At 37.3% G+C, this 144,179-nt stretch overlaps 4 protein-coding genes across 9 annotated transcripts; 2 read left to right on the top strand and 2 right to left on the bottom strand.

Moving 5' to 3' along the window:
- Window positions 1-34,711: 34,711 nt before the first annotated feature.
- On the top strand, window positions 34,712-68,605 carry SmydA-4 (SET and MYND domain containing, arthropod-specific, member 4). The gene is made up of 4 exons (XM_083134386.1): window positions 34,712-35,122; window positions 53,336-53,481; window positions 56,846-58,023; window positions 68,295-68,605. The coding sequence occupies exons 1-4, from the start codon at window positions 35,099-35,101 to the stop codon at window positions 68,525-68,527; spliced, it is 1,581 nt and encodes a 526-aa protein (XP_082990512.1). The 5' UTR covers window positions 34,712-35,098; the 3' UTR covers window positions 68,528-68,605.
- On the bottom strand, window positions 66,524-87,877 carry LOC145997392 (uncharacterized). 3 transcript variants are annotated; one of them, XM_083134388.1, is made up of 5 exons: window positions 87,833-87,877; window positions 87,061-87,486; window positions 83,001-83,203; window positions 81,093-81,429; window positions 66,524-66,592 (listed from the first exon to the last, which is right to left on the bottom strand). In XM_083134388.1, exons 1-4 carry the CDS (start codon window positions 87,844-87,846, stop codon window positions 81,137-81,139), a joined length of 936 nt encoding a protein of 311 aa, XP_082990514.1. In that variant the 5' UTR covers window positions 87,847-87,877; the 3' UTR covers window positions 66,524-66,592; window positions 81,093-81,136. The 3 variants fall into 3 exon arrangements, with proteins under 3 accessions (XP_082990514.1, XP_082990513.1, XP_082990515.1); XM_083134387.1 differs by lacking the exon at window positions 66,524-66,592 and having other exon boundaries at window positions 73,074-81,429; XM_083134389.1 differs by lacking the exons at window positions 66,524-66,592; window positions 87,833-87,877 and adding an exon at window positions 87,789-87,811 and having other exon boundaries at window positions 73,074-81,429.
- A 445-nt stretch (window positions 87,878-88,322) lies between these two features.
- On the top strand, window positions 88,323-97,604 carry ave (sterile alpha motif domain-containing protein aveugle). 2 transcript variants are annotated; one of them, XM_083133634.1, is made up of 4 exons: window positions 88,323-88,378; window positions 90,148-90,232; window positions 95,652-95,765; window positions 97,092-97,604. In XM_083133634.1, the coding sequence occupies exons 2-4, from the start codon at window positions 90,194-90,196 to the stop codon at window positions 97,266-97,268; spliced, it is 330 nt and encodes a 109-aa protein (XP_082989760.1). In that variant the 5' UTR covers window positions 88,323-88,378; window positions 90,148-90,193; the 3' UTR covers window positions 97,269-97,604. The 2 variants fall into 2 exon arrangements, with proteins under 2 accessions (XP_082989760.1, XP_082989759.1); XM_083133633.1 differs by having other exon boundaries at window positions 88,357-88,464.
- A 2,617-nt stretch (window positions 97,605-100,221) lies between these two features.
- LOC145997014 (uncharacterized) lies at window positions 100,222-133,720 on the bottom strand. Of its 3 annotated transcripts, none has more exons than XM_083133630.1 (8): window positions 133,406-133,720; window positions 127,751-127,901; window positions 122,548-122,700; window positions 116,860-116,968; window positions 109,020-109,219; window positions 105,982-106,041; window positions 102,513-102,623; window positions 100,222-100,481 (listed from the first exon to the last, which is right to left on the bottom strand). In XM_083133630.1, exons 1-7 carry the CDS (start codon window positions 133,514-133,516, stop codon window positions 102,547-102,549), a joined length of 861 nt encoding a protein of 286 aa, XP_082989756.1. In that variant the 5' UTR covers window positions 133,517-133,720; the 3' UTR covers window positions 100,222-100,481; window positions 102,513-102,546. The 3 variants fall into 3 exon arrangements, with proteins under 3 accessions (XP_082989756.1, XP_082989757.1, XP_082989758.1); XM_083133631.1 differs by having other exon boundaries at window positions 100,222-100,476; XM_083133632.1 differs by having other exon boundaries at window positions 109,023-109,219.
- Between the last annotated feature and the right edge of the window lie 10,459 nt (window positions 133,721-144,179).

Genomic DNA, 144,179 nt, shown 5'->3' with positions numbered 1-144,179 from the left:
TCATCAATTTCATCATATCATCACTAATCCTCATTCTTGCAATAACCAAATATGACTGAAAAGCGAAGTGAAATATACCAAACCAACAACAATATGAACACGCGTTTTCTTGCCCAAATAAATACATCCGTATTTATGACTGTTAGAGGCCGAGAGTAGTATATTTAAATAAAACACTACTAAAACGAGAGTGAGAGAGAGCCCGAGCACATATTTGTAATTTAATCATTATATTTTCCATACTTGAAAAAAAAAAAGCATAACATTATTGTCTGCACTTAACACGTTCCCATTTCATAAATAATAAAATTACATCCCATATTATACATACATATTGTACAACGTGTAAAATGTTGTGTAAATATAGAGAACTGCAGAAAATTTTACCCTGAGTTCTTTAGAGGTTTTAGAAAAAAAATCTATGAGAAACCAATCCCCTATCTGTCCTATAGGAGATAGACTGGGGGACCTGAAAGCGTGGGCTTTCAACCATTGCAGCGGGGAGAGGGGGCAAGAGAGGTAGAAGTAGAAATCTTCCTTTTCTTTCGGGCCGCCGTTTCTACCTGGAAACTGGTCAGGTGGAGGAAGAGCGAGCTAGAAGTCGTTTTCACGTTCAGAAGACACAATGGGCTCTTATGGGCAATGCTTTTCTTATAGGAAATACGAGCGCGCTGTTGTCAAATTTCTGGATTTACAAATTTAGCTTAAGTAAAATCGGTACCTGCAGTTTTGCAGGAAATTTTGTAGAGAATACGATGGTGAACACAAAAAACTGGTAACTTGCTGACATAATTTTAGATAAATTAAAAACGCAAATTTTCTGTGAAATCACAATTTTTACATTGTTTCATTCCTAACGTTGAAACATGCCGTAAAATTGAAGCTTTCATTATGAAAAAAATTGACACTGTTTTTTAATTGTCATAGGTGACGGTGGTACTCAGAATTTATCAATACTTTAAAGCATATTTGCATTAAAAAATATTCAAATAAAGTATGTGGAGATTTTTTATATTCGTGCAGTACAAAATGTCGTCGCTGGCCATTTTTTGTTCTGTAATTCCAAGTAAAAACTTCCAGCGACAAAGTTGTGGAGAAAATAATGAAATTATTTTTTATAACCACTCAAAGGTTCCCAGAAATATTACTTCCATGCATTTGGAGTTTCTTTTTAACCCGAACCGCGCGCGAAGTAAGGAGACGTTGTCTGGCCATCTTGAGCTGACTCACCGCAGCATTCCGGCTAATCACCACCAAGTTTTCCAGTTGTTATTTCCATTCAGTAAAAATATGAACTTCATGCAGTTTGTTATAGTAGAATTGAAATTACTTAAATTTAATAGTTGACAATTATTTCCAATGCTGCTGTTGTGAGCAACATTAGTGCTGTCTCAAATACACGTTGTTTTCGTTTACATTACTGTCGACATTAATGCTGAAATGAAGATCACCTTTCAGTTTCCAACGTACACATAAATTCATAGACACCATATTAACCTTTGAAAGGCTTTCCAAAACGTGACAAAATATGGGGCTTCAAGATAGAAATATGACATGCCTTGCTTGAGTCATTCACGTCTTATCAGTTCACGTGGGCCATAACTCATTTGTTTGTTTGGGTTGCAACTTGAATCCAACCCATGTGCCAGGTTCCCCTTACTTGAGTGAGAGATCTGCTTTGTTCTGTTTAGAATTTTTCCCTCTCCCGAAAAAGTGTTTTCAGTTGTGTGAGCTCTCAGTGATTTTTACTTTTTTAAGTGATTTCTGAAGTGTCATATTCGTGCATTACACTCGCGTGTGTAGTGATCGCAATGGATCATAGTAAAAAGGGTAACTGTAACGTTCACAGTATAATATTAATATTAATAATTACATATAATTATCATTATATATACAAAATATGTAACACCTTCATTGTGAAGGAAGGTCATCATTTCCCGGCGACATGAGCTAGCGCTGTATTGGCAACACTGTGCGGTTTCTCCATAAGCGCCGTTGTCTCTTCTGAACGTGAAAACGACTTCTAGGGTATCCAGCCAGCTTTGCCCGCGGAGAACACCGATGGAGGAGAAGAGCGTGGAAAAAAAGGTGTTGCATATGAGCTGTGGTGGCTTTAACAAGACAATAAATATTGTGATTTGAATATAATTCGAGATATGAGATTGATTGATCTATCTCTGCTAGACTAGCTACTCCTCAGTGCACGTCACTGGACTCCGGGTTGATTAATAGTTGTTGATCAGTTGATTAGCATATCTCTAATACATTAACCGTAACAGAAAAATATGGCGAGTTACCAAGTTGCAATGTAGTGGTCACTTTTTCCTTTATTTAATGACTGGCCTTTTTAGACCAGTGTTACTACAACTTAGGTGGACATTTTCTCCCTTTCTCATCTTAATTCCCCCTCATTTATAAAAAAATATATAAATGCGAAATTTTTATTTCACTACTTAGATTTTTTTTCTTTTGTGGAAGATAAAAAGCACTAGGCAAAAATGGAAACGTAGCGACATATGTTCATTCTGCAGCTTATTTCTACTTAGAACCACAATAAACAATAAAGTTATTCTGTTAGGACCACAAGAAAGTTATTCTGCAATTGTGAATAATTGCAACTAATATGACAATCCATGTCATAAGCGTTATTTATGTATGTGTAAAATTTGGTTTAAGTTGCTTATTTCATTTGTAAAGGATGACATTATGAAACTGCCAACCTAGATATGTCATAAGATTTAGTAGCCTAGTGAGTTAGTTCTTTGATCACTCACATGGTGGCAGCAGTAAACGGTTCAGCAGAATGAGCTGTTCTTTAATTCCTATTACACTCAATAGATGTCCGTAGCAGGTTCTCATGTATCAACATTGCATAATTATTGATATTTTTGAACTACTTATAAATGTTATTATGATATAAGGAGTAATAATGTCCAAATATGACGATTTATGTTTTGAATATGAACTTGACAGTGATTTGTATGCAACTTTGCACGAGTAAGTGAGCGTGACACCTGAGCTCGGAAGAACGGAATAGTTACTAGGAACCGGATAAAAGGAACGGATCACGCGACTCGTTGGGAAAGAAGGAAAAACGATGGACGTTTGATTTGTGCGCAAGCGGAAGAGTATCGGTGCAAATCGTGGCTATAAGTAGATCACGAGATGATGAGAATAGCACGAATTGTACATAAGGGACTGTGATTGGTGATACGATACGAACATTGATGTGAAGGACAGTGTAACGAAGGGTAATTGAATTGCGCGGTGACGAAGTACAAAATATATTTCTATAGGGTGACCAGACATACTCTTTTAAAGAGTGTTATACTCTTTTAGAGGCTCATATACTCTATACTCTTTTCAATTTGCAAAAATCCCCAAATATACTCTTTTCCTTGCTATTTAATTCCATTCATTATTTTACGCGTAAAAATGCCTTAAAATCCACAGAACGGAAAACGTCAAGATGTCAACAAACTGAAGTATTTACTCCTTGACTCAAGAATTTCCTATGAACAATTTCAAGAGTCATTTTCATATTCCATCAACAAGCAAAACATATTTCAAATTCATTGGAATTTAATGATAATGATTAGGGCTGAGCCGTTACCACTTTGAACCGATACTCTTATGGATTCCCACCGATAACGATACTTGAAAATTGCAATAATTAAAATTTGTTCAAAATATTGATCAATATTGGCGTGTAAATATTCTCCTCCAATTATATGCATTAACATACCAAGAAATTTGCTTTAGAATATTCAAGAATTGCATCAGAATGTTAAAATAGATATTATGTTGTCACAAAATATAGTTTTCGTGCAAACTTAGTGTAAAATAAAAAGGAAGTTTTAATTTTGCATAATTTCCAGGATAATTAAACTGTCAAGATGTCGCGCGGGATTTTTGCGGACCCCGTGAAAGAGCAAAATGCATGCGTACCTTCAACCTATCGACTATACTCTTTTCGGTCAACAAATATCTGGTCACCCTATATTTCTATTTAAGTGGCTTGGTTGTTTGTGAACGTCCATTCATCAATTTCATCACTCATCCTCATCTTCGCAAATTAGTCAAGAGGCACAAAACGCGAAGTAAAATAAACTAAATTTAAAAAAAAAATGTTCACAGTTCTTGAACAGTTCACCTTTTGAGGTGCGCAACATAATCTTGCACTGCATGAAAACAATTTGTTTAGAACACGTGGGAATATTTCAAAGTTTCCACAGGTTACACAGTGAAGAAACTGAAGAGCTTACTGAAATAGTTCTCTTCTGCTAGTAAATTGTAAAGTCTGTAAAATACTACAATTAGAGAATACCATTCCACAAGTCACGCTACTTAGTGTTGATACTTTTCTGTCCATCTTGTGTCAAATAACTTGAGATTGTTACGGTGTTTCAATGATTTTCTTGCACTGCCTATTCAAAAACCAAATTCCTTTAAGAAGACTAGAGGGGGGAAAATATAACTGATTTGACAGTCTCAATTCGGTTTCTTATCACAGAAATTCCGAAACTATCAGGAAATTGCAGACATTTGGTCTGCAGTCTCATCTGGTGTGTGGAATTACCCGTATCCCTTCCTATACGTTTCTAATTTAGGAGAATAAAATAAGTGCGAAGACATTTTTATGAACAAGCTGATAGAACAGATAATCTGGTAATTTTACTGGACATAAGGGGGGCCGGGTGGACCCGTTGAACCCCCCTTAAAATACGCCCATGGCCAGACTACATGTCCTACAGATGTATCTTCCGATCTGACTTTGAGAACCAGTCTGCATTTCCTGCAGATGTACGTTCCGATCTGACTTGGAGCTACCACCGATTTCCTTGAGGTCCATCTCAACGTTATCCCTCCATCTTCGTCTTGGTCTTCCTACAGGTCTCTTACCATCAGGTTTCCCAACAAGAATCTTGTGAACTCCTCTTTCCTCTCCCATTCGTGCCACATGGCCTGCCCACTTAAGTCTTCTTGATTTAATTATTCTAACAATATCTGGACATGAATACAAATTATGTAGTTCGAAATTATGTAACCTTCTCCACTCACCTGTCTACTCATCCTTTTTAGGTCCAAAGATTTTCCTAAGGATCTTATTTTCAAACACTCTCAATTTATGTTCCTCTTTCAATGTAAGGGACCAAGTTTCGCATCCATATAGGCTAATACTACAAGCAAAATTACTGTTTTGTATATTTTAACTTTTAGTTTCTTAGATATTAAACGAGGAGACAAAAGTTTATGAAGAGAGAAGTAACATGCATTTCCTGAATTAAGCCTGCTTTTTATTTCCTCTTTAATATAATTTTCATTTGTTACTATTATTCCTAAGTACTTGAATTTGGAAACTGGTTCAAACGAGTTGTTATCCATAATTGGATTTTGATTATTACCTAACACTTGGTTTCTGCCCGTAAGCATATATTTAGTTTTCTCTTTGTTAACTTGCAAACCTATCTCTTTAGCAGTTTTGAAAAATATTTTAGCATTATTCTTAATTGTATTTATATTATCCCCTAATAAGTCTACATCATCTGCATATGCTAACAACTGAGTCACACCATTTAATTTTAGTCCTTCGTTAGTTTCTTTTACCTTCCTAACAGCATATTCTAAGGCAAAATTAAAGAGCAATGGAGATAATGCATCTCCTTGTTTTAACCCATCATGAATTGTAAATTTGTCAGACACATTAATTAATTAATGGTTAAAATGTAAATATTTCAATTGTGGTTTTACATTTTATATATCTACCGAAGGGTAGACGACAGGCAAGAAAATACTTTTTTTTCTACCGAGCTTTAGAGACTGTAGTAATTCAAGTAAACAAGAGATTTCAGTGTATGAAAGAAATGAAAGAAAGCTTCACCATTTTAAACCCCACCACCCTAACGGAACACACAGACAATTAGTGAAATCTGCTATTTTCTGGGAGAAATATGAAGAAAATGTATCTTGCACTGTAGCTACAGACATTGTTTGTTTTCGGAATGTAGTGTCAAAACTGAAATGATAATAATATTAATAAAAAAACATGAAAACAGCGAAGTTTCAGAATTCCTGTTGATAGAATACAAAATTTTGGCTAGTGGCATTCCTAACGTATGCACTGCTTATATATACTGTACTTGACCATACCTGTGACGTCTTCATCAACTGATGCTTTTCGAATATAAAAATGATCAAAAATTACTTGAAGAGCATAATGACAAGAGCGAGATTGAGTGCACTGACGTTGTTTAGTATTGAAAGCGATCGGGCTCGAAAACTGGACTGGATCAAAGTAGAAAAATAATTTGCTTCCATCAAAAAACGCAGACTGCTGGTAATGGGCAATTAATAATAAAGAGCAAAAAATAATTTCTGGAGAATAAGGACTAATGAAGAAATTAACAACATATTGGAGAAAAAGGATATAGTATGATTTATTAAATCACGACGAATTCGATGGCTGGGTCATGTACAGAGAATGGGAAAGGATAGAATGCAAAGGAAGGAGATGCAAGAGAAAATCTACTCAACAAGAGGAAGAGGAAGACCAATGAAGAGATGGATGGATGATGTCCTGGAAGATCTGCATCACTTGAAGGTGAAAAGATGGTGGGCGATTGCAGAGGACAGGGACAGACGGAGGCACATAGTTCAGGAGGCCAAAGACCACGAGGAGCTGTAGCGTCATATGGTAAGGTAATTGTGTTACGTTTTCTATAACTCACATGTCAACACAAAATGTTGTACAGACAAACTGAATGATGATTATTAAAGATTGTTACGCTGGTTACGAATATGTAATCAGATTTTGTCCATCACGTCTGGTTTCCGAGTTCCTAACGTTCCTATATTTTATTAATAGTTATTCGATACAGTCAACGCTTCTTAGGTTTCAACAAGGGAGGTTATATAAGGGGGGCACGTGGTACGTGTATAGAGGGGCCCAAAGGAAGAAATACGTTGTTTTTTTTTTTTTTTGTTGGCTAAAAAACTGTTTTAGTGGGCAAAACCACCCTCAAATGTCAAGATGAGGACAAATTAAAGTGAGGATCTGACCCCTGTGTCCCCCTCCGATTGCCATGAAACTTCGCAGGTGTATAGAGGGACCCAAAGGAAGAAATACGTGTTTTTATGTTTCAGCTAAAAAACTGTGTTAGGGGGCAAACCCCCCTTCAAATGTCAAGATGAGGAGAAATTGAAGTGGGGATCTGACCCCGAAAGCAAGTAAATCTGGCATAGGAAGAACATGCACATATAATTGGAAAACACACAGAACTGTAGGATTGTCGGTACCAAACTCAGTGCAATTATAGAGAGGTGCCGAATTCATAGAGTTTGGTTTGAGTTGGTGCTTTCAGTCCATTTTATGCACAGTAAGGCTATTTGAGACTGGACCTACGGTTTAAAGTGGGATCCGAACCACTGTGCCATGTTCCTCCACCGGTTATCGAACCCGGGACTCCTTGATTACAAGGCGATGACGCTACCACTGCGCCATCGGGGAGGCCCTCCGAATTCATAGACACCGTTGTTCCCGGATAGGCATGGATATAACAAAAGATATCTTTTCATCCGCAGATAAATCCCCACGACGTTTTCTAACCTTTTTGGGAGTTGCAGGTAGCTTCCTATCAGTCACCTCTTCCATTCTCCTTGAAACGACACAGGACACACAAAGTCACACACACAGCCACTGAGCCACGTTATGAAATCATGGATGGAACAAGGAAAGAAGTTAAAAATCGCGTCCCAAATTCTTTCCAGGTGCAGCGCTGCTCGTGCCTTGAGGCCTTTCTAGGAAACGCGAAAAATATAAGACTGACCGGTAAAGGTCATCTATAACAGGAAGAAAGAAAGGTTACTGAAAAGTGTCACTGTTGCTAACTATTCATTTGGAAAAAGTACACGCTGAAAAAAAATATTTTCGAACTTTTCAAAAGAATGAAACGAAAATGTGAGTTTAAATTTCCATGTTTTTTTAGCTATTTTTCATGAAATTTCCCTGCTTTTGGCATCACTGCTCTCACTCTCCTACAAATAGATATTCACATTCATTAAAGCCAGACTGGCAGAATTACAACGTAATCCTCTAGTCTGAACCGCCAAAAAAATGGTTTATATTAACCAATCAGAGTGCATACGCGTATGTCCTCCTTTATTATAAAACATCAGTTCGAGAGGATGCCCGCGACAGGGAGAAGTAAAACATACATAACTGAGAAGATACACAATACATACAAAATATTTGTAAATATTTTATTTTGCTATATTTATCTTCCTTTCATTACTAAAACAATAATGTATAGTATTGTTAGAAGGAATACATATAGAGACAAATGAAAATAAAACTTTTACAGAGCGCCCTGACATCTACTGGTGTTTACAGCAACTAAGAAAATGGTACAAGCTTGGCATATAGTTTGATTGGTCATGTAGTTAATAAGTGTGGTAGAAATTGTGAACTTCATCTCACAGAAATTGGAGAAAGTGCAAGCAAGGGTCAATTTTCTATGATGCAGATTTTAAAATTGCTGGAAATGTCCAATGGCGGTAAGACTTATTCGGGAAAAGACTCTAACGTAACTGAGCCTATGAAAATAAATACATCTAGTAGTAGTTCTCGAAATCGGGAGTGTATATCCCAGATATAAAAATTTAAGAAAGAATTCCTCCACCTGTCGCATTATCAAGCACATATCTAGAAATATATTTCGATGAGGGGGTTCTAACCAAGTGTCTCAGGAATGATAATAATAATAATGTCAATGAAAATAATATTAAATACATAAGTTAATTAATATTATATTGTTATTACACGAATTGGTAAAGAATATAGATATATCAAACAGCACGTATTCATTATCGAGCTTGCCTGTAATTGAGATCGATATAATTTGCATAAAAATAAGTTTTCTAGCAAAGAAATTAATATCAAATAGATGAAGAATTGCATATGTATTGAATAACAAAACGCGATGTTATGTCCAGTTGGCAAGCATAAATATTTAATACTGTCCTTGATCAAAGTCGTGAGGTCCCAATATAATCCCTAGCATCCACACGAAATTAATAACCATCGTTTGCTTTTCGGGGGAGGGTCCTCTGACCCCCTTATGTCATTTGGCACTGTCGCTTGGTTTGCCGTCCGAGACAGTTTCGCAAGGAATGTTAATAATTGTAAAGTTACAACTGCCTCTGTGAACGTGCAAGGAACAGTGCGACCCGTCAGTCTCTACTAGAATGTGAAAATGGCACGCAGTGGGCCTGGTCAAAGCAAACTATTGTAGGTGGCAGCACCCCTGTTGTGTCCCCACGCTTTTGATGGGCAATTGTTCTCCCATTAAATACATGGGGAATTTGATGCTGAACGTTCTGCTATTGCATTAAATTGCAAGTTTAATTTCATCTTAACCTCAGAAATGATGTCGGAACATGATAAATAAATAATCAGTGCGGTGAAACTAAGAACTTTAATAAAACGATCGTCAACAACAGAAAAGATATCGGAACTCAAAAAACCTTAAAATTTGCGCAGCACTTGTTTACGTCACTTGCAATTTTCATAATTTAAGTGCATTATTCTTGTGAATCTGGTAAAGAATAATACATAATAATTCCACGCAACTGTAGTTTTATTTTTATAGTTGTTATTAATAACTGACTCCCTTTTTTTTTACGTGATATCATACTTTTCCTCTTGGCTAGTAAATATGGTTCTCTATTATATTATAAAAAAATATTTTGTCTTCTGTTTCATATCTCGCAACCTCTAGGGCTTTCTTATTTACAGGATCTCTAATTTTAAAATTGTTGTAACCCAAAACAAAGAGCACGAAAATACAGGGGGGAAAATGTCTGCGTAATATAAAGAAAGCATATAGCCTAGTCCAGGGGTATTTGTAATCCCGTGGGTTTTTGAATGAAGGGAATATATGACTACCGTTAATACGTTGCTAGTGTGGTACGCAATAACGTACTACCAGGTGTTTTGCCCGCAATTGTGGCACAAGGCTTGTGTGACGTCATAAATCCAAGATGGCTACCGCTTCATGCACTATCTAAGAAAACCCATCATAACTCCTTTAATACTGGTTTCGGAAAACAAATTATAGATACATGTTTTGTTCAGAATTGAAAAAGGAACAACATTGATTCTTACAGTTTTTTTCATATCTCGCACTGTTATGGAGATATATCTAGTGAAACTATTTCGTGCCCTTTTCTGCAAGGGTTCTATGCATATTTTACCCTTTACTTGACATTCTGGCATATAACATTAAAGGGGGAAAATTACTGCCTGTGATATATTGTTGATGCCTACTATTGTGGCGTATTGCCTGTGTGACATCATACATCCAAGATGGCTGCCTCTGCAGACATTAACAAACAATAGCGACCAGTAGCGTACGCAGGATTTCATCAAGGGGGGTGTTATTTCTAAAACTTTTTTCCAAATTCACATTACCATTGTTTTATTATACTTTAATTAAATAATAATAATAATCACAATTAATTAATAATACTTATAATTAATTAATTAGCTGAATTAATACTAATAATACTACTAATACCACTACTACTACTTTTAAGTAGTAGAGATCTACATAAATATAGTATTTATGAAAACATTAAAACGAAATTACTTTCTAGTCATTCGATTTTTATCAAATCCTGGGAGCATTTTTTTGTTTCTTTGTTACGAAATAATTGTCTGGTCAATGAGGTGAGGCATTTCAAGGGTGAAGAAGATCCATAAATACAAGAAAATATATTAAAATAAATTGAAATAATCAAAGTATGGAACTCATCCAAGGAGCTGCGGTGATCTGGTCGGTAGAGCGTCTATAAGTGACAATCACGCGGGAGATCCGAATTCGATTCCCGAAATTGGTTGGAATTTTTCCGGCTTCTTCCCCGCATAAATGTCCCCAATAATTCACATCTGGATTGTCTCCCTGTTCTTACCAATAAAACATTTTACAATAGTTAAGCTTATTGTCTAGTCAACAAGGTGACACATTTTAAAGATATATATTCAAACGTGCTGCGGTAAACAATACAATGGGAAGGCGAATTGTTTTTGCAACATTTATTCAGAATTTATAGGCTAATGATTATCCCAAATAATATATGCAACGTTTTCATTATTTTTCAAGCACAAGTTAAATACATTTCTTCTTAATATCGATTTTTGTTCAACAAATGTACAAGATTGAAGTAATTTGTCTTCGTTATAAACTAAATCTTTATTTATTCTTGTCCGCCTAGCCTTTGTCTATACATTAGCCTCTTACAACGTACCAAGAACTTTATTTAGTTAATTCTCATTGTTCACACACACAAAAAATACATGTTCGTTGAACACTGGCGTACGTAGAGGGGTGGCCTATGGTGTTCCAGCTCCTACCGAAATTTTGAGAAAATCAGAATTTTCAAATAAATATCCGTTAAGAACTTTAAAAAATCAAAATGTGTAAAGTGAATCCCGATGACCATTTTTGTCCTTGAATACAATTTTAATAGACTGAAAAGCTCCAAAAATACGAAATATTTTATTCTGCATCCTGCCCTCCAAAACGAGGCCATGTGCTATCCACATTTACTATTCCAGCCCCTCCCGAAAAACAAATCCTGCGTACGGCAGTGTATTGAACATTGTTGCAACTGAGATACAAAACAACTTTTTTTTTCTGTTTTAAATCATAGTTACCCTAACCTAACCTCATAAACTCGTGTTTATTTTCAAGGCATCAGTTTGAAAGACGCGTGTGTTTGGAATGCTGTGCTTTTATCCATGCTGCATGGAAATAATAATTCAAATTATTATTATTATTATTAGTAGTAGTAGTAGTAGTAGTAGTAGTAGTAGTAATAGGAATATTATTGTCCCAGATACTTGACTGTGAAAAATTGGCTATTTCATTTTTTCCACAGCATTTTTCATATTTCACAAGCTCAAGGGGGGGGTTTAAACCCCGTAACACCCCCCTTGCGTACGCCACTGATAGCGACCTTATCTCCTTAACTTCTTTAGGAGTAATTTTGACCATTTGTTTTTGCACGAAGGGAAGACATGTGTGTGGAGGATGCTTTCATTTGGAGGCATGCAATCATATAGAGTAGAGCGGGGCAAGAACCCGCCCCTAAGGGATTTTGAATTTTTGACAAAATGTGTGAACCTTTTCTAATAAAACTTTTATTGACTGAGATAAACTGGAGTTAGTAGAATGTAGTGGAATGTTATTTATACACAAAGGAAAAAATGTATATGTAATACAAGCAAAAAAACATAGTACGGCATTTTGGGATTTTTGCCCCAGGCCTAGGGCAAAAGTCCCCAACACACTGGCGTAAATGTCCCCACGTCTAAACAGACCTACAAGTCTTCAATTAGGCTAACAATGGTCACATGTGAATTCACAAATACCTCATATGCTGAGCAGCCCTCATGCCACCAATCCCTACAGCGATGACACTGGATCCATTCTTCAACAGGGGGATCTCAAAATGCTTCACCACACCCAGGACATGTCGTATTCGAGTCATCTGATTGGACCTTTTTGACTACCTTTATTGTGTTCGTTTTGCAAAGTAGTTTTTCACCGGACTTGGCTTTTTGCGCTTTAGTGTTGCTTTCCTTTTCGTTTTTTTTTACAATCTGTTTGGTGGTGTCATCTAGCGATGCCGTTGGGAAGTATGTTGCACACATTGAAAATAATTAATGGTCTTTTATATGTCACAGTCAGTAGTTGTTGTTTTCATTAAGTTAAATAATATTTCTACATGTTCACATGCTTATGTAATATTACATCAACCAAGGAAAAAACGTATCTTACCTCATAGTTGAGTTGATTTTATTTGCTTCTGTTCCAAACTGCGTCAACACAAGGCGGCCATGACACTGTCCTCTGGTGGGTTGCAGTGGTGCCAACTGTGTTTCTTTATCATACTATTATTACGAATTAGGACTTTTGCCCCATGGGGGCTTTTGCCCCGGTCTACTCTATTACTACAGATGTTTTACTAGATAATGTGTCAGAGACCATACATGACTTCCCAAATCCAAGATGGCTGCCTTGGAGGTTCTGCACATGAACTACTGTCCATAACCTGCAACGTGCCACCACTCGTAACTCCAGGGTATGGAGATCCGAATTGGCAACACGCCGCTCCTTGCTCCGGCTGGTCAGTTGGAAGTACCAGTTCTCACCCAGGGATCGGAATTAAGACGATCCATCCTTCCTCCAGGAAGGAAACCACCGAATTGCGACACGTGACAGTAAATAAAATTCCAAATACTTTATAATTAAAATGTCCAAAATCTTTAATCACGAATCGCGCGCGTACATACTGATTCGCACAAGTTAAAAATTGTATTTTGTTGGGTCTTGCACGCTCGTAGGCAGTGATAAACAACTCATTTAACACGAGAGTTCGTGCACCGCCTTCACAGTTAATAGCAAGACCTCAACTGCTACCTGCCCGACCCTGTGGCCGAGTGGTTAGCACATCGGCCGAGTGGTTAGCACATCGTCCCGGGTTCGAATCCCGGTCGGGCTTGGTTGTTTGTGAATGTCCATTCATCAATTTCATCATTTCATCACTCATCTCCATCTTCGCAAATTAGCCAAGAGGCACAAAACGCGAAGTAAAATAAACTAAATCAAATAGAATCAAATCTAATCAAGCGCGAGGCGCAGCATAACAGATTGTTCTAACTTACAATACAAACTCATAACATAAAATAACACAAGAAAAACTGATAATTTATATAACACATCAATGTTAATTAGCGATAGTAAGCTAAAGTTCAGGTTGACAACAATTAAAAATGCCAGCGTGGAAGTTTTTACATCGCCAAGAACACGAAGCGTGGTTCCCCCACTCCTAACATAAACAGCCAATAGGAAAACGATATTTTATTGAAAACGAGGGAGAAATACTTTGCTGTAATATTACAATATTAAACTATATAGAAATAACTAAACTGATTTTATCAAATAAATCATATTTGCCCTTGCACATAAAAATGATTAAATAAAGATTTAGTTTATAACGAAGACAAATTACTTCAATCTTGTACATTGTTGAACAAAAATCGATATTAAGAAGAATTGTATTTAACTTGCATATATTATTTGGGATAATCATTAGCCTATAAATTCTGAATAAATGTTGCAAAAATACGCGAAAAATATTATAACATATAAAAAACGTAAATATATACATGAATTATAAAAACAATTAAGTATAAATAACTTAATCCAAGTTCTTAACTTGAAAGTATACGAATAAGATTAATGCCAATATACAACTGAAATCTGCCTAACATGGCGGTCGTTACAAACCTGATTTAGAGTTCGTTTATCAGATGTCTCCACAGGCATTTTCTGTTGATAAATAACAAGGGAAAATATTAATTGTTATTATTATCATTATCATTAATATTATCATAAATATTAGAGTAAAGGAGTAATAAAATCGCCTGTGAATTTTGCATTGTGTTTTGAAATTTAAGCAGCTCACCTGTTATCAAGATTGAGAGTGGTTGGAATCATATTGGAAATATCATGCCATCAATACAGTCACTTTATTCAAATTGCTCGTCACTCTGATCTGAGTCTCTGTCCTGCAAGTCATTGTTTTCACACTTTTCTTCATCTGCACTACAAAGACACAGTTCAGTACGTCGCAGGAACTGATCCCGACGTATGCTTGAACATTTCCTCTTTCCGCAACCACATGTCAACTGTAATTTTCTCTGAAGTTCTAGCCAGTGTGAATATGACAAGAATGATCTTTATGTCATCCTCATTTTCTTCTTTCTCCATTCAACAGCCTATTGATTGGGCTAAGTAAATTTAGATGTTCCTTTTCTGCTTTTATTTCACTCCAATACTTGGAAGTAACTCCTCCTGATGAAATGTGGGATGGTCACTTTGGCGGCAGCGTTCACATTATCTATTAATGGTATCCCAGTTTGTGTTTTTACTTCCAAAGTAGGCAAAAAAGTGGTTGTTGAACGCATTTGATGGCGCAGAAGATGATGTGCTTGAATCTCTTGCAAATCTTGGTTCTCCTGGATTCGATGAACAAGGTGACAGAATGTAAGAATGAATTGATTTATTTTACTTCTCGTTTCTGTTACTTTTGGCTAATTTCGAAGATGAAGATGAATTATAAGATGAAATAGATGAAAGGACAATCACAAACACATATAGGCAGCACACAACTCAAGTCCCATGGGTCCAGACGTCAGAGCATTGATTGATTGATTGAGTTGGTGTTTTATTTAAGTCCACTTTATGCACAGTAAGGCTAATTGGGACTGGACCTACAATTTAAAGTGGGATCTCGGGACCCTTTGATTACAAGGCGACGACGATACCACTGTGCCATCGGGGAGGCCCTAGACGTCAGGGCAATGTTAGTCTGCAAAATGCAGTCCAGGGTGTACTTTGTGGAAGTGAGGTTGATATTTACACCTCGAATATGATGACAGGATTTTTAAGATGACAGGATTTTGCATGACACCAAAATCAAATATTTCGGCAAATTACGATGGTATCTGTTCGCGAAAAGGGTTGTTCAAGGCTCACGTCTTGCTCTAACGAAAGTTCCCCTCACACTTTTCATCAGAAGGAGGTATTTCCAAGTATTGGAGTCAAATAAAAGCAGAAAAGGATCATCCACTACCCATCTCAATAGGCTATTGAGAAAATGAGGATGACAAGAAGATCATTCCTGTCATATTGACACTGCCTACAGCTCCAGAGAATGTTGAGTGAGGAAGGCACAGGCTACGTCATTACTCCTTTACCATAATACGGTAGTGTCCGAAATGCAGAAAAATGGAAGGGGGAGATCTGCACGATCACCGTAAATAATCATCAAGGAGTGTAACTCACGTTACTTGCATAGGCAACAGTACTGCTAGTGTCAAACAGACCCTTGATTGAAAGGTAAACAAAACACAGCATATCAGAACAAGAGTGCCTCATTCTGTATCAAACGCTCATTGCGATCGGAGGACAATCTCTTGGTAAAGTGTGCAATGTAGAGTAAGAACATGGCACAAAGACGTCAGGGAAGATCAGACGCATGGAAGCGGGTCAAACACAGACTGAAGTCACGGCAGCGTTGACTGTGCCACAGTCATTTCCAGTCTTTGCCGACGGTTCCAAGACACAGTAGATGTTCATGGTAGGCCAGAACAAGGTTGACAACGAGTAGGAACGCCACAGCAGGGCCGATATCTGGCTTTAACTGCATGACAAAACCGGACGATGCCTGCAAGACAACTGTCCTCAAAGCTTGCAGCCACCTCAGGGGTTAGAGTTTCTATCGCCAAACTGTGTACCGGAGACTCAGGACAGCTGGTCTCTATGTATGTCCCGCTTGATCCAGTGCACAGAAGGGCCCGCTTACAGTGGAGTCAGCATCATCGAAATTGGACCCTGAACTAGGGTTACCAGACGTCCGGTTTTTTCCGGACATGTCCTACAGTTTAGCCTTGTGTCCGGCGTCCGGGAGGAATTTGAAAAATGTCATATATGTCCTACATTTTGAGCGTCACAATATATTAATTAGGAAAATACGTGTTTCAGTTTAACAAAGATGAATGTGACTTTTGGGGTCATATTCTGATGATGCGACTGTTCAATGCCTGAGGGTAATTTCTTGCCTTGGGGTTTACAGGTATACTGATGAAACAAGGTGTTTTCCATTCTTATTCATTATTTTGATTGTAAAGCAGGGGTATAGGGAACGAAGTTATTTAGTCTACCAGTCAAGAAAGTCGTGAAAGTCAAGAAAATAGGTCAAGAAGTCAATAAATTATACTTGTGGTCAAGAATTATTGCTATCCCAATGACTGATTAGTTGATTTAGTTTATTTTACTTAACTTTTCTGCCCCTTTGGCTTATCGCGAAGATGAGGATGAATGGTGGTAAGATAAGATGGATGAAGGGACAATCACAAACATATTGGGACGACAACACGAGTCACACATAGGATAATACCTGCTGTGAGTCCCAACGCCAGAGCCTCGCTAGTCTGCCAAATGCAGTCCAGGATATATGTCTGGAGAGGCAGCCATCTTGGATGTATGATGTCACACAGGCAATACGCCACAATAGTAGGCATCAACAAAATAGCAGAGGCAGTAAATTTCCCCCTTTATATGCCAGAATGTCAAGTAAAGGGTAAAATATGCATAGAATCCTTGCAGAAAAGGGCACGAAATAGTTTCACTAGATATATCTCCATAACAGTGCGAGATATGAAAAAAACTGTAAGAATCAATGTTGTTCCTTTTTCAATTCTGAACAAAATATGTATCTATAATTTGTTTTCCAAAACCAGTATTAAAGGAGTTATGATGGGTTTTCTTGAAGCGGTAGCCATCTTGGATTTATGACGTCACACAGGCCTTGTGCCACAATTGCGGGCAAACACCTGGTAGTACGTTATTGTGTACCACACTAGCAACGTATTACCGGTAGTCATATATTCCCTTCGTTCAAAAACCCACGGACTATAGAAATATTGACATATGCACCTGGACTAATATGTTAATATTAAGTTATCGTAAAGGGCATATTGTATAATAATAAATATCATGCGCTTACTCACTTAATACATTTTATTCTTCGTAATATGGTGAGTTTCTCCGATTCTTACTCCCGGCGTTGAATTACACATACTTGGAAGTCGCAACAAGAGGAAACATAAAAGCGTAGTGTAAAAATCTTACTTTTTTGTATTATAGACTCATGGCAGCTAGGGACGACCAAAATTACGTCAAGATTTAGTGCTTTTTGTGCATAAATATACTATATTTAGCCCGTCTGTGCTACCCTGCCGTTGCGCATTAATATATTAATTCTTAGGTTCAGGAGAATGTAACTTCCGGAAACTTATGACTTGCTACATAATCTTAAAGGTTAGCTAAACGCATTTTTGTTATCGATTTACACGAGAAATTCTTACCTTCGTTAAAAATAACGTTTGAATAGCCATCCTATCGCTCTCCAATGTAAAGCTTAGGGCAACCAGATGACAAACGAAATTCTTTAGGGACACAACAGGGGTGGCGCCTCTAGCGGAAAAGTTTGTCAGTGAACAGCCCCATAGGGAAAACGTTGAAGACCTATCTCTATTGTTATATTAAGAGTAGGATGACAGCCACGTTTCGGAGGCATGTCCAGTTTGTCCCGTCGATGTTATTTAAAAAAAAAAATAATAAATAACTGTTGTCTAGTTTTATGAAAGTCTAGCAGCTTGAAAACTAAGTCTTAATCCGGCTTTAAACAAAAGCATTTCCTTTAGCATTTTTGCTAGCATAAATGCTAAGTAAAAGCTTCCAAAAATCTTATAGCAGATGGTATTTTACACGAAAGCATTTCATGTAACTTTTCGGCTAGCTTTTGCGATTACAATGTATAACATATACAGCATGAAATGCACGTTAAGTTCACCATCTATGATGAGTGCACGGTGTTTACATTTGAAACAACTAAAATATTCTTCCATACGTGTACAGTAAACATTGTAAAGAATGTATTTAAGCAGCGCCATTGTTTTATACCTAATAACGTTTTACACGAAACGTTATTCCTCTCCGTTGAATAGTTATCGGTTTTTAAAAATGTGAAGTGATACATTGTTTACATCTCACGCGGCCGCCATTACAACTGCACTCGTGACCTAAAAGTAGCTTCTGATTGGTTATGCTACGAAAAATGCTACGGAAATAGGACGGGGTCTTTCCTTGAGAAATGCCATGGAATATGCCATGGCATCTGAAATGCCATAAGATTTTTCACTTTACACGGTAAAATTTTGGTCATGGCACAAATGTTCACACATGGCACAAAAATTCTAAGGAAAACGCTTTCGTCTAAACCGGGCTTAAATTTGAGACACATTTCATGCTAAAAAGAATTGGAATTTTTAAACTAGCGCCATGGAAACATTATAGCAAAACAGCTGGTCTGCGTTTAAAGCACTTCACAACAATCACAATTAAAATGTTCCATTGTCGTTGGGAACAATGATGCGCACTGAAGCTTGGGACCTTTTATTATGAGGGGTCTCACTTACATCTTGGTCAAGCACCGTATTTTGACTTCTGACGTCAGGCTAAATACTTTAGTACTTAGGATAAATGGAGTGTATTTATGCTAAGAGATTTAAACCTACGTAACGAGCCTACTAACCACGAAAGCATTGCGCGCTGACATCAGAATACGAAATACGGTGCATGACCAGGAGGTCTCTTGATTGATTCATTTCATCCTCTAAATCATACATAGTACAATAGGTACAATGATATAGGACAGGTCAAAATTTACAATTGCCAAAGTTTTAACATAGATTACGGCTATACCCTTACATTACATTTTACATAGTAAAGTAACATGAAGTTCCAAATATTACATTTATAGAATGTATAAACTAATATTATCTTAAATTTATGTTTGTATACTTTTATATGTTACAAGTTGGGTACATACTTTGACAATAACAAAAGAATATAACAAATGTAAATTAAATGTTGATATATAGGCTATATGTGTCGATGCAAAAAGGTCACACTACATAAACACAAGTTTCATTTCTAAATTAACAAAAATTAAGCATAATTTGACTTGCAGAGATCAGAGGAGAGGGTTGATCATATCATATACAGAGCAATTCCCTGACATTCCCTACGAGACTCGGCCGCAAGCGGCCCGGCATCAGCGCTTGTCTTTCCCGGTGAACAGGTCCGCGACAGTCGCTAAAGTCGGCTATTAAAATTACAGTTTTCATATTGTGTACTAACCTTGACTACATACTGAAATATTGACTGTTTTTTCTTCCTTATCTTTATTAGTGCAACAAACGAAAACTAGAGTACGTAGTTTAATGTTACACTTTCAAAAAGTACTAGATAACGTGCATCCGTTATCCGTTAATGACTCCGGACGACCGTTCTTCTACTTTCTTTATAGAGAAAATTACATTATCTTCTACCAATATATACAATGTTTTAATAAGCATCACAAAGAAGTATCAATTAACTTTAATATTGCTAAGTATATTTAATGAGAAAAATATTCCAAAATTCATGTTGTTAGCTCTCATATGTACTGTTTATTTATGTTCATCTGACTAGACTTTACTTTGGGATATACAATTTGCCAAGCATTGCTATCTACTGGCAACTAATACAACCTTATATGTTATGATAAAAAACGTTCTTATCACTCACTCCTTTGCCACAATGAAATGCGAAATTAATTTGTGACATTGCTGCCATCTATTGAGCATAGTCGGAAAATTTTAATGACAGTGTTTCTTTAGTACGCAGTAACTTCACCGCCTTGTAATCAAGGGGTCCCGGTAGACACACATAGTGGATCGAATGTATACCACGTTTGTTTCCAGTCATTATCATGGACCAACAAAAATCTCAGACTCACATCCTACAACTAATGCAAATTACATTCATTGTGAAGCCAACAATATGCTCTCTGGAATGGACAGCGTTATCAAATTCAAAGCAAAACAAGTAGATCTAATTGTGGAATTTTATGTGAAAATATATTTGAGAAACTGTGTATATTTTTTCCGATAGTATGTAATTATGTTCTAAAAAAAAGCGTGTTTGCTAAATAAATTTTAATGTTATTCCAATTTGTTATGCTTAAAAGATTTTATAATTGTCTAGCATGTGATTAAAATGGAATTGTATATTTCTTCATTATTGTCAAAATTCATAATGTTTAACCTTAAAAACGTTAAGGTTCAAAACAATGAATTTAAGTTACACTAAAGTCTTAAACGGACACCTAATATGTATATTAACGTCTAATATGAAAAAGAGAGATTTTGATTATTCATGAGAATTTCCAGACTTTAAGGGTGTATTCTCTATTAAACGGAAATTTATTTCACACCGAACGTTACATCAAATTTCTTTTTTTAGTAAGCGGCGAGCCTGTTACGCCCCTGCAAAATTCATTTTCCACACACACCCACACACACATATTGATCACTTTTACTTCCTGTATGTTCATATATTCCAACCAATAAATCATTACCAAAAAAAAAAAAAAAACAAGTCTCTCACTTTCATTTGGGCAACCCTTATATATAGCTTGCGTCCATTTTCTTGTGAGGCCGAGAGATCGGGAGAAATGTGGCGGGCGGCGCTAGCGGAGATGCCGAGATTTTCGACCATAACGTCCCGCTTAAGTTTACCCTCGAAAGCGTTTTGCTTCGCTCGGAATCGTTTGGATGTTTCGAATGTGCAACACTGTATCAAGATTACGTTGCAGACTAAACCGTTAAAAGTCAATGGTTTTCGTGAGCATTGTTTGCAATTTGAAAGCTCCGAGCTTGAGTTGTTCTTTCCTTCTACATCAATGATTCTCATCGTTGTTTTTAACCGAATATGTAGGGAAAAAACGCAAAACGAACTCAAGAGTAGCAATAACAACTAACAAAAGATTATGAATGTCAAATTGGAATTAATATAATTTTTAATATAATAATAACAATCCGTGACTCGACAGCCCTGAAAAGGGCATTAACCTATCTCCCGACTGCCAGTCTCCCTCCCACAATCCTACCTAGAGGTGTGGACATCTTCAACCGGTAATGGGTGACGTGGGGTCTGCACGTCGAACCCTCAGCCGTTATAGGAGATTTCCGAGACCGGATTACGCTACTCACTCGTAGCTCCCTAATTTCCTCACGATGGTGGGTTGCTACCGGTCCTATACAGAGGCCGAAAACCCAGAGACTGAACCCATGCCGTTCCGCAGTGGGAGTCCAAAGCACAGCGCCTTAGACTGCACGGCCACGGAGGAGGACAATATAATCTTTAGTGTATAAAAAGTAATATGTTCGCTTCGAATATTGAGCCTGACGACCTTAAATTTCCCCGAAATCATGGAATTTCGAAATTCAGTGCAAACTGCAAATGGGAAATACCCCTTCACGTGGTAATACTCGGTTACGTTAGATTAGATTATTATAATTAGAAAGTTAAACTCTCCTCCAAAAAATTAAGTCAAGAACGTTGGTCAAGAACGTTCGTCAAGAAAGTCAAGATAAAAGCAAAGGAAATGCAATTTTATTATATATACAAATTGTAAAACTTACTTACATGAGAGTTCGCAGTGCTTAAATTCTTTCTGAAAATTTCTAAAATTTATCAATGGAAACTTAAAGTAGTTTTGAAAATAAAATATTTTCTCAATTACGTTTGAAAATTAACACCACCAGCATGAAAATTATGTAAAATGTTTTGAATGTTTCTAGCCAATAATAAACCCTGCCATCTAGCGAGAAAATATGCAATCACAGGAACGCAGAGAGAGAGTGCGTGAAACCTGTTTGATTTCTGAAGAACGGGTTTTTTTTATATGCATTTATTTCACTGTCGATTGGCGTAATGTAGCGAAATTTTGGGAAATGCTTGGGCCCGGTACGCTCACGCCAGAGTGTACCACCAGGGTCCCCGTTGGTAAACACGAAGCCCTTAAAGTAAAAAAAAAAAAAAAAAATAGAGAAGGTACATTTCTCATAAAATTCTACACTAGTATGATTAAATATTAGTAGAGGAAGGGGGACAAATATGGAATACCATTTTGTTTTTGACCATTCAATGGCACATTTTTTGAAGAATGTATGTGAGAAACTACCCTCTTCTTCCTTAATTAGTTCTTTAATAGAATATAAGGTTTAGACTACGTAACATTATAGTAAGTATTTGCAAACAACATTTTCCTAAGAGTTGACATGATTGCTCCAAAAGAAAATGGGGTACAAATATGGAATACTGGCAACATTGTGCAGAAAATGAACATATAAACACAATTGTAGTGAAAACATGAAATAAATGAACACTGTAAAGTCACAAATATGAGAAAGTTTCTGAACTGTACATGTCTGTATCACTATGATTATGAGGGCACTATTTACCTACTTACAAAAATCGCAAATGTAAAGTCCATTATCATATCCTGCACATTCAGTATGAGCCCACATATCACACATTTCGCACTTAACCCATTCTTCTCCACGCTTATCATCAGAAAATTGTCCAGAACAGAAGAGACATTCAGCATCATCACTACTTGGTGTTCTGGCATCTGACATACTGAGATCAGAAGAGTCATCTCGCACGCTGAATATGCCGTCGCTGTCCGAGTCTGATGGTTCGCAGTCTTTTGGTAATGGCGATTTCCCTTCTTTCCAATTGTTTTTAACAGGCTGTTTCTTAACAGCAGTGGACATTTCAATGGAAGTCTTATATGTTGATGAAGTCAGGATATGAGAGGTCCCTGCTTTCCCCCCCCCCCCCCCCTACTCCCTCGTCTTCTTAATTGCAGGAACAGGTGAGGTGGCTACTTCACTTCTAGCAGAAGGTCCTGCTCCATCTTCGGGTTTGGATCCAGATGCAAGTCCACGTTAATAATTTTTGTACGTAAATGGGGTATAAATATGGAATACTACTATTCCATATTTGAGCCACTGTTACCTTCGAGTATCGAGGGCCAAAAGTGTATTCAAACTCACCTCAATAATATACGCAAAATACCAGAATAAAGCCTGATTGATATGCTACAAAACTGTATAACATGTATTTTCATTCTGTGTACTAATAAGAAGCACAAGGCAAAAAGGTACTTACCTCCAAACTTTTCACTTTGGGCGGGAACCACAACAATCGTTCTAACGCGCCCTGTTCAACCTCGAGGTTCAAACTAACTGCTTCCTGTAGTGGTGAAGGACACTGCCCAGCTTTTCACGTAGTTCTTGCTAGAGAGCAGCGATTACCAGGCGAGATATAATGGTATTCCATATTTGTACCCCTATTTCATATTTGTCCCTCTTCCCCTACCATATGTGTGTGCAGCCCCGGCCCTAGAAATTTTGCCGCCCCGTGCAATTTTACTTCTTGCCGCCCCACCCCAAAATACGTACAAAGAAAACATAATGTATGATGATATGATTATTTTGATGAAGGGACACTTATAAAGAACACCCATGCACAGGCCAGGAGTCGAATCCGGGACCGCTGGGGTTGTGGTGCGGTGTGATAATAATTCCTTTATTCAGCGGGCGAGATTCAGCCGTAGGCTGCTCTAACAGCTTGAAGGTAAGATAATTTTTTGAAAGAGATCATCTGAAACATATCTGTGAGAAAAATGTTGGTATGTCCGGGGAGAAGATGACGTCTGGTTGGTAGCCCTACACATACGGAAAAAGCAAAGCGAGAGGGAGACAAAGGGATCCAGAGAGGGGGCTCAGGGGGCTCTAGCCCCTCTGAAATGTTTCGATTTACACTAGGTAAAATGAGGTTTTTGGCTTGTGTGCGTGAAATAAAATATTGTGATTATAATTTAAAGAGAGATATAGTTATCGAGGAAAAGCGGAGAATGTTCTAGAACCCTGAGGGATAACCCTGTTATTGATAATATTGTATGTAAACTTTTCTTGCTCTTTCGGTGTTGTCGCAACGAACTTGAGCATTATTTAAAAATTTGTCGGCATTTGTAAGTTGCACAACAAAGCACTGTTGAAGGCATCGCCATGAGTCGGGCGATTCGTTGGATTACTAATTCTCTGAAAAGCTCGAGTGGGAACGTTCTTGAATAGGAGGTGGAGTCGAACTACAAAACATTTTATGTGCGGAACATTCCAGAATATAATATGGATATAAATACGCGGATTCAATTTCACGGTTGGTCTGTACAACAGAATCATTCAATAAGACTTCAGGAGTAAGTGTGACAGTCGATTAGTGATCAGTCAGTGTCCATTGACAGTTTTATAAGAAGTAGAGATTAGGGGGGAGAACTAGAGACACATTTTGCTGGAAAGTGCTGAAGTCTACCACTATTACAAGTTCGGGTCCAAAGCTGAAGACATTGCCGACAGTGTAGTGCTAGTTTCGGGTCATGAGCCGAAGAGATCGAAGGCTCTAAAGTAAATATTTCAGCAGTAATGGACATTGGAGCATCATTTTTTTTAAAAAAAAAAAACGGAAATAAGTTGCACAGATCGACTGAAAATCTAAGTTTTGAGTAACGATTTATTACTGACCGGACCAAGTTTCCTGTATACAGTCCGAGAGTTTCGTGGGTTAAAAATTGACTTTTAAGTCAACAGTTTTGGAAAAACACTAAAACACTAACTTCCACAAAGGGGCAGCCATGAAGGCCGAAAATTTTATGAATATCGAGAAGATGTTGCATATGTGGAAATTTTAGCGGAAAAAGCAAGCTCGACCATGACTCGAAAACCAGGGTCTCTGGCATATATCGTGCCTGCCTTTGTTCTACCAAGTGAGCTACCGAGTCACCCTTCGCTTCGCTTGAGCTTTTGCTGTCGCTGTAGAGCAATGGCACGGTATGCCTGGTGGAGCCTGCATTTTCCGCTAAACTTTCTGCATGGCACATGAAGAAGAAGAAGATGCAGTAAGGAACGTTTGTTTGTGCTCCGCAAATTTGTTTCATTTACTCAGTTCTTGTGGCTATACTGGATATTCCAGTTATAAAACAAATGCAGTAAGTACTGTAGATTATATACATACATAAATCAATCGAAACTAGTAATGTAAAGTGATATATTTAATCATTTCTCGTCGCTCAATATAATGTAAACAAAGAACAGCAGTTTCAACGACAAGTGTAGTCACACAGTTTATACAGCACGATTGGAGCATAATCGTTCGGCATGAATTCCTGTGCGGTCATGGATGGCTGGCTGTGCGGTGTGTTCGAAACCTGTTTCGAGGCAAGAACTTTTATCAAAAATACAGTGCATCAACTGTGTTAATTGGTTTCATACGAAATGTGTTCATCTGAAAGACGCAGATGTAGAATTTATAAATTCTACGAAACAAGTATGGCGTAGTAAAAATTGTGTAAAGGATAGACGCAGTAGTATATCTCTTGAAAGTGTTTCGGAACCAAGTGAAATGAGTCAGCCGTCTATGATGGATGTATCGTATCATTCTAAAGAATGATGGGATCAGAACCAGTCACTTTGCAATTAATTGCTGGGTGATGTAAGTTATTCATCATTCATCCTCTGATTGGCATGACGAGTTAACGCTTGGCAATGCGAAAGGTACAAATAAAATTAAGGAACTAAACTGCTAGAAAAGACAATGGTCACTCGTTGGGTTTTCTGAACCTTTGAATCTGAATCATGGCTGGGTGTTAGGATAGTTACCTGTCTATCTGATGAATGAAGATAATTATGATGAATAAAATATACGAAGTCCTCTGTTGGCTTCTCTATTGGTTGACCAGAGCGTCGTCTCACTTCTGCTCCACTGCTCTCCTTACTTCTACCCCCTTCTCAATTCCAATCCCAAGTCCGTCACCTCTCAGCTTGTCTCCTCTCTATATCCCTAGGCCATGGAGCTCTTCCTCCATGCCGAATCGTGTTTTTAATTGCCACTATGCAAACCGCTGGCTCCATAGGCAGAAGAAACTACCTGTTTCCTGAATAGCTCAGGAGGTTTGCATAGCACAACACTGTGCATTGTTTACATGCCTCAGAGGCTGAGACAACTGAGAAAAACAAGTGAATGCCCTGGTCAACGTGAAGCATTCAGAGAGGCTTTATAAAATAAACATATAATCTTAGGGATTGATACGGTATACAAACTATTGCAAACGCTATCAAAGGAAGTGGAAGAACTGAGGAAACAAAATAAAGAGACAGAGCGGGAATTGAACAAATCATTGGATTATGCTAATCAAAAACTGGATGAAAATGTTGATTTAATAAAAAAGCAATCCGAGACCATCGCCACATGTCTTGGACAGGTGGAACGGCTGCAAGAGGAGAACACTCAACTCAAGAAACAACTTCAGGAGACGCAGTTGCAGCTTGATGAACTTGAACAATACGGGAGAAGAAATAGTGGAAATTTTCGGCATTCCCGAAAACCCAAATGAAGATCCTTATGAAATTGTGAAAAATGTAGGACGGGCTCTAGATATGCAAGTGAACAATGAGATGATAGACACTTGCCATAGGTTAAGGAAACTTCCACATCAAAAATCAGCAGGTATTATTGTCAAGTTTGTAAGACAGGCAGATAAAGAAAAAAATGTAGAAAAACGAAAGGTTAAAAGGAATCTTAATTGTACCCATGTAGGATTTTCTGATAATGACAGTGTATATATTAACGAAAGCTTAACACCTCTTCGTAAGACCATATATGGTCAAGCAAGAAAAATAAAATGAGAGAAAAATTATGCATTCTTGTGGGTTGACAGTTCAGGTACGATTAAACTAAGAAAAAGAGAAGGCGACAGGAATGTTTTTGTTTTAAAGACAATTGAAGATATTAATAAATTGGCATGACTCTAAATGGCTTCCCCGAATGACATTTCCATTTACTATCAAGATGTTAGAGGTCTAAATACAAAAACACAAGAGTTTTATGTAAATAATATTGTGAATAGTTACGATATAATTATTACTGAAACTTGTTTAAATAGTGGTGTATACAGTAGTGAATTGTTTGATGATAACTATAATGTGTTCCGACATGACAGGTTAGAAAATAAGAGAGGAGGAGGCGTATTAATTGCTATTAAGCATAATATAAGATCTGATATTATTATTCTAGACAATAATAGGGATATTTTATGTGTAAAAGTAAACTTAAATAATAGAATATATTATGTAATTGCCGTATAATTCACCCCTTCTTCAACTCTCAGTGATTATATATAATTCTATGATCCATTTGAAGACTACGAAGAATTGCAAAACAATAACATTATTGTAATTGGTGATTTTAATCTGCCGAAAATTGTAGATTCCAACTATAACCTGCAAACAGGTGGAACTTGTTACAGAAGTTTGGACAATTTCATGAATCTTTATAACTTACATTCTATTAACAATATAAAAAATCACAATAATAGAACCCTAGATTTAATTCTAACAAATATACATAATAATATCATCATAAATAGGGATGAGATGCCTCTTGTCAAGGAAGATCTTCACCACCCGGCTTTAATATTAAATGTGCATTTCAAAATATCAACAAATGTGTTGAAACGAAATCCAGTCGAAATATTACATTTTAAGAGGGCAAACTTTTTAACATTATACGAAATGTTACGAGACATAAACTGGGCTCCCATTATTAGCATGGGTGAAGTGGAAGAGACTGTAAACTATTTTTATGAAAATGTGAACTCTGTATTTCATAACACTGTACCAAAGAAAAAGATCCAAAGAAAATACAAATACCCTCAGTGGTTTACTGGAGAAATTATTAAAACTTTAAAACTTAAGGAATATCGTAGAAAACGCATGAAATACGCTGATGATAGTAAAACAAAATATAGAGAAACTCGCAAAAAGGCAAAGGCAATTATAAATAAAGCATATCGTATGTACATTAAAGAAACCGAGGAAAACATTAGCAATAATATAAAATCTTTTTGGAACTATGTACATAATAGGAAAGGTAGAAACGCGTATTCAAATCAAACTATGATACATGACAGCAGAACGTTACAAACAAATCAAAGTATATCTGACAACTTTGCCTCATACCTTCAATCTGTATATGCTGAATATCCTAGCACATACGAAATTACCGATGAAGTTGAATTAAAGGTATCTAGTTCACTCACTAATGATGGGATCACTGACAAGGAATATTGGCATGCAGTAAAAAAAATTAAAACCTAAAAAATCCAGTGGATCAGATGGAATTCCTCCATACGTAATTAAGGCTTGCGCCTAAGTGCTTCAGAAACCATTATGTTTTATTTATAATTTAATAATGAAGACACAATGTTTCCACAAGATTTGGAAATTAACTAAAGTCTGCCCAATCTTAAAATCAGGTGAAAGTACAAAAATTGAAAATTATAGACCAATTGCTGTAATATGTGCACCTGCTAAAGTATTAGAACAAATTTTATTTACAAGAATATTCAAACCTGTTAAAAACTACATAAGCGATTGCCAACATGGGTTTTTTCCAGGTAGATCTACTACAACCAATTTAACAAATTTTGTGCAAGATGTATAATGCATTCTATTGTAGATCTGCTGTACACACAATCTATATTGACTGTGCAAAAGCTTTTGATAAAATCAACCATGATATTCTTCTGCATAAACTATCAGGCTTTGGTTTGACAAATAATATGTTGAATTTACTGAAATCATATCTTCAGGGTAGGAGACAATATGTAACTTACAAAGAATCAAAATCATGTGAATATACTTTAAACTCCGGTGTCCCACAAGGATCTAATCTAGGATCTCTCTTATTCATTTTGTATGTAAACGATCTACCAACTTGTGTTAAGAACTCACAAATTCTTTTGTATGGTGATGATATTAAATTATACAAAGTAATTAATGGTCTAGACAATACAATAGATCTCAAAGAAGATATAGAGAAACTCACATTTAATACAAATAAATGCTACTTTATGCAATTAACGAATAAAAGAAATAATTTGAGGTGTACATATTCAATTTGTGGTAAATTACTTCTAGAGGTGAATCTAATCAAAGATCTTGGTGATTTAATTGATTCTGCTTTGACCTTCAAAGAACACATATCATATATGGTAAATAAGGCCTACAGATCGTTAGGTTTTGTTATAAGGAATTCTAGAGATTTTAAGAGTATACATTGTATTACAACTCTATATAATAGCATAGTAAGAAGTAGACTTGAATACGCATCCGTTATTTGGTCTCCAATGTATAGATCGTACGAAAATAGCATAGAAAGAATTCAGAAAAGGTTCCTAAGGTATCTGTTTTACAAAAAAACATGTCCCCACGACAAAATAACGTGAATTATAATAATCTGCTTGACATATTTGGTTTTAAGAGTCTTAGTAATAGGAGGAAAATATTAGAACAGTTGTACTTGTATAAAACAATTAATGGTGTTTTAGACAACAGCTCCTTTCTCGGTCAAATACAATTCAATATAAGAAAAAAGAATCTGCGTAATAGAAATATTGTAACTTCTAGATTTTCAAAAACTCAGAAATATAGAAACTCACCAATAAATAGAATGTGTCACAGTTACAATATACTTGTTGCAAACAACCAATGTGTAGATTTTTCACTTCCATTTGACAGATATAAAAGAATAATAGATTCAGTGCTATAGAAAACGAAACTCTGATAGAATATAGATTGTTTAATATAAATGTTACCATTTACAGTGTGCAATACTTGTGAATTACGTATAAACCTCTTGCCTAAATGTATGTAGATAAGTGTGTGTATATATATATATATATATATCATGTGTTACGTATGTTGTATGTTATATGTATTGTACGTGAATGAATGAATATGTGCTTGTATATTTCCATGTAATTTCTATTGTATTAATCAAACACAGTGCACGCCTTCTGTAATTGGAGGTTCAATCCTCTGTAGAAGTGCAAACATAAATAAATAAATAAATCTCTTGTGTATGCCCAACCGTAAGATATTGCCTGTTCAATTAACAAGCACAGAAAAAGGAGATAGACTAAAACTAAGGACATTCCCACCGGTTGACAAGATATTTTTCTTCTGTGGTCAACACGAGCTGCCGTTTCAAGGTGACAATGAGATTGACCACCAGGTTTCACACCGAAGCTACAAGCTATACGTGTCGCTTGAGGATTTCACAAATCGAACACAGGCTTGTGCAGCCTGTCGTGCCGCTACGGTGCGAAAAGTATCTGTTGATTCGGTCACTTATTGCAAACGACGTGTGTGTGTGCCTTCGGTCTGAATTCTTCCTAAATCTTGAAGATCCAAGTCAAAAGGATGGAAAATTAGGATTTTTGTTAAGGTTACGTTTCGAAGGCAGGCGACAACACCATAAAGGATCATATCCAAACCTGGGAGAACACATTCGAATGGACCGGACCCTGTGGCTGAGTGGTTAGCACATCGCGCTAATCATCAATTTCATCATTTCATCACTGATCCCCATCTTCGCAAATTAGCCAAGAGGCACAAAACGCGAAGTAAAATAAAATTAATCAAATCAAATCAAAACATTCGAATGGATTGTCCATTGCATAACAGCTTCGTGAAACTGACACATACACATACTGAGATCGTTTCGGCACAAACGCAACGTTCGTACATTGCAACAGAGGAGTCGAGTGATAAAAATGTCCCGATATCATGTTCTGAAAGAAGAAAAGACAGCAGCTTAAACAGTGGCAGATTTAGGAGACAGTTGCTCTCCGTTTTTGGCCCCGCACTATGGCTTTTTAATGCTAACCTTTGTCTACCAAGAGAAAGTAAACTTTTCTTGTCCCCTCCCCCTTTCCACACCGTTTTGGAACTGAATCGCCACCACCGACCTTAAACTTTGCGAGGTTCTATCTATACCCCTGTAAAAAAAAAAAAAAAGGAAGTTTAGCTCCCGCCGAAAAGAATTTCTGGATACGTGCCTGTCCCTGGCCTTTCGAGCAAATATTGTCAGTTTGTATCACATGGATTACAAAGACCAACTCAACGAGATCTTTCAATCTCTTAAACCTCCGAACACACGGAGTTGTAGGCACTCCGACGTGGCAACAGCGCGAACTTCTGCCACCCGCCTAATTTCATAGCCGTGCGTTTAGGTAAATTTTATCTTGTTAAATCTGAGTGTATTTTTTATCCAAGTTTAATTAATAATTTTTAATCAGAGTTTACATGTCATTAATACAAAGCATGCAATTAGTGGAAATGAAGTATCATAACAAAACTATTACTATTATTAATAATAATATCGGCAGGGCCAGAAACAAAATGATAGCCATGGGGATCAAATTTGCACCCCCCCCCCCCCGCCCCACACCTGCTGAAATGTCAGCAATAGTTAGTTGCATCAGGACGATTATTGTGCAAGTTGGCAACTACTATATGTCATTTGCAGTGGCGTTGATTAGAGGGAGCGTGTGAGGGCAGTTGCCCTTCACCAAAGTAAAATAAGCCAAATCATTATCATTATCAAATGAACTTTATAGCAACTGCCTGACTCCCCCATTAAATTATCTGGCGAGACGCCCTAGGCTCTAGAACTCACCTTCTTATGTCACGCGTGCTGCCTCTATTTCCCCGTTCTCCCTATATCTGAAAATGGTCCTGGTTTGGATTAAAATGGTTTATTTTACTTCTCTTTTCTGCCACTTTTAGCTAATCGCGAAGATGAGGATGACTGATGATACGATGAAACTGATGAACGGATACTCACAAAGGACATCCATGTCCAGGCCAGGATTTGAACCCTGGACTAGGGATGGTCACAATGTAAGGATAATGGATATTCGGATTTCAAATTATCCGATATCCAATTCGGGTGAAACGGATAATCCGTACATCTGAATATTCGGATAATTGGAATATCCTGAGTGTACGGAAATCCGGATAATTGGAATATCCTGAGTGTACGGATATCCGGATAATTCGAATACCCGGATAGTACGGAAATCAAGATATTTGGAATATCCTGAGAGTACTGAAATCCGGATAATTGGAATATCCTGAGAGTACGGATATCTGGATAATTGGAATATCCTGAGAGTACGGATATCTGGATAATTTGACTATCCTGAGAGTACGGATATCTGGATAATTGGAATATCCTGAGTGTACGGATATCCGGATAATTTGAATATCCGAATATTACGGATGCGGATAGTACGGAAATCAGGATAATTGGAATGTCCTGAGAGTACGGATATCTGGATAATTTGAATTTCCTGAGAGTACGAATATCCGGATAATTGGAATATCCTAAGTACGGATATCCGGATAATTGGAATATCCTAAGTACGGATATCCTGATAATTGGAATATCCTAAGTACGGATATCCGGATAATTGGAATATCCTGAGAGTACGGATATCCGGATAATTGGAATATCCTGAGTGTACGGATATCCGGATATTACGGATCCGGATAGTACGGAAATCAGGATAATTGGAATATCCTGAGAGTACGGAAATCTGGATAATTGAAATATCCTGAGAGTACAGATATCCGGATAATTCGAATATCCGGATAGTACGGACATCCTGTTAATCCGAACATTGCAGATGATGAAGGATTTGTAGAAAATACATACAAGAGGGCCTCCCCGATTGTGCAGTGGTAGCGTCGTCGCCTTGTAATTAAGGGGTCCCGAGTTCGATACCCGGTGGAGGCAGAAGTGGTTCGGATCCCACTTTAAACTGTAGGTCCAGTCCATGGGTGAAGTGGAAGAGACTGTAAACTATTTTTATGAAAATGTGAACTCTGTATTTCATAACACTGTACAAAAGAAAAAGGTCCAAAGAAAATACAAATACCCTCAGTGGTTTACTGGAGAAATTATTAAAACTTTAAAACTTAAGGAATATCGTAGAAAACGCATGAAATACGCTGATGATAGTAAAACAAAATATAGAGAAACTCGCAAAAAGGCAAAGGCAATTATAAATAAAGCATATCGTATGTACATTAAAGAAACCGAGGAAAGCATTAGCAATAATATAAAATCTCTTTGGAACTATGTACATAATAGGAAAGGTAGAAACGCGTATTCAAATCAAACTATGATACATGACAGCAGAACTTTACAAACAAATCAAAGTATATCTGACAGCTTTGCCTCATACCTTCAATCTGTTTATGCTGAATATCCTAGCACATACGAAATTACCGATGAAGTTGAATTAAATGTATCTAGTTCACTCACTAATGATGGGATCACTGACAAGGAATATTGGCATGCAGTAAAAAAATTAAAACCGAAAAAATCCAGTGGACCAGATGGAATTCCTCCATATGTAATTAAGGCTTGCGCCGAAGTGCTTCAGAAACCATTATGTTTTATTTATAATTTAATAATGAAGACATAATGTTCCCCCAAGATTTGGAAATTAACTAAAGTCTGCCCAATCTTAAAATCAGGTGAAAGTACAAACATTGAAAATTATAGACCAATTGCTGGGAGATTTGTAGAAAATACATACAGTGATATACGAACATACGAATAAAAGAGGGCCTCCCCGATTGCGCAGTGGTAGCGTCGTCGCCTTGTAATTAAGGGGTCCCGAGTTCGATACCCGGTGGAGGCAGAAGTGGTTCGGATCCCACTTTAAACTCTAGGTCCAGTCCCGATTAGCCTTACTGTGCATAAAGTGGACTTAAAACACCAACTCAACTCAACGAATAAAAGAATATGTGGATAGCTCGTAAACGGAAAACGATAAAACACCGGATAATGCACACATTCGCATATCCAAACATTTCGGGTAATGCGAATATCCGGATACCAAAGTATGGCCATCGCGATCCTGGTTATAAGGCGCTGTGCTAACCACTCCGCAAAGAAGGTCGGCTTACTTTCGATTCAATCACTAAAGAAACACGTACGTACATGCAAGCCAAAAGGACATTAGCAGCGACAAGAATAAACAAACTTGGCAAAAATTTCCACGCGTGCATGTAGCTTCTAAAATTAAACACTTGCAGTTAGGGTTGGCAACACTGCACCGGGAGTTAGGGGGCGAGGGGGAGAAAATCGTAACTGCGTTCCCTCGAGATTTAAGAGTCGATGTTTCGTTGCGACTTCGCCTCAAAGACACGCGGTAACAACAGGACCGATTTACCAGCTCGTCGTGTTACAGGTCAAAATAACCAAATTTCCCGGGGGCTGGGAACTGTTTTTAAAAGTCCCCGAAGCACATGGCAAGTGATAGTGTTTTGTTTTGTGTTCAGCTACGCAGAGGATAACATCGTTCGAACAGTCTTTTAGAAATTGTGCGGTGGTTGGGTTCGGCTTAATCTTTGCCCGTTATCTATACATGTCGCTAGAACAGACTTGTAAACTTGTCATTGTTCGTGACGATTAGAGATTTCTCTCATTGTAAAAGTATTACGATTACTACAGCTCATGTATATTCGTCAGCTGTAGAACAAGACCAAAGAGTATAGTTTTATAATTTATAGACAGCCGTACGTTGAAGATTTTTCTCTTTCTTAAATAAGGAAAGAAAGAAAGTTCGAGAAGTATTTTTGTGTTCCAATTGATAAGAAATGCACAAATCCAGAAAACCTAAGGTAAGAATTTAATATATATTTGTAATCCTAGTGTAAATGATTGTTTTGATTTGACTTATTTTACTTCGCTTTTCTGCCACTTTTGGCTAATGTCGCGAGAGTTCCGCTCAGCGAAATATCCGCTCACACTTCCAAAACCATTAATGACCCTCCTCCACCCTAAAAAAAATCAAATATTCATGTATATTTGATTCCCATCACGCTTTTTCCAGGTTGTGGACTGGCTAAATAATTGAAATATCTTTCAACTATTTAGGCGTTTTTAAAATCTGTTTATAAAAACTTCGTCATTATTTTCTTGCCGGTTTATCGAGTTTATTGCAGCTTTTGTAAGAATGATATCGCTCTGAGACACGATATAATGTTGCTTGTTTCTTCGTAGTGCGTTCTGGATTCTTGCATCCAGCTTGTGATATGCAGTTTTCAATCTCTTTCCCTCAAAATTTAACTGTGATCTCATGTACAGTGTCTCTCAATAGTTTTAGGACAACGACATTTTAAACTAGGCAACCCAACTTACCCAAGGCGTTGTTGGGTTGCGTGCAGAGTTAGGCTAAATTTCAGGGTTGCCGCATGCAAAATAGATATTTACACAAAGGAAAAGAAGTTAGAGGAAACGTAAGGCGACAAAAGTGAGGAGAAGAGAGAAAGTGGAAGGGAAGGGGAAGAGGAAAAGTAAAAGAGGGAACAAATAGAGGACAGAAGTGGATAGGATAAGTAATGAGGAGAAGGAAAAAGCCTGAATTTTCCGCTTCTTTCTTCAAACAAAGAACCATGCCCCATGACACTTCTTCGATCGCTCCCGGAGACATCGCCAAGTGGTAAGGTCGTTTGCTGTACTCCTGTCCTGCCGGTACGCGTAGCCTTCATAGTTCGCGCGAGGCTTGGCATTGGTACTCCATCACACAAAAGTCACACCTGAAATGAAATGAAATAAATAGTTGGTGGGCGAAGCTGAGCGCAAATTTCGCAACATTCCATTTGAGCGAAATTTTCACTTAGCGCATTTTTCATACAATCATGACAAACATGAGAATGACACGCAATTGATCAAGGGACCCTCACAGAGAACACTTATTCCCAGGCCGGAATTCGATCCCGGGAACACTGGTGTCGTAGCGCGATGTGCTAACCACTCTGCCACAGAGATCGGCTGTTACCGAAGGTACATATTATCATTCTCGACTTTCTTTGCGACGTTACCAGAGGCGACAACTTCACATAAATATTGGGGGGGGGGGGAAGATTGACAAAAATATTTTTTTTATGTCCCCTCCTCGCCTATGGCCGTTGCTGTCCGTCCAACTCTCGTTAAGACTTGGTCAAACTGTGATGGACATTTTATGTAAACCAAGATTACTTATTATGACATAGCAAGGATACATAGGCGTAATTTGGCGGGGTCAAGAGGGGCACTTGCTCCCCCACAAAAAATTCAGGTTTATTAATTTTATTAATCTCCTGGCTCCTGAGGAACAAAGTAATAAAGAGCAATATTTATGATTTTGCAAATGCAACAGTCATTCATCAAATAATCCTGGGTGCTATTTCTATGGGATGAAAAACTTTTCGCGTCTGCCCACACCTCAAAGTTAGGCCCAAGTTCGATTCTGCCCCTCGAAAATTCTAAGTTTAAGAGGGGATATATGTATATTCCTAACAAAATTCATTACTGACAACTGTCAACCTCGGTTATACGTAGTAACGCACTGGTAAGTGCTATGATGCAGAGTAACGAGGCTCTGGCGCCTGAAGCAGGTGCCAGGAAAATTCCATACATCCTCATCCTCGCGATTAGCCAAAAGTGGCAGAAATGCAACGTAAAATAAACCTAATTAATTTATTCATTAATGACAACTGTGATTATGGGTGGCAGCTTTGTTCCGTTTTTAGAGGATTCGCAGCGTCGAAACCACGGAGAAAATGGGCGCGGTGACGAGTGTGTATGTTGCTTGTATACGCTAAGTTGGACGAGTTATTTAAAAAAAAAATAAAGCATTACATTCCTACATTCTATGTAGGAAAATGTTCGAACTCGAAAACTTAGTGTTATGCAGGAGTTTATTGTGGAATTCGCTTGCTTTGATAATTGCATGTAATAAAATATTATGGCTGAGCCCGATGCAGACTTGTAAATCTGCCGACAAAATTAAAATTATACGGTATAATGTAATAGTTCAATCTCGTTCCATTCACATTTTGGATAAAAATTGAGAGATAAATTGGTTCTCGATTGTTTACATCATTTTCAGCTAGGTTCGTAACCAGGTTTATTGGAAGTCCAGAAACCCATAAATTCTATTGGGTTCCGGTACAGGACCGGAATATTTTTTCTCGTACAATTTAAATTCGGTCCAAGTTGCGTATTGTATCATTGAAAAAACGTTCCTGCACCGAAAAAAAAATGTTCCTGGACCGTATTTAAATTGATCCGAAAAAAAGGTCCCTGGACCGAATTGAAATACCTTACAGATAAGATGATGGATGTCCTTTACGGTCAACAACCCATTTAAGCTTGCAGATTTTCTCTCCTGGACCGGAATTGAATTTATTTAAAATACCTGGACCTTTATGTTAATTTCTATTCAAAGAAATAGTAATAGTTTAAATTAATTTTAATTAATACGTAGCCGAGGGTGTTGAGAGGCCGACTCGCTATCTCGCTACTGAATATTAACGCCGCATTTCTGCCACTATTGGTAAATAGTGACACTCCCAATGCCGTTCAACTCCAAGACAGCCCTGGCACACCTAGAAAGGGGGGTGGGAAAGGGGCTGACATGTAAAACGACCGATATTAGTGTGGAATCCATAGTTTTCGGGGTCGCTAAGATGAATAGTGACACTTCCAATGCTGTTCACCTCCAAGACACATCTGGCGCCCCTAGGGATGGGGGTGGGAAGGGGGTGACATGTAAAACAACCGATATTAGTGTGGAATCCATAGTTTTCGGGGTCGCTAAGATGAATAGTGACACTTCCAATGCTGTTCACCTCCAAGACACATCTGGCGCCCCTAGGGATGGGGGTGGGAAGGGGGTGACATGTAAAACAACCGATATTAGTGTGGAATCCATAGTTTTCGGGGTCGCTAAGATGAATAGTAACACTTCCAATGCTGTTGTTCACCTCCAAGACACATCTGGCGCCCCTAGGGGTGGGGGTGGGAAGGGGGTGACATGTAAAACAACCGATATTAGTGTGGAATCCATAGTTTTCGGGGTCGCTAAGATGAATATGACACTCCTAATGCCGTTCAACTCCAAGACACATCTGGAGACACGCGGAAAATTGCTATCAATTTGTAGTCTTTACATCGCACACCGTAATGTTAAAAATGTCATCAACGCTTTATTTAGAGTAAGATAACATTCATTCATATTTTATTGGTTTTAACAGTTATACCAGCTCTACACCAAGTGTCCTAAAATTATGTCATACATGATACTGTTACATAAATTACAAATTTTGAATATATACAGTTTTCATATATAAGGATTGGATAAAAAGTAATGGCAACACTGCTGTCCCGCGAAAGGGGTGAGTCACAGCGCCACAAGCGTTTCGTGGCTGATAAAGGAATGTCAGACGAGGAAGTATAGTGAGTGGGAGCGATTGTATGTTATTCAGTCAAAAACAGCAGTGCTCTGAAGCAGAGGACGAGAGTGCAAGCGCCCTAACAATATGTTTAGGCAAGAAGAACAACGTCTCTCAGGCAGACGGTCAACGCAGCCTACTTCTGCACCTTCTTGCAACACCACCTTCGTCTCACATGAAGAAGGAAACGACGGCACGGTGTCCCATCATCCTGCTTGAAAATGCAAAGTGTCACACTGCGAACACTGTGACGGCGCTCCTGCATAACTGGTAGTGGGAGGTACTGGAACATCCGCCGTATTCACCGGTATGAGACCGTGTGATTACGACCGTTTTGTCAAAATGAAGGAACCACTGGGCGGGAAGCACTACGACACGCGCGAAGCCATCATACGTGCTATAGGGCGGTCACTGCGGGACATCGACAGAGATGGACGCGCTGACGGTGTACGATGCCTTCCATACGTGTGACAGAAGGTCGTAGAGATGAGGGGCGATTACTTTGAAGGAATGTAACACGTGCTCCTCTGCCAATACAGTCAAGTACCAATTATACCAGTGTTGCCATTACTTTTTATCCAACCCTTGTACATCATATCATGCAAAATTTAAATTGATTATAAATACAATTGTTATATCTGCTGACTGTATCAAGTTACACATTTTGGGGCCTCCCCCATGGCGCAGTGGTAGCGTCATTGCCTTGTAATCAAGGGGTCCCGGGTTCGATACCCGGTGGAGGCACAAGTGGTTCGGATCCCACTTTAAACTGTAGGTCCAGTCCCGATTAGCCTTACTGTGCATAAAGTGTACTTAAAACACCAACTCACCAGTTACACATTTTGAATATTTACAATTTTCATATGTCTATATTAATATCATGAAAAAATCTAAAAATGATAAATACAATTGTTACATCTGGTGACGATATTAAAGAGGCTAAAGAAGTTGGGAGAGGTGGTCCTTTCTTTATAAAATTCTTGAATAAGATCTCCCTTTGAATGGTATAAAGTGGACATTGGAATATAATAAAACACATAAAATAAGGTTCTAGACATGCGAGTGGATTAAAATATTCATAATGAACAGATTTTGCATAATTATGAAGTACTTTGTACTGTCTGCAAACAAATTCAAAACTTAAATATGATTGCATAGCTTGAATGCATGAAAAGTATTAACGAAAATTAGTTACGTGTGTGACACTTAAAAAAATGTAGCAAAGTTAGACTTCATTTGTCTGTGAAGTATAGAGGCTACAGATGATAATTTTTGGTGATGAAATATGCAAATTATACACATTCACAAACATTGAAATCTTAACGCAATTCAAAACAATAATGTCTAGATCGATTCATTACGTGTCTACTTGTCGTGGTAGTTACATTTCGTCAAAAAAGGTACAAGGAGAAAATTAATCTCCACTTACCTTATCGAAGCAAACTGCTCAGTTGATCACACCAGTCGTCTCCACTCCATTTCTATAGTAACTTGCACCATTGTTTCAACTATAAAATTAATCACAAAACTAATTATCACATAAAATTGGCACAGTATTTGTTGAATGTCATCGGAACTTCTTCGTACGCGTGCGCACAGGTCAACACGGATATTGGTTATTATGGGTAAAATACGTACTGCAGTCGCGCTATCTAGTGTCACGAACTGAAATTAACCGAGAACCACTGTTCAAGGTAGATGCATTGGGGAAGGTCATAGTTTTGCAGGGTGGGCAGACTCCATATTATTATTTGTTTAAAGTAGACTTACGTTGCCAACTTGATAAAAATTACGCACCACTTAACCGTTAATATTGTTTGTTTGTTTAAAATGTTGCATTACGACCACTTTATGCACATATAGACTTATCGGGACTGGGCCTACAGTTTAAAGTGATATCCAAACCAACGTAAAATATGCCTCCACAGGGTATCGAACCCGGGACCCCTAGATTACAAGGCGTCGACGCTATCAGTACGCCATCGAGAAGGCTTACCACTAATAACAGTACACATTAAAATAATGATTATGGGACTTTACTTTTCATGAACAGTCTTTTTGTTATTCAATTCTAAAAAGTTACATTAATTTGTTTAGTAGGTTAGTGATCTTAACTACATATTATGGGCCAGAAAATGAATACATGCTTCTTTATATTTGTTCATCCAATAATAACAATAATAATTATTATTAATTTGCCTATTCCATTATTGTTTTAATCTAATGAAACTATTGATTTTAAACTTTGATTAATTGTCGAGTGGATTAATTTGAATTTGCTTTTAAATTCACTTTATGCACAGTAGGACTGGACCTACAGTTTAAGTGGGAACCGAACCCAGGGACGGCCTCTCATAAGGACGATACGGACGCCGCACTGCCGTGTGTAACCACAAGTGAACAAACATTACATTAACATTTATATATTAGCTTTTACATTGTCTGAATTGCAAATATTCCATTGCTTAAAGAACGTTGGTTAGTCGGTTCTGTATTCAATCTTCCGCGACAATTGCGACGCAAGGAGTCCCGGGTTCGAATCCCGACCTGGGTATGGATGTTTGTGAGTGTCTATTCATCAATTTCATCATATCACTCATCCCCATCTTCGAAAATTAGCCAAATGTAGCACAAAAGGCGAATTAAAATAAAGCAAATCAATAGAGCAAATTTGTGAGCTATCGCCCCTCCACTTTGGTTCACCACGAGCCGCCACTGACCGAACCACTATGTGACTCTAGATTATAAATATTATCATTATTATTATTATTATTATTATTATTATTATTATTATTATTGCTGTGTTCGGAAACTGCAATAATATTATTACTATTTTCGGAATCTGTTTTGAGGTCAACATTGTAACTTTGAACTCTGGGAAGCGCTTCGGCCCCAGAAGCTACCCCTTTGGCTTTGCTTATGTTAGCAGACAAGCAATGTATTTAATGGAAAGCTCCGGATAAAGTACTTGACACGAGCACGAATACGTTCATTTATTCTGGGCAGGTTCTTTATGCAGTCCTGCATAAAGCTAGGCAATGTGGATTTCGGAAACAGATGATCTGCTTGTTCGCCAACTTGCGGACGAAATAATTTCGCTGGAATCGAAACTAATGCTCTGAGATGACATTACTTTGGCACAAACTGCTGTAAGCGATGTTACACGGAACTTCTAGCTAAGTTATTTTCAATGTGGAGTTTACAGTGTTTCAAACTCTCAAGTAATGTTTACATCCAGATATTTTACTGACTGTTTGTCCTTGGATATCGCATTGGTGTAGGATTCTCTATTAGCAAAACGTTCGAACACAATTATCACCTGCCATATGCGTAACTTGGAGGGGGCAATGGGGATATTTGACCCCCAAAATGTTCTGGTTTATGAAAATTTACAAGGGCACTTTTGTTAACCGCATGGAACATGAGGAGCAAATTAACGAGTAATTTTTATGATTTTGCAAATGTAACAGTTATGGGTAATATTTTAATGGGCTTGAAAACTTTTTAACTCTGCCCCCCCACGCCCAAGTTACACCTATGTCTACTGCTTCCGGTTTCAGCCCAACTTTATTTTTCCATGTTCCAAGTGTCACGCTATCAGGATAATCGCCAGTGAGCAGGTGTAGTGGGATTACAAGCAAAGGAACCTTGGCTGAACGGCGTGTCCCGTGTATCGTACTCGCGCGCCTTTTACGCCCGGCTTTGCCAACTGGCATAGTGGGAACGCAGCTTTGGAGTCAAGCAGGCTTCACTGTGGATCGAGCTGAAGGGATTGAGGAGAAGACTTCTTGAACATGCTGACAACGGGGCTTATGCCACAGCTGACACATGACAGTGCAGACTTTATCAGCTAGATGGAGCCCAATGTCACTTCCACCCTAATGTAAGGGAGTTCCTTAACGAGAGAATGTCACATTTCATCGATGAATTGGGCGCATTGACGTGTGCAGAGGAACGAAGGGTGCTCACATTGAGCATTTGTGAGTTAACTTCACGATAGCCATTGGCACTTAAACTTGGACAGTTACATTACGTATGTGTGAAATTGCATCTTATTTTGACCATTTATGAAGAAAATATAACAAGTTGAAATCGTTTTGAAACACGGTGTACATACAGTATGTACCGTACTTGCATGGGCGTCCGCAGAATTTTTCCCAGGGAGGGGCAAGGAAGGTATTTTTTTCCAGGGGGGCAACATGGCATATTTTCCCCAATAATAGTGTTCATCCTTCAAAAAACATTGCTTAAATTTTAATTTATCATGTTCGTGCAATAATTAACACACATTATTGTGCCTGAAATTAAATTATAAGTGTGAAATATGTAATTTTTGGTTGACTTTCGTTTTCCAGGGAGGGGGGCACGGCCCCCCTTGCCCCCCCTTCCGGACGCCCATGCATACTTGTTCGTACAGGCTGTATACATTGTATGAAACCCCTCTGTACATGGTCAGTTTGCGAAATATCGTAACGAAACGTGTCCAGTATTCAGGGAGGACCTTCGAAAAGGTAATTTGTACAAAAAAAATGTACAGTAATTGTACTGGATGGAGAGTATTGTAAATCGTTTGAGGTTGTTTCATGATGTACCTTTCTTGTTCGCACACATGAGTTATGTAGGGACCATGCCACATCATCATGTACAGCACACTGCGTTTTTGTACGTACAAGTGCAGGTGCAGATCTGTGTAGCACTCTTTCATTGCTAGCAGTGCACGTTCAACCACCCGGTCAGTGTGGACAGTCCGTAATGGTGGACTGGACGGACCACATCAATGCACAATGTAAACAAGCATATTTTATTCTGAGAAACCTCTACCGTTTCCAAGATCAACTACCTGCAGAATGTAAACTTAGACTAGTTCAATCTTTAATTTTTCCACTATTTGATTATTGTGATACTGTGTATGGGTCCAAACTTGCGAAAAAACTCACCAGAAAAATTCAAATCGCACAAAATGCATGCATCAGATAAACGCGATCACATCCTTCCCATCTTAAACAGACATAATATTTTAACAATGGCCAACAGGAGGCTACTACACTATCTATCTTTCATTCATGATCTGCAAACTGAACGTAAACCCGCGTACTTATTTGAAAAATTATGTAATCGCAACTCAATTCACAGACACGGGACACGTCGTTACAACGAACTTGACATTCCTCGCCATTCGACTACGCTATATACCTCATCCTTTTCTATATCTGCCCCGAAAGCATGGAATGCACTACCAGCAAATGTTAAATCCATAAAACTCAATAAGAGTTCCAAAATTAAATTGAAAGAAATGCTTCTACAGGAACAGCAGCAGAACAGTAGCACATACTAGAAATGAACTGGCACTCAACAAACGACAAAACACACATATTCTATAACTGTAACTATTGGAATTTTATTAATATCTTCAAATTATTATTATTATCATTATTTACTTAAATGCAACCTTATGTTAACATTTACATTTATATTTTTTTTCTTTTCACATTTGTATTTTTTTTCCTTTTGTAATATTTTCTTGTTCTTTCACATTTATATAATCCTATGACTAATATTACTGAAATGAGAATATTCGTAATTGTAGGTAATGTGATTTTTTTACTTCTCTTTAGTGTAATCAAGCTTTCCATCTGTACTCATATATTATCATATTATATTATATATACTTATATTTCTTATGTAGCTCATGACAAGGGTTAGGTGGTAGAGCAGCCTACGGCTGAACCTCGCCCGCTAAATAAAGGAATTATTATTATTATTATTATTATTATTATTATTATTATTATTCTTGCTCTTAAAGGACATTCTGTGAAGGAAATAGGGTCATTAGTGAACAAATCTCATTCTACTGTTCAATATAGTACATAAATTCAAATATGAGGGTTCAACAAAGAATCAGGCAAGAAGAAGTAAGGAGAAGAGGCTAACCGGATGAAGGAAACGTTTCGTGGTGAGAAAAGTTAAGGCTAATCTAGAAATTAAATGTTCCGAAATTGAGGTCACGGTGGAAAATGCAACAGGAAGGACAGTGAGCAATTTAACCGTTCATCGTACAGTGTACAGAGAGGGAGAATGGAATAAAACCCTGTGCATAAAGACCAGGAGTTCTGGAACAATTTCATCTGTTCCGATAAGAAAGACCAAAATATACCTTTTCGGATCAGATATTGACCACAGGATGATGTGGAAGGCGAGTGAAGATAACAATGTACCATTGTTGTGAACATCATTTGAGCAAGATTTATTTTTTTCATTTTTTGTTCTCCAGATGTGTACTTGTATCATTTCACTTTCGCACTACCTCTGTACGAATAAGACTGGTACATACTGTATTTAGCTACGTAACTAACTCTCTGGCCTTTTTAAACCCGAAGGTTTATCGCTGCAGCAACACAAACCTTCCATCCCCTGTCCCTATCTTGAGCATGTGAAACGCCCTCCCTTGCCCGGGAAAACAAATGCTACCACTACCTAGATAGATACGGCAAAATCTCCCTCGGACAAGTGAAATAGCGTTACGGTCCAGGTTAAGTTCGTGTGTAGGAACCGGTGACCAACAGTGCATAGTAATTAGCCGTATCGAATAAAAAAAAACATATATACTTTCAAATTACCACCTCTTTACCTGTAGCCGGGAAGCGGGTAGCTGCATACCTGAAAATCATGGGTAGCGACATGCGTACGAAATGATATAGCCCAAAAATTAACATGAAAATAAAAAGTATATTCTATTCATAACAAAACAAGAATCAATTTACTACATCTCCCCCTCTTTCACGCTCTCACATTCATTCACACATTCAGTTCTCACGGGGTCATCGACACAAAGAATGATACATGACATGTACAGGTTTTATGACGATAAGCCCTAATGATTGCATTCATATTTAAATTTACCTTAATTTTTGTCTAACCAGGTCATTTGTGATTTTGCTCCAGTGCTACTCAAATCCTAGCCAGCCCTTACTTAAGTTCACCCTTTTTTTTTAAAAGAAACTAGGTCGGCGCGGTGACCATACATTATGTGTCCGGCATAAACAAAGGCGTCTCAACTGCAATTACATTCACGTGGGCGGACGTTTTCCTTTTTACAAGACCTCACGTGGTTCCAAACATAACAAATAACCTCCGTTGAGTGACGCAAACATATACTCTCTAGCAGGCGGGACTTAAACACTTCGCCGCGACGAGCAATTCATATTACCAGGCAAATACTTTAACAAATAATCACATATGCGACCTGACGTAGCTAGCAGCGACACAGCATTGACACATAAAAATGAACAAACCTCAAGTAGATTAAACAATTAAGTGGGCGGCGCTTCACTCTAATAGTAAGCACTTTAAACAAATACAAAGGAGCACAAACAACAATGAATTTAAGGTCATTAAAAAAATATCACAAGGAATAAGAAAAATTGACCTGAGACGAATAAATTACAAATGACAAGCGCGACGGGAGTTTTGATATGAAGTTTCGAGTTGTGTGGGCGTTTTCAAAATGTTGACGAATTTCAAGGGCGTTCTCTAAATCAATCGGGCCGTCACGTGCTGACAATCACACAGATGAATACATTACCATCTCTCAGCTTCCGAAGTGCATCCTGGCGTCTTTATGGGCGATTGAAAACACATAGTATTCACACGAAAGGTTTCCTTGGTCGCGACGATGAAGATGCGAAGGGCGTTCATACGTCTGGTTCCTCGGCTTCTCTTCCTCTCGGGGTCGGTGAACATCTCCGTGGGCTGGTAGGCGTCGTCGGCGCGTCGGGGCGTCGACAGGGCGGCGTTCAACATCTCTCTCTCTCTCTCTCTGTGGCGGCTGGTAGGCGTCGTCGGCGCGTCGGGGCGTAGCTCGTCGTTTCTTGGCATGTTGTAGGCATGGCTCGTCGTTTCTTCTGACATCGGGCGAATCGGGGGTAACGCCCTCATCTCTCTTCTTCCTCTAGCCCGCCATAATTTCCGGTGTTCCTCGTTTCACAAAAACTATAAACGGCGTAAGGTAATCACGGAAACACGGTCTCGCTTCAACTTCCCCCAGCGGTTGATCACACACTGGTGTTCGCAAAACACAACAAAGTCCACTGTATACGAAGAGGTAGCACGAAGGCGCTGTCGCTACAAGAATCGCGGCAAAACTGTACACGGAGAGGTAGCACGGAGGTGCTCTCGCTACAAGGATCGCGGTAAGACTGTGTATCGAAAAACCATGTCCTTCGTTTTATTTGGATTTTGAAAAAGGACGCTAGGCGCACGTTGAAGTGACGCTTCCGGAGAGGTCATTCCACTTCGCTCTATTGTCTCCCAACTTGGACGCGCCGTGCTCGAAGTTCGGTATGTGCGGATTAAGCTTCCGCCTGGCCGTCGCCCATAGCTCAATTGCAACCGGTGTCCACAAACTGATCAATTACAACCGATTTGATCTGGCGTCCGTAATTGTTGCTTGATCCCGACGAAACTCCACACATCCGTCCTTGCACACATGCTGCTGCGCTGGTATAAGTTTCACATGAATCTGACCGTTGGAAACCGAGATATTTAAATGTTTGTCATTACGGTCGAATTTCCTAAGCTTTAGACGCATAAGGTGACCCTTCAGGTAATCACCCTTAAGACACGCGAACGTCTCGTTCCTCCCGTCGGCTTGGCAAAAATCAAATATGTATTCTTACAAATTAAAACACTCAACACTTTGAATCAACACATATTTTTACCGCTACAGACATGAATAATAATAATAATAATAATAATAATGACGGTAAATCTGACTGTCACAACTGGTACATACTGTATTTAGCTACGTAACTAACTCTCTGGCCTTTTTAAACCCGAAGGTTTATGGCTGCAGCAACACAAACCTTCCATCCCCTGTCCCTATCATGAGCAAAATCATTCCATCCTTATCGATTTCCTTTAGGTCCATCTCAACGTTATCCCTCCATCTTCGTCTTGGTCTTCCTGCAGGATTCTTACCACCAGGTTTCCCAACAAGAATCCTGTAAACTCTTCTTTCCCCTCCCATTCGTACCGCCCACCTAAGTCTTCTTGATTTAATTATTCTAATAATATATAGGCAGGAATACAAATTATGTAGTTCTAAATTATATAACTTTCTCCACTCACCTGTCTCCTCATCCCTTTTAGGTCCAAACATTTTTCTAAGGGTTTTATTTTCAAATACTCTTAATTTGTGTTCCTCTTTTAATAGATACACAATAATAGTAAAGTATCAAATCATGTGACACGATTTTCTTCCCATTTTCAAATTTAAACAGACTAAAATCGTGCATGGCAATCAACTCGCTCAACCGGGGATTTTTTAATAATTAAATGTATATAACCTCAATATTCTGCCTTAATGTTACTTATTAAAAATCAATTTGTACAAGTGTGTATTTATTGGTTGGGTCAGACCAATCAAATTCACAAACTCTATAATAACCAAGGGCGCCCTAGAGGGGGATCAGGGAGGGCACTTGCTCCCTCTGCGGTATCTGGAAAGACTTCATATAATTCAAATTTTGAAATTGTAGCTTGAAAACATGGAGAAGGGTTGCCATGAAAGACTGCAGATTAGGTGCCTCTGGAAATTATCCTAGTGCGGGGGATGATTATGAGAATTCCAAAGTGGGGGAAGGCATCATCCCACGGTTCCTCCACTTCAAGCACTGCTGTCCCCCTGAGAAAAAAATTCTGCAGGCGACCTTGACAATAATAACAACAAATTATAATAATTAAGTAATAAAAAGTGAAAAGATAATAGAAATAGTAATGAAATATCTTTAAAAAATAAATAAACGAAGCGAAATGGTATGTTGCCATTTGTGACAAGACGGAACGGGATATTCACGAACCGAAACGCCGCTCCAGTCCATCTCGATCCCTGGCTGTTCATAAACCTTTTATGAAAAATATTATTGGTGACGGTGAAAGGAGTGAATTAACAACCACGACTCTTTGAAAGAGAAGGGCGCTGTTTCTAATGTTGCTAAACAGGGACGGCGTAAGGGCAGGATGACAGCCCGAGGCGCTCCCTTGATTACTGCCAAAACCTTATTCTTGATTATATATCGTGGCTATTTGTTTTCAAAAGAGTTGAATTTGTGTAAACTACCAACGGTCTAAGTAAAAATTGTCACATCTTTTGTGAAAAATTATAAAATTTGGACCCTATACGCACGGCCATGAAATGAGGCGGGTGGCAGAAATTCGCACTGTTGCCACGTCGGAGTACAACCCCGTGTAATCGGAGGTTCATGAGAATGAAAATCTCGTTGTAGAGTTGATCTTTGTAATGAAAGTGATACAAACTGACAATATTTGCTGGAAAGGTCAGAAATGACACAGAAGTGTCCCGGAGAGAGGTCGGCCTGACGCAGTCCGGTTGGTGTTGACACACTGTGCGCGAACCAGCGACTTTTGCTTTTCCCTATGGCACCAGCGCAATTCCGCCCAGCCACCTATTTTCATGGCTGTGTGTTTAGGCTGTTCTTTGGGCTCTGCTGACATTACATTATTAATTATTATTATTATATTGTTATTATTAACAGTTTTGTTACCATAATACTTCACTTTCACTAATTGAATGCAAGGCCGGGTTGGGATTCGATCCAGGGACCCCTGGCTTTCCGAATTTAAACCAAGGCACATGTTCTCTCAGTTATATGATTGAACATCTCTGTCATATGAAAAAAAACTAAAAGTTCGTTTTATTTTATGAAGTCTATTATTTCAGTAAAAACTACATTGATTTATTGTTTATTTATTTATTGTTTTGAGTCCACTTTATGAACAGTAAGGCTAATCGGGACTGGACCTACAGTTTTAAAGTGGGATCCGAACCACTATGTGCCTCCACCGGGTATCGAACCCGGGACCCCTTGATTCCAAGGCAAAGACGCTACCACTGCGCCATCGGGGAGACCCTTAGTAAAAACTACATGAAAAAGGATTTACTGTTTGTATCTCCTCCACGTAAACGTCACTACTCCATGGTACAGTCACGGACACTGCCGGGTTGTAATGAATACATCGACTTTCAATGGAATTGTTACAACCCAGCAGTGTCCGTGACTGTACAACAGGCGACATCCGTAGCAGAACGGTTATTACAGCGCGCTGACGCCAAGGGTCCGAGGGTTCGAATCCCGACCTGTGCATGGGTGTTCTTTGTGAGCGTCCCTTCTTCAATTTCATCATATCATCATCACTCATCCTCATCAACGCGATTAGAAAAAGAAAGTGGCAGAAAAGCGAAGTAAAATACACCAAATCAACAACAACTAATTCATGATGCAACACCAACCCAAAGGTATACAAAACGCATCTAAGTTTTGTGAAGCCTGATCCAGTTAACAGATCCCATCGACGCTGTTATTTGCCTTTCTAGACCCGAGACCGCTATTGTTTGTTTTAATCATGACGTCAGGCTTAGCCTAGGGTTACCAGACGTCCTGTTTTTCCCGGACATGTCCTACATTTTAGCCTAATGTCCGGCGTCAGGGAGGAATTTGAAAAAAAAAAAGACAAAAAACATAAATGTCCTACATATTGAGCTTCACATAATTTGAATTAAGAAAATGCGTTTTTCAGTTGAACAAAGAGAAATCATGGAAGTTACAAATGTGATATTTATTTTTATTCCGACATTGGAATCGATGATTTTAAATTTTAAGATGGAGAGAAAAATTGGACTACAAAACCATAAACGACGTTTCAAGTTTTATGTTAAATGCTGGATATTTATTTTCCAATTCAGGTCATAATTCAAATGTTTTGGAAGTATTTTCAAAGATTGATTGATTTCCTTTATTTTTACTTCGCTTTTTGTGCCACTTTTGACTAATTTGCGAAGATAGGGATGAGTGATGATATGATAAAATTGATGAATGGACACTCACAAACATCCATACCCAAGCCAGGAATCGAACCCGGGACCCCTGGCGTCGTAGCGCGATGTGCAACCACTCCGCCACGGGGGCCGGCATATAATTTCAAAGAGTTTGACTGTTCACAGTTTCATGAGCATTTTTTGACTAAACCTGAAAACTTGAGAAAAATTGGCTACTCTGAGAAATACGACTGAAAACACGTATATAATTTGTATTGTTTGATATTGATTGCAAATTTTGGAATTTTGGTGGAAAAAAGTACTTTTTTCTCAAAGCTGAAAATGTGTCTGGGGCATTCCACGAAAAGTGGTCCTACTCCATATTAATAACAAAATGAATTAATATGGACGTTATTCGTTATTATTGTTTTTAATTGCATAAATGTATGTATGTTTGTGAATGCATATAATTTACACATTTCACCAATACAAGTTACTAGCTTCTGTAGCCTGTATGCTTCACAGACAAATGAAGTCAAAATTTGCTACATTTTTAAAGCGTCACGCACGTAATCCACATTTGTTAATGCTTTTCATGAATTCAGCCTATGCCATCATACTCTTCTTCTTCATTTGTTACCAGACGCTACCAAGTGTTCATAATTATATGAAATCAGTTCATTGTGAATATTTTAATACAATCTCATATCTAGATTCTTAAATTTTGTGTATAAAATGTCACACACGTAACTCTGGAATTTCCCGTTTACTTTACATTATTACTTAACATGTTCTAGCAATGTGTACTATTTACTGCGAATGATTTGTCCTACATCTTGGGCCAGCATGTACTACTTTTTCCTTATGGTGATCTGGTAATCCTAGTCGGGCCAAAATCAAGGATCGAACCTGGATCTGCTTGCACAGACGGCAAATCAGAACCATCCCACCTTTCTGTAGCAATGAACGAAGTTGCACCTGGTACTAAATCTGAAATAGGTCTCAATATAAATAAGAAAGATAGAAACAGTTTGATTTCCCCCGAAAGCATTTGGCTACCGACGCAGACGGCAAATTATTTACGTAACCTTTTCTGGTATCCTGTAACTATTTATTTTTCCATTCCGGAATCTGGAAAGCTGTTTATATAACTTGTGAACGTTTTTGGACACTACATCATTCGAGACAGGTGGCATGGCACGCTCCTCACTTTGATAGTGAATCTAGTTCTAAAAATTCACTCGGCCTGGGAACAGCTTTATGCCAGCTGCTCCTCAATGTTGCCAGCCCGTGATTTTCGCGATCACATTTTCCTACACGAAATAACCTACTTTCTCGTCTTCTGTTGTAGATACTTTTTTGAAAAGTTTATGTACATAGTTATTTCCCCTGTTTTGAGTAACGACGCCAGAAAAGAAATGATTACGAGGGAAGCAGAAAGGGGGTGCGAATAATTTCTACACTGCACAGAAAACGTGTATTTTGATTAAAAGAGCATTTCTTTATCCAGTGTCACTTCATTTGCTTGCTGGAAGACGGAAAAGTCGACCGCCCCCTCTTGCGTCGTCACAAGGGGGGCTGGGGAGGCTGAAGCTCCCCCGAAATCCTACAAATATCTAATGTAAATAGTGCATAGTGGTAATTAATTTTACTTCATTAGCAGGATTAAGCATCTTGTAGAATAAATTGTAATATACTGAGAAAATCATCTTCAGGGATTATACCCCCAACTTTTTCGCCTTTACATGGCGACTGCTGATAAGGAATGAACCAAGTTCGATTTTGTACGCCAAAAGTTAGGTTCCAAATTCCGCCCATGGTCAAGTGGATACCTTATGTCCCTTTCAACTCTAGTCTACGACCCACGGAGTGCCGTCATGTATTGTTCAGGTTTGCCCGGAAACATAAACTCGTGACGTAAACGAGCTATCAAGCAACAACATCAATATGTGATCCAACACACGATATTAAGAAGAGAAAGAAGGAACTTCTCACAATTAGAAACTCTGGCTGGAAATCGCTTGTAGGCGGTGTGAGGCAAACAAAAGAAGAGAACGACGCCAAGGGAATGTGTTGATAAACAAAATTCGGACACTTTAAAGATTGGAATTTATTCCACTTATCATTACAGATATCGTAGAGTGCAACCATACACAACTTCAGTTTTAAGGTATTGGCCAGAAGGCATATTCTTGGTTTCTTTTCCTGAACGTTTCATAATTATAAATTCGAATAGGCTACTTTTGTACAAAAATGTGTTCGTAACGGTTGAAAAGAAACATATTGAATCTTGATGTACAGGGTGTCCCAAATGAAAGTAGGTATACCCAGATCATTCTCAGAGGACATGGTTTTCATTGTCACCTGTAAATAACCAAAACCACATTAACAATATTCCCTACCGACTGTGATACTACCATTCAATAAACAAAAACTACAAATTATTATCACAAATCAAATCAGCATACATTCGGGTTGGGTATACTCTTACCTGGGACAGCCTGTACTTCACATCAAACAAGAAGTTTCCTAGTTTCCTGAAAGAGCAAAATATCGAACTGCTGAATGTCATAATGTAAAAAAAAAAATCAAGCCAAAGAAAATGTAAAATAACAAATGAGCGAGCAATTGGAAACATATAGGAAAACCTCGATTTGGCTTTATCAATAAACTGTTTTCACATATATTTTTCTCATACTGGAAACTTTATAAACAGAATGGAAGAATATGCTTACGTTTTGAGATTATTCCATCCGAATTTCACCATTTTTCTCTCGTTTCAGCGTAGTGGAGGAGGAAAGGACAGAAGACAGAGACAAAGGCCAGAGAATGAATTGAAGGAGAAATCCAACACAGATGAGAACGTTAAAGAAAAAGATGTAGACTCAAAGCGTCTTTTCACAATCGAACATTCAGATATTGTGGGACGGTAAGTAGTAGTAATTATAGAATTATACATGGTATTAAATTGTAACTTTTCTGACTGAAGACACACTGTTTTCGACACACTCAAATCAATTTATAGATAAGTTACGAGTCGATGCGGAGGTAAAATACGAGGGTCATACTGAAAGTAATGAGCAACAATTTTTCATGAACCGAGTTTTGGTTTTATTAAAGAAAAAAACTGCATCATAATCTACAGACTTTTCTTTACTTTTCAACAAAGCCTCCATTTCTTTGCACGCATTTTCCCCACCTTTCTGGAAGCTTGAAAATACACTTACGGTAGAACTCCGTTCCAGCTGCTCGAAGACACTGACTCGCTGCTTTCTGTATATCTCCTCCGCCATTTGGTAGCGTTGGCCTCGTAACTGTTTCTCTACAATACATGGAAGTCCGCAGGATTTTTTTCAGGGAAGGGCAAGCAAGGTATTTTTTTTCCAGGGGGGGAGGGGGGCAAAGGAGGCATATTAATCCCCATAATAGTGATGCTCCCTAAAAAAAAATAACACTATTTCAGTCTGAAATTATCATGTTCCTTCCAGGTATTTATAATAAATAACAAATGACTGTGGCCGAAATGGAATCATGTGTGAAATATATAATTTTCAGGTGGACATTCATTTTCCAGGGGAGGCCGTGGCCTTCCCTTGCCCCCCTTTCCGGACGCCCATGCGACAATACCGAATAGATGATAGTCGGAAGGTGCAATGTCGGGTCTGTAGGGAGGGTGAGGTAGAAGTTCCCACCCCATTTTCCCAATTTCCTCCCTGGTGAACTGAGCAGAGTGCGGGAGTGCATTATCATGTTGAAAGATGATTTTCTTTCCATGACGTTTGCCCCGCAATGCACGGCGGAGCTTATGAAGTGTTTTAAGGTTCAAGAAATTATTCCAGAATGCACCCCTCTGCATCCCAGAAGACGGTGCCCGTAGCTTTGCCAGCAGACAAAGCATCTTTGATGCTCGTGTTCCCATCTTTAAAATGTTTTGCGCATCTTCTAACATTGATACTCCCATGCATACATCTCCATACGTACGCCGAAGTCTATTGTGAATTTCAACAGCAGGAATTCCCTCTTTGACAAGGAATTCAATCACAGCACGTTGTCGAAACGATTCATCACTGTCAGTAATTTTGAAACAACTGCATGTGCTCACGCTATCGAAGGTAATGACGTCATACTATCACGACGGGTTCAGTAAAGTCTATATTTTGCGATGATTCACTTCGTTTGCGTGTATTGATGGATTGTGATTTTTTTTTAAAATATTGCTCATTACTTTCAGTATGCCCCTCGTACATTCAAGCTGCAGTTATAAATGTCCTGACCTTAAATTCTACGTGTTCTGGTACCCTTGTATTGTAGATGCAACGAATCCACAGTGAAGCAAGTTAAATAGTCTCTATTACGAAAAATAATATTTATCAAGTACGTACTCAGATACCCTATTCGAGATTGGAAAGGGAAAAATAGCATTGTTTCGTGTTTTCAAACATCATGTGCCAATCACTAACAACACAAATGACTATTCCGAAATTTGTGAGTGGTATGTATGTATCCAGCATATGAAGAAATGTTCAATAATATTTTAAGCATTATAAGACAATATCCACACAATTGCAAGGCATCTCCTTCCTTCATCTGCACATTAAATTCTTGCACAAAAAAATATGCAGTTCATGAGCAATTATGCTAATTCATAAATGAAGACACAATAATGGTTGAACAAAAAGTTAATTTTTCATCGAAAAAGAAAATGACGAGTAATAATTCGTTGAAAATTATTTAAATTGGATATGTACTAACTTAATCGAAAAGTTTAATTCGCACACAGATTTGAACCAAATGTATAGATCCATCAAGCTTTCTGCAACCTCGGAAAATATGCGAACTACAGGCTTCCCCGTAACTTTAACTAGCGACACTAGCGCCACTGCTCTCGCGTCAGGGTTTCAGATTGGTTGGTGGATCTATAGTGAGGTTCAGTCGGCTGTGGAGGTATATGACTGGTTCGAAGCATTTGCAAACTGTAGATCCAGTCCCGATTAACCCATCTTTTCACAAAATAAACTTCAACTGGACGCTTGGGTGACGATATGAGGATGGATGATGAGGAGAGACAAAGAAACTCTCTCGTCCAGGTCCTGGCTTGAACCTACAACCTTCCTTGGTAAGATCGTGAGTCGAGGAGACACCAGGAGGAACAGAACGCCAGAGTCACCAATAGGCATGGCCGTATTTAGAGGAGGGGGGTTCTAGGGTTCAAACCCCCCCGAAACTTCTGACATGTTGGATTAATGGAAGTTCAGAAACCAAAATCTGTAACAAATTTTCAATTTTTTTTTCGAAGCATCACAAAAATACATGGAGACAAAGTTGAAACGATCGAGCTAGAATTTTCATACATTTGGAATTCTGAAACTTGAGTGAAACATGATTTATTCTCGGAATCGTAGCCCACCCGCGACCCCTCCATTATCACTTCTGCTGTTATCTTTCCAGTGTTGTTCCTGCGTCACAAGGAATATAGACTGAAGATTCCCTTATGATTGTCCCAAAATTCCATTTCCAGCTTTTAAATTTCCTGTCCGATAAGTCGAAAATCCCCCTTGATAGGAGTTCAAACCTAGGATCTCCAGTTTCGTAGCGCATTACGTTCGCGATTGAGGTTACAATCCATGCACCAGGCTAAGTTTTTAAAAAGAATAACTGGTTCCACACTTTTCAAAATTCCAAAAATTTAATTTTAAAGTCAAACAACAAAAGCTTTATGACTAAAATTTCCATCTAACTTTTATAGCTTTTCTCTTGAAGGTATCTAAAGTTTAATGACGAAGTATAATAATTGTGCATTTCAGTACACACTGTATGAAACGTAAAAAAAAAAAAAAAAAGAAACTTGTGCTGGATATTCACTCATCTGCTGGATTGAGTAAGCCCCCTCAAGGATATAACAATAATATAATAATTATTATTATTAGTATTATTATTATGGAATAAAATTGTTTTATTATTATGAAATTTTAATTATTATTGTACAATTATTGTTATTATTTCTATTATTCAAATTTCTGGCGACGCCCATGGGAACAATTATTAATGAACCCCCCCCCCCGATTTTTTTTCCAACATGCCAATAGGCAAAACCCTGGATGGTCATGGCGGTCATTCACTTTCACTGATCCGCTCCTAATCGTTTTTATCGTGTCTGTATGTTTATGATCTCAGCTTCTCTGAAGCCAAATTTAGTGTGAGAAAACACTGTCTCAATTTCACTTTGAAATTCCCCTGCCCCGTGCGTGCGGCCTTTAAAAAGTAATTAAGATGTTTACTCTTTCATATTTCAGATATTTGGCAGCGGCTAGGGACCTCAAGCCTGGCGACCTTATTATACGAGAAGAAGCCGTGGCTGTCGGGCCTAGCCAGGGCACGCGTCCAATTTGTCTCGGCTGCTACAAGCGGTTGGATGACATTGACAAGCCGGAGCCATGTGAAGACTGTGGGTGGCTGATGTGTAGCAACAGATGTGCCGGGAAGAAAGATCATCACCTGCCAGAGTGTACCCTCTTCAAGAAGTATGGAGTGCAGGTTGCAATTGACGATTTGCACTCGGAAAATGTTCTCTACAACTGTATAGTTCCCCTGAGATGCTTGATGTTGAGAGAATCGAACCAGGAAAAGTGGGATGTGTTGATGAAGATGCAGTCGCAAGATGATGTTCGCAGGAAGTTGCCCCTGTGGGAGGTAAACCAGGAGACTGTGGTTGATAGGATCAGGAAGGAGTGGAAGATGACAGAGTTTGAAGAGGATGATATACATATGATATGTGGAGTGCTTGAAGTTAATGCGTTCGAGGTTGGTCAACATGGCATCAGTGTTCGAGCCCTATTTCCATCAGCATTCTATATGGCTCACGATTGTGTTCCAAACACGAACCACACAGATAATGACAGCTATATTCTAGATGTCAGAGCGTCAACCATGATAAGAAAGGGACAACCGATCACAGTGAGCTACGCGTACACTCTTCAAGGCACCATGAAAAGACGCGAGCATCTACGAGAAAGCAAGTTCTTCGATTGCTCTTGCCGCAGATGTAGCGATCCGACTGAACTCGGCACCTACATGAGCGCCCTCAAGTGTCCAAAGTGTGAAAACGGCTATGTTCTTTCTACAGCGCCTTTGGACGATAAGGCAGACTGGAAATGTACTCTCTGTGCAGGATACACCGTCAAAGGACAATCCGTACGCCTGCTCATGGACAAAATCGCAGACGAGGTGGAAGCTATTGCCAGTAACGATATACAGGGATATGAAAGCTTTATATTACGTTACAGAAACGTTCTCCATCCGAACCATTACCATATCGTGGGAATCAAACACTCACTGAGTCAACTTTATGGAAAGATTAGTGGCTATATTATCTACGCGTTGCCGAAAAATTTACTGGAACGGAAGCGAGATATCTGTAGGGAAATTCTGAAGTTATTCGACATTTTGGAGCCAGGTTCTAGTAGGCTTAGAGGTATGTATTATATGCAGTGTGGTATTTAAGAAATTTCCAGTGAGGGGGAAATTCTAATGACTGTGTAGGGACAGCAGGAGATAATGATTTTATGCCATATAACATTTTCCCCCATGGATAAAATTTATCAAGCAGAGGGGGGAAATCCCCCCATCCTCCCTACAAATACCACCCTGATTATATGATATTTTATCTACAGGCAACTGCTAAGCTGGGCCCGTCAGGTCAGAGCAATACTTTATTATTCTTACATATAAACCCTGTGTAAATATTATTTTGCATGCAACGTCATGAGTGGTTTGTTTAATAACAACAAATCAGCATCAAAGCCGCAAATGTATGTTTTTACACTTTCTTCACACACATTACGGCTGTGTCCTGTGGCATAGGTGGAGTTGAGTTAGTGTTTTTAAGTCCACTTTATGTACATTAAGGCTAATCGGGACTGGACCTACAGTTTAAAGTGGGATCCGAACCACTATGTGTCTCCATCGGGTATCGAACCCGGGATGGCATAGATGGAGTTGGGAGGAGAGAGATAAAAGATGCCACAAGTTCACTTGTCAACTCGTTGTGGCGTTTGCCTTCTACTTCCTTGCTGTGCTCCTGCTCCCAGAGTATGGTGGGTGACGTTCGAACTGACACCTGGCGGGCAAAGTGGCAACTGTACTGCAAGGCAGCATCTCGATTCGGACGTCTTCGACGGCACAGGAAAGCGACGGTAAAGAACATAACGCGCATTCGGTTACGGGCTAGAAATATTACGTTCAAGCTGCCAATTTCAACCCATTAACAAGCACACTGATATCGCATTGGGATTCATGACCTACCATTTATGACGTGTCATGTACACAAAACATCTGCATAGGCCTTGAATATAAGGTGTTGGTCATAACCCTTTTACGAGTATTCAGGGACGTCGGAACCGAGGTGTACGCTGTCATCCGGGATGGACATTGCAACAGTCTCTAGTCGCGTCCTAAAAATTGAAAAGCGATCTTTACAAATTGGTTTCCATGAAAATTTGAAAAAAAAAATGCAAATATTGTTTCTAACCCTAACAGCAAGAAGTATGATACATTAAGATTTTTTAAAAAAATGTGGTAACCGTCCCTGTCACGGACGGCTAAATGAGGAACGGAAGGTGCATGCCAGTGATGTGCCCTTCATCAGCCTGTGCTATGCATATGGGCGCCTGTTATCATGGAGGGATAAAGAGTGACCTGAGTGAAGTGCTGTAGTCTCTAAGTCTGCAGCTAGACAGGTAAAAGTGGGGGGGAGGGGGCAAAATTGGAAAGTTATCCATCCCATAGTTATGGGGGCTATTCACCGGATGTTTACATTTCTGTGCTTCCTTGGCGCTAGCGGGAACTTTACTTCCGGTTTTCAATTCGCGATTAAAATTAACCGATATGCCATCTGGTGGGACTTTCAGGAACTAGTCTAAGTAGGATACGTTGTGTTGAAGTAGTTTAAAGCATGGGGAATATGCGAAAGAGTAAGGTCTACTGTTCAGTTGTTTTTTTTGTGCTCTAAATCGTTTTACGGGTCAGGACAAATGAAAATTTATCATGCGTTTCCACCCCGTGGAATCAACAAAATGAAATTTGTAAATAAATCAGGGGAAACGTAATTGATTGACAGAAGATTCTGGCATGGGGAATGACACTGTAATTCGGCAAGGAAATTACGAAGAATGCACGAGTCTATTCACTTTATTTTTCGAGAGATAAATATTATATTGCCATGAAAGTAAAATTTTAAATTGTACTTTATAAACAAAACTTTTTTCTTTTTCGAAAGTCATGAAGCGTCTTACCATGGGCGTGGTCTTACCCAATCCTCCATGTATTATGTAGGTGTGAAATTTGGAACAGGTGCAAGTCGAGGGAAGATGAAAATAGTTTGAGAATGAATTAATGTCAAATGTAACCAGAAAATGAAAATGGACATTCTAATGTTGCTCTTTCATTCAGTACGATGTCCTTTATTAGTGAGGATAACCTGGTCATGAAATCGTGAATATTGTCGAGAAAGAACTGCAACGATATGTTCGCAATTTTCTCCTGCCAGCTTTTCAAATATAGGTCAATTTCAATTTCATTGTTTTCAAATAATTTCCGAGAACCCCAGTTCCAACATGAGGTGCAGATGATGCAGCACAACTTTGAACAACCAGTGCGTATACATTAGTTTCGTCTGCGTTTTCCGTGATATTTTTGCCTATCATAATTAAATGCTTCGTTTCATCACAGCTTCACCTTCGTTATAGTTCCTAGAATTCACATCACATTCGCAATATTTAAAAATATCGTGTAATTTAAACATTTTTACCATACCAGCCATGACAACATGCTGCTGTTTCGTACTACTGCTGCATGTAAACAAAGATTTATCCTACATAGAGCGGCCATATTGGAAGCGACACTGCTCAGGTGGTAATTTTAATCGCGAATAGAATAACATGGAGTTCAAAGGTGTAAAGGAAGTGTCTTAAGAAAAAGCGACAGTCCTTGTGTGGATTTTGGTTACATCACGAGGTTGGGAACAAATATTATTTCTCTGGTACCTATGCATAGTTTTCAGACAGATCAGTGGATTCAGGCAGTAAAGTGAAAAGACTGGACACAAACACAAGAGAATAGGCTCTATAATCAGGCAATACATCACCGGAGTAAATCAAATGAAAATATTTTGTGTGTTTCGAAGATTATAATTGTCTAAGGCACATGGGTTGACTATATTAAAAAAATTGGAACTGTTTATAATCATTCAAAATTCCAAAAAATATATAATTTTAAGTAAGTTCACACAACGTAAACTTATTAGTAAAATTTTTACTAATTTCTAAAGTCGTTTCTTCAACAACACTTGCAAAAGTTAATAAAATACAATAACTGTGCATTTCAGTACTGTAACTGTATAAAATGTAAAATGAATTCATGGAAAATGGATATGCACTGGGTTGTGGATCGAATAGCATTAATATATAAATAATAATAATAATAAATTTCAAATAAAATTTGTTTATTTAATTAGTTTAGTAATAGTTATTATATAATAACACTTATAACCGTCGTGATTATTACTATAATTTCTCTGGCCTTTACCCCCTACAAAAATTTCTAACGACGGATAAAATAAAAGGGGCTGTGTTTGACTACACAATGTCGAAAATTATACATTTTACTGTTGTAAAATTGAAGTCTTTCAATGTTTATAATTTATGTAAGCTTTATTTCAACCTGAAGAAGTCTTAACACGAAAATGTTGGTAGAAGTTCAACATTGGCTTTTAAAATATTAGTATTGTCCTTTATATATGCATGTAAAGGGTCCGGAAACTTCCCAATTTTTTCCAGATACTTTTGTTTTTTCTATCGCTTTCAAATTTCAAGCGATCAAGTCTGTATGCGATATTTTGTAACAAAATAAGCTCGAAGATAATCTGTATCCCATTTGTTTACATTAGGAATTTGGTCAAACCGGAAGTTCATTTTGTACCTGCAATAATCGAATTGCCTGATCGGTTATTTTCTTGTTTATCCGGGAAACCTCCCCCCCCAGGAGGTTAACAAAAATATCCTTGACTTTTGAACTTCAAATAGCCTGAAAATTTATTGGGGGTGGGGGGGGGGGGGCAAGTGACTCTTATCCCCGCCTAGTTGCGCCTATGTAGACATGGATTTCAGAACCGAAAGGGGGAGGTAGGGAGAACAAGGTACCATTGAAGGGGACACAAGCTTCACAGAGGATTTTGAATTGTTAAGTTCACTTCATGCACAGATAGGCTAATCGGGACTGGACCTACAATTTAAAGTGGGATCGAAACCACTATGTGCCTTCACCAGATATAGAAAGAAAATATTAGATTCTTGATCAATCCTTGAAATCCTACCCACAAGTGGCATATTCTGAAAATTTGACCTTGTTTTTCCACAATTCTTATTAATTGCACATATTTATTAGGTAATAGAAACAAAACACCAATGCAGGCATGCAAACATGGGCGTAGTTAGGTATTGGATAATCCTCCCCGAGCCTGACATCAGCCTCCCTGAACGCATGCGGCGTATGCACGAAATAATTAAGGAAAGAGAAACTGCACAAAAAATTAGAAAATTCTTCATGAAACTTTCTTGTGGTGTGACAATCACAGTTAAGAAAAGAGGTTCTGTTTTGATGCAGACAGTAGCTATACAACAGGATGTGATTAACTTATCTTCTAATACGTATATAAAAATGGATGTATGTGTGTGTTTGTTCCGGCATAACGCTCGAACGCCTGTAGCGATTTCAACCAAATTTGGAACACGTATCACTTTCAATCTCGAAAGAAATACTGTAGGGGTAAGACACACCTGGCATCCCTGGGGGTGGGGTGGAAGGAGTGACATAACTAACTAACTAAATCCCTAGCCTTCTTAAACCCGAAGGTTCATGGCTGCAGCAAAACAGGCCTTCCATCTTTCCCTATCTTGAGCAAGTTCTATATACTCTTTTCCATCCCTACCGATTTCCCTTAGGTCCATCTCAACGTTGTCCCTCCATCTTCGTCTTGGCCTTCCTACACGTCTCTTACCATCAGGTTTCCCAACAAGAATCCTGTAAACTCCTCTTTCCTCTCCCATTCATGCCACATGGCCTGCCCACCTAAGTCTTCTTGATTTAATTATTCTAATAATATCTGGACATGAATACAAATTATGTAGTTCTAAATTATGTAACCTTCTCCACTCACCTGTCTCCTCATCCCTTTTAGGTCCAAAGATTTTCCTAAGGATCTTATTTTCAAATACTCTCAATTTATGTTCCTCTTTCAATGTAAGGGACCAAGTTTCACATCCATATAATACTACAGGCAAAATTACTGTTTTGTATATTTAACTTTTAGTTTCTTAGATATTAAACGAGAAGACAAAAGTTTATGAAGAGAGAAGTAACATGCATTTCCTGAATTAAGCCTACTTTTTATTTCCTCTTTAATATAATTTTCATTTGTTAATATTACTCCTAAGTATTTGAATTTGGAAACTGGTTCAAACGAGTTGTTATCAATAATTAGATTTTGATTATTACCTAACACTTGGTTTCGGCCTGTAAGCATATATTTAGTTTTTTCTTTGTTAACTTCCAAACCTCTCTCTTTAGCAGTTTTGAAAAATATTTTAGCATTATTCTTAATTGTATTCACATCATCCCCCAGTAAGTCTACATCTGCATATGCTAACAACTGAGTCACACCATTTAATTTTAGTCCTTCTTTAGTTTCTTTTACCTTCCTAACAGCATATTCTAAGGCAAAATTAAAGAGCAATGGAGATAATGCATCTCCTTGTTTTAACCCATCATGAATTGTAAATTTGTCAGACATATTAATACCCACACGAATTTTACTTTCTGTTTCACTGGTGCATATTTTTATCATACTAACAAGCTTCTTAGGTATTCCAAACTCGACTAATATATTATATAATATATTTCTTTTGACCGAATCATATGCTTTTTTTAAATCAATGAATAGCTGATGGACATTTTGATTATATTCCCACTTCGTTTCAAGTGTCTGTCTGATGTGAAAAATTTGATCTGTAGTTGATCTGTTACGTTTAAATTCACATTCATAATCACCTATAATTTCATTAGCATATGGGGTTAGTCTTGTTAAAAGAATGTTAGATAATATTTTATATGTTGTTGAGAGTAGAGAAATTCCACGGTAATTATTGCAGTTCATTTTATCACCTTTTTTAAACACAGGAACAATTATGGATTCTTTCCATTGTTGAGTTATTTCTTCTTTATTCCATATTAAACAAATTAATTTATGAATTTGACATATTAATGAATTTCCACCATATTTAATTAACTCAGCTGGTATTAAATTAATGCCAGGTGCTTTGTTATTCTTTAGCCTTTTAATAGCATCTTTAACTTCAGTCAAGTTAGGTTCTGGAACTAAAGGTTCTGCTGTGTGTACTTCATTCACTTCTGATTTATCTCCTACATGGACATTTAAAAGGTCATTAAAGTAGTTCTTCCATCTATTTAGAATATCGCTTGGGTCAGCTAGAAAATCACCGTCTTTATCTTTTATCAAGTTTACTTTAGGTTGCCACTCCTTTCTAAACTCATTTACACCTTTATATAAATCTCTGATATTTTTATTTTTGCTGTTTGTTTCAATTTCGTTAATTTTGCTTTTCAAGTAATCTCTTTTTTTACTTCTAAACGTGCGGTTAACTTCTCGCTTTATTCTATTATAATTGTTTAGATTTGTATCATCAGAGTTATTTAACCACCTAAGTCTAGCCTGATTTCTTATTTCTATTAGATTATGACATTCATTATCAAACCATGCCTTACTTTTTCTCGGTTTATGGTATCCTATACTTTCTTTAGCTGCTGATTCTATTGCATTACGTATGTGCTCCCAATTCTTATTTACGTCTGTTTCATTTATATTTTCATCATCATTTAAATCCTGCAAAACATCAAATCTATTTGACAGTTTAATTTGATAATCATTCTTAATTCTTTCATCAGTAAACTTTCCTGTATCAAATTTTAGAAGGAAGGAGTGACATGCAAAAATAATTGAAAACAACAGATATTGGTGTGGAATCCATAGTTTTCGGTGTCGCTAAGATGAATAGTGACACTCTGAATGCCGTTCAATTTATTTATTCTTGCTCTTGGAGGTGGAACTAAAAATGTTCATAAATCGTTGTTAAATTTTTATTATAGTGAATTTGTAAAATATATTACTTTATAATTTGTATACTTATACTTTTAAATACCTGTAAATAAAATTAGTTACATTTTACGCTATAGTTAGAATTCATTCAACACCTGGGCAACGTGGGGTAAACAGCTAGTTCTCTATAAAAGTTGAAGTCCATGTACACTTTATGAACCATATGTCTGGAAAAGATTTCAAAGAAAATATATCACTATTGATATTCCACCTTGGAGCGCATGGTAAACTATAATGTTGTTGATTTCAAACAATAGTGGCTTGGCATACAGTGTTAACTTAAATGGACTCTTTCAACAATGGCTTCCTACAATTCAGTTTTTCTGAACATGAAAGAGTCGTCATTGTTGAGACATGACCTTGTAATCAAGGGGTCTCTGATTTGTAACCTGGTGGTGGCACATTGCACGGTGATTCGGATCTCATTTTAAATTATAGGTCCAGTCCCTATGTTTCTATGTGCATAAAGTGGACATAAAAAATAATAATTCATTGTAGAGACTTGAATAGAATAACAGTTTTAATGGGGAAAAGGCGTCCGAACAAAAAAGTGAAGTTAGTACCTGTGGATCTGCATTGCGTACGGGTCATTTAAAAATGTATACCTGAATGTTGTGTGAATGTAAATGTATCGCGATCGTGTAGAAGTGACTCAATCGCATGCAATCACTTTATTAAATGGTCATTACAGTTCATTAGTAAAATCGCTCCTTTCCAAGTCATTTGTGTATGTTGCGTCACATTCCGAATATGTATGCAGATGTGCAGGACTTATTTGCAATTTTTCATTGTTCGAGGGCTGTGCAGTTGAAAGTTGTGTTCAACTCTACTGACGGGTGAAATCTCTGGGTCACTTATAATGATGCTGCACTAATAATCTCAGATATCTCTTGGGAGTCCCATTTTAGATTAATTCTTCTGGAGGTAACAAGAAGTTTATATGTTATTCCAAGTAACTCACAGGAAGATTATCGTGGATGTATCGATACATGCTAATGCTGGTTATATAACAGTAAGAAATCTTAATCATCTTTTGGAAATTGAAAATTATTGCAAAATCATTCTTTCATGTTTTGCTCATACTATTTGTGAAATTAAGTCAAATGTGAAATTGTCACACATGACAAAAAACGTCATTTCTTTTGATTAAAGAGTTTAATAGTAAAAGTCAGGTGTCGAGTGATCAGACTTAGACTACTGTAATTGAGAAAGAAAATTAAAAGACACACATGCAAAATGATCTTATAAAACCTGCTTTGAATGTCATACTTGGTGTCCATTTAAAGTCACCTGGTCAGGGTTACATAAAAGTTATTTGGTTGAGAATTCTCATTTAAAAAAATCTTCGCAAAAGTGGAAGAAGAGAGAAAAATAAAATGAAACATCAATCAAAAGTCTAGTTTTAGAGGATAATTTAATAATATATCACATAAATTGCAACTTTCTGTATCCTTCATGACATTAGGATTTTGACCACCTTACCCCGGCTTTCAAAGACCTAGGCTGGTTCGACCTTTCAACATGCCGTCGCTTCCATGCTCTTACAGCGCTCTACAAAATAGTGCATTCAAGAGAACCCCCTTACCTACTTTCACGATTTCAACCCCTCAGCGGAGCTCACACCTTTGCTACCCATTCACTAAACAACTCCCTGCTCACCATACCCTCCCACAAGACAGCGTTTTACGGAAATTCCTTCAGTCACTGCCACCAGAGCGTGGAACGACCTCCATAATCACATAAGAAACTCTTATTCTCTCAGCAATTTCAAATCAAAATTAAGAAAGCATCTTCTTGAGGCAATTTACCAGTACTGAAAACAAGGAAAGATAATAAAATGAAATCTTTCTGGATCTAAATTTGTAGGACAAACACCGACCGACTTTTCTGTATTATAAGTATTTTTGTTGTGTGGGTGTTCATGCTGTACGTGCATTTTTTACGTTTCTTACAGCATGTGTATTTTTCTGTTTTGTATTTCTGTGTTTTTTCTTTTTTGTGTTTTTTTTCTCCTTTTGTGTTTTTTTTTCCTTTTTTTCCTTTGGTATTTTGATGTTTTATATTTCGCAAACTGTTAGATATTTCAACTAAATTTGTAAAATGTGAAGTAGAGATGGTTAAGTGTAAGAAAAGGCTTGTGCCTTAACTTCGCCATCCAAAAGAAGAAGTAAATAAATAAATAATTATTGTTAGTGCATGTTTAGTATAAGTATGTTCTTTCTTATATTTTGTTTAAGTCAGAACTTCTCTTCAGGTGCATATGATAATTCTCTTAATAAAAGATCAATTAATCCTTAAGCATACATAGAGATCAATAATAGCACACCTGTCATGAATAATTCCATAATTTACGAGGTTCTCAATTTTGTAATCGTCTGGAATTCTTAGTTTCCCTTATTCATTTCTTCAGTATACATATTATTAAGATCCAAAAGCATAGGCATAACTTGGCAGGGGCACAAATTGCACCCTGGGTAGATGTTTATTTTCAGTTACACAAAATGTTAAACATTGCACAGTATATTCGGCTACAGCTGAACAGTCTTTTTCTGCACTGAAACGTCTGAAAATATGACTAAGATCAACCATGAGGCAAGACACTACTGAACATAGAAAAGTAAATTGTAGCAGATTGCAAAGAATTATTCAAGAATATGTACAGAAGAGCAAAAAAAGAGCACTTAAATAAGACAATTATGGAATATTGTGTAATATCTTAGTTTCGACATGGAACTAATCGTAAGTGCTTTGCCTTGCAGCATTATTTGTTCATTACCATGAACACTGGATTACCCAATAATATCACACTAAAATTATACCTTCTTTATCCCAAAAAAGAAATGTGTTCTTTAATAAATTTGCAACCATCTATAATAGTTTCTTTATTCCGTTCATAAAAGTAACACAAATTTCATTTCTTTGATAAGATGATATGAGGATCACCTGCATCCAAGGAGAACGGTCACTATGATTTTTGTAATGATAAATGCATGAATAATGTTAGCCCCATTTAGCTCCTCCTAAGTACAACAAAAACAAAAGTCCGACAACTTCAAATTTTCCGGCAGTTTCTATGTATACAAAAATAGTTGGTTTATCAGTGGTATAGCAGGTAACATGAGAGAATATGCCACTGGCCCTACTGTGGAGAACGTTTTGATGTCCTGCGAGTATTTAAAATTTCATGTAACGTTCAGTTGGATTCTTTTTACAATGGAGGTGAAAAACTGGCTAAACATCAGAATTTTAATTCTGTTTTGTTCTGTTTTCTATTTTATTCCTCCACATGTGGCACAGGGATATATTTAAGGGAATATTGCCTTTTTTGCTAAAAGTACATGTATTGATATAAATCAAATTTGTATTGGGTGAGCTTCTTCCATCTAACAGCTCGGTTTCACAAAAATTTATCAAATGTAACAGTTATTTAGCAAAATAGTGTTGGATGCTATAATTATAAATCAAATTAGCATTGTCAGATTATTTAAAAAATGACATACCTTTTTTCATTACAGGTGTAACTTTATACGAACTACATGCACCAATCATGATCTTGGCTACACGTGATTTTGAGAACCACTCGATTCTGAAACCCGATCTCAGGAAGAAATTAAAGGAGGCAGCATCCTGCCTCGAAGAATCTAACTCCATTTTGAAATACGAGCCATCGTCGTCATCCGAAGGCTTGATGTCATCTGCAGCAGCTGATGCTATCGTTCGACTCAAAGAAATGCTAGCTCGAATATGAACATCTAACATTACATCTGGATATTTTATTTATTTGTTCCTGTTTTTGTAAAGCATGAAAGCAATAAAGTTTATTGATGAAATATACATGTACATATATCTTGCCCAAATGTGCTTATTGGGACAGGACTTAGGGCAGTAGCAATGGCCTAGTTGGCGATGGACTTGCTACCTGACTGGAAATGATGGCTGCCAAGTTGGCTGCTTGATTGGTTTGGACGACTAGACTGTGTTCTAATTGGAAATGGCTTTCTCTGCTAGATTCTGTGGAACAGCCAATCCAAGTGAAAGTTTGGTCATGTGAAGAGAATCTGCGAGTTTGGTAAGAGAAAGTATTTTGTTTGTGGATTCCAGTGTTCTTTTTTTTTTTTTTTCACTGCCCGATGAAAGAAAAAGACATGATGTGCATTCGTGTTCATTAAAATCTTACGAATGAGATTTGTGCACGATAAATGTGGTTACCCGATAATGAAAATCCTTACCAGTACGTTAAATGTTTGACATATTTAGTGAACAAAATCTGTACTGCGCAATTCCTTATGGGAGCAAAAGTATAACAACAAGTACGGTAAAACAAGTATTGTGCGAGGCGAAAGCTAGCAGGTGAGCCAGTACCACACAAATTGCAACTGGAAAATCCAGCAGAAAATCTAGCCTCATGCAATTCAGGCATTACAGTTTAAATTGTGATTCAACAAAGGAAATGCTTCAATACTGCATCTAATGTTGACAAGAAGACAATATTAACCATTATGCTAATGAGGAGACCCTCCCTACATCCACATAGAAATTATTCAATATTGTGTGTATTCATATATACAGTAGAATCCAAATTACACTTAGCATTTGCAGAGCCCAATTGCAAAAAATATTAAAATTTCTTTCTGGACTTTATACAGCATGCCCACAAAAACATTCCATGATTATAAACGACCACAAAATGTTAATTATGTATATTACGAAATTTATACCGATACAATTCGAAAGAACAGCTCAAATAATTTTACCGGATGTGTAATTGTTGGCATTAACCACAACAATAGATGGCATAACAATAAAAGAATGAAAAAAAAATTCTTTGGATTGTTAATGTGTTATTGTAAATGGCATTGTTGTTAGTATAAAATTGTGTAGAGCTAGCCTGCAGTTACACATCCTTCAATTCTCAGTGTCCAAAATCCATCTCGATGTTCGGAATTTTCTAAATGAGAAACTTGAAGGAAGATGAATTGGGTGCTCCGGAAACAATGATGCTGTGTTCTGCACAGCGTGACACGAGGAGCACACATTGAGTGCCACTGAGGTAGGTAGTTAGGTATTAAAATTTTTGAGTTTCTGCTTCTAATGGCACCCAATTTTATATAAATATGAGTACCGAGAGCGATGCTGTATCTGCTTAGAATCACGGAATGTTTTTGTGCACACCCTGTATTTTCATGTAAATAATGAATATGCACACTTGAAAATTCACTACATGTATATATGTATTTCGATGCTACGGGCCCTACAGTTGTATGTATGCAACCGCATGGCACAAATTAACAGTTGCCACTGGCATTCATAGGATTTCAACTCATTCAGCCAAATAAAATTCCTTGACTTCAACAGGCCAAATACATTATAACCCCTTTTAAGGGAATATAGAAAGCACTGTTTCTACATGAAAGACACACCATTTCTTAAAGTGCATCTTTCAAATTCAAAATACATGCGGTGGAAAATTAGTGTTTACAAATATGTAAAAACTACATATTGGCCAAATATACAACCAGTACAACTGCAATGGACACCCAAAATATTTTTCATAAGTGAGGGGTATCAAGTTATCATTTATGTTAACACAAGTAATATATAAATATGTGTGTGAATGCATAATAATTTGTGAACATTTAGAATTTTTAGTAGCTCTTATTATTAACTATGCATAGGGATGTGAAGTTTTAGTTTCATTTTCCCCTAAATTTCGGGTTATTTTTTACTGCAATTCGGTGTTATTTTTCACGGTTTAAAGCATAATTCGGTGTTATTTTTCATGGTTTAAAGCACAATTCGGTGTTATTAATTGAAAATTGGTGTTATTTTTACATTCATTTTTACGGTTTCTTCTATGCATCAGATTTTTCACATTGCTTTAGTTATGGAAAATTAAGGCAAATTTTAGTTTTAATGACAAATATAAATAAATCGTAGGATTACCTTTGTGAGAAATGACCAAATTTTTTGCATTTGGAAAACTATTTCATCTCATCGGTCACCAAATATGAAATGTTTATTGAAGGATATCACCCAAATCTTTGAACACAATCATATTTCAAACTCTTCATTCTCACAGAATAAAATTTAAATTCACTTTTCAGTTTACAATAAAATTGATGATTTTCCATGCACAATGCTCACAGTATTTACTCATCACACTTCTTATAAATATATATAAAAATAACCTTCTAAATAGAAAGCAGTTTTTTTCCCATTCACTCTAATGGAATGATTTCTTTAACAATGGCTTCCACAGTTCAAAGTGTGATGTACACCTTGTCATCTTTCCTTCTTTTAAGCATCTCATAGCCTTCGACGATAAAAACCTTTGCCGGTTTGTTACAATCGGTTTACTTTTGTTCTGGGGCCTCCCCGACTGTGTAGTGGTAATGTCGCTGCCTTGTAATCAAGCGGTCCCAGGATCGATACCCGGTGGAGGCACCACAGTGGTTCGGATTCACCAAACTGTAGGTCCAGTGCCAATTAGCCTTTATGTGCATAAAGTGGACGTGAAACAGCTTATTACTTTTATTGCACTTAATCAAGGAATCCTTCCTCTTCCATGTTTTTTTGCAATTCAGTGATTACAAAATAATGTAGTTCTATCTGAAGCATAAAGTTTTTCAGAAGCAAACTAATGCATTCACTGCTGGCTTTGGGATGCTGGAAGTACAGCACAGAAGGAAAAGGAAATGAAAGACTGCACAAACCATGCAACTTCAGTGATTCAGACTGACTGAAATTTTCCTAACAATGCCAAAAAATCCCCCTCACACCTCCCCACACAACAGGTGTTTCTCCCTGAAAATTTCCCCGTTCCTACGAAACCACTTCTGAGAAGTTCCCCTCGGCAAATTTAATTTCAGGACAAGGTCAAAGCATTGTCAGTCATTTCTGAGCCAAACTACAATACATGCAGCATGACAAATTCTTTTGAATCGAACTTTAATTAGTTAGACTAGAAATGGACAAATCTCATAGCGCTTCTGGTAGTTCTTTTTGAAGAGAAGAAGTGCTATGTATGCCCAGTTTATAGTGCATATTTCGTGGCGTTTTTCGCGTTAAAGTGCAAATTTGGTGTTATTCTGAAAAAATGGCGTAATTAGAGTAATTTCAAGATTTCGAAACCCCAAACACTTGCCTCCTTAACATACCCAAATGCATTTCAAACACTTTATTTTGCTTTCCTCAACTTTTCGGTGTTATCGTTAAAACGAAAACTTCACGTCCCTAACTATGCATAATTATTGTGCATTAATTCACTGATTGAAATGAAAATTGTGGGTGCATCAGCACCAAGGCTATTTGCATGCTTCGCAGTATAAAGGGTCAAGATCCTTAGCATCAAAAAAAAATCAACATATTTCTCTGAGGACAATAATCTTCTTTCCTAGATTAAAAAGCTGGCTGCAAAGGGGTGCTCAGAACATATGATAAAACATGGGGCAACACACGTGCTGGATTATGCTGACTGTAGCAGTGGCAGTAACGTATTCTGAAAATTCTAATTTATTGCATATATATTTATTACATGTCCTCGTCCGTGGCTGTGCGGTCTAAGGCACCTTGCTTTGGACAGCATGGGTTCGATCCCGGGTTCAGTCTCCAGGAATTTTCGGCCTGTGTATAGGGCCGGTGGCAACCCACCATCGAAAGGAAATTGGGGAGCTACGAGTGAGTGAGCATAATCCGGCCGCAAAGTCCTACAATGGATGGGGGTTGGTCGGGCCGACCATCCGTCCCCCGTCTGGCTGCAGATCTCCACGCCCCCTGGTGGCCCAAGTGGGAGGGAGGCCAGCAGTCGGTAGGTAAGCCAGGGCCCAATATTGGGCTGTAGCACTATAGGGTTACTATATTTATTACATATTAAAAAGATTTAATAGAAATAAAACACAATGCAGGCATGCAAAACAATACCAAAAGTCCGAGAACTTCAAATTTTACAGGTTTTTTTTTCTAAATATATTTAAAAAAGGTGGTTTACTGCCCTGACTGGACTGTAGAAACAGATGCCAACAGTCCACTGGCCTGCAATATTGAGTTACCATTGTGAGGGTACCCTTTTAACCCTTTTTTGGTGTATTGATGTTCTCCACATGTTGTGAAAATTTGTGAGTGTTTTGTTTGTTGGCATGCATCCATTACAAACTTCTTGTTATGAATATAAATACATTCACAACATAGAACACCTTACTTCATCTCCATAAGTACTTCACCTACTGTTCCACCCATTAAATGCAACTTGGAAAAAAAAGAAATATTTATACAAAATGTAATATTTATTGCTAAAAACTGAGTAACATAACAAAAATAGCATGGAAATACTGAAAATTAATCACAACATTCTACAAAGTTTGTTACAATAATATACTCTTCACATACCATAATTATCATAGATATATTTGTACTAAAAATGAAACATTTTGTACTGCATTACAACTAGTTTGTACTAAAAAACATTTCGCTAAAAATGTTATGAGTATACTTCATTGTTATTTAAAAATTAGCACAAATGCTTTTGGTTCCTATTTTGAAATCTAGGAGTTCCTAGACACTGCAAGAGAGTAGGTTAGTTTGGGTTAAAAACCTATTACACGTCAACTTGTCAAAAGGAACTCTTCATTATAGTTTTACACAACCACAAAGTAGTGCATACATGGTTATAGATGCTGGTGTCAAGTCAACTATAATGTCATGAGTAGTCATGATCTGTTATTCACAATTTTTTCATTTCGCTTTCTCTCATATATTCTCCACTGATGAATACCAGAAAAAACTTAGTAGGTTAACGTAAGTTTTTCTTTGGTTTACAATAAATTGACACTATACTATGCAAATGTAAGATTTTTTTTTCGTGGATTTGATTTTACTATACATATCAAAACTTACACTTACCTTGTAAATCATTAATGTTGTTTTATGCCATTACAACAACATGATTCTCCATTTGTGAAAAAAAAACTTTTGTGTTTCTGCATGTCCTCGGTGAATGAAGGCAGTGAGCCTTTGAAATTAATCGGGAAAAAACTATCCATTTCGCAACATGAAAACACAAAAATTTCACATACGCAATATTAAAAACACGTTTACCACATCCACCATGAAATACTTTTGTTTTTACTGCTAAAAAAATATTGTATTTATTCACTATTTAAATGCACAGCAGCAATATTTCTAGGATTTTTTTTTAACTTGCTGGAAAGGAAATTTCTTTATACAAATAACTAATCAAGTTCACCCTTATTTATGCATTAGGTCTTCAACAACATATATATAAAACAAAGAAATAAGGCACAAAACAAGAAGAAGAAAAAACTAAAGAAAAAAGATCTGCACAATAAATGCACACCCAACAAGATATACAAATGGACAAGCAGCCGAACAAAAGTTATACAAAAGCTGTACAATAGTCAATGACAGGTAACGTATGAAGGGTACAAAATGGAGATGAATTACCTATCGATTCTGTAAACACTCTGTTGTCAATGACACACTGTGTCTGTAACATGAAGATAAATAAATTTATTCCATTTCAAAGAATTCTGATGCTTAAATGTCACTAAATGCACTTCACAAAGTGGTCTAGAAAAGTGAAGAAAATAAAGGTTGAAATGCTCAATTGAAAATACACCGACCGACCCCAATTAATTCTGCATTATCATCAAACCAGAGAATGATTTTTTTCTCTTGTTTGAATAAGATTGCTCTCAAATCATTTGAAATAGAAATATTAAGAATAACAGAGAAATAATGTGTGAATAAAATATACAATAGAACTGCAGAAAATCATTAACAGGAACAACACAGAAGTGGGAACGTAATTCATAGCCTTTGCTATGACTAGGGCTAGAGGTGGATGTCTGAATGCCTAATATGATGCAGGAATCCTAAATTCTGAATTCAATATAGGAATTGATTCTGAATTCAATTTAGGAATTGCAAATTCTTGTATCCCGAACCCCAAATCGTAGACCTAACATCCCAATCCTGAAGCCAACTCCTTGATCAAATATCTGAATTCTCAATCTCAAATGCTGGATCCAAATACATGAATCCCAGATCCTGGAGCAGATATCCAAATTTTTCTTACCTGAATCCACAATGGACCAACCCAACACTAGGTAGGACCTGGGAAGAAGATGGCAGATATTTTATTTATCAAAAGATTATTAAGAAAAAAAAAACATTTCAAAGAAAGGTGAAAGAAGATAAGGACAGATGACCGACTGGATGATGATGTCGAGGGTGGAGGTTGAAGTAGAGAATTCTTTTTTTTTGGGGGGGGGGAGATTGGGGAGGGGCCATTGGTCACCAAGGGCTTTGAAAACTGAAATTTCTCTGAACCAGTGACAATACTGAAACAAGTACAGTGGAACCTATGTTTATGTTTTTCAGGGGACCAATATTAGAAAACTTAAAATGGGGGAAAATGTTGTAATATGTTGCAGTGGTGTATTCTGAAAATCTCACCTGGTTTATCGCAACAATTCTTAATTGAAGGGCTCGGGTATAAAACATGGTAAGTGACATTTTGGTCATTTCTGAGTTCTTTAAGGAAAAAGGTTATTAGAAGCTATACTGTAGATAAATTATTTTTGTGTTGTATTTACAAATTTCACAAGGCTTCACCGAGTCCAATGCAAATTGTATGACATGGCAATTTCACTAAAAAATTGAAGAATGGCACATTTTACTTTGAAAAAAATGACCAAAATGTCACTTACCATGTTTTACACCCGAGCCCTTCAATTATTGCATACCTATATTTATTGTACACTCCCATCTAAATTAATTATAATGGGTAGAGGCATGCATATTTCGTTTTTGACGAAAACACGAAAATGTGAAATAACACATTGTAATGTTAGTTTTTCATGTTTCTGAAAGGTGTGAGGTGCATTTTCCTGCCCTGTTTTGTCACGAAATAATGCGAAATGAACTGCAAAATGCGAAATACACTCTTAAACACGAAATTTAGATTTTATTTACCACCACGACACTTACTTTCTGAAGTCAGAATTATCCTGTGAGTTTTGCAATTCATGGAAAATTGATTAATTTTGCTGCAAATATTTGAGAAGCAAAAATGGAATAAACTTAACATTCTGGTAATGACATGAATGTATTATTAGAAGGGATTTGTTTATTTTGTGTAGTAAGAGCAGTTTTTAAAAATTTAGGGTTATATTCCCAATTTTATAACCAAAATGTCATTTTATATAATGCTTCTTCACTGCTATAACAGCGAAATTTTATTTTATTTGCCACTGTTGAACCCGAAATTGACTCTGTTTTTGTACCGAAATTTTGCTTTTCTATTTACCAAAAATATGTGGCTCTAATAATGGGTAATTACCCATATATCAAAGCTAAATGCATACAAATATGTGAAAAATGTTTGTTTTACTGGTGACAAAGGCGGTAACATGCAGAATACACCACTGGTGTATTAGGACCATGAAAACTGAAATGTATAATGTGGGAAAATAGAAAATAGGGGTTCCACTGTGCATCTAGGTGCTTTCCTCGTGACGAATGAAGAGATTTTCTCAAGAAAATGACCAGACTAGTTTTGGATAGATATCCATCCCATTTCTTAGGCTAATTGAGATGAGAAGAATGAATGATAAGATGAAACTGACAAGATTGAGAGGCAACCACACCACTCATCTCTCAACTCCCACATGCCCATCCTATTCTCCAGAGCTCACAATGGTGATGTCCTGAGAAAAGTTATCCCCACCAAAGCAACAAATTTTACAATTTCTCCATCGATACGAAAATAGAAAGCAATATTTAATTATTTCTCATGGTTACATGCTCATTACGTACTAAATCAGAACTTCGTTTACAAGCCATATCAAGTTATAACTAGTTTTCGTTTTCAAAGTGCAAGTTGGCAACAGTCACTATAGTAATTAAATATTCCTGAAGTGAAGGTGGGTCGTGGTTTCCCTGCATATACTGTTAAAATGTATGTCAAAACTCTGCAAGATGTACCTCAAAAAAATATCTTAAAAAATGAATTAAATGATTTACACTATACAGTATATATATATATTTACAAATTAACATTTGCATTATCTATGCATTTGAGATGTGCAAGGACCATAATGCTCTGGAAGATTTTGTAATTGTATTTTACGCCTGTTTTGGCTAATTGTAACGTGATGATGTATGATGATTAGATGAAATTGACCATGGACCATTTTTCAATGCATAATCGTGACACCCTTGTTGTTTTCAGTTCAAAATTTGGTTCATAGTCTTTCATCATATAATTGTCACATCAGCATGTCAGATGACGAAACTATGACAGAGGCGCACTATCATCGGACATAGATGATTAAATTTTGTATGTCTGTACTTTGTAACACTAGTAAATTTAGTGTAATATTTCAACTATAATGCACAAATCAATAACAACTTATGTTTGAACCTTTTTTTTCAAATCTGAAAAGTTTTTGCTAAACTGTCACAAAGAAATGATGTGCTTTGATTATGATTATATTCAATTTTAACATATTCACGAGTATTCCGTGTATCTTGCACGAAAGACAGTTTAGTAATACAGTGTAACCCCGATTTTACGTTCCCGGATTTTACATTTTTCCATATTATACATTCAAGCTTGATGGTCCCAACATAGCAAAACGTTATAAAATTTTCCCGCATTTTAATTTTTTTTTAAGTTTGGTCCCCTGAAAAACGTAAAATTGAGGTTACATTGTAATGATTTTTACAAACCAGTAATACTGGCATTTTTTTAAAAGATAATGGCCACACCATACTGTTTGCAAAAAAAAAAAAAATGACTCATTCTGGGACCATTATGTGATGAAATATGATATGTCCAGGATGTGATCACAGAACCCCTAAGTGACAATATGGTGAGTTCATCAGTTTATGGAGTAGGCCACAAAAGCAGCTAGAAACTTGAAACACAGTTGAGATAACACCAAGTTGAACTGCTAGGTGTTTCCACAGATTTGTCCTTTCAATCTTAATGACCAGCAGAAAGGTTCACAAATGGACCAGAATTGTTGACAGCATTTCACAAGGCAATTACACACACTCATATTTAAAAGCATACATGAAGCATATCATTAACTGCCAAGTAAAATAGGTTTATCTACTGTGGTTAGTAAGAAAGCTGTCATTGCATAGAATTATTATTATCAATAGTCTAGACCTCTAAAAGCAAACAGAAATGACTCACCAGTTGGGCACACTTCATTGGTCAATGAAATTTCAGGTCATGCATAGCTGGGAATTTCTTCACAAATATACTTTGGTTGCACGGAAAACACAACCTTTGTTTCTATGTAAATTTGATTACAGAAGCATGAAAAATCAGGCAAACAACATAATTAAAATTCATGCACAAAATGGCAAACGCTAGTTATTAAAAAATTAGTTATAGGGCAGAAGGTTTAACCTAACGCGAGCAAATGTGGTGCCAGGCTGTGGTGCAAGCAGTCATTTGAGAGTGCAAGCACAGATGTCTCCATTGCCAAAACACTCATGTCTACGACAATGTGTCAACAAAGGATTCACGTTCCCCACACAAAGGAAATGGCGAACCCTGGTAGATGGGGGACAAAGACCCACGTGATGCCCAGGGAAGTCAGCTAGAAGAAGGAAATCTAGTTTGACCTGAACTGTGCCAGGTTAAACCTTCTAGCCTATAATCACAATATGACCATTTGGTGTTGATCAAGCTCCCCCAAAAAAGTACTGCTACTAGTAAATTCGCTCAGAAAGCATTATATGTGCAGCAAAGAAGCGCAATTAAAATTTATATAACGAATAGGAAATATTATTGATAAAATTTTGTGCATTATGTTGAACAAGGCATCCAAAAAAATCTGTAAATGTCTGAATGTTAGTGACAATGTCTCCTTATGAGCAGGAAATGTTAATGGGGCATTATTCATTGTCTACTACTTCTATTTTCAGTCAATCTAGCACTACGTTTCGAGACAGCACCTCTTCTCTCAACTTCAACTGAGTACATTTCTTCTTTCCAGTAGCAAGGATCAAACTTACGATAGACCTGTGATTTTACTAAAAACCTGCATTCTTAAACAAGTACTCCATGCCATATCGACTGTTTCATAAACCATCCCAGTGGAGAATTCAAGTAAGTAGTTGTATAAAATTTCGGCTCACCGTGGAGGGCACTGGATTTGAGTAAAATGACAGGACTGTCATAGGTTCAATTCCCACCACTAGCAAAAAAGCCAGAAATTGTTCACTTGAACACGAGAGAAGAGATACTCTCTTGAAACTCAGTGCGAGATTAAGTATAAGTAACAAAGCACTAGACAATGAAGTAACAAAGCACTAGACAATGAAGTAACAAAGCACTAGACAATGAAGTAACAAAGCACTAGACAATGTTAATGTTCAATTAACAGTGTATTTTCATTATAAAAAGATTATGCTGCTATAAAATCAATTATACAAAAATTAAAAATATGAATATCCTATATTGTTGGTTTAATGTGAAAATAAGTATTATATAGCAATGGAGACACAAAACATTACTCTTCTGTAATCTCTCTTAGTTCATAGGAATAACATGAAATAAACAAAGAAAAAAAAACTTTGCAAGTCTTCCTTTCATTATACAACAAAGGAACAAGAATTTGTGAAACACAGCCCTCAAGTTTTTGTTTCAATTCCACTTTGTGACAGATTGTGAACCTACAGTTTAAAGTGGGATCCCAACCACTATGTGCTTCCACCAGCTATTAAACCTGGGATCCCTTGATTATGAAGATACGATGATTCAAGTTATATATTCAAGTTTATATATATATATATATAAAAAAACCATATATAAGTACAGAGCTCGAAAAATCCCGGTCACCATCTCGACTAAAAGTTTCAGCCTGGCGACTGTGATCTTTTGCTGTAAAATTGCCGTTTTATAAGTTTGCATGTAAGAAATTTTGAAGATTCTAAGTTCAAATTGCAGTACAGCATAAGGTAGCAAATGATTTTTTATCAACGTTGTGAACATTCCATAAAATCAGTAACAATTTTTTACTCTTTGTTCCCAAACACCCCATTGCCCGCTTTCTCACATGATTTAGCGACGTTTTGAATACGGTGATGCTCAGCTTCTTATAGATGGATTGATTGATTTGCTTTATTTTACTTCGCTTTTTGTGCCACTTTTGGCTAATTTGTGAAGATGGTGATGAATTATGATATGATGAAATTGAACACTCACAAACATCCAAGCCCAGGCTGGGATTCGAATCCCGGGAAACCTGGCGTCCTAGCGCGATGTGCTAACCACTCCACCATGGGGGCCAGCTCAGCTTCTTATAGTATGCACAATTCCTAGTAAGTGGTTTCCTGGCACCTGATTTTCAGAGCTGGCACGTAGCTCTGAAGAAGATTTTTCGAGCACTGTATATGTATAAAATTATTGAACACCGAAATCAAATTTCAAATCATTTACTTCTCTTGTAGGTTTCAAATTATGAAAAGACTCAAATGGGTTCGCTTTAACGATATTGAGTTATTGTTGTATATCATGAAGGTAATTTGGCACGATGCATTTTTTTGTAGTTTTCTTGTTTCATGTCACTTTCTGCTACACTACAATGATGACGATGAATGATAATTAGAGTAAAGTTATGAAGGTAAAGGTAAAGTGTTCCCCTGTGCTTAGCACCACGCCATGAAGGCGTATAGGGGGTGCGGGGGTATGCCCCACACTTTCTTGATCCAGTCGTGAGTGGGGGTGATGTGATCAGCACCATGCCCCTGACCGCCTTTACCCCCCAGGGTTTCCCCCAGGTACCCATGTTATTCGACGCTGGGTAGGCATTCATAAAAAAGAAAAAAAAAATCTCCAGGATTCAAACTTGAAGTGCACAGTAGTTAGATCCTCAAGTGACCATTGAACATACTTGCCACAAAGGTGGCAAATGCTATGATGAGAATGAATATGATTAGATCAAATTGCTGAAGACACACACTCAAAACCCATGCCCATGTTGAAACTTGAAATTGGAACCTTTGGTGTCGAACACTCGTTTTTCAGTCACCAATGCAGCAATCATCACAATGAGAATGCAGGATGATTAGATGAAAGAACAAATCCAATGCAACATCCATCCTGACCAGAACTCAAATCCAGAATCTTCGTACGATCAGCCACTGAGGCTGATTTTAAGAATACCACGCATCTTAGGTCCTTGCACACCTCTTAAAATTGTACTTTCTACCATTATCAGTCTTGTTACTTGTACTACAAAGTTCATATTACAAATAAATAATATTGTACATACCAAAAGGTCTTTAAAACGACACAACTATTAGTCTATGGCAGTGTTCATGTGACTTCATCGTCCTCATCATTTGAAGACTCTTCCACTGCATCTTCGGAGACGAAACCGTCCACGTTTGATGCAGTGGCTGCTCCATATTGTGCATTATCTAGGCCTGTTACGAACGTGTTCGCGATTCTGTTCTGTTGCAGCAGGTGGCCCTGTATGATGCTCCCCATCATGGGTATGAGAGCCATCAGTTGCGTACCGACCAGCCTGTCAAATTCTAGACGCTGTTTCTCCAGGGCTAGGTGCTGTTGGCTGACATCCAAAAGCTGCCGCAATAGGGTTGCTACTTCTGCAAATAGAAACAAATAGATTCTAGAAAATTTCTCACGCAGGAAAATACACAAGCGCTTGACTTAACAAGTTGCACTCATTCCAACAAAAAAAAATCCCTCTATTATTCTATTCCAAGTTGTTATTACAATGATTGATTGATTTGATTTATTACACTTCACTTTTCTGCCATTTTTGGCTAATCGTGAAGGTGAGGATGAGTGATGATATGATGAAATTAATGAAGGGACACTCGCAAAAAACACTCAGGCCAAGATAAAAACCTGGGACCCAAGACATCGTTGCAGTGTGCTAACCACTCTGCCATGGAGATCGGCTATTATAATGAAATGCCTGACAATTCTGTATTTTTTTAACTTATTTTAACTCTACCTTCTTAGTCATAGGTTGATTATCTGACTTTTCCATGTTTTCTGAGTCTGTGGCAACCCTCTTATCAAAACTTTTTTGGAAGAAAAAATAATATCTTTGTTAGAATCTAACCTTTCCTTGAAAATTTAAAACATTTTTCTCTTAAGTTTAGAAAGACATTGATTAGCTTAAGTAAACAATTCTGCATTTTTATGAATCAGAAGTTGAAAAAAGTCAGTTTTTAATAAAGAGGATTTCAAAACTCACTGAAATGAGTGAATGTACTTTGATTCATTTAAAGATTGTTTCATCAGTAAATGAGCAATATACAATAATTTGACTTATGTGACACACATCTAAATTAGTATTACTTGGAAGTAGCTTTATCACAATAAAATTAAACAATGAAATCAAAGCTTTACGATATGATGCAGGAATGTTAATTTCAGAATTCTGAAAAAAACAGAGCACTCCTCATGAAGATCACTAGAAACTGAATGCACTACCACATAAGTCCTTCCATAAACACAGTTGTATTAAACAATGCCATCTTAAAACTGGTTTTATTAAACTTTTAGTAGTTTCACTTAACCAGCCCAAAATTTTCTTAAGCTACATGTATCCTTCTTCAATAACAATGGTTCAGTTTGTAATAATGCTTGTTTGTTTATTGTATTACAAGAAAAATGATATTTTATAAATGTATGATGTGTGGGTATATTTTATAGGAGTTGATATAATGTCATGCCATATTCTTTAATTTTATTTACCGTTTTAATTAACTTTTTCAAAAATCTTGAGGGCCTCCCCGATAGCATAGTGGTAACGTTGTCAACTTGTAATTAAGGAGGCCTGGGTTTGATAACCGGTGGATGCACATAGTGGTTTGGATCTCACTTTAAACTGTATTACCCTACCTGTGCATAATGTGAACTGAAAACACTACTTCTATTAAATTCATGATCTTGAATATATTCTACATAAATACAAGAATGAGAATGAATGACGATTAGATGAATTTTATGAAGAGGTACTTTACAAATGAACAGCAAGACAACACTCACACCCAGAAACCAGATCCACGTTATGAGATGAGTCCTTGAAGAAACCTTCGCAGCAAGGCATATATTACTAAAAAAAAAAAACACTTGAAATAAAACACACATTTAAAAATAATTTTAAAAGAATAACAAAAGTATAGAACAAATCCGTAAATACCATTATTATCAGCTTGGACATGACGTCTCTTTGACCGGGGTTCTTCCGATGCCTCCTCATCGTAAGCTTCTTCAAAGGCCGATGACACTGTGCCCATAAAGTTGGGTGGCGAGTTGAGTAAGAAATGTGTTGATGACGTAACTGTTTGCTGAGGTGATGACGGAACTGACGGTCCTGAATTCCTTCCATCTTCATATGTGGTGCTGCAAAATATGTTATTCTGTCATGTCACATATAAACCACTTTTCTCAAATATCCATTACTTGCATTATTGATTGCATCTTTAGTTTTAACATAAATTACAGAAATTTTAGTTGTTTTTTTTTGTTTTTTTTAATGATTTCAGAACAGTGGCAATTTCTGCTGACTGTACATGTATAGAATGAAATGCCATATACAGAAAAAAAGTGCAATCAAAAAGTCACGTAATGGAATATGTACAATAGAACGTAATGATACATAAATCGCATGGATGTTTACTCACAGCGTTATAATTAGGAATCGGAAGTTGAAGAGCTAAATTATTTCAAAAAATGTCCCACAGAATGACCTTAAAATTATTTAAAAAATGACCTAAAAATAATTTTTGGTCTTAAAATCAGAGCTTTTTTTTTTTTCATAAATTACAAGAGTAGTTGAATAATTCGACAAAACCCATTGTTTTGTGGTTCCAACTCCTGAAGCAAAGGGGGAAAAGCAATTAAGAGCTGATGTAGTTTTCTATTTTTACTTATAAGTTACATAAAATACACCATGCGGTTTTTCTCTACAAGTCATTCACGTCCTTTCAGAGTGCTCCTTGCAGGATCCAGTAGTCCGTCAGCATCTGAAAATACAGTTGTTTCACATACATTGGATCGTATTTTTTTAAAAATATTGTGGCTAATAGTGACCAGCAAGGGAACTTCAATGCAGTCTTCACACAAAGCGCACAATAAGTTTGGTGGAAGAAAAATATATTTACGACAATTAATTATTTACTCCTTTGCCAAACATTTCAGTTAAAAATTATATAGTGCTTTTGAATTGACCATATTTTTTATTAATGGCGAACTTGCTACAAAGACATGTCATGAAATTTCATGTAAGTTATGCCAGCAAATGCATTTTAATAGTGGAAAAGAAAAATAAACCTAAAAAATTATGAAAAATGTAACAAAAATGTCAAAAAATACTGAACAACGACCAAAAAGCTAAAAAAAAAGCTGAAAAATGAAAAAAAACATTAAAAAAACAAAGTTTTCTGGTTCTAACTGAAGGGAAATGGACTGATTACAGGTTAAGCATTGTTTTAAAGGCTCAGAAAAAAAAGATGATTCATTATCAACTTTTTAGCCTTAGTTATAATGTTAAATTTCAATATTCTTTAGAACAATGGAGAATAATTTAACTTGAAGAGAACATTTACATCATGTATTTAAAAATGGTCACCTTTTTACTGGATATCCAAAAATGTTTAAAGGATTCACAAAACATTGGAAATGAATCATGCTATTGCTGATTTATTGGGAGGTTTCAAGTTGGGATATTCCTGTCAACATTATTCAAACTCTCGCATAAGTGAGACGTCAAGTAATGTTTGATAATGACTAGTTTAGGTGCATCAGGTTTAGGGCTTTGCAATAATTTTAAAAAAGTCCCTAAAATGTTAGGGATTTCGTTAGCTTAGGCAGGTCAACTTTAGCATCAAAATAATGCTTCAATCAACAATACTGTTATACAACTTGTGAAAATCATTAAACTTATGGAATTGTTAAGAAATAGGCTACTGAAACACACTTGAACTATGATTGTTGAATACATGCTGTACCTGTACAAAAGCATATGAAATATCTATGTTGTACATGATTATAAATTAAAATTAAAATTTGGTGTCTGGATTGCATGACCTTTCAATCTCATGGTATAAATATAATTTGACTTTGTCTAATGTGCTCTCAAAAGAATTTTAGGTATGACTTGAGATGACAGGACCCCTCTCCGATTTTCTTCATATTTGACATAGTCACTATTTAAGGCCTCCTAATCACGAATCTGAAGTTAAAATTTGTCGGAAACTTCTAGAAATTGCGAACCATTGACGCTAGCCTCACAAACCATTGGCGCTAGCCCCACGAACCATTGGCACGTGGTTAGGTTAGTTTCGGTTAGGTTAGGCATAGTTAAAATTTGGTGTAGTGGTAGTATCAGGAATATATATATATTTGCTTGTGAAACAAAAAAAATCGTGACAATCGACGGTTTCCATTCCGAAAACTAACGCCATATTTTCGCTTATTTTGCAATTTCTAGACGTTTCCGACAAATTTTGAATTCAGATTCGTGATTAGGAGCCCTCAATTAGTGAGTATGCCAAATATGAAGAAAATCGAAGAAGGGTCCGGTCATCTCAAGTCCTTCCGAATTTTAGCAAGGAAATGTGTTTTTGCACACACACACACAAAATATGAAATATGCAATGAAAATTAAATTTCATTGCGTGAAATGTAAGTCAACATATCTGTGTAGATGCACACACTAGTCCATTTTCTAGGCTACAGTTGACAAATAACCACTGGTTTGAAACATAAATACTGAAAAATCGCTCTGCAAGGAAGATAAACCAGGATTCCAGCAAACAGAGGTTGGGCCCATGATATTTACTTAACAAGTGGAAGATCAACCATATATGCTGCACATGAAAAACAAATTTAGAAATATTTGACTGATGCGAGTATTAGAGGTAATAGAATCGATCAAGTAGATAGCTTTTAATACCTTGGGATACACCACAAGCAATGATATGAAATGAGGACAAGAAATAAGAGTAAGAATAGCAATGGCAAAGGAAGCCTTCAACAGAAAAAAAATATTTTCTATGTATCTACGAACCAAGAACTGAGAAAAAGACTAATGGGTAAAACTATCAAAGCTGGGAATCCTCTGCAACTCGTTTATTCTGTAATTGTTTACACTCGTACTTACTTATTCTGCATTGGGAAAGATTGCTTAACAAGGGATTTAGCTTTTTTTAGCGAAATTAGTATCTATTGTCAACATATCGAGTAATTATTGTCCGTTCTTTTCTCGCTTCCTGAACATGCAAAATGGCGGGCGAATCTTGACTAGCGCTGTGTTTCAAACGGCAAAGCAGTATTTCAACCTTCTTAACAGAAAATTCCCGCGTAGCCTTCCAAAACCATTTGGGATTGTATGACCATCCATGAATAGCCCCAAAAACCATTCCCGCATAGCTCCGAAAACCATTCTGGATCGTATAACAATCCATGAATAGCCTCAAAAACCATTCACGATAGCCCCACACACCATCACGGTAAGGTTAGGTTAGGTTGCTTTAGGTTGGGCAATATAGTGAAAAAACTGTGTGTTTGGAAACACTTACCGGAGGGGTTTTTGTCATCAGATGCTCGCAACATCCGGTTCAAGTACATGGATGGAAATGTAAGCAACAGCTTTCGTGCATCGGACGGACATTATTATAGAAAAAAAAACATGAATTAGAGGCCAAATACATTGAAAAATGCGAGAAAACACTTCTACGAACTTCCGAAATTACACACAAACTCAATTCCGTAAGTACTTTCTCCTGTAAATTTGAAGCAATTGGATTCCCGGCTTTGATAGTTTTACCGACTAATGAAATGCTTTGTATGAAGTGTAGCTCTATATGGTGCAGAAACATGGACACTGAGAACAAGTGAGAAAGAGCAACTGGAAGATCTGGAAATGTGGTTATGGAGACGAATGGAACGGGTGAAATGGAGAGAAAAAGTGAGAAATGAAACAGAGCTAGAAAGAGCTGGGAAAAAGATATCAATGCTGGACATAATCATGCAGAGAAAAAGAAATTGGTTGGGCAACTGGATGAGAAGAAACTGTATCCTAAGGGATGCTCAAGGGAAAGATGATTCCAAATGATTGACAATATCAAAATAAATGGGTTCTATGATGCTACAAAGCAAAGAGCTGACGATCGAACAGTATGGAGTTGTAAGGAAAGACCTGCCCCTGGGTAGAAAACAATGAATGAATGTAAGCTCTACAGAGGGCTACAACTTACCTGAAGGAATCAACACCATCAACCGAAGCTGATGTACTCTCCCTTTCCTGCTTGATACCATCTAAGTATTTATTTTCTTTAACACCTTTTTCCGTACTGTTCCCGAGGACTGAATCCATGGCTTCGAAATGTGGCCAATATGGACAGAACATTCCTAAACTTTTGGACTTTTTTATTCTATAGTACATACACTTCAAGTTCCTTAGTCGAGTCTTGATTTCCTCATGATTACGGAAAAATCCACGCTGCTGCATTGCAGAAGCTATTCGACGCATTATTGGATCTTTCCTGTGTGAAGCATTTATTTGTTCTTGTATTATTGGATTGCTCCACAACTCGATCAGAAAACTGGTTTCATCTTCCCTAAAGTTCCTCGTCCTTCTTTTCTCCATTATTACTTCTTTCGATCTGCCGTTTAAATATTTTCTGCGAAAAAGACAAGACAAAAACATGTAATTAATAACCTTTGTTACACAAGGATTATAGCCTAAAGATGAAGAATACACGAACAGATAGCTACATTGTACCTAATCTGTGCTGCGTAATTTCTTTCACATATTTCCTTTTATTCGATTGCAATGAATTTCCAAGTACTCAAATTTTGAAATATGACTTCTAAAAGTAATTTCTTAATGCATAATTTTTCAATGCGAATTTTTAAAACTAGAGAATTATGATCAACACACGACGTTAGTTTCAGTTCCTTCAAATAATTTTAAAAGTAAAACCATTCATTATAATCACTAAATCTGTGCATATAAAAATTCTCTACCTTCCGGAATCCATTTTAGGAGAGATCACAAAACATAACAATCGAACAAATGACATCCGTAATTTCATTCCGAATGATCTTCATTTTTCATCCCATTTTTTTCAACGTTACTGGCAACCCTTATAGGGGGTTTAGCCAACTTATTCAGAATTCTCTCAATACACTAATTTGATATGAATACTGCTCAATGAATTATGTTATGAAAAAAACAGCAATGTAAAATAATATACATCACAACAATGAGCAAATAAATAAAACACTATAAAATAAGATAAATTAGAGAAGTAGAAGAGGATCTATGTATCAAAAAAGTCTATGGTTACATATTAATTAATTAGTAATGTAATAAATAAGAATAATTATTGTTTATTCATTATTTTCTTTCATTAGCTATTAGCCTGTGCTAGTTAACTACCCTGCCTACAGTCGAGTTTTATATTACATTCGAAATTAGAAATCGATTATCACAATAAATCGATTCAACCGACGTCGATTTCCGACGAAACGATATAATTACAATACAAGAAAAACCGGAGCAGAACTAGGGTACAGTCCAGTCATTTGTTTGTTTTTATTTCGTGTATATATTGAATAGTATTATCTTTTGACATGTTGAAGTCAGATATTGTAAGGTAAACTTCCATGTAATGACTAGTTCAAATCCTTTGTCCAAGTTGTATTTGTCCTCTTATTTTGTCCTATTTAGATGGTCACAGTTTTCCTTCTGCAAAAATGCTTCGTTTTTTTGAGGCGGACTACATTATGTATTAAAAGAAAATAATTAGTGGAAACTATTTCGCTACATCTGTGGTCGCTTCTATCGTATACTTCTTAATTAAATTCAGGGTAAATTTCTCGTATCGGACAAACGGATTTCTTCAAATTTACGGGAGAAAAGCCAGTTTTTCTTTTTATTTCTGGGGTTCGCCCATGGTAAATGTTTACTATCCTTCGGACACCAATAACTTCTGAGTTTTGTCAATTTTTGACATTTGTACTTACCTATCTGCTTCGCGGATAATTTTTTAACGTGTATTCACGTTTTTTGATCATTTTTTTTTAAAAAATAAAAGTGTTTTTGTAACTGAAGAACGTACGTTTCCGCAAATGGTTTGTGGGGCTATGCGAGAATGGTGTGTGGGGCTATGCGAGAATGGTGTGTGGGGCTACGCATATTTTTTTCGAAACCAATTTTTAACTATTGTGACCCTACCTAACCTAACCTTACCGGAAATGGTTCGTGGGGCTATGCGTCAATGGTTGAATTTCCGCTATGAAACATTCCCACATCACACAAAACACCTTCCAGATGTTAGACAATACTACAGGAACTTATTACGGTAAGTAGTTTCTTCTGTAGAAATGAAGAAATCTGTCCGAAGGATAGTAAACTAGTACCAAAACGGCTTACGGAAATGAGTTTCTGTAGTATTTTGAAAGTTCGTGGAGGTATTTTCTCACCATAGAATGCTGCACAACAAGAAATAAGCAATTTTGATATAATAAACTTGCATTTTGTGCAAAGCGACAACATTATGCCGTTGTTTCCATTATGTACCTGCAGATGGCGCGAGCGTCGAAAGTCATGCAGTCTCGCCAGTGTTTCCAAACGTGCCTTTTTGTTACCAGATTTTATTTTTATTTTTCAACTATGCTTACCTAACCTAACCTAACCTTGCCGGAAATGGTTCGTGGGGGCTAACGTGAATGGTTTTTGGGGCTATCGTGAATGGTTTTTGGGGCTATCGGGAATGTTTTTTGGAGCTATCCGTCAATGGTTTGTGATGACATAATGAACACGAAAGTAGGTATTTTTCAGTTAAGGAGATTGCAACACTGCATGCCCACTCCAAATTGACAAAACACAAGCACAACGCGTGATGATCCACAGCTGTGCACGAAATATTCTATGTTCCGCAACGGAAGAAAGGACCCTAAAGAATTACTCGAAATGTGAAAAATCGTAGTTATTTTCGTGTAAAAAGCATAATGGCACCTTCAACTATGTTCCGCAATACACAATTGGTAAGTAAGAACCATTTAAAACTGAAAATATCCGATGGAAATGTGTCTCCGATATAACAGACATTTACCATTATTTTCGGTTTGTATATGTGCATTAACAATAATAAATTGTTTTGACATATTCATCTATATCATGTATTGGCATCTCAATAACAAGGCAGTTAGGGCCAGGTAAATAAACTCTACAGGAACATTAACAAATTGGTGTAATATTTTAGCCATATTTTAGAAGTACCACATTGCATTACTTACATTTCAGTGTTCGTCATCTGGTCCTATTTGTTTTTCAGATACACAGTGATATGACAAGAAACAATTAGACCAAACTAAGGCATCATGGTGGAAGAAACACAAAACTCAAGTAATAGACCAAAAGTAAGTTAGAATTTTATACTATCTTGCGTTTGGTGCAAGTGGTATTCTTTGGCCATTTTTGTCATTTAATATATTGCAAAATGGAACTCCCCAAGTTTGTCTGCTCAGACACTGAATCAGTCGTAGTCCAATTGGCAAGGCTTCTGACTGCTACAAGTGTTCCTGAATTCGATTCCCAGGCTGAGTTATCTGGGCAGAATTTTTTTCCATTTATATCCCTCCATAGCTATCAATGGAAACCAAGGGAGTAAAGGTATAGAGAATGGTGCCAATAACACCATCTCGGAATGTGTGGAGTAGATCCTTTCGTGTTGTGTGCTTTTGTAGCATGGTGCGATTCAAAGGTAGGAAACAACATGAAATAAATTGTTGGTTCAGGTAATAAAAGAATGATTGTTAGGGGTGATACAACCAGACTCATTTTGGTGTAAAACATTTTTGAAAGTTACTATGCATTTTATTTGCTAGTAAAACACCATAATGATATAAACAAATAGCCCTAGTTTCTAAACCTAATTTTAGTGTACCGGTATGTTCAAAATGAACATAAATTTTTGTCATATTAAAAGTAATGTTTACACTAGGGCTGAGCCGTACCGATATATCGGTATCGGCCAATATCAGCGGTATCAATATCGAAAAATATTGGTTGGAATTTATTTACCGATACCAGCCAATAGTTTTCTGACATTTATTCTCCGCAAAAATGTTGCGTGACAATTTTGCAAACTTTAAATATCCTGTAGTTGTTGCCTTGTAATCAAGGAGTCCCAGGTTCGATACCCGGTGGAGGTACATTTCACAGTGGTTCGGATCCCACTATAGGTCCAGTCCGGATTAGCCTATCTGTGCATGAAGTGAACTTAACCCCTTCTCTGTGCAATTGTCTGGCACTATTCTTTCCGTACTGTTTATTTTTTTTCTGGGTTTGCGTAGTAATATTTTTAAGTAGCTACTGCTTCAGCACAATTCATCCGAGTATCATGGTTCATACGTCTTTTTCTTCAGAATAGAACAGGCTTTCAAATGATACCACGCACATGTCTACATCAAGTATGAGGAAAGGTAAATCGGGGATAGTTCGGGAAATTTCCCTCCAAAAAATCCCTTTTGGTAACTTTGGGGCCTTCTGGACTAGGCTTGGATATAGATACCCAATTATAATCTACCTTGAAAAATACTATGGTCTATATGTAATGCATCCTCCAAGTTTCATTGCAATATCTTCAATAGGTATGAGGGGAAAAATATTTCGCAATCCTGTTTGACAATACTATTAGACACTAATCGGCGATAATTCGTGAAATTTCCCTCCGAAAAATCAATTTTGTTAACTTTGGGGCCCTCTGGACCGGCCCTGGATATAGGTACCCGATTATAATCTACCTTGAAAAATATACGTAATGTGTCTGCCAAGTATATATTTCGCAATCCTGTTTGACAATACTATTAGAACTCAAAAACCAACAATAAATCACCAACAGTGCAAATAACGCAACACCAAAAAAATATATACATAAAGCAACTGACTAAACGCAGCACACAAACGAACTCACATTTGCACTTTGTCAGCATAACACAAAATAGTTTACTTCCCTCTGAACTTCTTCTTCTTCTTTGTCGGCACTGAAAATCGTGACAAAATAAAAGGCTGTTGTCTCTTCAATAGCAAAACTTATGTTTCACCAACAAAAAACGTATTATTCCCTTCAACACAGGTTACTTCAGTCAGAGATGTTCGCAGGCGTAATATTACGCCCAACACAGAATAAGCTATAGTGACCAAGGGTGTAATATTACATTGATCACAGGGAAGGGGTTAAAACAATTCATTTCAAACCAAAAAAAATCTCATTTAATTCTTGAATATTTTATAGCAAAACACTTGGTAAATTGATGCCTATAATTAAAGAGGAATACTTACACACTAATATTAATCAATATTTTGAACACCTTTTAATTATTATAATATTCAAGCATCAGCATCGGCTTCCTTTCAAAGTGGTACTAGCTCAGCTGTAGTTCACACTTCAAGAAAATTTTGTACTCAAGTTAATAATAATTATATATTTTTTACATGGGTACATGTATTGTAAAATAAAAGTACACAAAAGAAGGCTCTTTTATTTTGATTTGAAAGCCATCTATGATGGTTCAGCTCATTTTCTTTCTTTTTTGTCATTTGTTATATATTAACTGTAACAGCAGAACTTCGATTTTAGGTTAGGTTAGGCAAGCATAGATAAAATTTGGGGTCACGTAATCTTTTTGGAAAAAGATGGGGTGGTTGGAAACAGTGACAGGGGTTGCATCATCAAACACACGGAACATCGGGTTTAGGTAGAGAAAGTACATGGAAGCAATGGCAATTGCGATATTTTTATACATAAAAACATGATTTATGGCTAAAGAAGATGAAACGATGACAGAAAATACATTCTGCAACTTCAACAATGCTACAGAATGTGATTCGTGTAAGTAGTTTCTTCTGTAAAAATGAAGAAATACGTTTTGACTAGTTCAAACTGTTACCAAGTCATGAAAAAGTCAAGAATTTTGGATTTCTTATTTTGGGAGACACTCTTCATATGCAGCTGGGTAATTTCTTTTCTGTCCAAAGTAACCAAATATGTGAGTGTACTTTGGGCAATTATAAAATATTCCCAGGATATTTTGAGCAAAAATGTTCCATTTGCCTTGAATGGTCCACCTATATTCTCACCCCAAACCATTCCAAGTTCAATCACCATTGTGTTCGGTCCATTTATTTCATCCTTTGTTACGATAAAGTAATGAACAGTGATCAGAACGCTACATTTTAAAAGTAGCTTCGCTACAACTACAGCTACTCTTCCAAAATGTAGCTTCGCTATAGCTACAGCTACATTTACCAAAAAGTAGCTCGCTACGCTACTCCTGTTCGCTACTCGCTACTTCGCTACTTTTTGCGCTACTTCTGCATAAAAAAAAAATGAAAACAACGATATATGGGTATGAAAAAAATCCCCTACTACTGGTAAATAGATTCTGTTATGTATTATCATGATTCCAGTCATTCGATAATTTTGATAGCAATGTTACTTCAGTTACTTATTTTTACTATAGTTTTTGAGAATACCATACCTATGCAAGTGGCATATCAATTCAAATTTGATATATGAATATTGCAATTAGGGTGTTACCCAAATTAATTATTACAACTATACACAACTAAAATTTGGTAGGATTACGTATTTATGTTCACATCAACATATTTTTCTTGCGAATAAATATTTCATTTTTTATAGACTGATATGAAGTCAGCATTTTGAATGAAAAGTACCTGGAGCCCTTTGACTACAAAAGGGCCCCAGGTTCGATACCCAGCAGAGGCACATAGTGGTTAGGAAGGATCCAGTCTCGATCTGATTATCTATGCATAAAATGGACTCAAAACAAAAACTAGGAAAGACGCCAAGTTGGGTGGATCAGATGCTCCTGCTCCTCCATTCCCCACACTGCTCATCATTCATCATTCTTCCTCGTTCTCACAATTAGCCGAAAGTGGCAAAAAGCGACTATAGATAAGAGAATAATTAAATAAACCATTCATCCCCATTGTCATGATTGAAAGAAGTGGAAGAATAGATGAGGAGGTAAACAGAAGAGGACAAATGAATGGTGGTGGACTATATCAAAGTGTTCGAAGATTAATATGGAATAGGGATGTACCTATGAAATGCAAGAAGGTAATATGTAACACATACTATGTGCCAATAATTACGTATGGAGCAGAGACTTGGACAATGACATAGAGAGACAAAGAAAAGATGCAGCCAGTGGAGATTAAATTTTTGAGGAGTATTTTGAGGAAGACTAGAAGAAATAGAATAAGAAATGAGGAGATCCGACAGACAGTGGGTGTAGTGAAGCTTCAGGACAGAATGGATCAGGCACAGATGAGGTGGTTCGGACACATGAAGAGGATGGATGCAGAAAGACTACCAGTAAGAGGTTACAATGCACAAGGAGTGGGAATAAAGCCAAGGGGAAGACCAAGATGTCGGTGGAAAGAGCAGATAGTGGAGAGTGTTAGGAGACTAGATTGGAACACCTTGAAAAGAGAGGAGTTGTGAAAGACCAGGAAATAATGGAAAGGCTTGACTTCTATGTTGACCCAGCCAGAGGCAGGAAACAGCGAGGCATGATGATGATGATGATGTCATGATTAGCAAAAGTTACAGAAAAGTGACGCAAAAGTAGGAGAAATACATAAATTTGAAAACTACGTATATTAACTAAACAAGATTGCAGGAAAGTTAATAACTCGTACATACTTTTTGCAATATGATAAAATTATTGAGGAAACTGTAATGTAAACCTGAGTGTTCTAAACGTATTGTAATTTTAAAATTTGTGAACAAATACTATCGCGAAAATAATTGTAATTCCAGAAACTCTATCATTCTTGTAACAATAATTTCTTGCTGGTGAGGTCCTATATACTGACGATGATCAATGCTGTTAACATACTGAGCCATTTATTGGTGGCACTATTCCCTTGTCAGTGCAGTGGAAATTCCATCGCTCGTTTTTGCACTGCAAAACACAGCAATTAATGTCATTTTGGTGTCTCTTACACCATGAATATCCACAGGATTTGTTCCGGGGGTGACGCAAACCAGGCACTTTTTTCCAGTGGTGCAGCAAACGAGGCATGTTTTCCCCCAAAATAGCGATGCAGCTAGAAAACGTAGCTGTTAGCAGGAATATATTCATATATGTCAGTTAGTTATCTGGATATCTGAATTCTTCAGATACTAATTAAATAAATTATGCAGATATCTATAATCTACAGTCTAGATAATCTGTATCTCCATGTAATAGACTGTCTTTATGAACCTCCTGCAAAATTAAGGGTTATTGTCGATTTTTTCTGACGCTGTTGCCACATTCAAAATTCACCTCAAAATGCCGAGAAAAAATGTAGCTGTAGCGAAATTTCGCTACAACTACAGGAATTTTGTAGCTTCGCTACCGCTACAACTACAATTTTCAAAATGTAGCGTCGCTACAGCTACAGCTACAAATTTTGTAGCTAGCTACAGTAGCGACGCTACAAGTAGCTCGCTACTTCTGACCACTGGTAATGAAGTAGTATAGCACTGCTAAATATGCAAAGAAAACGTAATGATTTTTACTGGCAGAACAAGCCAACCGCTGACATGTGAGAATGCATGCAATTTATATTTCTTGGTTTGGAAAATTTTTGAATTCTAAAAACAGTACGAAAAAAATTTCCTAGCACTTGAGAAAAAAAAGAATTACCAGATATAAGAATGCTTTTATGTTAAGGTTTTCACCGTAAAAATCTATTTTTCATTCCATAAAACTGAATGCAAGACCTGTTCATTTTCAAGTTTGTTTTTCTTTATTTCAGAACAAAACTACTCGTCCAAAACCAGTGTACATGTGGACTGTTATGGACGTACAAACATGGCTGAGAAGGCATTTTAATGAAGAGTTTCATCTATATTGGGAAAAATTTCAACAGGTTTGTTGTTATTTTTGATTTCAATAATTGCACATTGTGGAAGAAATAAGTTTGGTTTGATGCCAAGAGAATCTAGGTGTGTCCATTGAGGGACGTGAATGGTCATTCGTTGATGAGAAATGGCATCAAACGTTTGTTTATAAGATAAATAAATAGGACAGCCGATACTGATGCCAATGTATCACTTTATTTTGCATCAGTTTTGTGTCATTTTTTTATGACATAACATGTAATTTAATATTCTAACGTAATTTTTGTATATTTTAATCTTTAAACCGCAAAATGAGGATCGGTGACAAGAAGAATTAGGTAAAATTCCCATGCTATTTGCACCTTGATACTTGTATATTGTGGTGGAAACACTAACAGGCTTTCTGGTAAAAGCCTTCGTCATAGTTGGAATACTTTTTCCCCCCTTTCAACACGCTCAGGTCACGTGCATGCAGACTTCAACATATTGGCTCATATTGGCACAAAAGTGTGCCAGCTAGGAACATGAAACAACTTTCATTTAATTACGAAAGGTCCATACTATGAAAAGAAAGCTAAAGTTTGCATCCTTTTTCTATAGGAGTGGGGAAAGATGGGGCAAAGTCCAAATTTTTATTCTTTTTTCATGGAAATTTGGGGGGCACGGTCCACCCCACCCCATATTTTTCACTTTGGCGTTCTGAATTGTACACAGTTGCATGCCCTGGTGTCTTAGCTTCAAAATAAAACTTACCCAAAGCAGATTGGTCCAATAGTCTACGAGTTATAATGTTTTTCCGAAATAAGTGTAAAAATTTAAAAATCGCACGGAAAAGCCTCGGCGATTCAGGGGTTACATTCGGCAAACCTGCCCGGCGGTGTAAAGGTTAAAGCAAAAATCTTGGTCAATTGATGGATATATTTAGAGTGGAATACTTACACACTAATATTTGGAATACCTTTTATTATTACAATTTTCAGGTATCGGTGAGAGTATCAGTTCAAAGTGGTATTGGCTCAGTACTATAAATAAATTTTCACCCAATCACACTCAATTTTAATTAATTTTGATTCAGATAGCATTAGTAACACATGTGCACCAACAAACAGTACGAAGGTATAGTGGAACACCAGCAAATGAACCTGCGCAGACCCGGAAGGGGGAGAGTGGAGCATGCTTCCTTATGGCCAGAGCTGAATGGACCGAGGGAAGGTGCACGAAGGATTTTAGCCAAAGGTTCTTTTGTTTGTGGTCGCTCTATACAAAAGTCCAACACAATTCAGTATGCTCAAATAACTCATTGATACCATGATGTTAGTGATAGAATTTTGTATTAAGATTTGCTTTCATTTCAGCACGATATCACCGGAAGAACATTGATCCGCATAAACGAAAATACTCTTATGAGATTAGGAATTCTCAACGCACAGCACAGGCAGGACGTCTGGAGGGAGATTATGAAACTAAGATTGAAGACAGACATTTTGGAAATTAGGGACCTCGAACGGAGACACAACATGAACTACGATTGAATGTTCGTTGTGGTGAACGTAACGGCATAACGGGACCAATTAGTATCTTCTAAGTAACTCAATCGAGGATGGACACTTGAAAGTATAGGAATACAGTGATTGTGCCAATATGTTTTGGGACTTTGGTTCTTGTGGAGTATTTTCAACTGTTCTATGTGTCTAGTTTTGTCCAGAAGATGTAATTCTCATCCATCCATTATATCAGTTTTCCTTCAGCCACTTTTGCCAAATGTTCTTCAAGTACCTGTTCTGACTGTTATGAAACCTTTCCTTCATTTCAGTGGTGTTTCATTCACACATTTATCCCCAGTATTGTTTTTAAATAAATCTATTTCATGAAAATAATGTTTGTTTGTGTGTGTTTGAGATCACAAAACTTCTGTACAAGGATCAATTTTTTTATGTCCCACTCTGACTTTGGATTGATTTATTTGGTTTATTTACTTCGCTTTTCTGCCAGTTTTGGATAATTGTGAAGATGAGGATGAGTGATGATATGATGAATGGACATTCGCAAAGAACACATTACTCAGGTCAGGATTCGAACCTGGACCCCTGGCACCGTAGAAAGCAGCAACAGGCGCATGCTGCTAACCACTGTGCCACAGAGGCTGGCAGTACATTATGAAATCCTGTAATTTTTGCTATTAGAAATACTGAATTTAAAAATAAACATAGCGGAAAGATGTAGAGAATATTCACTAGAAGTGCATTCTCTTCTGTCACTACATATCAGATTAAGTTTTACTAAAATTGTATATTAGTACAGAACAGAGCTCCAAAAATTAATAAAAATTAAACTACTGCCAGTTAATTTTCCAAAATCGAACTTTCACTGTTTCTATATAATAAAAATCATATAAACTTGAATATGTTATATACTTTATTGGTTGGAATCGGTTCAAGAAATTGATTGACTTGCTTTATTTAACTTCGCTTCTTGTGGCACTTTTGGCGAAGATGGGGATGAGTGATGACATGATGAAATTGATGAGTGAACACTCACAAACATCTATGCCCAGACCAGGATTCGAATCCAGAACCCCTGGAGGTTAGAGAAATTATAGGGAGTACATTGGAGTCAGTAAATTTCCTGTTTAATCACATTAATATAATATATCATCCCAGAATACATGAGGGATTAAAGTGGACAGAAGGGATAAAGTTTTGTGAGAAGCATGTAAGCTGAAATTTCCCCACAGAACTTTTTGCACCTTACAAGATATTTTACTTTTATTACAATGTTAAAAACACAGTAGAAGAACCAATAATTGTATTCTGGGCTCTTGAAAAAGAAAAAGGATTTTTGTGCAGTACATTAAAACGTCAAGCTTTTCAACGAAGATTTTATTAAGATACTGCCTAATGTTCTGAAAAGGAATAGTTTTGTTAAAAATAGAAAAATAAACCCTCTTCCACATGGGAGTTTTAATAAAATATATCTAGGTCTGCTTGGGAGTCAGTTCTGAATTAAATGCCTCCCTGATGATGAAGTGGTAGCATTGTTGCCTTGTAATCAAGGGGTCCGAGGTTTGATACCTGGTGGAGACACATAGTGGTTCAGATCCTACTTTAAACTGTAGGTCCAGTCCCGATTGTCTGTGCATAAATTGGACTTGAAACACCAAAACAACTATCCTGTTCTGAATTAACTATTATGTCTAGTAAGGTTCGAATGAATTTTTTTCCTGCTGTCATCCACTACAAGAGGATTGTACATGCTTGACGAAGCTACCAGACAGGTGACGAAATCGATTGCAAACCAAAACTGCATTGATAAATTAACAATATTATTAGACTGATTTACCTTTCTTTGCATAACTGGCCAACGGATATCTTTACATACACTGATATTAATCAATATGCTGAAAAAGTTTTAATTATTGAGTTTCCAAGTATCAGTATGAGCACTGCTTGAAGTGAAGTAAAGGGGAATGATATCCCTCGGCTATCGCCAAGTCTTGATCAACCATCCCCCCTCAGCTGGAAGCATTTATATATATTTTTGTGGAGAGGAGTGACTACATGACCACACATTCTCCGCTCTAAGGTCATTCATAGTGGAAGCATCCTGCACAAAGATTATTTTCCAGTAATGAAATCAATAATGCTTTGAAATAATTTCATTGTTTTGTGTTTGAATCTTACATTACCTTTACATGTTTTGCATTTGTTGTAAAAACTTTTCAACACATGCTTTATAGTACATGTTCTTGACATAAGTGTACAGAAACAAAAAAAGACATATAGTCATGGCTGTCTTTTTGTGTTCACCATTTACTTTCTGTCTCAAGGTGTTAAATGTCTTTCAAGGAAGCAAACAAGTGAGCATCGGAGATACATAATGTTGCCAGACCTCCTGCCAAAGAGCTCTCTTCTAGGTGACATGTTTATCCACAATTTTCCATCACAGGGGCATAAGCTTCGGGGAGAGGGGGGGGGGGTAAATTTAGTGTCAAAATGATCATAAATTTGACTTTCCAAAAATAATTTGGGAAGATATACTATGCATGTTGATAAATCACTGGGCAGAAACAGTGAAGCATGGCAATGTTGCTACACAGCTACTGGGATTTTCATAGAACGTCCACTTCAAACAGAGATCTCGCATGCTCCAGTGCACACACACACACACACACACACACACACACACACACACACACACTCGAAGACAATCAGCCAATAGATCAGCCCAGGGGCAGCTGCCAGTATAAATATTAATTAACATCTAATGCTTCAATCCCTGATGGGGCACTTATTGGTTCAGATCCCACTTTAAACTGTAGGTCCAGTCCCTATTGGCTTATATATGCATAAAGTGTACCTGTGCAGCCCACTATGATTTGAAGCAATTCTTTCTGATCTGAATGCAATCAACCAATATACCAGTGTTGGTTCATCCATAGTTAAAATGCACAACAAAACATAGACATATATAAACATAATTTTCGTATGTTCTCCATTTTTAGTTATCCACATCAAATTGATGCAATAATGGTAAAGCTTTTAATCACAAAATATTTTATGATTCTCTCCTCTGCTTGTTCATTGTGTGAATGTTACAGGAAAGGCAATCAATTCATACACAGTTTTGCTTTTAATGTTGAAAAGGCACTCATTTTACGTGGTGTTATATTAACATCACTCATGTACAAGTGTATCAAATTAAGGACGGAGTCAATATCACATTCTCCATACCAGTGTTAAACTGCACTGAAAAAGATAGAAAGAATATATTAGATTTCACATGAAAATATGCTACTTGCTTAGAAAAACGTACCCAATACCCCAGTCTGTTGCTTTGAGGATAATTTTTCTTTACACAGAGTTTCATAAAGATTTTTGTCAATGTCACCAAGTGCAAGATCATTTGCATTGTAGATGATGTACTTACTTATGTGTGGTGAATATGTTGCTGCTGTTATCCTTCTTCCTATACTAGACCTTGCTACTTATTTTTCAATAGCCGGCTTCCATGACAGAGTGGTTAGCACTTTGTGCTATGACACCATGGGTCCCGGGTATGGGTGTTTGTGAGTGTCCATTCATGAATGTCATCACCAGTGGTGAAGCTTTTTACGTAGTCATCGCAAGACTTGCCAAATGTCATGGTCAATCTTTCAACCCGGGAAGGGGAAGATGGAGGGTGCATTCCTACATTGATAATGATGATAACGGTGTTCGTACATGAAGTGTGAAGTAGAGATGGCTAAATCTATTTTAAAAAAATATGGAAAAATTGTTAAACTTCTCTCTCCGAAGTTCGGATTGCTTCCAAAATCCGGGTAGTAGAATTTTTGAATGAAGATTTTTAGATTTACCGGAATCATGATATTTTTGGCCATCCCTGGTGTGAAAGTAAGATATGTTAGGGGAAAGGTTCTGTTTGAGTAAGTATGTCTATCACCTCGAGAACAAAAATCTTGTCATTTGTAAGGATAGTAAACACAAAACAGCAGGAAGTACTTTGTGTTTTGTAAACCAAGAACATTTTTTTTTCCAGAAATCAATATTTGAACCGCAAGATCCAAAAAATTTAAAAGAAGAAATACTATGAAGAAAATAGAATGGATCCAGAACTGCTTTTTTTTTTCAGTTCTTTCAAGCAGTAACCGTGGGGAAATTTATGCTTTTGCTTATATTTTTTTTATATGCACCATTACTTCCACGTATTCTGTGCAAGTTGCGTTGCGATGCTCTTCAATATGTTTTTTTCTCTCAGAAAACAAGAGCGTTGCATGCTTTACAGTGCTGGACATTCTGAGAAGTTTCATCTTCATGTCACAGAAACCCTGCCGTGTTTGTAAACAAGGAGGCTGAAAAAAAAAAAAAGGGTCGGACCTTCAAAAGCGGGTGAAAAGCGGTCGAAGGACCTTGGATTCGCAGACTTGCTGCGATGAGCTGGCCCGCCACCATTGCACTCATGGAAAACGCAGCGGGATGGTTGGGAGGGGGGTGTAGAACTGGGCTCTCCTTTCAATGCACTAAACTTAGCGAGTCTTTTGCGTATTTTTAGCTGCTTAATGGTGTTACTTGACTAATTTCGCTCAAATATGCGAATATTCTGATTTATTTTTTCTTCTCTAAAATATTTAAAAAGCAATATTTTTATTATTTTGCTTTGTCATCGCCACATCTCCCGATGACCGGATGCCTCTCGTCATCATTCATCCCCATCTTCACGAATAGCCAAAAAGTAGCAGAAAAGCAAATTAAATCAACCAAATCAATCATTTATTTTTCAAGCTCCTACACCAGTGCAAGATGGCAGGGTAGACATAAAGATACAACTTCTCATACAACAATTTTTTTTTTTTTACAAGGGATACTTCAATATTTGGAAGAATGAATAAGCGTTTGCACATTATTATTCATTACTTTTTTAATAGTTGGGTGAAGGCAACTTTCAGACTGAAGTAATAAGATACATGTCGCTTGGAAATAATACTACCTTTTGTAATAATGTGACACCACGATAGCCTGCACATATCAATTGTCTCTTGGACTGGGTTGTTTTCTCAATAACATGTATTGTGTCGCCTTGTCTATTTTCCCATTAATAAGCCTATGTTGCTTGATGCGTGTCACTTTGGCATGAAACCCAAGTGTCACTTGTTGTCTCCAGCCAAAAGCTGCCTAATCTGCAACTTGTATTTTATATTAGATTGACATAATACTGTCACTGATGCTTTTTTTTTAATAAGAAATGTAAATCAAGTTAAAAAAGAAGAGAAAATATCATACCTGAATAGAATAGTGTTTGCTTATAGCAGGCATTTTAAACATTCCTGTGACGGGATAATAAAAAGACCACAATAACTCCAACAGCAATGATAACATTCTGACCCTTGCTATCTAAAATGAAAAGAACATTCCACTGTTTATTAAAACATGCTTTCACAAAGATATGCAAAACAAGTTAAAAAGAGTGTTCCAAAATTATTATCGGGGTTTCATAGTCGTTTAATTTCCCTTATGTGTGGGGTTATATGGGAGTAAACAACAACTCGACAAGTTTACATAGTGTACCTTATAAATGTCCCATGTGAGCACCTTCGTGACATGGCACACATCCATCTGGTAGTCCAATGGTTCTCAATGCTTTCGTTCGAGACACTTAAAATGCTTCCAATTGCAGACACATCCAGTTGTTTGAAACTTATTAAACCATTGACGAATGTTGTTATCGGACGGAGGATCACTTCCAAATCGCCATTGAAAAGCAGAACCACACCTTGCAAATTCAATGACACAAAAGGACTTCTGCAGTGGGGTTGCCATCTTGTAATACACGTACGCCGCTGTGACTGATGGGAAACTAATGATAGGGTAGCAAACCTCCACAGTCGTTCTTGTCCTACATGTACAATATCAGCATTCACCTTCGTCTGTTGCAATATACCAACTACTTGAAACCCTGATAATCATTTTTGGACATGCTGTATTTATGTTATGGTGCAAATAATCAGCGTAGTCAGTCAACTTACAAATAATTCATAATTGGGAAAAGAGGATCTACGGGAGGAGATAGCCACCATCACTGAAATAGCCGTGAAACATGGCTACACAGAAGAACAACTTTCCACTTGGTGCAGTAAAGTGGAAATACAGGTCAGACACCCTAACCAACCACAATCAACCCATCCGCAAGCAACCTCCAGCGGCCAATATAAATGGTTTGCCTTTCCCTATCATCCCACCACTTCCAACCGCATATCCAAAGCCCTTTTCCCATATGGCATCAAAGTAGCGCACAAACCCAATTCCAAAATAGCTGATAAACTGAACAAACACAAACGGTACTTCTTCTCCCCCCCTTGATAACCCAGGTGTATACGATGCAGAGTGTGAATGCAAGGCACATTACATCGGCAGGTCCATCAGATCTGCCAATGAAAGAATCCAACAGCACCTAGCAGATGCGAAAAAAGCCCAACCTACTACTGGTCTTGCTAGACATATCAGATACAATAGCCATAAAATTCAAAAGGTTCAAATCAAACACACTGCCCACATGCTCGTAGACACCAAAATCAAGGAAACGCATGCCATAATGCACTTCCCGCACAAGCTAAACATCGATAGCGGGCAAGTGCACCACACTTGGATTCCCCTACTACAACAGTTATCGCCCGGAAAAAGCAGACGACACAGACCCAGACGAACAGTTAACAACAGCGCACCTAGCGGCAGCCAGAGAACTACAAACAAAAGATGCACGCCAAGCAACAGTACAGCAAGTTCCAACGAGGATGGTGGGAGTAGCCACTGAAATTGATCGAAAAAGAAAAAACAGCTTAGCGGATAAAAGTGAGTACTAGTTTCTCCGTATTTACAAATAATATTAAAAATAAGAGGTTTCTTTCCTTTAGTGGCTACAACTCAATGTATCAAGGTGCTATACATCCATCTTTTTCAAGAGTTAAGTATGTAGATCAGTGGTTCTCAACCTTTTTCAGTCCGGGACCCACCTTGAAGGACATTACACTTGATAGGGCCCATTAGCATGGGTGCAGGCAGAATTACTTGTAGGTTTTGCACCCAGTTTATAATAATATTTTTGCCATCATAGAGTACTTTAATAAGCCCTCTTTTAGGCTTCATTCTAGAAAAGTAAATATGTAATGTAAAATACTAATTTACTCTAGTCTAAGATCTAACTAAACACACATGCTGAAACTGAAAATATTTTTTTTTTTTTTGCTCACTGAACTAATGTGACGGTTAGGGCTGCCTTTTCCGCATAAGCTGGGTTATGTTGACTTCAATGGTGGCAAACGTAAGTCGTAAATCTGAGTGTACGTCAAGTCTCAGAAGCAGAAGCTGCTTATGTTCACTGTCCATTTCATTGCACAGCACAGGAAAAAAGTATTGAATTTAATGGTCAAGCTTTTATAAAGTTTACGACTTCAACCGCAGGATTAAAAACAGTTTTGAAACCACTTGGCATAGTTTTAGCTGCCAATCCCTCTGGGTGAATAACAGAAATGTAGAGTTTAGACTATGTACAACACGGGTTGAATTTAAATTGTTAAAACAAAATATCTTTGTAATTTAAATATAATAGGTTTTTAAGACACTGTAAAGCGCCCAACTTCGCGATCCACCAAATGCCCCCTCGGGACCCAGCTGTGGTTCGTGCCCCATAGGTTGAGAAACGATGATGTAGATACTTAAATCTAATGTCAGTGGTGAAAGACAATAGCCAACAATATGAAAAGAATTAAGGTATAAAACCGTATGTTATTGAAAGCAGCTTTTCACATCCACCATAATCGATCATATCGGGTCTGAAGAATATCACAACACTAACGTTTCTTAGTTGAAATGCATTGGTGTCTGGAAGGGGGAGGGCAAGAAAAGGCCACACACCCGTGGAAAATGAATGTAAACCTAAAATACATTAAAAAAAAAGTGATTACATGGTCATCATAATGTATCCATTTACATTGTTGTGTACACATCTGAGTGTAGCAGATTTTGCTAAATTTTCATCAATTTTTTTATGCCGTCAGCAGAGTCATTTTTCCATATATCACTGTAGGACCACGCTATGGCCTACTTTGTGCCATTGGTTACCTTGAAGCAACGTCCCCATAGTGGATCTTAGCTTCTACAAGTCATAGTCACAAAGATTCACATCTGAATTATACAGGAGGGAGTTCTAGCAGTTCCCCTACAGAATTTGCATAATGGCACCTTGCCGTGCAGCACAATTCAATGTCTCAGTTCACTTGCAAGTTTGAGTGTTGTTATGTGCTATCTGTGCACAAAAGTGCACTTTCATGCACAGATAGGCTAATTGGGACGAGACCTGAAGTTTAAAGTTCCTTGTTAATTCCTCACATGTCCACCACCGATCTCCCCTTCACTAGCATGTGCCCGGTTGAGGATACTAACAGGATGACCAGATCCACTCTGCCGATTGATACTGGAAGTGCCTCAATGCAATTTGTTCTTTTGATGAAAACATTGTTTTAAAGTGCACTACTCAATATGGCTACAATCAGTGCAGTGCTGCCACCATATGTCAGTCTGTAGAACTATGACATGACACATGTACAGGTGGTAATGAAGCCATTATATGATTCCATAATTCACTGTTCTTACCAGTGGCAAACAATGGGCATATTGTTCAAAATCACTTTTTTTTTTTAAATGCTCCTTGTACATTTCACACATAATTTCATATCAGTCACAGTAGTGTACTTACCTTGCTTGCCACTCGCTGGAATAAGTCCTGAAGATACCCATGCCACAACATCAATAGCATCTGCAAAACATACACTATAATGTGATTTTTTTATTATTATTACTACACAAATAGTATTCCTACAAGACCATTTACAATGTGCAGACATCCTGCTTATGAACTTGCAAATCATCGGGTTAAAAAATTAAGAAATTGAATTTAAGTTTTGGGCTCCTCCTCCTCCTTTAATTGCCTCATGAGTACAGCAAGGTCAGTCAGTGTTTGACCTGGCCTGACCTAACACTGGCCTCGACATAAACAGAGATGCGGGTTGCTGAGTGCAATTGAAACCTTTCTTTTATTCATATTATGGGAATGAGAGACGAAATAGTAAATAATGACAGACACACTCACGGTTTCCATGAAGCTGTTTGTTTGTTTGTTCTATCATTTTCAGTAGCCACTGCCATGATCCTCATTGGAACTTGTTGCGTTGTTGCTTGGCGTGTTTCTGTAGTTTCTTGTTCCACGATTACCACTAGGTGCACTACTGGTCTGTCTGTGTCCTTGTCGTCACCTGTGTTCATTTCTGCAGTAGGGAAATCCATGGCTTGTCCCCTAACGATGTTCAGTTTGTGTTGGAAGTGCATTATGGCATGAGTTTCCTTGATTTTAGTATCTATGAGTGTGTGTGCACATATCGAATACAAATAGCTTGTAATTAACACTGGTGAGTGGCAACCAACATGGATGCAGACAGGTGACAGCAGCGCATCTAGCAGCAATCTTGGAACAAAAAACAACAGAAGCATGCCAAGCAAGAACACAACAAGTTCCAACAAAGATGAAATTCCACCGAAATTAATAGAACAAACCACAAAACATATTTGCAGAAACCATGAGTATCAAGCTTTTCTGTCATTATTTATTTTATTCATGAAAAAATTTAGTTCAACCCTGTTCACTGTATATGCTACATGCCTCATGAAGCATGGAAGTAGGGCTCCACACATTTTCAATCTTGGCTATAATGGAGCACCATGCTCCAGCCACTTTTACCCTCAGCTCTACCTCTTCCCCTACTGAATTTGCAGCATGGCAACTTGTGTTGTCGTGCAGGACAATCGAATGTCTCAGTCAGTATGAAGCAAGGCCGCTGTTAGGGGTGTGCGATGCATACCACCGCACAGGGCCTCGTGCTTCTAAATCAGTAATTCATTCATTTTTTGTGTGTGTAAGATTGCATTCGAATAGAGGGAAGAAAAACATAATTCCTGTGAAAAGGAAAAATCTGCCATAACAGTGTTGAATTTTCCGTAACGGACAACTGTCTGCCCATTCTTATCAAGCAATCAATCTGAATTCGTCGACAAGGAACAGCGACGTATTTGCGAATCCCACTTTCCTCGATTTCCTGTCATATATTATTCCACGACAGAGGACAGGCATCATAAAATGGTTATTTGTCTACTCTTCAAACTGAGGGACAACAAATTTGAGGGTGTCCCGCTCTGCGTTCTTCGAATTTACGATCTGGCCAAATTGAGAAAAGATGAAAAGAGGAGTCGGCATGAAGGTCCACTGGGTTAATTTCAAGCCCTCGTGTTTACAACTGCATCAGAGTTTCTCTGACGGCAAGATGAAATTGTATTCTAAATGATTGGTACTCCAGTAGCGCACGAAACACTTTTGTTTTAAAAAGTTATGACTGATTAGTATGGGTGTGGATTTGTAGGCACTAAAAACTCCTAAAACGAGTAGGCAAAGCATTACAATGATAAAAATATGCACTTTTCTGTTCTTTTGGGCTCATCGTGATGACGATGGTAGATGAAATTAGAACAAAGTTACTTTAGATTAAAAAAACAACTTAAATTTAAGTATACCTATTACGTACTGTGAAGAGGGCTACCGCGTAGCATAGTGGCTAGCGTTTGTGCGAGCGATCCCAGTGGGAATCTCGAAAATTTCTGTGTTGACCCAACATCGTGAGGACAATTGACGATCCTGAAACCTCGGTCATAAGAAAGTTGTTTGCCTGGATGTCACCTTCCTCTGCAGGGTGTCAAATTTTAAATTTCATTACTGGTAAAATGGGATACCACGATCAAATGCATGGGCATTACGATAGATAATAATTGCATAATACTAATAACCATGTTTGCTTTAGTGTAGAATTTTACGAGAAACTGATGATGTCAATATTTTAACTTCTGATAATACAGGGGCCTCATGGATATAGTCCGCACAGGGCAATCATGTTTCCTAACGGCAGCCCTGGTATGAAGTACATACTGTCTCCAACACACCTGACAGTGGATGGAATAGGAGACAGACCACTGAGTGGCAGGACAGGTTAAACCTAGACATGAGATGGGCATATACATGTACAACTATTTTCCAATAAGATGGGCGATGGGCATATCTTGTTCTTGGCTATACACTTCTATTGTGAATGAATGACTGGCTATATTCACACCGCCTCTCTTATACAAGTGTATTGTAACCATTTCTATCAAATTCCAACCGCTAGATGATGTATATTGTTTTCATCGCTTCTGGGTCGTTCTTGAACTCATGTTGTATTAGATTGAGCTTTTCCTTATTCTCATGAGAATTGCAATGAACAATTTATATGCACATTATGGAAATTCTGCAAGAATATTTTGCTTCAGATTTCCAATTTTCATTATGTAGATATTACAGATTGAAAATATGTTTTCATTAACTTTTATTGCAATGTTTTATTTGTAATTTCAATTTTTTTGTACAAAACAACTCATGCATATAAATTGTAACATATTATATATATATGTGGAAAAAGAACATCTTGTAGATTTCAGACAGATTTGTTAAATAATAACAAACTTAGAAACATATTTTCTATGGTTTTTAAGAACAGCAAAAAAAAAAAAAAACTCCAGTTTACGTGGAAAAACATGATATTTTCAGGCCAGTCTGCTAAGTGTTATGGGGGAAGGGGCGTAAACTGACAGAATCGACATCTTGCAGCTCTCTTGCCTTCCCATCACGCACACACATACACACACAATACGTACTACTTGTACCGCTTCCCGCAGCAAATGTTGCAGTTGTAGAGAAGAACACTGGAGTAGTTTCTATACTCTTTCCAAGAGGATTTCCTGCCAATGCTTTGAGCCGAAACTTAGTGCTTGCTTGTAAGTTTGATATTGTAATTGTTGTGGCATTTGTACTCTTATTAGAATACATTTCTGATCCTACTGCTTCCCAGAACACCCTGTGAAGAAAATAAATTGAAGATTTAATCTAGTTAAAGGCTAAATATTTTGATAAATATTTGTATTTTTCCTCATTTTACAAAAAAAACTGTCTCCATAGGATACCTGCAACAATGAGGATGAATGATGATTAAATTTTATTGATGAAGGGACATCTACAAAGAACGTCAATGCCCATGCCAAAACTTGAACCTGAGATCAGCACTCGACACCATTTATCAATGTATAATACATATATACTAGAGTGCTGCAATGAGCATTTTTCGCTCGAGCGGCAAATAGTTTGCACGGACAATGCTAGATGGCACACAGAATTGATAGTTCTTTCGCTCGAGCAAAAAATGATCAAACAAGCGAAATACACTCAAACTCTCGAACACTATTAGTACACGCATTTCCGTCATTTGTCTATGGTAGCAGGCCCTCAAATATGGATCATGAAATAAAAGGTGAAGTGAAATTGAAAAATAAGTTAACATAATCATCATCTCCATGTTTAAATGCAGTTTTGTGTACCTTACAGAGATATGTGAAAATGAAATAGATGATTATGGGCTGAAACTACCTAGACTGACATTTTATGTTTCTACAATTATTGTCACCTTGAAATGATGTTCGATTGAATATTATAACTGCACTTTATTATTTCGCAGAATATTATTATTCTTTTCGGTAAGTGAACAATGATGTACACGTACTTCTTGCACTGTGATACGATATTTGTAATTGCTTAGGCAGGTCTGTCAGCATGTGTATCCATTTTACGTTTCGGTCTGTAGATATTGCATATGTGCTGTATTTGAGTCTTACATAATGATATACAGAATTATAGGGTTTGTCCAGAAAGTAATGAGACTGGGTCCAGGAAATAAAATGTATTGATCCAATTGGTACAGCTTGTTAAAATTCTTCAAAGTACTCTCCTTGGTTATCGACACACCACTGCCAGCGTGATTTCCATGCAGCGTACGCCTCCTGGAAGTCAGCTTCCAACAACGCCCTCAGAACATCCGTCGTTGCTGCTTGGATGGCCAAAACATCGTCAAAACTGCGACCTTTCAAGCTTCTTTTGAGCTTGGGGAATAGAAAAAAGTCCGCTGGGCTCATGTCGGGACTGTACGTTGGCTGCAGCAAGATGGCAATGCCGATTCTAGTCAGTAATGACGTCACAACGAATGCGGTGTGACTCGGCATGTTATCGTGATGGAATTTCCAGCATTTGGCAATCTCCAGATGGACCCGATTGACTCTGTCTCGCAGCTGTTTGAGGACTTCCACGTAGTAAGTGGCATTGACAGCCTTCCTTCGAGGCAGAAATTCTTTGTGTTCCACCCCTTTCTTGTCAAAGAAGACAATGAGCATTGTCTTGATCCTGGACTTCGACATCCTTGCCTTTTTGGGGCACGGGGACTCCTTGGTGTGCCACTCCAAAATTTGGTGCTTGCTTGAAATCTCCATGCCAATGGAAAACCTGGGGTCTTGACAGGGCTTGGTCCTGGTAGGCCTCCTTAATCATGGTGAACGTCTCTGCAGCAGTTTTCCCAAGCTTGAAGCAAAATTTAATGATGTATCATTGCTCAAGTGAACGCTGCATTTTGAGCTTCCAAAAAGTCTCAACGTCGTTTTTAAACACGGTTCGCGCGATAAGCGACCCTTACTCTACCAGAGCTCGGAAGCGACTGATCCGGGTAGCGTTGGTTAGCTAAGACCCCCCCAACACCAATCCCGCTCGTGGCGGATGCGCTGTTGACGACTGGAGCGTCGTGTGGTGGCCAGTCTCATTACTTTCCGGACAAACCCTGTATTATTCAGAATTGTAATTGCATAGGGTGGTTTCCTTCCATGTATGGATTTTAGATTGACAGTGCTGCTTATTAGGCTCTGAAATACAGGATGTTGCCAATCATTCCACTACGAGTGCGGGAATGGGAGATTCGAACGAGTTTGAGCGAGTGAAAGTGGTCCAATGCAGTACTCTAATATATACATATGTGAACCATACCTAAATAAAAGAAACACCAGGATCTAGCCAAGATCTGAAAAATTAAACTCTGAGGCACAACAGCCTTCTAAGGAGCCAAGGCCTGACAGAGTGGCTTTCTCACTGCGTGATGCATTGTCAGCACACCACGTCCCATTGCCACTATGTTCTAGCTTTCATTCCCGGAGCCCACTAATTATGCCAAAATTTTGTCAACCCGGAACCACTTGCACCAAAGGTGAGAGCACTAACTATTTGGCTATGCGGGAGCCCATAACCAATATCATCACACCATTACATATACACAAAGTGGAACTTCATTTTTTTTTCATTTTTCAGGTGACCAACTGGAAACGCAGGAAAAAAGTAAAATAAGGAGGGAAATTGTCATTTTGACCTGTTGGAACCATATACAGCGTGAGCACAAAAACACTCCCTGGTTTTGAAAGGGTATAACTTTAATACCAAAAGTAGTATTCTATAGTAATGTTCACAGTAGTTGTAAAAACTCATAAAGTTTCCATGGTGTTCATTGGAATTACAAATGCTCAATGTGCGTGCCACCTGTTACGTGGGAAACATTGAGACGATAATCCAGCTCCAACCACACCTTCTCAAGCGTATCCGGTTTGATGAAGTTGACAGCTGTACTGATGCGTTCCTCAAGATGCTTCACGGTTGTGGGTAGTGGACCTGGTCCTTCACGAACCCCCAAAGGAAAAAGTCACAAACTGTCATGTCCGGTGATCGTGGGGGCCACTTGCATATTTTTTGATCACTGGGTCCAGCTCGTCCTATCCAACAGTGTGGGAGGTTGTCATTCAGAAAGCTGTGTACAGATTGATGCCAGTGTGGGGGCGCTCCATCTTGTTGTAGAATGTAGTCACCTCTCTCTGCAGCAAGTTGAGGAATTAACCAGTCACGTAGCATTGTTAAGTAGCTTTCACCTGTGATTGTTGGCCCCTCAAAGAAGAACGGACCGTACACTCGACGCTCTGACACTGCACAAAAAACATTCACCTTGGGTGAGTAACGTTCCACATCAAGAGTGGTATGCGGATGCTCGCTTCCCCAGATCCTAACATTATGCCTGTTCACTTTTCCACTCAAGTGGAAGGTCGCCACATCACTAAAAATGATCTTTGTCAGAAAGGTTTCATCTTCCTCCATTAGAGTGTGGATAGTTTCGCAAAACTCACGTCGCTTTACCTTGTCTTGTGGATATAACTTTTGAACCAATTGCAGCCGGTACGGATGAAAATGCAAACACTTCCATAAAATCTGGCTTACGGTAGTTTGTGGCACCTGCAACTGCCTGCTGGCTTGACGTGTTGATTTTCTGGGACTGCGTACAAAGGATTCTCGCACACGCTCCACAATTTCCTCAGAGATGGACGGTCGGCCAGAATATTCTTTTCTTTGATCACAAATGCATCCTCTCTCAACAAATGATTTATGCCACTGCAGAATGGATTTCTGTGTAGGTGGATCAACATTAAACTTCCGTTTAAATGTACACTGCACTCTCACAACACTGCTTGTTTTGGCAAATTTTAACATGCACCAGCTTCTTTGCTGCGGAGTGAATGCCATTTTCGATGTTACTGCCCTCTAGCTACCGAATTCACAACTAGCGATTCTGAAAAGAAGGATATTAAAATATTTTAAGTTAAATGAGCTTTGGATATCAATTTTATCAAAATATTCAAGTAACTATTAATTTTATGACATCTTGAAACCAGGGAGTGTTTTTGTGCTCACGCTGTACATAAATGTATAATGTGGGGAAAATATCAAATAAATCAGGGGGAGAGAGAGAGAGAGAGAGAGAGAGAGAGAGAGAGAGAGAGAGAGAGAGAGAGAGAGAGAGAGAGAGAGAGAGAGAGAGAGAGAGAGTGAGTGAGAGTGTAATATGTTAATTAATTGCTGGCCAGCTACAAGGTGTAGGGTTAAGTAATATGTTTGCATGAGTGTACTTTTATGTTATTATTGAATGTAAGTGTATATGCTTTTTTTTACCTCCCCGGTTGGGGGAGCTGGCTGTCTTTCAAAAGACCGTTGCAGTGGAATTTTCCAATGCTACGAGGTCTACGTCCACGCACGGATGTTTACCCTGACTCTAAAAAAGGCCAGTGGGCTTTAGCAAAAAAAACAAAAAAAAAACAGTGTTTCCCCATTGATCGACGAAAGAGAAACATCTCCTCAAGTTTAGTCCACTTATGGTAGCTAAACTGAATATAATAATGTAGAATCTGGTTATGCCAGCCCCTGTTGCTGTCCCAAGTCCCCTTTTAGAAAAAGCTTTGAATATGTGGATATTTCCGTATTGAATAATTGATGCCCAAAGGAAGGAGTGAAGGCGTAAGGAAATGCATTTGTAATGAACGGAATATAATTTAAGCTGAGGATAGGCCCACAGAGATAGTTATGCTAGCTCTGTGGTTTAGGGAAGTGCCGATGGTTATGCCATAGAGATTAGAGATTTGGTAATTTGGTCTATGCAGACATACATGGAAACGCTATGTAAAATATGTGTATATACCGCGTGAGGCACCTAAAAGTACCACCTGAAATAGCGAAGAAACCAGAAACAGTAGCGATGTGAGGTTTGAGGGAAACAATAATATCAAATGGGGCTCGTAAATCGGAGGTATGGGGTGGGTCGAAAAATATCGACAAATGGGGCATCTGGAGCAAAGTCATATTTTTTTTAATGGAACGATATATAATAACATGCATAATATAAAAGAGCACACGCAGAGAAACACAATGCCGTTGGTCTCATGCATCTACTGCACATAGGAACGAAGATATGGCCATGTGAAAATATGTAAACAAACTAACAAGTGGCCCACTTGACCGTCAGTGTAATGGCATGTAAGACTTCTCAGGTGCCTGAGAGAACTGCCTTTACGCAGAGCAAGTTTTGATAGCAGGTCCACGAGATCGTGTTAGTTCATAGCAAGCAGTCGTAGTGGTAAGAGCGAAGATTATGGGTTCACAAACATAGAAAAAGCGGACATGATCCTGATTTATGGGGAATGCCGAAAGAATGCCTCAGAAGCCTACCGTGTGTACGCAGACAGATATCTGGACAGACGACAGCCATCTCGACGTCTGTTTGGTAAGTTATTTATTAAATTAAGAGACACCGGAAGTGTAACACCATGAGCACGTGTGCGGAACAAGCCAACTACAGGTGAGGCAGGTGCAACAAATGTTCTCGCCGCTATTGCTGTGTATCCGCACGTTAGCTCCCGTGAAATTGCCAGGGATGCTGGGATGAGTCAGCGAAGTGTATTGCGCATTCTGCACACACACAAGTTTCACCCATATCATATCTCCCTCCATCAGGAACTTCACGGGAATGATTTTGTGGACCGTGTTCGGTTTTGCACATGGATGTTACGACACGACACACCTGATTTGTCACGTATCCTCTTCACTGACGAGGCAACTTTTACCAATCATGGAAATGTCAACCTAAGGAACATGCACTATTGGTCGGTGACAAATCCACATTGGCTTCGCCAAGTGGAACGCCAGCGCCCATGGAGTGTGAACGTGTGGTGTGGTATAGTGGGTGAAAATCTCATTGGCCCTTTTTTATACAAGGGACACTGAATGCTGACCGATACATACAGTTTTTACAACATGAACTGCCTGTACTATTGGAGGACATACCACTTCAGACAAGGAGGGAAATGTGGTACCAACATGACGGGTGCCCAGCTCACAGTGCGACGCGCTACAGCATGTGTGGAAAATACATTTCCAAATCGTTGGATTGGACGTGGAAGGCCTGTCAAATGGCCGGCTCGTTCTCCAGATTTGACACCGTTAGACTTTTTCCTGTGCGGAAAGCTGAAGGACATTGTCTACCGGGATGTGCCAACAACTCCAGAGGATATGCAACACAGCATTACTGCGGCCTGTAGGGACATTCCCTACGAGATGCTACATTCTGTGCAACGATCTTTGCGTGGGTGCCTCGTTGCCTGTATCGCAGCTGATGGCCACCACTTTGAACACACACTTTGACAGGTTTTCGCTTCTTACGCAGTGGTTCTTCGACATACTGTCATGGTCATTTTCATTATGCTGTAACACTGTCAAATACATGGTGCTGACGATGTCTACTGTATTTTTTCTTCATTTAACACGTTCTGTCTTCATCTTGTCCAATGGCTTCCGACATCTCATACTTGTACATGCTGTGGTACTGACGGTCAAGTGGGCCACTTGTTAGTTTGTTTACATATTTTCACATGGCCATATCTTCGTTCCTATGTGCAGTAGATGCATGAGACCAATGGCGTTGTGTTTCTCTGCGCACGCTCTTTTATATTATGCATGTTATTGTATATCGTTCCATTAAAAAAAATATGACTTTGCTCCAGATGCCCCATTTGTCGATATTTTTCGACCCACCCCATACCTCCGATTTACGAGCCCCATTTGATATTATTGTTTCCCGCAAACCTCACATCGCTACTGTTTCTGGTTTCTTTGCTATTTCAGGTGGTACTTTTAGGTGCCTCACGCGGTATAACTACGTATAATAAACCAATATATTCTACTAGAATGTTATGATTTAAAGAACTATGTCCATTTAACAAGTCGTATATTCACTTTCTGTACATGTGTAAACAAACCAGGGACATAAAAATATAAATTCTATGTGAAACCCCCCTTTCGTAATTCCGGCGCAAATATAATCTGCTCGCTTGGCACCCAGGGTGAGGTGAAAGGAGAGATTAGAAGGATTAAGTAAGAGGAAATCCAGAGGACGGGATAGATACGAGGGATAGGGGGGGCCGACACTTTCACAAAGCGAAGTAAAATAAACTCAATCAATCGGTGTCCATTGAGAATCTTCTTTACTCTTCTGGACGTGAGTGCTATAAACAGACAGACAATTCAAAAATTGTACACAAATGAGAAGATGTCATGAAGAAAGCTCTGGCATTTGAACTAACGAGGAACATCTGTGTACGAAACTTACGATGACAGGCATACACAATGATCCGAATATGAAGATTTGCTAATTTCTCCAGCTTCCTGAACCAGTTCAGCAACCAATCTGCAACAAAGTTTGCTTTGTGTCCCAGAAAGAGAATAATGAAAAACAACTGATAGATGTACCAAGTTCACTGAATAAACACTATTGCAATCTGCGGTGAGTGCCACATCAGAGATGGAAAATCTAAGGTCTACTAAGAACAAATTAACTATTTTTTGAAGCTATGTTATTTTCTGCATTGTAAATAAATTTTCTCATGTAGTAATATATTTTGAAACACAAACAATTTGAAACAAAAATGTAATAAAGAAGGAGGAAAATAATAAACAGATTAGTAGAAATACAAAAAAATAATTTTAAGAACTATAAAGTGGTGAATGAATGGGAGAGGAAAGAAGAGTTTGCAGGATTCTTGTTGGAAAACCTGATGGTAAGAGACCTGTAAAAAACCAAGACTAAGATGGAGGGATAACGTTGAGATGGACCTAAAGGAAATCCAGTAAGGATGGAAAAGATTGGATTGATCTTGCCCAGGAGAGGGACAGATGGAAGCTTGTGTTGCTGGTTCATATACCAAGTAAAAATGCTAAAAAAAATACTGATGATTCAGATTTCATGAACCAGTATCTACGTACATGTAGTATGTCACAGTCTTTGCATGTTTCTCTGGTACATCCCACGAAATGATAACTGAATCTGAAGTTTCATTGTCCACCCGAATGTCCCTTGGGGGTCCTGGCAGTTCTACAAAACAATGGGACACACATTTTATTTTGATTATTGACATACAGGACAAAGTAGTTGAAAGCATGAACATACATTAACCATAATTTTTGAAAATTTTTAATGATTATGATTCATCTTTAAACCTAATTAAGTGAAATATAAATAGGTCTATAAGAATTTAGTAACATTGGTGTGCACACATAGTTGAAAGACTTGTGCATTCTTGGTATATCTTCATCACATTGCAATGTGAGTAGTTGCTTGTAAAAGTTTAGGAAGTTAAATGTTTTAGTTTTGTGATTTAATGTAAACAAATACTACATGCTCTTTTCTACTGGGGATGCACATTCAAAACCAACTATGTGAATCCAAAGATATCAGAATATGAATCCAGTATGATGCATAACCTGAGACTTAGATCTGAATCCTAAACTATGGACACAAAATAATCAATCAAGGATCTGAAGTTCAAATCCCAAATCATCAATCATCATTATGGACTTCATATATACTAATAGTGTATGTGCTGCTTGTAAAAAAGTTTGAGCACTGAGATCTAACCCTGCTCTCAAAAGTACATATTAAACAGATATGGCACATATTATTAAAATAATTTATGGCATTTAAGAAATAGATTTTAAAGAAATTGCACTTCAAAATGCGATGCTTGTTCCAAGTGTCTACATTTTACTGTTCCAAAGATATTGATGATTGTGTTAAGAACCACAAATGCAAATTTCATTACCTGCCATGATGGAAACATGGCCACCATTTCTGAACCACACATGATATAAATATAAGTATAAATCAAATATTATTAGTTTTAAACTATATAGCATTATGTGAGATTTAGAGGAACGTAAGTTGAAAAATGTTGTGTTCGGTTTTTTTAAGTGTGTACATTAGAGTCAGATAGACATATCCCCACCCCAATCCTAAAAACCCTGTAAATTGAAGATTTGTGACTCCACACTATTACTAAAGATAAGTATAGACAGATGCATCGATTTGACTCCAAATACAGTTCTTCAAAGTGAGAAGACACGTTTAGAAAAACAAACACTGCAAATTTGGAGTTACGTTCCCCTGTTCTCATATGACAATAGGTGAAATCATACACACCCACAAAAACATACTAAAGTGGTCAAGCGGCAAATTAATTTAAAATCAGACCACTTTATAAGGATCAATCCTCTTAAATATATAAACAGTTAATTGTCCAACATTTCTTCGTCCAATACATGGCTTTGTGTTGTCATATTAAGTAGCATGTTCCTAGAATACTTTTTAAAAAATGTTTAAGTCCATTTCATGCTGAAATAGGCTAATCAGGACTGGAATTACAGTTTAAAGTGGGATCTGAACCATTATGTGCCTCCACCAAGGATCGAAATGAGGATCCCTTGACTTCCAGGGAGCAGTCGCTTATGACTACACCATCGACTATGACCTAGAATACTTATTTATTTATTTGAAAAATCCTGAATACAGAGAGAGAAAAAATCAATTTTATAGCAGGAAATCAACAGATAAAAAAGAAATTAACAAATGAGAAGCATGGGCACACAAACATATACATATATGACAAGAATAAAAACAATAACAACTTGGGCACAACAAATATTAATTGCTCTTCAGCTGCTTGGTGCACACCAATCTAAAAGCCTGCTTGGCAGTGGCATATGCTGGGTTCAAAACCTAGGCTATCTCTTCATATCATAATGTTCAAATGGGAGGCTCTTTTTCGTTCAATTTCTTGGATTTTAAGGTGATGTGACATTGCGATTAAAAATACGCACATTACAATTTACTAATAATTATAAAAAATATCACTGTTTCATTAATATAGAAACAATAAGGAAAACATTTCAAATATTTCATGGTTATTTATAAAATATGGAGGCCCATATTGTGAAATATTTATGTAGGCCTACGTGCGAGAATAAAATATACGTGTATATAAACTTCTTACCTTGAATATTTAATTTGAACAAGAACTTCACTCTTCTCTTGGTTATCTCTGTAGTAAAATGGTTATTAGCACAGCGCACTACGATGCCAGGGGTCCTAGGTTCAAATCCAGGCGTGGAAATGGGTATTCTTTGTGAATGTCCCTTCATGAATTTTATTGTATCGTCACTCATCCTCATCATCGCGATTAGCTAAAGTGGCAGAAAAGCAATGCAAAATAACAAATCAAATCCATTCTTCTCTTCTTTGTGATGCCAGAGGCCTGCATATCTTCATGATTTGAAGCTTATCCTCATGCAAAAGCTGAGTAAATTGTTTCGTCAATAGTTCATTCATTATGTCACTGATTTTCATTCACTACACGATGCAGCACAGATCATTCAAAACATATATACGTAATTCACTCACTCAATATACTTAAGAAAATCCACGCAGTAAGAAACCTAATTTTCTTAAACTTCCTTCAACACGATTTTCACTTGCAAAATGCCCTTTGTCATCTCCGGCCAGTCAGTATACCCCAGTCAGTCATAAACAAAGCAGCAGAGGGGTTGAAAACATCATAAAGCGTGGTTGGTTGAAGGTCAGCAGCCTGTGAGTTCTGCATGTGTTTGATGGGACAGTGTTGTTTTGGCCTAGAGGACAAATTCCCTATCACATGCCAGCCACTCTTTTCCCGTTCCTGTAATAGTAGTTTTGTTTCAAAATTTCCCTTGCCTGGGAAAAATCCCATGCTGGTTAGCGAATTGGCATCGCTGTGAGGTTTAATCACTGTTGTAAAGTGAAGACTTCCCATTGCACACTTGGGTTTGGAAGCTACTACAAATACGTCACCGACAGCCTCCAGGCGCTTGTCGGGGAAGAATTTAACCGATGAAACCTGGTGGTAGTTTTAGAGGCAAGGAGTCCATCCCCATGTATAGAATGACCACAAGGGGAAAAACTTTGGACGAAAAGTCCCCATGCAGCTTTCCCTTCTTCCATTCATCTCGCGCCATAAGGAAGCATGGTCCACTCTCCCCCTCCCCTCCTCGCGGGAGTACAGTGCACATGAGCCGCGGGTTTTATACTATCGTTTTCTCCCGCGGTCGTTATTTGAGAGTGAAGCATCAGTCACATTTGCTAGTCAATTATTTCCTGTATTTAATCTGGGCTTTGGCAATAGCCTAGGTAGCCTAGAATATACGCGCCTGCTGCTTGGATAGATGGAAGCCTGGAGGATTGTTTAATGAATAGTACATGGTTCGTAGCCTATGCAGAAGTGATTTTTGTTCTATGGATAGCCTTGAAGCTCTTGTGTAAAAGAAGTTGTTGCATTTGCTGTTGGTTCGTGGGATCCATATGTGAAGAAATGGCAAGAGTAGTATAAACTTGTCTATTCATAATTCTGTAAAGAAATGTTAAATCTGAAACTCGACCACGAAGAGAAAGATCGTGAATCTGTAGAGTGGTAATAGACACCAGGCTGTGTAAATGTCCCTTTCCTTTTGTTCCTTGTCCTTTTGTGAAAGCAACTCTACTGTACTGTTAATGAAAAATTTGAGCAACGCTACCAGTTATCAGGACACTATATGAGTCCTGAACTGGTAGCTGAAAGGGTTGATTGGTTTAATTGTGTTCAGCTGTCATTATTTACTTTCATGCCCCAAGATGCCGAACATAACTTGCAACACCAAACAAATGAAGAATCTGCTGCAGAATTTATAATTTGACCTAGTTTACCGCAATAATTCTTATTTATTGTATACATATGTATATTTATTATTAGGGCTGAGCCAATACCAGTTTAAACCAATGTCAATACTTTTATCAATTTCCACCAATACCAGTGACGTGCACTGAGGAGTAGCTAGTCTAGCAGAGATAGATCAATCAATCTCACATCTCGAATTATATTCAAATCACAATATTTATTGTCTTGTTAAAGCCACCACAGCTCATATGCAACACCTTCTTTTCCACGTGCTTCTCGTCCATCGGTGTTCTCCACGGGCAAAGCTGGCTGGATACCCTAGCTCGCTCTTCTTCCGCCAGACCAGTTTCCAGGAAGAAACGGCCGGCCCAAGGAAGAGGAAGATTTCTACCTCTACCTCCCTTTCCCCCTCTCCCCACTGCAATGGTTGAAAGCCCAGGCTTTCAGGTCCCGCAGTCTATCTCCTATAGGACAGATAGGGGATTGGTTTCTCATAGATATTTTTGTAAATCCTCTAAAGAACTCAGGGTAACATTCTCTGCAGTACTTATGTTCTCTGTGTTTACACAACCTTTTACATGTTGTACAATATGTGTGTATGTATAATATGGGATGTAGTTTTATTATTTATGAAATGGGAACGTGTTATGTGCAGACAATAATGTTATGATTTCTTTCTTCTTTTTTTCTTTATTTTTCAAGTATGAAATATATAATGATTAAATTACAAATATGTGCTCAGGCTCTCTCTGACTTTCGTTTTAGTAGTGTTTTATTTAAATATACTACTCTTTGTCTCTAACAGTCATAAATACGGATGTATTTATTTGGGCAAGAGAATGCGTGTTCTGCCACATTTGGTTATCGCGAAAATGAGGATTGAGTGATGATATGATGAAATTGGTGAAGGGACCTCATATGAACAATCCAGGCCAGGATTCAAACCCGTGATGAGTGTGCATTCTTGTCTATGTGTTGCAGTGAATAATGAAATAATTTGGAATGAAAAATGTATCTCAGAACTCAAAAAGTCAAATGAATATCATTGAAGAAACTACAAAAAAGTGTGTTGTGTTTTGTTACCTGTCACCAAATCAACCAAGCGTGGGGGAGTGGTTATCACAGCACGCTACGACACCAGGATTTCCGGGTTCGAACCCCGACCCAGGCATGGGCGTTCCCTGTGCTCGTCCCTTCATCAATTTCATCGTATCTTCGCAATTAACCAAATGTGACAAAAAAGCGACGCTAAGTAACAAAAATGAAATCAAATCACTGATTGATTGCTCAATTTGATTTATTTTACTTCACTTTTCCGCCACCTTTGGTACGACAAAATTGATGAAGGGACACACACAAAGAACACAAATGGCCAATCCGAGATTCGAACCCAGGATCTCTGGCTTAGAGTCAAATCAAATAGTTTTTTTTATTTTCGAATGTGGGTGGGGGTTACATTTACTTTTTTCTAGTACTCATTCATAATTTTGGAATCTTTTCCTGTTATTAACATTCTTATTTTTTGTAGGAATACTGGCCCTAAAGGGAGGAGGGGTGTGACCCACACCAACCCCCCCCCCCTGAGCACGCCACTGACTGCTACCCCAAGTGTCGATGTCACCGCACGTCACTGTAATTAGATGTAATAGAAATAAAACAGCAATGCAGGCATTCAAGTAAAACAAGAACAGTTTACCAGTGGTAATCTAAGAATTTAGGTAACAAGGTTGAATATGGCACTGGTGAAGAGTCCTGAGTTGCAAGTACCAGTCAAAGGACCTGGTTCATTGTTATTTTTAATGCACAAACACGGCAACAAGCAACATTAAATTAAAGCAACTGATGTTGTTCACAGAACGTTCACATTCCAAGAGCTCTCAAAGTCACCTGGCAGTAGATTTGGCATTCAGGATAATGAACAATAGCACCTTACCTCTAAGGAAGCAGTCCGTGATATGGTTCACATAAGGAAGAATTCTGTCTGCACCACACTGATTACTGTTGCCAATGGAACCTCCTAGACACCAACTGCTGCAATCTTCAGGAACATGCTGCTTCAGGCAGCATTCTCTGTGATCAGATTTATCTGATGGGTAAAAAAGACTTGTTTGTTGTAACATGGTGGATGTCCTATGACCAAGACAATAAAAATTACTTCGTATAAATATGTTACACTAAACATTTGTAATTATACAGTTCTGTGTACAGTTAAGGAAGAATGTCAATAATTACGGACATTCATCAAGATGTTGAAAACTACAGGACCATTACAGTCAGGATGAAAATTTTATTAATATTACTATTTATTATTATTATCATCATCATTATTATTACTACTATACGAAAAATCAGGAGAAAAATGCAGCACTTTGGTACTTGAAAATGAAACTGAGTAGATATTAAGTTTACGACTGATTTGAGTTGTTTTATTTTACTTCGCTTTTCTGCTATTTTGAGCTAATTACAAAGATGAGGATGAATGATGAGAAGATGAAATTCATGAAGAGACAATTACAAACACACACTACGCAACATAACCCATGTAACCAGAACCATTGGGCCAACCACAGTTTTTACGAGGGCTATTTTTCTTGTAGTGGCAACATTATTGGTATACACTTGCCACTTGTCACTGGGACAAAAGACGATCGGGTTTTGTTTAGTCTTGTCTACGGATCATGTGTAGGTGTTTGGTGCTAAATAGTACTGTTGTGTGGTAGTTGGAAGACGTTAAAGTTAAGTGTATGATGTATAACTCGGTACTGAGCAACATTCCCAGGAGCAGAGCTCTATGCTGCCTAGCGCATCCCCGGGTTGCGGATAGGGAAACGGCCTACAGGTATATAGGCTAGCTGCGACAAATACGCAGTTGCGGACAAGGAGCGTCAGTGTCAACAGGATGTGGAGAGAGTTATTTCTGGCAGGATAACTCTAATTTAAAAACCACAAAAATCCAGCTACGACACTGAGACATGGCGAGTAAGTGCTGCCATTAAATAAGCACTGCCCCTGCTGCCTTGCAGGTAAGGGAGGGATCTCTAAAGGTTAAGGGAAGGAAAACTCTGACAGAAAACCAAGGGGTAGGAAGAGCTCTTAGACGTGGTCAAGCCAGTCGGGGTAGGAACCCCGAACACAAATCCCTGGTCCTCCAGGTTGGGGGTTGGGCGTAAGGCCGGCACCCTTATCCCGTAAAACAACCTCTCGCTACGAACTCTCAGACAAACAAACCTGGACGGATCTATCAGAGATGACCCACGCAATGTAAAAGGCTAAGGAATATGGATTTTAATGTGGCAACTTGGAATGTCCCATGCTCCAAATGGGCAAAATGAATGAAATTGCAGATGAATTAATAAAGTATAACATGCAAATAACAGCACTACAAGAGATAAGATGGAATGGGGATGGATGGATTAAAAAGAAAGAATTCTCTTTTATGTATAGCGGGAATCCAACAACCAAAGGAAGAAACGGCACAGGTTTTGTAGTTACTGGAAATGTGAGGAAATGTATACTCGGATTTGAACCAATAAGTGACCGAATATGTAAATTAAGAATAAAAGGAAAATTCAACAATATGACACTGATATGTATATATGCACCAACTGAAGATACAAACAAAGAAGATATAGAGCAGTTCTATAGTGAACTGCTAGATGTATGCAATAGAGTATCGAAACATGATACACTAATTCTATTGGGAGACTTTAATGCAAGAATAGGTAATGAATCCAGCAACAGCGGAGTATCAGGCAGATTTTCCCTACACAAAGAAACAAGCGATAATGGGGAAAGGCTGATACAACTAGCACAGTTACAAAACCTTGATATAAGTAGTACTAGATTTAAACACAAAAAAATCCACAAAGGGACTTGAAAAATACCCGGCGAACAACGATGTAATGAAATTGATCATGTACTGGTCAATAAGAGGAGAGCTACATTAATATTTGATGTCAAAACATATAGAGGACCTAGCTGTGATACGGATCATTATCTTGTCAGATCTAAAATAAGACAAAGAATTAGTATGGTTAACGAAAGAACATACAAGAAAACTAAGAAATGGAACACAGAAAAATTGAAAAATCTTCTATACAAAACAAATACAGACAAGAAATACAAACGAAACTTGATGAAACAGGAGAGGAGGATGATGTAGAAGTGGAATGGGATAATTTAAGAAACATCATAGATAGTACAGCTAATTAAGTTTTAGGAACCAAAGCATATGAAAAAAATTATGATGGTATGATGAAGAATGTAAAAAGGTTGTTAAAGCAAAAAACTAAGCCAGAAATAGATGTCTTAATAGGACTACAAGTTCAAATAGAGAAGAATATGAAAAACATGGTAAGAAAATATGTAGAAAAAAGAAACGTCAAGCAATAAAAGCACAAATGGAAATGTTACAAGAACTAAACACCAAAAAAGAATATAGAAAATTCTATCGAACTCAGAAACTTATAACACACCAGTATAAACGAAGAAGTAGACACTTAAAATCCAAAGATGGTCAAATCCTAACTGAACAAGCAGAAATAATGAATAGATGGAAAGAACACTTCCAGGGAGAGAAACACAACCAGGATTTTGAAGTACCCTACTGGAATGTAATGAATCAACAGGATAATGGAAACATATTAGTTGATGCACCAACATATGAATAAGTAAAGACGATAATTAAAAACTTCAAAAAAATGAAAGCACCAAGAATTGACAATATTAACATGGAACTTATACAAGCAGCTGGAAAAGAAATGTCGCAGAATACATAAACTTATAATTAATATATGGAATACAGAACAAATACCAAATTATTGGAATATAGCACTGGTGTGCCCTATACTTAAAAAAGGGGATAAAACAGTCTGCAAAAATTATAGAGGCATATCATTATTAAACAACCTTTAAAAAAATACTTGCAGCAATAATTAACATCAGACTAACTGACTATGCTGAAGATATTATAGGAGAGTATGAAAGCAGATTTAGGAACAACAGAAGACCTACAGATAACATCCTGATGATGTGTTTGATTTTCGAGAAATGCTACGGATATGATATAGATTTGCATGTTTTGTTTATTGAATACCAAATAAATTAGTAAGATTAATCCAGATGACAATTCAAAACACTAGAACCTCAGTTAAAATAGAAAATGTAAGATCTCATTTTTTTGATATTATGACAGGGGTCCGCCAGGAGATCCTCTTTCAGCAAAGTTATTTAATTTAGCTTTAGACTCAGTAATTAAAAAATTAGATACAAGAGGAGATATCAGTACTAGACTAAAACAAGTCACAGCATATGCTGATGACGTAGCTATTATAGCAAGAACTAAGAAAGCTCTTTCAGAAACATTTGTAAGTGTAGTAGAGGAAGCTGCAATAGTAGGACTCCAAATTAATGAAAGAAAACTAAATATATGAATATTAATAGATCAAATATGGATAATAATAGATCAATGCTAATAAATAATTACTCCTTTGAGCGTGTTAGTAATTTTACATACCTTGGATCTACACTTAATGAAAATAATAAAATACAATCTGAAATAGACGTAAGAATAAAATAAGGTAATAAGGCCTATTACGCAAATACATCCCTGTTAAAATCGAAATTTCTGAAACGAAATACAAAAATGAAGATATATCTTACTATGATAAGACAAGTGGTTACATATGCTGCTGAAACCTGGACCCTAACACAGAAAGATAGAAACAAGCTAAATATATTTGAAAGACAAATTTTAAGGAAGATTTTTGGCCCGGTACAGATAGAACATGATATATGGAGAATAAGAAATAATATAGAATTAGAAAAAAATAATTAACGGAGTAGACATTATACGATATATTAAAAGCCAAAGAATTAAATGGTTAGGCCACATACAAAGAATGGATAACACGAGAACTATAAAATGCATACTAGAATGGAAATCTATGGGGAGACGACCAACCGGAAGACCTAGGATGAGATGGTTTGAAGATGTATGTGAAAATCTAAAGATTCTCAAAGTTAGAAATTGGAAAGAAATGGCAAAGAAGAGGAAAGATTGGAATGATTTGTCTGAGAAAGCTAAAACCCACAAAGGGTTGTGATGCTAATGGAAGAAGAAGAAGTATGATGTATAATACGACCCTGAACAATGTGCATGCTGAGCTTCCGTCAGGATATGCGGTACCCATTTTGCCGATACCTTACGCAGGCCAATTTTCTGAGTTAGCATCTGGTATACAGAGGATGGTGAAATCTTCAGTTCATTTGCTAATTCACTACATGTCCAAACCCGATCATTCTCCAGCAATCTGCAAAGTGTATCAAGGTGGTGTGGATCTGTTGTCATTCGAGGATGCCCGCCACCATGTTCTTTCGTGGCTGATTCACAACCACTTTCAAATGCCTTGTCCCATCTGGCAATGGTATGATATGGTAAAGCATGGTCCCCACATGCCTCACGTAAGCCCTTGTGAATTTGCTGTACATTCCTTCCACGTGCAGCCTGAAATTTGATGAAAATTAGCTGTTCTTCACATGTGAACATTGTTCAGGGTTGTATTATACACACACGCTTCACTTTAACGTCTTCAAACTATGACACAACAATACTACACCTACACACGATCCCTAGTACAAGACTAAACAAGACCCTGTCGTCTTTTGTCCCAACGACAACTGACAAGCGTATACCAACAGTGTTGCCACTACAAGAAAAATTACCCTCGTACATGGGAAAAGTTGGTTTTACGTTGGTTGGCAAATTGGAGTTGGTCTTACGTTGGGCCAACTACTTTTGGTTACTTGAGAAGCTCCATAGAGACTTGTACTGGATGAAGTCCAGATGACAGAGCCTTTAGTCTGCAAAATACAGTCCAGAGTGTACTATATGGAACTGAGGTTGAAATTTGGGTGCCTTCTTAAAGGGTCACCCATTACACCCAAATATTAAACTTTAATGTGATGTTATAAAATTACATATTGCACTGAAAACATTACGTACACTACTTGGAATAGAAGATAAACTGGTCCTGAAAGTCTGAAGAAAAGCAGCAATGGGGCTCAATACACTGATCACAAATCACCAAAATAGTCACTTGGCACAGTGAATCAAAAGGTTGTTTGTTGTATCTCACCTGCAGCGCAAACCATCAGTTTGTCTAAATTTTTAACACATATTTGTTTATTAAGGACCAAAGTTATGTTGACATTGGCATTGCAACCACTCTTGCATGCATAGGGTATATTCTTTTTCTTGCAACACCCTTCAATCCTCATGCTAACAGACTGAAAGAGAAAGAAAGAAATTTGCCAATCATATACTCAGTTTAAATTCGATGCTAATTTCATATAAAATTATTCTGCCCATCTTTAGTGCCATTACAGCTATTTCTATCTGTCAATCATCTTCAGAGGCGCGTTCTGTAGTGCACCTGGCAATCTCACTTGTAAAGTGGGCATTGTGACTAATACTGGCTGCCCTGTAGCAATGTTGCCAAGCATAATCCTGCCTTTGTTTGTACGTACAATGGAGCAAGGTCCTTTGAAACGATTTTCGCCCATGCTCATGAGAGGTCAACTTGTCATGGGCTCTTTGGCATATCTCACACTTTTAAGCAGCAAACTATACATCTGCCTGATACTGTTACATGACCACGCATTCATTGAACTTTGACAGACTTACATTTGGCCTGCATATATTCTGAATTCTCCTTACGGTTCATGTATTAATTTATTTTGGATCTAACAGATTTTTAGCCATTTTTGTTCATAATTTTCTTCAAATACCTTCATATAAGAAATAACTCACCAAATTTGAAGGCACACAAGGACATATTGGCGCAGGAAAAAGCTATATGTGTCTTGTGGAGTTAAGATCTGTAGCACAAGCGCAGTGAAAGTTTAGAACAGTGTATCACCGAGTACCTTCAGCACCGATCTGCAAGAATGCATTAATGAAGCATTACAGGTTGTGTAACACCAGAGATTCTGCAGCATACATGGATTGAATGGAAGTGGATTATCGTCTGGATGATATCCTAGGAGCACTGCATGTGGTATTGACTGACTGAGTGTGTTTCACAAAACTTTCACTTGTGGTATATGTTTGAGGCATACAAGTTCTTTGTTCCTTATCGTATCTTGCAAGCAACCTGAAAGTGTACAATTCCTTTTTGGACAACCTGTACTTGTTGATGTTGTATAATGTGAAGTTGATTTATTTCCACAGAACATACATAGAGATAAGGAATAAATTGTATTACCAGTGTCTGAAAATTTATGCATCCCAGCTGGATCTAACAGTCTTGTTATTCAGTAAATATTAAATTAATTTTTTTTGGCATCAATTTCTTCAATTGGACAGCTATTTTTAAACAAATGGGTCATTCCACAGAATTTCATCACAAAAAAATAAAAATGGTTGCTCGACCATTTTTGATTTTCTTCATATTTGGTATGTTGAACCCCTTGGAAAAGAGAAGTCAAAAACAGCTTTTAAATTTTTTTTATCTGTTATGGTTTTTAAGTTTCAGGGTGTCGAAAATCGCAAAATTGCGCAATTTCACGAAAAATCAGCTTTTGCAAAATATTTAATATCTTCATAACGAATGAAGATATTTTAAAAATTCCAAGTTTATTGGAATCTGCATATCTTGCAGTACTAAAAAAGTTACATGGTTAAGTTTTGTAACAAAAAGCAACCTATGATCAGTGTATCGGAAATATCAGAACAAATTGTGTAAAATCGCTGAGTTTTGGTTTTTTTTATTATGAAAGGGGGACAGATAACATGATAATTTTATTTTTATGTTGTAGTAGTATGTTAGTTAATTTACCCTAAAAATAAGCAAGTTGTTAACTGCTCCCCTTTCTGAGATACAAGAGGTTAAATGTCGGAAAATCAGCAAAAACCAGCTTTTTGACCCCCCTGTAACTCAAAAGGGGGAGCAGGTAGGATTACCAAATTTTGAAGTTACTTCATATGAGTGAGCATGTTAAAAATCTCAAAATTTGGTGTTGTTATTCAAACTACTTATGGAGATACAGGCATTTTCCTTCATTACATTTCAACGTCAATTCGTCATACGCCTCCTGGTATAAGAAACAGGAAAAATTCTAAAAATAATGTTCACACCTTAGAGGATGGATTTTTAAGAAATAATATCACACATTGACTCACATTAACAGCAGCAATAACAAGATAATGCAGTATAGAGAATGAAGACTGTATGCTTCGTGGTTGTCCTAATTGTCCAGGGACTGAGTTGTTCCACCAGTACCTGCATGAAGCTATAGATGTTGACAATGAACTGCTTGATTCACCTGTTAACTACAAACAGTGGACCACAACTGAACGTTGTGAGCTACTGTCTATGTCGGATAAACAAGATTATGAAACTTAAAATGCATCATTATATTGCTAAGAGGCAGTCACAGTACATAAAAGACAGAAAAAGTAATCTTAAACCACATGAATGCATAGTACAAGGAGATTTCGATGAGAACTTCACCTTCATCCTTAAGGATGAGATTCAATCTTACCATTGGGTAAATGCTCAGGCTACAATTCGTCCATTTGTTCTGTATTTTAAAAAGGAAAATGATGCCGATATCACAAACGCAAGCTTCTGCAACACCAAAAGAAATGTTTACTTTCTGCAGAGATAATATACCAGGGGTAAAATATTCATATGTTACTAAAGAAAAGGTTGAAGAAACAGCTGAATTCCTAGCTGAAAGATTTCATTCATCTATTACAACAAAGCTTACTCGAGGTTTCCACAGTTTTGTCCCTGTTAATAAGACCACTATCAGAGTCCGTCAGACATAATTTTCTGCAAACTTCGAAGATATGAGAATTTCTATTGAAGACTGTGGTTGCAATGTATTATTTGAGTCTGTTAAAATAGGCAGCCATGTGGCATGTATTTATGATGGAAAGTGGTGGCTGGGAGTCGTCAAAGATATATGTGAACATGAACAGGACTTCCATGTACACTTTTTTCATCCTTGTGGTCCAAGTACAAGTTTCAAATTATCCAAGGATGACTATGTGTGGGTAAAATCAAAAAACATTTTGAAGGATTTATCACCATTAGAGGTAGCAGCACCTACAGGAAGAGTACATAATATCCAACCAGAGATGAGTGAAGCAATTGAGAGTTGCTTAAATGCAAGACCATGAAATAATAGCCCCCTACTTTGTTAATGAGGAAATATACATTGTTTTTACCATTAGTTATGGCTTATCACAATTTTGTACACAACTAAGCCTACCTACTCATCAATAAAAAATAAAAAAAACACTATTATACATTTTCTTTTTTGTTTAACAAAATGGTTATTTTATTAAATTGAGATAAGTCCCCAAGTTGTAGAGTATGAGCACTTATTGAACTGGCTGATTAAAAAAACACCTAAAATATTAATTAAATCTGTATTATATGTTGTCTTTGTGTCAGAGCAGAATAAAAAATAAAAATATTTGTACTTTAACAAATTTTTTTGAGTTTTATTTCTCTAGCAATGTAACAAATTGACGTTGAAATGTAATAAAGGAAAATGTCTGTATCTCCATAAGTAGTTTGAATAACAACACCAAATTTTGAGATTTTGAACATGCTCACTCATATGAAGTAACTTCAAAATTTGGTAATCCTACCTGACCCCCTTTTGAGTTACAGGGGGGTCAAAAAGCTGGTTTTTGCTAATTTTCCGATATTTAACCTCTTGTATCGCAGAAAGGGGAGCAGTTAACAACTTGCTTATTTTTAGGGTAAATTAACTAACATACTACTACAATATAAAAATAAAATTAACATGTTATCTGTCCCCCTTTCATAATAATAAAAAAAAAACTCAGCGATTTTACACAATTTGTTCTGATATTTCCGATACACTGATCATAGGTTGCTTTTTATTACAAAACTTAACCATGTAACTTTTTTTAGTACTGCAAGATATGCAGATTCCAATAAACTTGGAATTTTTAAAATATCTTCATTCGTTATGAAGATATTAAATATTTTGCAAAAGCTGATTTTTTATGAAATTGCTCAATTTTGCGATTTTCGACACCCTGTAACTTAAAAACCACAACAGATAAAAAAAAATTTAAAAGCTGTTTTTGACTTCTCTTTTCTAAGGGGTTCAACATACCAAATATGAAGAAAATAAAAAATGGTCGAGCAACCACCTTGTGATGAAATTCTGTGGAATGACCCAAATGTTAGTGATCTTAAATGCAAGATGACCAAGATAATGAATACATGCTTTCTGTTCATGCAATAATTATTATTATTAATTACCTATTTTAGTTATTATTATTATTTTAATCTTATTAATCTATTGATTATAAATATTAATATTATTAATAATATGTATGAGACATGGTTCGGACCCCTCCCCCAAAAATATAGATCTAGATACGTACTGGATGACACCAGCCAGATAACTTAGTGGAGACAAAGAGGCGCATGCCCCCAAAATTTTCATGTCTATTAAAATTTACAAGTTGAGTGTACTTTTGTTAACCTCCTGGGACCTGAGGGAGGAGCAAAGTAATAAAAGAGTAATTTTCTAATTCGCAAATGCAATAGTAAATTATCAAATAAGTCTTTATGCTATGTTATGCGATTTAATTTTTTTTTATTCTGTTCCTTCAGGCATGTAGCCAGGGGAAGGGCTAAGGGGGCTGAAATACGTCAAATATCGAATTTAAATAGTGTATAGTGGTAATTAATTTAACTTTCTTAGCAGGATTAAACATTAGATCGAAAAAAGTTTAGTGTATAAAGAGCAACCAGGTTATGTTTCTATATTCTACCATTTAATCCGAAGAACAAATGGATCCGCAGCTCCAAAAATGTATAGTTTTCTTTGTGAGAGGTCACATAATATAAACTTTATGAATAAAAGTTAATAACACAATACAATAACAGTGAATTTCAGTACACTAACTGTACAAAATGTAAGAAAATAATGGACAACAGTTGAGTTGGATATTCACTCATACGGTGGATCGAATAGTGAAGTCTCTCCATATAATAATAATAATAATAACAATAAATTTGGATTAAAATTTGTTGATTTCTAATAACTTATAATAATTATTGTAAAATGACAATTATAACCGTGGTAATAATTATTATTGCCATTATTATTTTATACTAATCAAGTTTTATCAGTGGCCTGGCCCTCTACAAATATTTCGGCGACGCCTGTGCTGATAATATATAGGGATGAGCCCCCCCCCGAAATAAAATCCTGGCTATGGGCCTGTGCCCTCCCAAAGTTAAGTCTCAGGTTCTATTCTGAACCCTTGAAGTAAGGCCGTCAATTTACGCCAATGCGCCTGTTGTTGATTTTATATGGTGCAATCAGAGGTACATACAATGACCTATTCGCTTCAGCATATAGAAAGAACAGCATGTCCTAGTATTTATTTAGACTTGTAAGGAAACCTGGTTTCGCCAACAAGATTGCTAATTTTTTTCCCGCTATTTTTGGATTCAGCAGACCGTAAACTAAATTTGACACTACTGCTTTGTTTCTTGCTTCAACGTGTGCCCCCGATTATTAATACATTTCGGTTCAAGGCTGGGCACATTGCCCCCTGCCCCTCCTATGGTTGCGCCACTCACCGCAAGTGTCTCAAATCTACCATTGCTGACACGTATTTTGATATGGAATCTCATAGGTGATTGATTTCACTGCTTCACATTGCTCACACTTTAATAGTAGCAAACAGTAAATTTAAGGGAAAAATTATATTGATATATTTCTCTTACCTCGGAAAATGTGGAAAGTAGAATGCACAATAACACTAACGATATGCTAATCGATTTCATTTTTGGTGTGTTGGTCGTGCTTATACAACTTAAATTATGCACAATTTGCATATCAAACTGCTGCTTTTCACTAACAGTCAACTAGTTTCTTGCACTTCTCGTTTCGTGTGCAAACTTGCAATTGCCAAACTCAGTGTATCCAACTTGTAAAATAACTTGTTTCTCGATGGTATTAAAAAATAAATGAACGCTGAACAGACCCACAGGTTGATGAAATGGACAGTTGTTTTGTTCGCCACCGCAAAGTTGGACGTCAGAAGCTCAACGGACGAGGGGAAGGGGGTTCAAATATGGCAACCGGATATTCTTTCTTTTTTTAAGCGGATATTCCCCGTTTTCTAACATGCAATCTAGTCGCTTTCGAACATATTATTTAATGTTTCCCTGCCTGTTTGGCAAAAAGTTAGTTTTTTTTATGTCCACGTTACGCTCAGATAATCTAATCGGAACTGCATTACAGATTAAAGTTTCATCCGAACCAGTGGCGGATTTATGAACTCTCGTGAAGCTATTGGCGGGGATTCCAGGTTAATTAATGGGCTTCTTAATAAATTTAGACTGATTCGTTTTGTCCCAAAGCGACAGCTTTAGCCACTGCGCTAACTGGGAAGCTTCTTTTCTTGTTCGGGAAGATTAAAGCCCTTTTCGTGTCGGTGCTGCTGACTAAAGCCCATCTTTTTTAAAAGAAAGAAAATGGAAATTGACATTTAATCCTAAATCTGCAGTTTCATATATTTACGTGTATATTTTTGCCCTACTTACCCCAGGGGTGCCCATCCCCCCAAAATCATATCATTCGCGCCCTCAAATATATCGTCATCCCCACAAAGTATTTAATTACGACAGCGTGTCTACCGAAAGTAACTTTTCTCTCAGCTTTACTGAACAATACTTGATCTGCCCCTCCTCCATAAACAAGGGTGCACATCACTCAAGACCGCCCCTAAAATCGTTCATCGTAATCCTCCCAAAATAGTTTGGATGAATACGTAATAATTAATGTATATTTGAGTGAAATACCATGTTAAACCCTATTTTTTAATTGTTCGAATTTCGAAAAAACTTAAAGCTAGCACATTGATTGGTTAGATGTAGTAAATTAAATTATGTAAATATAGCTACATGTAAATAGTGTTTGTGAGTACTTAACACAAACTGTTACACAACTTAAGGTAAAGATAGAAAATTCAGCCTTGGCAAACCAAATAACATGCTCCAGCCGTATGACCAATTCAATTATTGTTTCACGATACATTACAGAACCCTAGCTACAAATTCTTAAGCTCACCTCAGGGCGATAATATAATACGGTTCCTCTTTCAAAGATCTCCCCCCCCCCGTTCTCTTGGGGTAAATATAATTATTTTAGTAAACCAAAATAATAATTAAGTGGATTTTATCTTCAGTGCAAATTTAACTTGTTAAAGAATTTTTTTTCTGTGACAAGAAGTTAGAAATGCGGATTTGACATATTTTTGTTCCAAGTGACGCATAAGCATTACAATTTAAAAAGAGATGTTATTAGTGAATATCGAGAATATCGCTTAGTCTTGTTACTTGTATAATGCAGCTATATTATAAAACTTCACATTCTCCTCAGTTAAGCGGCAAACACGCATTGTCGCAACACATTGCGAGCAAGAAAATTTTTTACATCCATTTCTTTCGAGACTTTCAAGAATATTAATTTAATGGGGTGTCAATACTTTCTTAAGATCCGAGTTATTTAGTCTTTCCCAGCTTCTCTTTTGGCACGTTCCGGATCGAAAACGTGTAGATACCATATCGCTAAATGCAGTTAATGTTCGAACTCTTTCCATTACAGAAATCCCTTGACAATCTAAGATTTAACACGTTATCTCCCCCTTTAAATTTAATACTCAATCCTATCACCAAAATTTCCATGCCAACTTTAGATTTACTGTTGATATTGAAGAGTGGATATTGGTTCCTGCAATAAATTAATTCTCAATCTCCACACCAGAATTTCCACAACAGTCTAAGACAATATAAATATATAAGAATTGGATGATACCCCCTTCAATTTAATGCTCAATCCCCTTCTAACTAAAATACCCGCCATAATCTCTAAGACCTAGAGTTGGATACTGCCCCCCCCTTAAAAACGTTTAATCCAGAATCGGCCCCCAGAACCCAGGGGTCAATGAAGGTCTAATAAGTAAGAGTTGGATATTTCTCCCCCCTTCCCCTTCGATAATACCCTCAAACACTTTCTTTTCTTCATCTAATGGATTAAATATGGTGCATTTAAGGTGTACCATTTTTACATATACATTTATATATTTTGGAAAAATATATAAATCTTGAATTGTATAGTATTTGAAGGGGAAAAATCCCTCCCTACAAATCTCAATGGTAGTCACTTGCCCTCTCGCCCCAAAATTTCGAAATTCATGAAAATTCACAAATTAATGGTACTTTTGTTAACCTCTTGGAAACTGAGGAGTAGAGTAACAAGTAATTTTCATGATTTTGAAAATGTAACAAAGACAAGATCCAAGTTAGATTCTTCCTCCCCCCCCTCCAAAGTTAGGTCCCAAGTTACGTTTATGAGGGGAGATATTTTCCTGGCGGGGCAAACACATTTCAAATACCCTCAAATTTTATACTTTATAAGATTATGAATTACTTAATAGATTCACCTGAAGTGTTGCAATATTTTAAATTGAATGTTAAGCCAATAAATTTTAGGTGTTTGCTTCCTTTTTTTATTGATAAATCGAGAAACAATATACATAAATCTTCAATTGTTATCAGACTATGCACAAATTATAACAACCTTGTTCAAAAAGAAATTAAAGTAGACTTCGTGCTTCCTTTCATAACAAATAGCTCAATAATAAAAAGACATAGCCTATATTGTCATTGCCTAATCATTTAAATTCACAGTAAATTTGATTGAAGCTGTGTTTGTATTATATCATTTTTATCGATACTATGTATTTAAAGTCATGCCTTATTTACTCTCATATGGATTTTATATTTGTACAAATTGTGTAATTAATCTTAGTGTTCATCGACTATTGTGCGATGTATAATATGTTTGTATCTAGCAGTACTCTGTTGTGATTGTACTATATTGTGCTTGTATTTTGTTCTGTTACTTTGTGTAACATACCTACTGCCATTTTTATCTTTTTTTACCTTTTGCTTTGTATTTTGTAATATTGTAATTCTGTAGTTTTGTAATTTTTAAAATGTATATTTAATCTTTATAGTAGAATGACAGCACTATGTTCCTACGCGTCAGCAAAAATTTGATGCGGCTGGTGTTATGTTACATCCTGTGTAGCGGGGTACGAGCGATTTTATTGTTGAGTCAGCAGAACGTGTCTGATCACGTTGAAGACATCGGAAGCGGTGGGGGAGGGGGTCAATGGATTTGTCACGTTGTTTCTTGATGTATGCTAACCTAACACGTGCGTATGTTTGTGTGTGTGTGTGTGTGTCTTTGGAGGAAATGCGCGCGCAACCATTGCCTATGATGCAAACACATGAAGAAATGATTTAAAGATGGCGCCGAAGGTGTTGTACCCCTAAAGTTTAGCGGCTAAGGTTATTGCTCTGTAAAACAAGAGGCGTCGAGGGTTCGATTCCTGGTAGAGTCAATATTGATTAATTGATAGATTGAGTTAGTTTGTTTTTTTAAGTCCGTTTTATGCACGGCAAAACTAATCAGGATAGGAGCTACAGTTGAAAAGTGGTAATTCGGACCACTATGTGCCTCCACCGAGTATCGAACCTGGGACCCCTTGATTACAAGGCGACGATGTCAATATTGAATGGTCTCGATTAGCCTGTGTGTAAATAAAGGCAACAAAATGGTTGAGTTCGAAAATCGAGTTGGGTTAGTGGTTAATGTTGTCACCTGGCAATGAAGAGGTCGCGGGTTCGATTTTTTAGGTAGTTAAATTAGGCCAATTGTTTAGTCCCACCATTATAGGTCCCCGATTAGTCCATCTGTGCATAAATAGTGTTCGAATAAAATCAATATGGCGGCTTTGGGTTAGTGGTTATTGTTGTCGCCTGGTAATGAAGAGGTCGCGGGTTCGATTCTCTAGGTAGTTAAATGAGGCCAATTGTTTTGTCCCGCCATTATAGGTCCCGATTAGTCCATCTGTGCATAAATAGTATTTGAATAAAATCAATATGGCGGCCGCGTTTTGTGTTTAGCGGCGGCGGCGGCGGCGACCGGGGCGCGGCGCGGCGCGGGGCGGAGCGGGGCGGCGCGGCGCGGACGCGGGGGTGTTTTTTATTCCGCGAGATGTTTCAACCAAGTGGTTGAGGGTTCGATTCCCAATGTTGGTGAAAATTGGATATTCAATTGTATTTGTTTAAAAGTTCCGATTAGCTTTTTGTGCACAAAGAGAAAATGAACTAATTGGAAATAGGATGTTTATGCTGTAATGAAAATGTCCCCGGGGGTTCGATTCACAATGTCAAATTGGCTGATAATGATGTTGTTTTTTTTTTTAAAAAAAAAAAAAGAAGTGTGTTGAGTCCCCATTAGTATTTAGGCAGGAACAGATATTAAAAATCAAAACAAAATGCCTTTTGATTACAACGCAAAGACTTTACCGCTAATGTATAAAGATAAATAAGAATCTGTTGTTTTGCCGTGTGGGGCCCCAGTACCGATTAGCTTAAATGCATAAAGAGTAGGTAAAATAAGCAAGATGGCCGTCACTATTGTTTTGTGATCAAAGAGGAGTCACAGGTTCGATTCAATCAAAGCAGGCAAGATTCTATGTTTCAATTCCATGTAAAAGTCTAAAGTTATGTTTCGATTAACCTCAATGCATAAAGAGGAATTAAACAAAAACAAGCAAAATGGCGACAGATGTGATAAAAGAAAAATTGAATTAGTTTTTTATAGTGACAAGAAAAAATAGCGAATCATTGTTAGAAATAGAATGAAAATAAAGATACTTGCCTTTGCGTGTCCAGCGCTGTGCAGAAAAGCTCTCATGCTTTATCTCCGACAAGTCCACAATACACATTTTTTTTTATTGTATAGTTAATTATTAATGTTGTTATTAACACAGATTCTTACCAGTGTGAAGAAAAGCTCTCATGCTTTATCTCCGACAAATCCACAATACACACTTTTTCATTATATAGTTAATTATTAATGTTGTTATTAACACCGAGTTTTACCAGTGTGAAGAAAAGCTCTCATGCTTTATCTTCGACAAGTCCACAATACACACTTTTTCATTATATAGTTAATTATTAATGTTCTTATTAACGATTGTTACCAGTAAAAATATAAACCATGAGGATTTTTAAAGGGGTGATAAGTGAAAAAAAGCCAAGACATATATTTTATCCCTGTTTATTACCAATATTTACAAAATTCAAAAGAGCCGCACACACACACACACACACACACATACATATGTAAAATGTTTATATTGTGTCACCAGTTTATCAGCATGTTATTTAACAAGTTTTTATTCTTCAAGTTTGTTCACTCACCCACATAAGGAATTGTGTCACTATCATAACCATTTTCTGCTGCAACCACTGAATTAAAATGTTTCACTATTTTTTCCACAAGCATGTTCTCGCAAAAAACAAACACTTCTTTGGAAAGTCTTTTCCCGTCGATGTTTTGTATAGACAAAGGCTCAGGTTTTGTACATCCATGTAGATGGGAAAGCACAAACTTCTCCTTATTACATGCATGGACAGGGGAAATATCTGTGCAACCGAAACATTGTTCGCGAAGGTCGAGAATGCAAGATTCCACACAGTTTCCAAAATATGATTTCAGATACGGCGACACTGTTTCACACATAACTTTCGCATGCTCGATGCACACAAATATCTTCATAAAGTTCCGCCACGAACTTTCTGCGATGAACACTATCTCCAGGGAACCGTAAGCTGGTTTCTTCCTTATAATGATCTGACGGCGATTGTACAGTGTGGTTATCAGCAATTCATGTTGCTCACTTAGTGGGTAGGAAACACGAGGCTGCTCACCTGGAATAGCGATGTAATTGTCGATTACTGGAAACAATTCCTGAAGAGCGTGCCACTCCTGCAACTGTAGTTCAACACCGGCCGCCCCGCTTCTGTGTAGCCTGACCACAGGTTGGAAATCCAGATGAGAGGAAAGTCCGATTGAGATAACTTTTTGTTTTCGAAGCATTCAAATAGTAGACGTGATCAAATAATATCGACTGGCGTATAAGACTAGTTACTTGTTTTTGTTCTTCAGGTAAATGCTGATCGCTCTCTTTCTGAAGAACCCCCTTGAAATTAGTGTACGGTTGAAATCTTTTTTTCAGCGGCATCGAAATAGAGGATTCCATGACTAAGAACTGCGAGATACTGCATGTCGCAGCGTGCAGGTATACATTTGAAGAAATGCGTGGGTGTGTTTTTGAGACGCATGCGCGCGTAGCAAACCAAGCATGTGCTGGACAAAAAAGGTGGAGGGGCGGGGCATTACAAAGATCAATGGTGAGAGAAAAATCAGCAGAATATCATAAACGTCATATTGAGGAAATATTGGATAACAAATATTAATTAATTTAATTAAAGCATCAACCGCACTGTCGATCTGAAATTAGGTTTATAGACAGGGGGCAAAATGGAAAATATCGACGATGTTCTAGTATTGGATTGTTTCTGTATTTCCATCGGTATAATCCTCCACCACATTTGAAGCATACTGTTTTATCCTCTTTTTGAATGTAAAATAATCCTGCTTCGGACAGAGCTTCTACAAACGGGAATTCTTTAGATTGCCAGTTTCTGAAAGAGGACAATCTAGCATTGAAAGATCCCATCTCTGGATATTGCGTCATTGTTCTGTAAAGACACAAAACAAGATAAATATTATAAGTAAGCTGTTGTAAACTGTAACGCTACAAAATTATTAATATACTATTAGGACTATATGTAACTTGTATAAAATTTCAAACAGTATTTACTGTCAATATTTTCTAGTATACGTACCGAGTATTATAAATTTAATTTACGAGTCAGCAAATAAGTTGTTATAATATTGTCGTTTTTTATCGGTACTGGGAATAAAATTTGAAATTTATGCATGGGTTTACCAGAGGCTCTATGGAATAAATACAGAAAACAGTAATGCCCACAGTACACAGACCCGTAACTTTGTATCTGATGAGTGTTGTACGTATAGAATTTAGAGTTATTTTCCAAAAATCGCAAATGGTTATGCACATGTGGAGGTTTTCCGTAACTATCAAAAAATTCCCCCCGGGAGTTACTGTCTATGTAAATTGCTACCCAGTGCTTCCCGGGGCTATCTTTGGGATCTGTATTTACAATCAACGCTGCTGGTAGTTCCACATGTACAGGTAATTCATTAGCTGCGAAAACCCCAACATGATGATTGTCAAAGGCTCTATTTGATATTAACCCGTGAAGCAAATTTAAAGTCGACAGCATTGCTGGACACTAAATAGTAATATTGTGCAACTCACCTTGTTATACAATTAATCCAGATGAATATCTCTTTGATTATTAATTTCCATGAGAGCGTCAAATTCAGAGTAGATAACACAAGTCACAGTAGATTCCAAAGCCGATTTGAAGTGGACTTCCAAGCTAACAGCCCCTTGCCGTTGAAGACTGCAGTGGGATATGGCACTTGCAGCTGCGTCTGGTGTTATATCGAAAACAAGTAATGCGTATCCCTGGGGGTATTCCTCACGCGATATATTGTTTCCTTCATCCATATAGTGTATCCCTGTTCCAGAGAATAATGTGTGATATGCTGTTATGTACTTGTTGTTTTCAAAGTCTGGTTGAAGTGGTTTGCCGGGAATTTTTACTCCATCAACATATAAAGTAAAGAAGTTGTAATTGAAATGTTGAAAATTGAATGGGTTTGTAGACAGAGTGCCGTTGAATGCATCGTTGGTAACAAACCCCACAACTAATCGTTTCGGAAGACGTCCAAGTATCACATTGTCAATTGTTTTTGAAACAATATCTTTTGGAATAGTTACAGCTTTAAGTTGTACTCTTGTTAGAGGGTATTTTGCTGTATGTTTTTGCAATATGCGATTGTGACTAAGTTTGATGGATGAACTGACCGATACTTTTCTCACATATAGTGTAGCATCCAGAATTTCCACTTTGCCTTCACTGTCATCTAATCCCATCAAGCAGAAAGTGTTTTTCGAAGGAATCAGTTTTATACGCATTTCCACTCCATTGATCAAAAATTTCTCTTGATTGAAAATATCAGAATGCAAGTAACCAAACATATCAAATGTTTTACTCTGTTTTGTTATTTGGTTACGTTTTGTAAAGCCTTTGTTGTCTTCCGAAACGTTATCAAAAGCGCCTGCTGTATCTTTGTACCACAATGCACTTTGGAGATGAGATGATTTTGCAGATATGTCATAGTTCAGTGCTTTTTCAAAATAAGACCTGTATGGGTGCATGTGAGATGGAAACGAGATGAGTTTGTTATTTAAGTAGATTTGTACTTCACTGAACATTGCATTGAGAAAATCATTGACAGGTCCAATTGTTTTATCTGTGGGTAGCAATAACTGACCATTCGCTTTTACAATTCTGGCATCTATATTCAACATTGTGTGTGCTAAATCCATATAATCATCACCATGTCCAGGTATTACAAACTCGGTGGGGGCATTATCTGCCAGAGAACTAACAGGTTTGTATCCGATGGTGTGGTGTTCTAAGATGCTTGTCTGAGTAGGTTTTACCGAGAAAATATCCAATTCACTTTTAAAACACTCACATGATTTCTCCCTAATTAGCGCCATATCTAATCAAAAATATCTGATGTTATTTGAATTTTCTTACGGTTGCGTTTGGTTGTTTTCTTGGTGTTTGTATTGGCACTGGATCTCTTCTTTCTCTGAGCGATCCTTCCAGTTCGCTGTCCCGAAGCAGAGTGATTCCTTTTGAAATGTTTATGCCCCTGATAACCTGAACCAATCATTTCCTTTAGCTTTGTTTCAGCTTTTCTTTTAAGATTTGATCTGGCATCCGAAATTCTGGATTGTAGTGACTGTTTTAGGGGTGTTTTGTCTACAACATCACCTAACACATTTACCCCTGTTTTTAACATTTCTTTCCCTACAGCTTTCGCTCCTTTTTTGATAAGAGGCAAAGCTGACCGAAAAAGTCCTCCAAGAAAACTTCCAATGCCATGTCCTTTTTGATAGGCAGCACCGTAATATATGTTACCCACACCAGATCCAGCTTGTTGATGGTAGTATTGAAAATATGGGTCATTCATAATCAGAGCTTTTCACCACAACGTCTAAAATGAAGTTTCAAACACACTAGTCCGAAGGAGAATGGGATGTGTGCACCAGTGCTATCCCTTAAGTCAATTTCTATTTGTTCGAAATTATGTTTGTGCACTGGGATGTAATGTGGTGAATCGAAAATTTGCACACCATCACTTCCAAAAGTATGTTCCATAGGATTAATGTTTATAATACGTAATAGAGGGGCGACAGCATCTCCCACCATATGTGATTCCGCAATATCTGTGTAAATATACATCTGGGAAGGAATTTCTCTCACAACATTTGGAGGCGAGCGTCCAATTTTTACTTCTGATAGATCATCGGTCGGTTTAAAACCTAATATCCGTGCCAGTTGAGGTGACAATCGTACATTTATGTTTCTCTGCTTGGTAGATATATCAACAGTCACATGTTTGTACGCAGGATGATTTCGGAGACTAAAATTTAATGTTTCAGAATATTTATTGATTTCTGCAACAATGCTGTTTATAGATGCGTAATAGCCTTCGGATATTCGAAGTTCGTTCCATTTGACATCATCCATAGATTTATATTGAATATAGTTGTTAAATCTTGTAATGTTTAGTATTGAATAAGGATAATGCACTTCTACCAATGCCATCTCCCATTTGTTGGTGTCCAACTCCACACGGTTCTGAAGCTTTGTGGTGTAATTAGTTAGAGTATTACTTGGGAAATATTTCATGGAACTGTTACTAGGCAAAGTAAGGTAGAAAGCGTTTCCTTTTCTCATGATGTGTTATGAAGGTTATTTGTACCACTGATGAGAATACCTACAAAAATTTATGCCTCTCTCTCTCTTTTTTTGACTCCAAAAACGATGCGCTAATCCAACTGTCAAATAATCTGGAGTAACCTTTCCAATGAACTAACAACTTTTTACTGGCTCCTTTACCTTTGGTCGCAAGGATTTTATCAATTTCATGCATATCCGGTAAGCGGACCAATTGCAACTCTTCCGTATAAAATGTTCCATCGATTTTATGTCCTTGTAGATCTTTTAATTCATACACTTGAGGATTTCTTTTCAAAATACGTTCTACCACAAATATTTCTCTTGTCCAATTTTCCATGTAACCTTTGTCAAAGCGTTTTTTGGTTTTTGTTATTCTCACTGTATCTCCTATTTTGAATGGCATCTTCAATGACAATAGTGGAGATGAATCAGATTTGAGTTTTTTGTCATACATATTGTGCCATACTTTCAAAACCTTCTCAGGAGTAACATCTGCTGGTGCCATTTTAATACTCGAGTGAATTTTATGATTATAAGCTTTCAAAAGCTTTGGGAGTACATTAACATAACAGCTGGTTCTTTGCTTAGTAAAATACTTCCACATGCGTTCCTTTAAAGTTCTGTTGAATCTTTCAACAATACTAGCTTTAATATCAGG

The sequence above is a fragment of the Lepisma saccharinum genome, chromosome 13 (assembly GCF_977018435.1).
Source record: "Lepisma saccharinum chromosome 13, izLepSacc3.1, whole genome shotgun sequence".
NCBI lineage: Eukaryota > Metazoa > Arthropoda > Insecta > Zygentoma > Lepismatidae > Lepisma > Lepisma saccharinum.
The sequence above is the reverse complement of the archived record's forward strand: the minus strand, read 5'-3'. Positions and strand labels throughout refer to the sequence as shown.

What these genes read in the sequence shown, in the direction of transcription:
- ave (XM_083133634.1), top strand. Translation starts at nt 90,194, where the DNA reads ATGGTGGAAGAAACACAAAACTCAAGTAATAGACCAAAA. An exon ending in ACTCAAGTAATAGACCAAAA is followed by an intron (nt 90,233 to 95,651) that starts GTAAGTTAGAAT and finishes TCTTTATTTCAG; the next exon opens with AACAAAACTACTCGTCCAAA. An exon ending in ATTGGGAAAAATTTCAACAG is followed by an intron (nt 95,766 to 97,091) that starts GTTTGTTGTTAT and finishes CTTTCATTTCAG; the next exon opens with CACGATATCACCGGAAGAAC.
- SmydA-4 (XM_083134386.1), top strand. Translation starts at nt 35,099, where the DNA reads ATGCACAAATCCAGAAAACCTAAG. An exon ending in ACAAATCCAGAAAACCTAAG is followed by an intron (nt 35,123 to 53,335) that starts GTAAGAATTTAA and finishes CTCTCGTTTCAG; the next exon opens with CGTAGTGGAGGAGGAAAGGA. An exon ending in AGGTTCTAGTAGGCTTAGAG is followed by an intron (nt 58,024 to 68,294) that starts GTATGTATTATA and finishes TTTTCATTACAG; the next exon opens with GTGTAACTTTATACGAACTA.
- LOC145997392 (XM_083134388.1), bottom strand. An exon ending in GATGGTGTTGATTCCTTCAG is followed by an intron (nt 83,204 to 87,060) that starts GTAAGTTGTAGC and finishes CATATTTTGCAG; the next exon opens with CACCACATATGAAGATGGAA. An exon ending in TGTCCAAGCTGATAATAATG is followed by an intron (nt 81,430 to 83,000) that starts GTATTTACGGAT and finishes TTCTATTTGCAG; the next exon opens with AAGTAGCAACCCTATTGCGG.
- LOC145997014 (XM_083133630.1), bottom strand. Translation starts at nt 133,516, where the DNA reads ATGCAAATTGTGCATAATTTAAGTTGTATAAGCACGACCAACACACCA. An exon ending in ACTGATGGTTTGCGCTGCAG is followed by an intron (nt 122,701 to 127,750) that starts GTGAGATACAAC and finishes TTTACCCATCAG; the next exon opens with ATAAATCTGATCACAGAGAA. An exon ending in AAGACTGTGACATACTACAT is followed by an intron (nt 109,220 to 116,859) that starts GTACGTAGATAC and finishes TTTTCTTCACAG; the next exon opens with GGTGTTCTGGGAAGCAGTAG.